Source organism: Peromyscus maniculatus, chromosome 4 (assembly GCF_049852395.1).
Source record: "Peromyscus maniculatus bairdii isolate BWxNUB_F1_BW_parent chromosome 4, HU_Pman_BW_mat_3.1, whole genome shotgun sequence".
Lineage (NCBI taxonomy): Eukaryota > Metazoa > Chordata > Mammalia > Rodentia > Cricetidae > Peromyscus > Peromyscus maniculatus.
Window position 1 is genome coordinate 68,493,031 of NC_134855.1, and position 113,479 is coordinate 68,606,509.

Sequence of the window (113,479 nt, forward strand, 5' to 3'; positions counted from 1 at the left end):
CGACTATAATTTAGCATCCTGTCTCCGTTCGAGGGAGGCTCCTTCCACCACATCCCAGTGGCCTCTTGTTTCCCTCAGCATCATCAATATTGGCGAATGCAAGCTCTCAAAAAAAAAAAAAAAAAAAAAAAGGCAGACATGTGGGCCGTAGTTTAAACGTCCGTAGTTAGATAAAGGCAACACGATGGTGGCTGGGAATGCACAGACTTCCACACACCTTTCGCTCTCGGTTCTGAAGCTGTCGGTGGCCATTGGCCGCCCTCCTGCCGCACAGCCCACGGGCACGCAGCTGCGCGCTGCCCCTTTAAGGCCGCAGGCGGCGCGTGCCCGCAGCCCTTTCAAACGGACCAATGAGAGGGCGAGAGGCGGTCTCGCGCGGACCAATAAACGACGAGGACACTGCGGGGTGTGCGGCGGCCCAAGCGGTTTTTAAACGGCTTAGAGCAGGCCCCTCGGTTCTGACCCGGCGGAGGTGAGTGGGCGCTGGGCCTCCCCTCGCAGCCCGGACCCCGAGGACCCGGCGTCGCGCGCGCCCGGGGGCCCACGTCCGCGGGCGGCGGCCCTCCCCCCCTCGGCGGCTGCGCGCGGCCGCGGTCTCGCGAACCCCGGCAGGTCTGAGGCGGCGAAGCGGGGCGGAGGCCGGGGAGCCCGCGGCTGGCAGGGCGGGAGAAGGGGGGGGCGTGGGCGCTCGCTTGCCTTGGAGACCCCGGCTTGGGATGCAGGTGAGCCGGGCGCGCGGCGGGGCGCTCCTGGCCGCGCCGGGGGTTGGCGGGCGGCGCCGGGCCGCGCCTGGAGGCTTGAGGTGTCCGAGACTGGGGCGGGGGCTCCCCGCGAGCCAGGCCCTCGGCGGCGGGTGGGGAGTGCGCCTCGCGGAATTGTCAAATGAATGAACGCGAGCCCCGGAGGGCTGTGGTGGGTGTGAAGGGCCTAGTCGCCTCAGAGCCGGACCAGAGAGCGTGGTGCCCGGGCCGGTCTCCGTCCCTGCGTCCCCTACCTGCGAGGATTTTTTTTTTTTTATCCCTTAACGATTCTGACCATTCACCGCCCCGCCCTTGGTTTTCTCCCTCAGAAAGTGTCAGCAGAGTTGAGGTATTTGGCAGCTGGGAAGGTTTCGGGGATCAGTACAATAGCCAGCCGTGTAGGTTAGCCAGGCCTTGCCACTGTAAGGCTAGGTGAACGGGAGCCTCACTTTTGAGCTCTTAGCAAATCGTTGTTGTTGTTGCTGCTGCTGCTGCGAGATCTGCCCGAAGTCGTGGTAATTGCCAGGCGAGGTTGAATGCATCCCATTTTGTTTCTTGCATAGGAGATGATGAGAGAGATGTTCCCAGAGTGGCTGCTGTGTGTTAGAGAATATATCCGTGTTGATGAATCTTAACAATGAGTTTCTGATTCAGCATCAATAGAGGTTTTTGCAGAACTTGCCCCAAATTTATGCACGACTCTTAATTCTCCTAGGATCCAAGGCATTAAATCTTGGCCCAGATAGGATGCTTGTCTTACATTATGCATAATTATAGAACTGAAAACTCATTTTTAGAAAGGTGAAATCCTTTTTTCTCCATTTTCATCACCCTGAAAAGTCCTTCTATGACCTAAAGAACAAGAATATAAATCAGTCATTTGAGACTTCTAAAGGGACTGGACAAACTGTAAGGTTTAGTATGAAGAAAATCAAATCAATTTAGTTGCCAACATCAATTAAATCAAGGTAGTAAACTTGTAATGAAAAAATTGTACACAACGTTTTTAATTTTTTTTTTTTAACATGGGGCTGGAAAGATGGCTCAGTACTTAGGGACACTGCTCTTCCAGAGGACCTGGGTCCAGTCCCAGCACCCACATGATGGCTCACAGCCATCTGTAAACTCTAGTTCCAGGGAGTCCGACGCCCTCTTCTGGTGTCCACGGGCACTGCATACATGTGGTACACAGACAAAACACCTATACACATAAATATTTTTAAAGAGCTTTTACATTTATTTGTGTGTGGGAGGCTGGGTGTGTCCATAGCCAGATGTCAGACAGCTTTCTGGAGTTTGTTCTCTCCTTCCATCATGTAGGTTCTGGGGATCAAATGTCAGTTGTCCAGCTTAGCAGAAAACACCCTTTAAGCTGCCTCTCTGATCCCAAAATCTTACACAAGTAGTTTTTAATACTGTTCACTTAAGGAGGTGTCAAGCAAAGGTATTCCATAGCAATATGCCATATAATTTTCTGTATTATTTTTAAAGTTTGGATCATCAACTTTGAGTTATGAAGAATGGTGTGTGGTAATTCAGTTTTAGTGATGAATAGATGAATACCTTAATATTATGAACACTTGGATTTGGAGAAAGCAATTAAAAATAATTAACTTCTGGGCTGGAGAGATGGCTCAGTGGTTAAGAGCACTGACTGCTCTTCCAGGGGATCCAGGTTCAATTCCCAGCATGCACAATGCCAGCTCACAACTGTCTGTAGCTCCAGGATCCAACACCTTATGCAGAAATACATGCAGGCAAAAGACCAATGCACAGAAAATAAAATATATATAAAAATATATATATGGACAGTGTTAAAATCTTTTTGAAAAAGATTAATTTATGTTTATGGGTGTTCTGTCTATATGTGTGTATGTGCCTGCCCCACAGACTTCAGAGGAAGGTATTGGATCCCCTGGAACTGGAGTTAGAGATGCTTATAAGCAGACATGTGGGTGCTGGGAACCAGACTTGGGTCCTCTGCAAGAGCAACAAGTACACTTAACTCTGAGCTGTTTCTCCAGCTCCTAGTGGTGAAAACCTTGATTGACTATGAAGACTTGCCGGGCATGGTGGTTCACGCCCTAACTCCAGTATGTGGAAGGCTAAAGCAGGATTGCTATGAGCATGAGAGCAGCCTGGGCTACATAGTGAACTTCAGGCCAAACTGGGTTACAGAGTGAGACTGTCTCAAAAAACAGCAGCAAGATCCCAAGAAGAACAAATGAAAACTTTATATTCTAGTAAAGCCAGGTTATCTTGTTCTCTACTGAGATTGATGTCTGCTAGATATTAAACTTTATTCTAGATTCAAGGAACACGTTTGTGAGCCAGGAAAAAAAGCACTCAAGGGAGTTTAACAGGTTTATCTTTCAAACAATTCACTATAGCAAATTATAGTGTCTATAATCCCTCTAGCTCAGCTTTGGGCCTTGAACAAAGTAAATTCTAAATACATTTACTAGCAGTAGCTAATATTTAATGGATGATTTCTGTGTGTCATGTTTTATCTTTTTTAACTGTCAGAATTTTACCCCTGAGGGAACTATGAAAGATTATGCAACTTGCTTGGGGTCATATGACTTAAAGAACCTGAATTTGAATCCAACTTAGTAGCTAGGGTCTATGTTCTTATGGTCATTCTATATAAAGTAATGACTTTTTAAAAAAATTCAAGAACAGATGACAGGAATGGTAATATTTTAGGGAGCCAGTTGAAAATACAGTGTTTACCTTATGGGTAGCTGTGAGTGGTAGGACAAGGGTGAGGTAAAAATGGCAGTTGTGTACTGTTTTGAGATAGCATCTTGCTCTGTGTCCCTGGGTGGCCTGAAACCCACTAAGTAGATTAGGATGACCTTGAATTTGTGGTAAACCTCCTACCTTTGCCACCTCCATGCTGGTATTTACAGACCTGCATCACCATAGCAGCTTTAAAATTGAGATCTTGAGGTGTTAATCTAATTGTGATTGTTTCTTGGTGGTCAGTGTTGAAGAAGGTTGCCGTTTTAGATGATTGTCATTCTTACATCTTGAGCTCAAAGATGTACTTAGGTTCTTTTTTTTTAATTTTTAGATTTATTTATTTTATTTATGTGTGTTGTGCCTGCATGTATGTATGTGTACCACCTGCATGTCTGGTGCCCACAGAAATCAGAAGATGGTGTTGGGCCCCCTGGAACTGAACTTTCAGGTGATTGTGAGCCACCATGTAGATGCTGGGAATAGAACTCGGGTCCTGTGCAACAGCAGCAAATGCCCTTAAGTGAGCCATCTCTTTAACCCTACTTAGATTATTCTTATCAGTGCACTTGTCCTGCCTACCTAATAAACTTTCCTTTACTTTTCCTGTTCTCTGCCTAGAACCTCCCACCCCACTCTGCCTTTATTATCTCAAGCCTGTGTTAACAGGCTTAATCCGCATCTCAACTCATATTCCTTAAAGAAGCATTTTTCTAAGTTCTCAATTAGAATAGCTGTCTTGGTGCTTTTCACCTCATTTTTCTGTTTCGTTTATTGTTATTTGATATGTTGTTTTTTGTTTGTGCCAGAATTCCTCACAGAAGTGAAGTATATTAGTATTTCATACAGTGCCTGGAACAAAGTAGGTCAGTTTGGCATGGTGGAGTACACCTGCCAGTACTTAGGTGGTAGAGGCAGGAGGAGAAGGAGCTCAAGTTTGACTGTTTAGCAAGTTTGAAGACAGTCTGGGCTAGATGCCCCTTGTCTAAGAATAACAAGCCCAGGGTGGTTAGATGGCTCAGTGGGTTAAGGTGCTTGCCACCAAGACTTAGGACCTGAGTTCTATATCCTCGGACTCATATGGTAGGAAAACCAACTTTCACATCTGATCTCCACATGCATGCTGTACTGGTGCACTTGTATATATACACATACACTAAATAAATGGTTTTTGGTGTGTTGTTCTGTAGTTTTGAATGTGAACAGTATCTCAACAGATTAGCCCAGAAGTCTTCCACTAAGAAAACTAGAAAATTGTAGATTTATGTTTGTGTGACTTGTGTAGACGTGCCTAGGCCCTCATAATAAAGGCCTTTAGCACTGTGAGACAGAAGGACTGGTATGACCCCGGACTGCTGTCTGCATGGGGCCTGTGTTCTCCTGTGCTGTTAGACACTTGTGTTACAAGTTAAAAAACAACAAAAATAGTAAAGAATAGTTTTACTCATCATTTCACTGATTTGTTCCTTTCTCATACTCTGGCAGCCATTTTACTGTCTTTGTGCTTTTCCTCTTCCAGAATGTCATGTATAATTAGAATCATTATACCTTATGTACTGTTCAGACTGATTTCTTTAACTTCGCTGTAGGATTTAGGCTCATATAGATTTTTTTGTTTATTTTTCGAAACTTGTAATCTAGACTGGCACTGAACTTACTGTGTAAATAAAACTCCTGATGCTCCTGCCTCTACCTCTGAAGTGCTGATTATAGGTGTTCAACATCACACTGGCACTTAGGAGCTTCTATATCTTTTCAAAGCTTGATAGCTAATTTATTTTCATTGATGAATGATACTTTATGAATGAACCACATTTACTCACCTTTGGAAGAATATTGTATTCACTTCTGGTTTTTAGCAGTTATGAACAAAGCTGCTAATAAACATTTTCAGGACTGTTTATTAGTAAAAACCTAGTTTTTACTTCATTTGGGTAAATTTTGTTGCATTACATGGTAAGACTTTGTTTAGGTTTTGTAAGAAACTGTCAAACTGTCTTTCAAAGTGGCTGTACTGCTTTGCAGTCTCATCAACAATGAATAGGGTTTCCTATTGCTCCACATTCTTGACTGTACTTAGTTTTAACAGTTTCTTTCATTTATTTATTTATTAACCATTCTAGTAGTAATGTGCTCCTATCTTTAAAAATGTTGTTTTGCCAGGCTGTGGTGGCACCAGCCAGCACTCGGGAGGCAGAGGCAGGTGGATCTCTGTGAGGCCAGCCTAGTCGACAGAGTGAGTTCCAGGAGAGCCAGGACTGTTACACAGAGAAACAATGTCTTGAAAAACCAAAAAAAAAAAAAAAAAAAAAGTTTTGTTTTTCATGATATTGATGTTTGGAGAGTGATAGTTATATTAAAAAGAAACTTAAAAAATAATATTTTATTTTAGATTTAAGCAAAAAATTTATTGCAAAACTGATGCATAGAATTAAGTTCCTCTTATCTACATTCTTGTTAACATCTTACATGGTACAATTGTCAAGGTAAGAAACCAACAATATATTTTATTATTTATTTTTGTTTTTGTTTTTGTTTTTTGAGACAGGGTCTCCACATAGTTCTGGCTATCATGGAACTTACTATGTAGACAGACTCACAGATCTGCTTGTCTCTGCCTTCCTAATGCTAAGTTTAAAGGCATGTGTCACTATGTCCTGCTATTTTTATTTTATTTCATGGGTATAGGTTTCTTTATGTCAGCACTTCTCAACCTATGGGTCATGACCCCTTTGGGGGTTGAATGACCCTTTCACAGGGGTCACATATCAGATATCCTGCATATCAGATTACATTATGATTCATAACAGTAGAAAAATTACAGAGTAGCAATGAAATAATTTTATGGTTGGGGTTACCACAACCAAGAATTTTAAAGGGTTGAAGCATTAGGAATGTTGAGAACTACTGGACTATGTGTTTGGGTGTACATACCACAATGTGTGAGTGGAAGTCAGAGGACAACCTTCAGGGTTTGTTCTCTTTCTACCAGGATGATAACTGGGATTGAATTTGGGTCATCAGGTGTTGGGGTCAGATGCCTTCACCTACTGAGCCATCTCTCTGAATTTCAGCCTGGTGGTGGTGGTGGTGGTGGTGGTGGTGGTGGTGGTGGTGGTGGTGGTGGTAGTGGTGGTAGTGGTGGTAGTGGTGGTAGTGGTGGTAGTGCACACCTTTAATCCCAGCACTTTGGAAGCAGAGGTCAGGTGAAATGAATCTCTTGAGTTCCAGGCCAGCCTGGTTTACAGAGTGAGTTCCAGAGATACACAGTGAAACCCTGTCTTGAAAAATAACAAACAAACAATCAAAAAAACCCCACTGAATTTCATTTGGATTTCAACAGATGTTCTATTCATACCCTAGTTGTGTTTCAGGGTCCAGTCCAGGGCAACACATTACATCTAGTGGTCTTCTGTCCTTGCCTCTTCTTCTCTTGGGCAGTTTCTCCGTCTTCCCTTGTCTTCAGGACCTTGATTTTAAGGAAACTTTTTAAAAGATCATTTGACAATGTCTTTTTTTTTTTTTTTAAATAAATTTACTTATAAATTTATAAAAAATACATAAATTTATGCATGTTTGTCTGCATGCCAGAAGAGGGCACCAGATCTCATTACAGATGGTTGTGAGCCACCATGTGGTTGCTGGGAATTGAACTCAGGACCTCTGGAAGAGCAGCCAGTGCTCTTAACCTCGGAGCCATCTCTACAGCCCCAAGGGAACTTTTTAAAAGTTACTTTGTAGAATGCTACTTCCTCTGTGTTTGATGTTTTTCTCATAATTAGATTAGGGTTACGTGTATTTTTTTTTTTTTTTGAAAGAATACCATTATATCAGGGGTATGTGATATCCATGTGTCGTTACCAGTCAACTAACTGGAATTCTTTTGGTTCTACTTGAATATACAGCATGGGTGAGTAAGGAGAAACTCTAAGCTCTGACAGTTTTTGTGTCTCTAGGTGTTTGACAGCAGCAGAAGACAGCAGTAGACAAGAGTACAGTAGGTAGTATGGACTGGCCTTAATTATTAGGACCCTTACTATGAAGTTACCAAGGCTTTAATACCAAAAAAATCTGGTGGAAACTGTTTGAAATGTTCCTAGTTAGCGTTGAATCTTCAGGGGTTAGAGAAACAGCTGTTGATTATCATGTTTCTTCAAAATGTGTTCATGCCTCCCAGAGTGCTAGGATTAAAGGTGTATGGCACCACCAGCAGCCTGGATTAATTTTTCTTATTTTTATTGTGTGGTGGAGTGGAGACACATGAATGAAGATGCTCAAAGAAGCCAGAAGAGTTAGATCCCCCTAGGGTTGGAGTTCCAGCAAGTTTTTTGGATTGTTACTTTTCTATAAAGCTAAAATAAAGCAAACCACCATTTCTTCATAATAATTTAAACAAGGGTAGAAAGTAGACTGTGATTTTTGCCAGTGCTACTACAGTTTTGGTTTTTTGTTTGTTTTTACTGAGAAACTTGACATTGAAAACACCTTATTTATTGGATGTAAATAACTGTTGTCAAGTACCATTTCATAGTATTTTAGAGGTCAATACAAACGTGTATTTATACATGAGAATAGTTTTATACATGAGAATACTAAAGTCTCAAAGATTAGTTGACTTCTCTGAAGTGTGATAGTTAATGATAGGGAAGAAGTTGTGGAATATTCTCAATCTCTTTTTCTCCCTCCCTCCTTCTTTTCCTCCCTTGCTTCCTCCCTTTCCTCCCTCCCATTATGCCTTTCAGGTTAAAAACAGTTTACTTTACACTTGTGCTTAAACACTGCAGAGTATGTTTTCATATTATAAGATCCTTTTAGTTGGAAGCAAAGTCTCTCTCCTATTTTAAATCTCCACGGTGTCTTATATATTAAAAATAATTATGCTATCATTTTAAAAAGAAACAAGCACCTGTTTCCTATCCTCAGCTAAAGAACTAAATCATTACCAGTGGACAGGCAAATCTCCTTTCTTGTATTCCTGATTATATTCCCTGCCCTTCTTTGTAATTTTTATTTATGTATATGAGTGCCTGTGTGTATGTGTATGTGTATGTACTACCACACACATTCAATCTTTGAAGAGGCCAGAAGATTCTAGGAACTGGAGTTACAGGCAGTTGCTAGCCACCATTTAGGTGCTAGAAATCAAACCTGGGCCCTCTGGAAGAGCATCCAGTGTTCTTTAAAAAATAAAAAATAAAAAAAAAATTAAAAAAAAAGATGTTGGGTTTTTTGTTGTTGTTGTGGTGGTTTTGTTTGTTTGTTTTTTAAATGGGTATAGTTGCATGGCTTTAATTCCAGAACTTGGGAGGCAGAGGCAGGCAGATCTCTGTGAGTTTGAGGCTAACATGGTCTACCTGGTAAGTCTTAGGATAGCCAGGGCTATATAGAGACCCTGTTTGAAAGCAAACAAAATTATTTATTTGTATGGGTGATTTGCCTGAATGTATGTGTCTGTACCATGTGAGTATATGCTGCCCATGGAGGACAGAATAGAGTGTCAGATCCCCTGGAACTGGAGCTACAGAAAGTGATGTGCTGCCATGTGGATGCTGGGAACTGGACCTGGGTCCTGTGCAAGAACAAGTGCTTTTAACTGCTGAGCCATTTTTCAGTTCCTTCCTTGCCTCTTCTATGCTGAGCTTCCAGCATAGCCACTCCTTAGTTTTTTATTTAACTACACATGAATGTGCCTCTAGATACATTGTTTGGGCTTGTATTGCTGTACAATATATTAAGTAATTAATGCTCCCCACCGTGGACTGTTAGATTCATCTGTGTAACTATTAATAGCTATTTTCTGGCTGTAGAGTACCTCTTTAGTGAATATGCAATGGCTTTTTAAAAATTGTCTCTTGTTAATATATATAAATTGTACACTCTTAAATTATATAATTCCTGTACCATGAAACTTATTTTGTAGCTTCTAACATTCACAAAACATGTTAACTATCACTGTCTTAATTCCAAAATGTTTCTGTCACACCATCAGAAGAAAATTCTGTACCTTTTATCAGTCACTTCCCATTCCCCCTCATTCCCTAGCAACCACTTTATAATACCCCATAACAGTGGAATCATACAACACATGTCCTTTTGTATCTGACATCTTTCTCCTTGAATAATATTTGAGATTCATACATGTTGTAGCATGTATCATTACTCTATTCCTTTTAGTTTTGTTTTTTGAGAAAGGATTTCTCTGTATCCCTGACTGTCCTGGAACTCGCTCTGTAGACCAGACTGGCCTCAAACTTACAGAGATCCGCCTGCCTCTGCCTCCTGAGTGCTGGGATTAAAGGTGTGCACCACCACCACTCTATTCCTTTTTATGACTGTATGATACTCCATTATATGGCTATACCACATTGGTTTGCCTCATTTATAAGTTGATGAGTATTTGTCAATTTTGAGGCTATTATAAGTCCTGCTGTCAGCATTTATTTGTCATTTTGTGTTCTCTTTTCAATTCTATTGAAAATGGTTGTTAATATTTAATGTTTTTCGTGTGTGTGTGTGTGTGTGTGTGTGTGTGTGTGTGTGTGTGTGTGTGTATACAGTTTACATGATTACCAAGATGTACAAAAGTTCTAGACCTATTTTTTTAAAGGTTTTTAATACATTTATTAGTGTGTATGCAGGTCAGAGTACAACTTGTAGGAACCAGATCTTTCCTTTCCTTCTACCTTGTGGGTACTGGAGATTGAACTCGGGTCATGAGGCTTGGCAGCAAGCACTTTTACTCACTGAGCTGTCTCGCTGGCCTCCAGACCCTCTTTTTCTTAAAGCTTTTAGTATTTGTAACATGGGGCATATTATTTATGTTCCTTAAATTTTATTAATAGTTTTTCTTCTTGTCTTCTAGAAAATTACACTTTTGAAAATAAAAATGTTTAATGTGACTTGCTATATGAAGGCATTATTTTAAAATTGTATTTAATCCATAGAAAAGTCCATCTGAATATTGAAAAGCCAGTTTGGCAGCTGGAGGGTTGGTCCTGAGATTAAGAGCACTTTTTGCTCCTTGAGGACCTGAGTTCATGTTGTGTGACAAGACTTTTCCTGGGGAGATTCATACACATGCCTATTCACCCTACATAATGAGACCATGACAACCAAAGTATGGATAATGCCAAAGTTCAGCTTGGTGAATCAGTGAGTTTTATTGGGGTTACTTACAGGAGCAGAAATGACTGAAAGACAGCTGCGTTATCAAAGCCCCCACTCCAGCACAGGTGACAACTCTAAAACGTTGAGAACCTTGGGTACAGGATTGGAGAGTATCCTTTCCCCAGTGACACTTGGTTTAAACCTCTTCAAGGCAGCCTGCCTGGTCTGAAAGTCTTCTTTGCAGCTTGTCTTGTCTGAAAGTGGCTCTCAAACTTTTCTCATATAGTCTTGGGGAGAGGAGGACCTAGTCAATCTGGTCAGTTTTAGGGACTTTCCTGAAGCTATTTTGAGTTGTTTACCTTTTGTGTTAAGGAAGTTACCTGGGAAATAGAATGTTTTTGTCTTGAGGAAATTGCTACTTCCAGTCATCGACATCAAGTGGCTCATGGTTGCCTGTATGTAACTCCAGCTTCAGGGGATCTGGCATCCTCTAATGGCCTCCCTGGGCACCTGCATGCGTGTTCACATACCCAACACAGACACACACAAATACTTAGACATAATTCAAAATAATAATTTGCTGGGCAGTGTTGGAGCATGCCTTCTAATCCCAGCACTCAGGAGGCAGAGCCAGGCGGATCGCCGTGAATTCAAGGCCAGCCTGGTCTACAGAGCAAGATCCAGGACAGGCACCAAAACTACACAGAGAAACCCTGTCTCAAAAAACCAAAAAATAAAAATAATAATAATCATTCTTTTTAAAACATAGAAAACTCTGACAATGTATTTAAGGGTACATTTTTTGGGTTATTCTAACAGTACTTTTGTTGATCCATATAGATTGTTGGTATAGAAAAAAAAATAACTTGATTTAGCCGGCCGGCGGTGGCGCACGCCTTTAATCCCAGCACTTGGGAGGCAGAGGCAGGCGGATCTCTGTGAGTTCGAGGCCAGCCTGGGCTACCAAGTGAGTTCCAGGAAAGGCACAAAGCTACACAGAGAAACCCTGTCTCGAAAAACCAAAAAAACCAACCAAACAAACAAACAAAAACTTGATTTGACTACTCACAGATGCAATTTGAAAGAGTAGTTTTCATTGGTATTTACTTTTGAAACTGCTATAAAATGACATCTATGGCTAGGTGGTGGTGGCCCATGCCTTTATTCCCAGCACTTGAGAAGCAGAGGCAAGTGAATCTCTGAGTTAGAGGCCAACCTGGTCTACAGATGGGGTTCTACACAGCCAGAGCTACCCAGAAACCCTGTCTCAAAGACAAAAAACAAAAAACTGTGATTCATACTAAATGATGACTGATGACTGATTTTTTTTTTTTTTTAAAGAACATGTTATGAATTGTTAACAATTGCATAGCGAATTGGCTCCATTTCTTAGGTATAAAACCAGATACAAATAGGATGTATGTTTGACACCTAGTAACAGGGTCTCATTATGATCCTGACTGGCCTGGAACTCATCATATAGACCAGGCTGGCCTGGAAATAAGAGAACTCTGCCAGCTTCTACCTCTGGAGTGCTGGGATTAAAGACATGTCATCATGGAGGTTTCATTATGCAGTCCAGGCTTGCCTGGGACTTCTGGGCTAAAGTGATCTTCCTACTTCAGCCTCATGAGGAGCTGGGGCTACAGTTCTTTATCATGTTTGCTGGACTTCAGTAGAGATAGCTTTTGAAGCATTGTGTTCTAATAAAATCACAATATTAGAAATATAAAAAAACAGTTAACAAATAGGAAGTTAGGACTAGTAATTCACTTACCCTTGAATTCTCAAAATTGATTCAAAATGGTCCATACAGCTACTTTGGAAAACAATTATTTACTCGTAAGATTAAATATACACGTAACATATCACAAACCAATCCCTCTTGTGGGTATTTATCTGAGAGAAATAAAACTGAACATGTATACAAAAACGTGTATGAGAAGGCTGCTAGCATTTTCTTTTCAAAATGTTTTAACTCAATGGCTTAAATTGGTAAACAGGAACATGTTTATATCTTGCAGTCAAGTAATAAAAAGGAAGAAATGGCCATTATATGTATCTGCATGGATGATCTGTTATTTTTTGATGTTGTTCCTGGGTATAGAACCCAGGAAGTCAGACATGATGAGCAAGGGTCTGCCATTGAGCCACAATCTCAGACCTTTATCTCAGTTGTATTATACTAACTTTAACTAGACTCAGAAGACAACATATGGGGTTGAGAATTTAGCTCAGTGGTAGAGCGCTTGCCTAGCAAGCACAAGGCCCTGGGTTCGGTCCTCAGCTCCAGGAAAATAAATAAAATAAAAAGACAACATACTATATGATGTTATTTATATAACACTGTTGGAAAAGCAAAAGTATAGGAACTGATTGGTGGTTGCCTAGGAATGAGGAAAGACATTAACTATAAAGGTCACAAGGGAAGTTTTTGGACTGTTGGTGTTCTTGTTTGCGGAAATGGATATGAAGCTCTGTATGCTATATGGAATAAATTTTACTGTATATGAATTATATTTCATTAAGCCTGACTTTAAATAAATAAAAGATCTTATCTCAGGAAGTAGTCTCTCCTGGCATTTCTTCACAAGTCACAAATATGGTGTATACAAACTCACACAGATATACACATAAATAGTAAAAATAAATCTTTTTAAGAATCTGATGAGGGCCGGGCGGTGGTGGCGCACGCCTTTAGTCCCAGCACTTGGGAGGCAGAGCCAGGCGGATCTCTGTGAGTTCGAGGCCAGCCTGGGCTACCAAGTGAGCTCCAGGAAAGGCGCAAAGCTACGCAGAGAAACCCTGTCTCGAAAAACCAAAAAAAAAAAAAAAAAAGAATCTGATGAGGAAGACTAATCTACAAACCCTTAGACCAATGTTAACTTCATGGGTATATAATGAAAGAGGGTCTTGATTACTTAATTCAGGAATGTCAGTAAATGTACTGTAGAAACATCTTGACTCTTCAGTTTCTCTTCAATTCTCTAAGACCTTCAGATTAAGGGTAACCTGAGTCTATGCTCAGTGTTCATGCTTGTCCTCTGAACCTAAATTCCACTTGAATCCCTGTTCACATTCGAGATGTTAATTTATAAATAGATATTGATTCTCATACTAATTTGATGGCTTTAGTAGGGTGTGTTTTTTTCTTTTAAATTATATTGTGGAACTGAGCCTGGTGTGCAGTTCTGTAATCCAGCTATTGGGAGACTGAACCAGGAGGATCACAAGTTCAAGACCTGCCTAGACTATACAAAGAATTCATAGGACACCTGAGCGATTTAGTGAAACATTGTTTCAAAATATAAAGTAAGGTTTTTTTTTTTCTTTTCTTTTTTTTTTTTTGTTTTGATTTTTTGAGACAGGGTTTCTCTCTGTAGCTTTGCGCCTTTCCTGAAACTCACTTGGTAGCCCAGGCTGGCCTCGAACTCACAGAGATCCGCCTGGCTCTGCCTCCCAAGTGCTGGGATTAAAGGATAAAGTAAGTTTTTAAGAAGGCAAAGGACAGAGTTCTAAGGAGTGGTCTTACCTAACATGTACAAGACCCTTTGTTCAAGCCCTAGTGCTGCAAAATTAAAATAATTCAATGGAGGAATGTCTTTTTCTCATTCAGTGTGAAGAAAATTGATATGCAATAATAATCTTTGAAGATCTCAAAGACTATGCTTTTACTCCCTGAGGTTTTTTATTTTAATTGTGTGCATTGAGGGTGGGGTGCATGTGCCATGGTATTGTGTGGAAGTAGGAGGATTTTGTAGAGTTTTCTCCTTCCATCTCTATGTAGATTCTAGAGACTGAACTCAGTTTGCGATGCTTGTTTAGTAAATACGCTTACCTGCTGAGCCATCACTCCGCCTTAGTCCCTGAGATATAATGCAGTTTCCCTACAAATTTATCAAGAGCTTCCTTTTAAATTAAATGACTGTATATCCCAATTGTATTTGTATGCAGTATTCCTTTGCTTACATAGACTTGTAAATTCTTGGTGAATTTTTGAAAAGCTATCTTTTATTCACAAAAGGAAGAAAGCTGTTTTACTTTTTTGCCTCCTATTAACCTTCCTACCTAACTGATATCATTACCTGGGAGCCTTCCCTTTGCTGTTAAGGAAGTCTGTGAAAGGGCAAGAGGAAGCATTGGAAAGCTTCTGGAATTTCTTTCTGTGTCTTTGTGCTGCAGTCTGAAGAATTGCTACTTCTAAGAAAGGTTAATGGAAAAAGCAGCTTCCATGATGGCATCTGGATATTTACTCTAATGGTTTGACTGTTGTCTGCAATAATTTTTTTAACACTCTTCAAAGACTTAGAATTGTGATATTGGAAACTAGTCATCTCCTTCATTTCTGTGACATTACCTGTATTACTACCAAACCAGAGATCCACTTCCAAGTTGTTACGTCATTTATATCCTGCTTTGGAAAACCTTTGAGCTGGAGGCAGCATCTTGGGACTGCCGACCTCTGGGTGATGATCGCTGCGGCCCCTTTAAGCGTTCTGTGGGCGTGCAGAGGGGCATTGAGGGTGGGGCGGGCACTCTGACAGCAGTGCTTCTGTCCCCGCCCCCTGGAGGAGGCGGTTCCCAGCAGCTGACTTGCCAATGCGGCTGCCTCCCGCCTGCTATGCCTGCTACCGGGTATTCCTGCTGATCATGCACGGACATTAGGGCCCGACCTCTCCCTGCTAGGGTAGCAACGTAAGTGTCAGACTACCGGAAGGGGTCAAGCATCCCGTGCGGTCCAGAAGCCCTGGTGGACAGTTCAGGGGTCTTAACAGGCCTTTCAGAGTCTAAGTCCGGGAAGGAGCGAAAACAATGCCTGCTGCAGTGTGTTAAAGCCAGGGCATCAGCTGTACCTCGGTGGTGCCAGCAGCCTTAGAGTGTTTGGATGTGTTGTGTTTAAGTCCTGTCCATGACCTGGCTTTCCCCAGCCTAGTTCCTGCTTGGGATGAAGAGAGGATTGATTTTTACCAGAGATGAACCTGGTGGGGCAGAATGGGTGGAGCCGAGTCTAGTGCTCTGGGGCCTTGGGTTCTTAGCTTGGGATTTAGAGACCTGGCTAGCCTCCTGCATGAGTAAGCTTTAGGTTTTCAGTCACCTTGGCAGTAATTGTCAAAGTTGACCTAATTCTCAGCGGCTTTAGCTTTCTACCTCCCCAGAGGCCTGTGTTGGTATCCAGTACCCCTTTCGGAAACATTAACAGGGATCATCTATTAGGGAGAATCCAGCTAACCCTCTTTCCTGCTGATAAGGTAGCACAAGATAAATGATACAGTTCTCTACCTGTCTCAGTTTCTGAGGGAATATGTGGGAGGTCATGATCCCAGAACAAAGAAAGCAACCATGGCTGAAGTTTGGTGAGAAAACTTGCTAGAGAAGCAGTTCAGATTTCTACCCCCGATAATGCAGAGTACACAAGTATGATGATTAATGCTTGTTCTTGTTAATGGAGACATCTGGAGGCAGTGAAGGTGTGTTTGTTTGTTAGAAGGAAAGTGTTATCATTTTTGTTACTTCCACATAGATGAGATTCTTTGGGGCCTTGGACAAGTAATAATAATCTCAAATATTCTGTGACAGTTACGTAATTTTTACTCTTTTTTAGTCCATTTGCCCTTTCTAAATGTGGTTTGAGTAAAGCTCTCTAAATATTCTCTAAAATATTACTTTGTCTTTAAAAAAGGAGTATCATTGCATGTCAGTGATCATTTAAAAGGTTTAATTTTTTTTAATTTTTAGAGCATTTATGTATTTAGGGTTGTGAACATGTGCATGTTACAGTCTGTATGTGGATATCAGAGGACAGCTTGCAGGAGTTGGCTCTTTCCTTACATCATGTGGATCCCAGGGATTGAACTCAGGTCATCATGCTTGACAACAAGTACTTTTGCACAGTGAGCCACCTTGCTGATCTGGTGTATTATTCATTTATTCATGTATTTATTTATGAGATTGGTGATATTGGTATGATACCCAGGCTGGCTCCCAAACCTTTGGAATCAAGGTATCCTCTTGCTTTAACCTCCAAATAGCTGAACTATAGGCATAAAGGTTAGGGGTTGTGTTTTGAGTGGGTAGAATCTTCCCTCAAGCTTCTCAGACTCATACTATGATTCTGCAGTAGCATTTTCTTAGCCAGAGTAAGAGTCCAGGAATGGTAATCAAATTCAGAACTCTTGTATTGTGATAGTGAAGAGCTTTGTAGGTCAAGAGCTTGGAAATTTGCCATAGAAGAGTTAAACTGCCAACAATTCTTTCCAAGTAAAATGCAAAACCACAATATTTACTAGCTCTCTGGTTATTGTAGACTGTCAGAACACAGGAATTTAAAATAGAAAGATACCACATTTGAGCGTTTGAGTATTTGGGGAAGAGTAATAGATGTACTGTAAAGTAGGAGACAAGTTCTAATCCCATCTCTAACATTATTTATCACATAATCTCTCTGTGCCTTATTTTTGGTATTTGAAGAATAAGAATACTAGATTGCTGGGGTCTATGTTTTATGATGGGATTTTATGCTCAGACATGTAAGTATATATAATAGAAAATTTGTTATTTAAACACTAAGCTGAAAATGGGACAGTTTGAAATTTATTCTAAGTTCTACCTTTATGTATAAAAATGGGACAGTTTGAAAAATTATTCTAAGTTCTGCCTTTATGTATAAACATGTAGAAACTTAAACATTTCTTAACCTCTAAAAATAAGCAATTATGTGTAATCTTTTACTAGTAACAGTACAGACTATGTTGTATTTGAGGTCCTTGGAGACATTAGATATATCAGTATTATGAGTAATTCTTTGGTAGAACAAAATTCTTTTCATTGACCTCTTTGTTTTTGCCTCAGTTATAGATAGTGGTAAAATCGCCTAGGAACATTGAACCACCTGAAATTCCTGAATATTTTTATAGGGACCAGACTGTAGGAGTCGCAGCAAGTATCATGTATCTTTTTTTTAAAAAAAAAAAAAAGATTTATTATGTATATAGTATCCTGCCTGTAGGCCAGAAGAGGGCACCAGATCCCATTATAGATGGCTGTGAGCCATCATGTGGTTGCTGGGAATTGAACTCAGGACCTCTGGAAGAACAGCCAGTGCTCTTAACATCTGAGCCATCCCTCCAGCCCAAGTGTCATGTATCTTTCAGAAGAGTTTTGTTAGCATTTAAAACAAAACATCAAACTGTTACTTAATAAACATCTTTGTGGTTTTTGTATATAAAACCCAGAGCCCTCTGTTTACCCCTGGTGTTACATTTTTAGCCACTCGCATGCCCCCCCCTCGAAGGTCATTTCTCTAGTCTAAAACCAGACTCACACTTCTAGCTTCTCTTCCACTCCTCCAAAGACAAATAACTCAAAACTCTCATATTTTTCTCTCAGGGGCACCATTTTCCACCCTTACTCTTAGTCTGGAGCCTCCCCCTTCACATTAGACTTTCTGCTCAGCTCTCATTTTAGCTGCAACAACTTGCTGATTGTTCCTCTTTAATATAACTCCTTTCAGTATCTCTGCCCACTCTTTCCATTCCTATTGATAAGACCTTCATTTCTGGCTCCTGGAGGAGGAGTATTGTAATCATTTCTTATCAAAACTCTGCTTTCATCATGTATGGAGATACAGCTTGTAATCCCACCACTTTGGAGGTATAGAGAGAGACAAGAGAGTTGGGAATTGAAAACCAGACTGAGATACATGTCTCAAACAAAAAACTGAACCACCCTCCAAATGAAACCTTCTACTTTCTCTACTTTCTAAATTGTTCTATTAAGTGTCTTTTTTGTCTGTTTTGTTTTGTTTTTTGAGACAGGGTTTCTCTATGTAGTTTTGGTGCCTTTCCTGGATCTTACTCTGTAGACCAGGCTGGCCTTGAACTCACAGAGATCCGCCAGGGTGTGCCTCCCGAGTGCCACTGCTGCCCGTCTTAAGTGTCTTTTAAGTGATTTTTATTACAAATCATTACCTCCATGCTCTGACCTTAATCTCTCTGATTTTACACTTAGGAGTGTCTGCAAATATGATTAATACTTTCCTGTCTCCAAAGCTTTGCCTTTAATGTTTCCTAAATGTAAAATTATTTCTTTTCTACCTGTTCCTCCCCTTTTTTGAGACAGAATCTTACAGTGTAGCCCATGCTGGCCTCAAACTCATAATCCTCTTTTTGCCTCAGTTTCCCAAATGTTGAAATCACAGGTATTTACCACCATTCCCTGTTAATACACATTTTAAAAAATTTTATCTACCTTTCAGATGCCATGAGGTTGTCACTCACAGTCTCTCCCACTCTGAACTCCTGTAAGCCATATTTGCCCCTTGTTTATGACACATTCTACATATGGTGTATTTTATTTTATATTATAGCTATTTGTTTATGTATCTTTTTTTTTTTTTTTTTTTTTTGGTTTTTCGAGACAGGGTTTCTCTGTGTAGCTTTGCGCCTTTCCTGGAACTCACTTGGTAGCCCAGGCTGGCCTCGAACTCACAGAGATCCGCCTGCCTCTGCCTCCCGAGTGCTGGGATTAAAGGCGTGCGCCACCACCGCCCGGCTTGTTTATGTATCTTACTTGTGCTATTCTAAACTTCTTAAAGATATCGTGGTTTATCTTCTCAGGACTTTGTTAGTAAACTTGGTTAGATTTTGTGTAGCTATCACCACAATTTAAAAACATTTCCATTACTTCCAAAAGAGGCCAAGGGATTTAACTCAGTGGTAGAGTGCTTGCCTAATATGTTCAACCAACCCTCCTTTCTCCCCTGCACCAACCAAGAAAACCAAAAAATACCTTGAGAATTTCTATTCTCTCCAAAAGAAACTCATACATCCTTTCCCCCTAATACTTTCAAATATTCAAGTCCTAAGCATTTACTAATCTTACTTTTTTTAAAAAACCTGTTTTGGACATTTTATAAAAATGGAATCATACCATATAGAATCCTGTGATTTAGCATGATGTTGTCAAGGTTCATCCATGCTATAAATTTTATCCGTATTTTGTTTCTTTGTATTCCTAATATTTCACTGTATTAGGTCACCACATTTTAGTCATCCATTTGTCAGTTGATTATATATTTACATTTTTTCTTTCTAGTTATTAATGTTTATTTGGTTTTAATTTGTGTTATATATTCTAAAGTATTTCATTTCTCTAAGGAGAGATTAGCAGGCCTTTAGCCTGTGACCTTTTGTGAAACCAAAGTTTTGTTTTATAAGTATACCATATTACACAGATTGTGTTTCTTCATTACTTCCTGAATAAATTCTGAACATCAGAGCATGGTCTTTCTTTATGATAATTGTTAGTTAATATTTGCACAGAAAGACAAAGTATGGCTTTCCAATAATCACTTTAATGGCAAATAAATAACAGCTAGGTGTGGTGGCACATACCTATAATCCTAGTAAATGGGAAGCCGAGTCAGCAAAATGGTGAATTTGGAGGCTAGCTTGAGCTACCTAGTGAGACTGTCTAAAAAGGAGGCATGGGACTGGTTTAATTTTTATACTTGGCCAATGCACCAATAAAAGTAAAGAAGGTAGCTGGGTAGTGGTGACATACGCCTTTAAACAGGAGGAAGAGGCAGGGGAATCTCTTGAGTTAGAGATCAAGCTTGTCTATAGCTAGTTCCAGGACAGCCAGGGGAGAGAGAGAGAGAGAGAGAGAGAGAGAGAAAGAGAGAGAAACAACTATAAAACTATTAAGGGGGTCAATGTATTATTATGTTTAGTATATTTTATTTTTCAGATGTTCAGTTTGATTTATTGATTAAAGTATCAGAAGCAAAATTTTTTAAAACTAAATTCACTTTGAATGTTTGAATTCTATAAAATTGTAAATTAAAGTCAAATAAATTTTGGAGTGAATGAAATAAATGCTCTCAAGTTGGGAATGGCAGATGATAACAAACTGTTTTTGAGCCCTTGAGCCCTTGCTAGATGCTAAGTATCTGGTGTCCAGGAGTTTTATGTAAATTAACTCATACAATCCACACAATAATGGTAGAGTATTATTGTTCTTACTTTTCTACATATGTTTCTAACTCAGCATGTTACCTAAGAAACTTATCCCTGACCTCTTTTCAAGTCTATAATGGTTTTGAAAATAAACAGAATAGTTTAAAAAATTTAGATTCCAAGATAAAATAGAAGATCATAAAATTTTTCTCAAGAACAAAAACTGAAATTTGATGAATTACTGCTTTTGAAACGATTGTATATTTTTTCTTTTCCTTAGCTAGTGTTTGGTGCTTGTGTGTGTGTGCTAGGCAACACTGTACACGGTGAACTGCAGGGCTTGTTTTTTGCATTTTGTTGGTGTTGGAACTGGAATGTTGTTCTTTCTGTTGTTGTTGTTGTTAAAATAGGGTCTTGTAGCCTCAAACATAAATGTTCCTGCTCCTGCTTCCTGAGTCCTGAGAGTATAGGCATGCATACCACCAAGTCCAGCCTGTTCTGTTCAGTGCTAATTTAAACTATCCTTGTTTTCTCCACTGTGTCCTCTCTCTGTATGTTGTCATTCACTGCCTTGGTTTTAGTTACATATGTCTTTCACACTCCTGCTTTTGAATCTCCAGGTCATATGTCTTTTTGGTGCTTCAGGCTTGAATCCCCAACTGCTGCCTACATCTCCACTTGTCTAATATACATCTTGTTTTGTTTTGTTTTTCAAGACTTGGTTCCTCTGTATAACAGCTCTGGCTGTCCTGAAACTCACTATGTAGACCAGGCTGTCCTCGAACTCACAGAGATCCACCTGCCTCGGCCTCCAAGTGCAGGGATTAAAGGTGTGCGCCATCACTGCCTGACCCTAACATACATCTTAACTTGGCTTGTCTAAAATTCCTTTTCCATCCTGTAAAGGGAACTCAGTAAAGGAATGTTTAGGTACTTAGAACATGACTCTTACCTTATGTCCAGACTACCATCATCTTTCATTTAAACTCTTTGTGGCCTTCTGACTGCTTTTCTTCTCTTTTTATGGTTTTTCAGTTTATTCTTTGCATTGATTTGCATTTACATTATATGGTCTTTGGTTGTTTTTGTTTTTGAGATGGGTTCATGTATCCTAAGACTTTGTGTGTACTCTGCAAGTTCTCTACCAACCAAGTCACATCTCCAGCCCCTCTGTGAAAAATACAAGTTTGACTGGGGCTGTAGCTTAGTGGAACATTGACCTAGAATGCATAAGGCTCCAAATTTAATCCCTAGCATTGCAATCAGTAATCAGTCAGTTAATTAATCAATAAATTAAAAAACAAGTCACTGCTGAGGAAAAGAAATATACAACTTTGATAGCAAATGTAGTTTTACTAACAATCCTTCAAAGTCTTCCTTTCACTGTTCTACTGACGTCTAATTGTATAACATTTGCTTAGAAGGCCATTCAAGATCTGACTTTGATTATTTCACAGCCTCACTCTACGTTCTTTTGCTTTCTTTGTTTAATTTACACTTGTCTTAGTTAGGGTTTCCTATTACTGTGAAGAGACACCATGACCACAACAGCTTTTACCAAGGAAACGTTTTGTTTTGTTTTTTTAATAATTTATTTAACTTTATTTTATGTGCATTGGTGTAAAGGTGTTAGATCCCCTGGAACTGGAGTTACAGACAGTTGTGAGCTGCCATGTGAGTGCTGGGAATTGAACCCAGGTCCTCTGGAAGAACAGCCAGTGCTCCTAAGCCCTGAGCCATCTCTCCAGCCCCCCAAGGAAACATTTTAATTGTGGTGGCTTGATTACAGTTCAGAAGTTCAGTCCATCATGGCGGGGAGCATGGCGGCATGCAGGCAGAGGTGGTACTGGCGCTAAGACTGCTACATCTTGCAGGCAACAGGAAATTAACTAACTTACTGGGAAGTAAGTATCCTAAGTATATGAAACCTCAAAGCCTGCTCGCATAATGACACACTTCCTCTAACAAGGCCATACCCACTCCAACAAAGCCACACTTCCTAATAGTGCCACTCCCTATGAGGTTGTAGGATTATGGGGGCCAATTACACTTAAAACTTGCTAAATAAACCCACTACAGTAAAAGAAATTAGAACTGATGCTACACAAGTTCCTAAATGTTTGTTTCCATGTCTGCTAATCTCTGAAAGTACAGTTTGTAGACAAGTACATGACTCTGAACTACACTTTGTTTTCAGGGCTGGGAAAGAACACAGGGCTCAAACATGCTAGACAAGCACTCCAGTACCTTTGAATCACAGTTTGACTAACTTACATAAATTTTACAAACAAAATGGTGAGTGAAATAGCAGCTCATAGAAAAGTACACTCGATGTGGTAACTTTTATTCAGATGAGCATAGTCGGAGTTTATTACATATGATTGAGCCAGGGCATAATCCCAGCACTTGGGAAACAGAGGCAAAAGGATCTCTTGTGAGTTTGAGGCCAGCCTGTTCTACATCCAAGTTTCAGGCCATCATGATTTATGAGACCCTGTCTCAAAAAAAGAAAAAGTGATTAAGATACAGATTTAAACTGGATGTGGTGGTGCATGCCTTTAATCTAAGCACTCTACATAGTGAGTTCCAGGACATCCTATGTAGAAAGATCCTGTCTCAGAAGCCGGGCAGTGGTGGCACACGCCTTTAATCCCAGCACTCGGGAGGCAGAGGCAGGAGGATCTCTGTGAGTTCGAGGCCAGCCTGGACTACCAAGTGAGTCCCAGGAAAGGCGCAAAGCTACACAGAGAAACCCTGTCTGGAAAAACCAAAAAAAAAAAAAAAAAAAGAAAGATCCTGTCTCAAACAAACAACTAAAAGACAGATTGAACATTCTTTAAGGAAGTGCTTTTATGCACAAAAGGAGAGGGTGGAAAAAACATACAGATGCAATAATGCCTGTAGTATTACAATTTGTTGATTGGATGGTAGGTTAACATGTCAGTTTCTGTTTATTTGCTTGCTTTTTTGAGGGTCTTGACAGAGCTGAGGTTATCCTGTAACTCACTATGTGCTATGTGGCCCAAGGTGACCTCAAACTGGCATGTCTTAGCTTCCCAAATGCTGGAGTTACAGAAGTATACCACCATGCATAGCTAGCATACCAAGTTTTTTGTTGATGTTGTTTTTAGATTTATTTAACCTATGAGTGTTTGTGCATCGAAAGTATTGATCCCTTGGAACGGGTAGTTATAAACCACCATGTGGGTGCTAGAAGTAGACCTCAGATCCTTTGGAAGAGGCAACAAATGCTTTTAACTGCAGAGCCATCTCTCTAGCCTGCAACCTGCCAATTTTATTGTGAGGCTTCATAACTCATACACACAGCACATGTGGTTTTTGTTTCTATGTGTTAGAAATTCTAGAACTTGAGTTTTGTTATGCCTGTAATAATCACTCAGGAGGCTAAAGCAGAAGAAATCATGAGTTCAAACCGTTCCTTGGCTATTAAGCACAGCAAGTTCCTGTTTCAGAAAAAGGAATGAAATAAACAAGGACTCACAGGATTGCCCAGTGGTTAAAGGCTCTTGACGCATAGCACATCCCCAATGACCTGGAGTTTGATTCTTAAGGTATCGGGAAAGAACTGGCTCTGCAAACAACAAAAAACAGGGAAACTTAAAAAATTTTAAGTTAAAGGTATTGGAAAAAGGGGCTGGAGAGATGGCTCAGAGGTTAAGAGCACTGGCTGTTCTTCCAGAGCTTTTTTTTTTTTTTTTTTTCCATGTTTCTTAAAGAGTAGGACTAAAGGGAAGAAAAGAACAAGGAGTGAAATCACGGACTATGAAATTATTAGCATTCTCTTAGAGAATGTTTTCAAGTCTTTTTTGTTTGTTTGTTTTTTGAGACAGGGTTTCTCTGTGCAGCTGTGGCTGTCCTGGAACTCACTCTGTAGACCAGGCTGGCCTCAAACTCACAGAGATCCACCTGCCTCTGCCTCCCAAGTGCTGGTTTTAAAGGTGTGAGTCACCAACACCTGGCTGTGCTTACCATTTTTATGATCTACCAAAGTTAGGCCAAGATCCATAGCAGTTAGACCATCTTGCACTTACCTAGAGAACTTGAATGTACAGCTCTAATATTTACAAGCATATTAGCATATAATTAGTGAGGAGAGAGAGGGTCTTCCCTATAGAATTTGAAGAGTACTACATAGTTCATTCGTTTTCAATTGCTATTCAGTATTTTATTTTCAATACACCACTATTCACTGTCCTTTTGATAAACAACTTTGACTATGTCAAACTTTCCTGTGAACATTCTTATGTCGATCTTATTTAGTTAACGTCAATTTTAAGATATGTATGTGTATCATGGAATTGCTGGGTGGTAGAGTATATGCATCTTCAGCAAAGGTAAGCAATATGGTTTCCCAGACTATTAACCCTAGTTCACTGTTGCTGAATTTGAGTTTCTGCAAATTCTCTGTTAAGATTTGACTTCTGCTCTAAAATACTGCTGTTATTTCCCAGGCATGGAGATTTGGGAGAGAAGTCTTAAGTAGAGCTCTGCTTACTCTAGTAAACTATTGCAACTTAGTCTTTGTTTTTAAGCATTTTTTTTTCTAGGATGTTTCCTTCTGTTTCATGGGAAGGAATAAAATGTAAAGAAAAAGACTTTGAGTGTAGTCTCACTGTGTACCAGTTTTGTTGTTTTGGCAAGTTACCTAATCTTTATGGATTTATATGTAAAAGGGGAAGAAGTTTTTTTCCCTCACACAATTAATGTAAACACAGATGGATTAATACGCTTTAAGAACTTTGAGAGGCAGCAGAGATGGCTCAGTAGTTAAAAGCTCAGTAAGATTGCTGATTGTGGTACTTTCACAGAATGAAGTGCTGTGTGGGTATTGAGTTATATAATATTCTCAAAAACATGAAAATATTTGTAGTTACAAAAAATGCCTTACCTAGGCATAGTTGCTTGTACCTAAAATGTCAGCATTTGAGAGGTGGAGACTGAAGGAAGGATCAGAATTTTAAGATTAACCTCAGCTACATAGCGAGTTTAAGGGCAACCTAGGCCAAAAACAGAGCACAAAGGATTAAAAGAGTAGTAGCCTTGTCTTTCTCTTTTTTCTTTTTCTTTCTTTCTTTCTTTCTTTCTTTCTTTTTTTTCTTTTTGAGACAGGGTTTCTCTGTGTAGTTTTGGTGCCTGGATCTCACTCTGTAGACTGACTAGGCTGGCCTCGAACTCAAAGAGATCCACCTGGCTCTGTCTCTCGAGTGCTGGGATTAAAGGTGTGAGTCACCACCGCCTGTCTTTCATGTGATTTATATACTATGCTCATTTTAATTACTAACTGGTAGTAAATTTTCATTTAATACTTTTCTTTATGTATTTTGTATAGTAAATGGTAATGTTTCTTCAGTAACATATTTTCACAATCAGAAGGAAAAGTGTTTCCTAATGGAAAGCATGAAGTTGTTAAAGGTATATTGACTATAAGCCTTGCTAAAAATTGCTTAAATATGAGGCCAGAGAGATGTTTAGGTGCTACTGCTTTTCCAGAGGATCTGATTTCAGCTCCCAGCACCCATGTCAGGCAGTTCATAACTGACTGTAACTCCAGCTCTAGGGAATCTGACACCTTCTGATCTCCACAGGGATACCCCACCCCAGTACACACACATAAATAGAAATAAATAAATATTTTGAAAATGGTTTAAGCTAGGCATGATGGCTCACACTTTTAATCCCAGCACTTGTGGGATGGAAGGCAACTGAATCTTTGTGAGTTCTAGGCCAGCCTGTCTATGTAGCAATCAAGCTCTGTGCTAGCCAAGGTTACATAGTGAAACTATCTCAAAAAAACAGCAAAAAAAAAAAAAAAAAAGGTTTAAATATGCAGACTATTTACAAAGGAACAAATCATTTATGGATTTAATCATTTACTGGTTTGTATAAGCATGGGTTAGATTCATATTTACCAGGACTATCTAGAAAGCTAGATAGTATTGAGATTTATCTGTAATGATATCCCTCCTCCCCATAAGTCTCAGTCTAGTAGAGTGTGGCTTCAAACTCACTCTGTAACCCAACCTGGCCTTCATCTTTCAATAATTCTCCTACCTTAGCATCATGGGTGATAGGATTACAGGCTTGAGCCACCATATCCAGCTTCTGTTCTAGTCTATTGTTGTGTATTATTTTTAAGACAAGGTTTCATACCTCAGCTTCCTGAGGGCAAGAATTGCAAGCTTGTATCACTGTGCCTGGATCATATAAATTATTTTCTATAAGAAATTTTAGGTGCTGGGTGGTAGTGGTGCACACCTTTATTTATTTATTTTTTTAAATTTATTTAACTTTATTTTATGTGCATTGGCGTGAAGATGTCAGGTTGTCAGATCCCAGGGAACTGGAGTTACAGATAGTTGTTAGCTGCCATGTGGTTGCTGGGAATTGAACCTGGGTCCTCTGGAAGGGCAGCCAGTGCTCTTAACCACTGAGCCATCTCTCCAGCCCCCGATGCACACCTTTAATCCCAGCACTGGGAAGGCAGAGGGCTGATTTCCAAGTTTGAGGCCAACCTGGTCTACAAAGTGAGTTCTAGGACAACCAGGGCTACTCAAAGAAACCCTGTCTCGAAAAAGAAAAAGAAAAAAAGAAAGAGAAAATGTCTATGTTCTCTGAAGGTTGGATAAATAAGTGCATGAAACCAATAGTAGAGAAATTAACAGTAAGGAATATGCATTTCTTAAATACAGGGAAAATGATTGAAGTTTTTATAGTTTTCTAAGTTATGGAAAGGAATAGAGACTTGACATTTTTAGAGAGGAGGAATGCATAGTAAATAAAAGTTTGTTTGATTACACAAAGTCAGATAACCTGTCCTTTGAAGAATAGATGACATCTGTAACAATCTCTCTGTGGCCCAAATATGGAGCCTAGTCTCCTCTATGAGAAAATCCAGGGCTGGAGAGATGGCTCAGAGGTTAAGAGCACTGGCTGTTCTTCCAGAGGTCATGAGTTCAATTCCCAGCAACCACATGGTGGCTCACAACCATCCATAATGAGATCTGGTGCCCTCTTCTGACATGCAGGTGTATATGCAGACAGAACACTGTATACATAATAAATAAATAAATCTTTAAAAAAAAAAAAGAAAAAAGAAAATCCAGTGTCCTGATTTGGGGCAGAGAAGAGGACTTCCAAAGATGAAGAAATTCCTTTGTTTGTTAATGAAGGCTTCCTCTATGGATGGAGATTTCTTTTATAAAAAGATGGCTTTTCAGAGCTATTTATGTGTCTGAATTTTTTTTTGTAACCAAATAGAAATATACCAAAGAAGTTGATATGGGGGTATGATATTTTTGTCTCCCACATTCTTTCAAGGGCCAAGTAGCTCCTTCCTTCCTGTCTTTTTTTCACTTTGTCATATATCATATTTCTCATTTGAAAAAAATAAAATGTTGGGTTGTTTTTTTTTTTTTTGAGACATGTCTCATGTAACCCAGGCTGCCCTTAAACTCAACAGATTTAGCTGAGACTGATCTTGAACTACTGATCTCTTTGTATCTGCTTTCCTTTTTTTTTTTTTTTCTCATAAAGAAAATGTTCTATGCCAGTCAGTAGTGGTGCATGCCTTTAATCCTAGCACTCAGGAGGCAAGGTAGACAGATCTCTGAGTTTGAGGCCAGCCAACTCTATAGATCGAGTTCCAAGACTGCCAGGCCTACACAGAGAAATCCTGTCTCAAAAAAAAAAAAAAGACAAAAAATAAAATAGAAAGAAAGAGAGAAAGAAAAGGTCCTATTAGATAGGTGTGGTGGCAAATGCCTTTAATTCTAGCTAGCAGGAAGCAGAGGCAGGTGGATCTCTGAATTTGAGGACAGCCAGACATAGGGAGACCCTGTTTTGAAAAACAAAAAACAAACAAAAACAAAAAAAAGGAAAAAAGAAAAATGTTCTATTAATGGAATTAAGTAGTAGGCATCTGATCAAAGAATGGACTTTTTAACTCTTATACATGCATGTTAATAACAGAAGAAAAATAATTTTTGTTGTAAAAGACTACTTGTTGTTAAGAGTTAACGAGTATCTACTATCTACTTTTATCTGACTAGGAACTACTTTTAACTCCAAGAAAAAACTAGAAGCACAATGGGAGATGACAGTGAGTGGTTGAAACTGCCAGTTGATCAGAAATGTGAACATAAGGTAAGACTTCTAGAACTTAAATTTTGTCATTAACTTGTTTTGTCAGCAGTTAAACTATTACCTTACTTAGAATGTAGAACATTGATAACATGTTATTTTATGTCAGAAGTAATTCAAATTCTTCACAGTGCCTGCCCTGAGGAGATTTCTACCAGTGTACAGAACAGAAGCTACAAGTGGCTAGAATACCGAGCTGAGGGATAATAAATGAATCTAAACACACTTTATTCTATCTACAAAGCTTCTTTTTTGTTCTCATACTTAGCTCCTCTCTGTCCCTTTTTCTGCTCTCTCATTATTCTACCTAGTTCCTTCCATTTTTGCCCTCATCTTTGTTCTTCTAAATCAATTCCTCAAGTGCTGTGGGGGAACCGGTATATATATACACAAGCAGTAATTCTTTGGCAATGCAATGTAAGGCTTGAAGTTTTTCAGGGTTTCAGAGAGAGGTGATAAGGATCCACACATAAAGCAATAATTGTCAGCTTCCAATTACAACCCAAAAGGGGAGTGACTAAAGGGGAGTTCTCTGGTAGGGTCAACTAAAGGCTAAGATCAATTATGGAATTCTAAAAAGTTATTTATGTGCTCAAACTATAATCTAGAAGTGGCTAAGTAAAGTGTTAGGAGTCTATATATGTCAGTATAAGTCACTAGTAAAGTAAAACTGTCTTTTACTCTTAGGCTCCTCCCCTCTGGGGGCAGGGGACTTATGCTCAGTTGCTAAGCAACCTATGTCAGAGCATGTAGCATTTGGTTAGTAAAAGCTTGGAGTGATTGCTAAGAAGGAAATCTAGGAATAGCACCTGGCTGAGGAGGATTAAAACTTAATTTGCACAAGAAATGAAGCTTGACACCTATCATCTGCCTGTCCTTGTCAGAAATCTCCATTGGTCAGTGGGAAATAACTACCTTAACTCAGTAATTAGCAACATCATCCCAGGAATGTGAGCAGTAAATCTCTTAAATTAGGGTCTTGTGTAAATAACCGGAGTAAAGATAAGGAGTTGAGGATTTAATTGCTAGTGGTTCTTTTCTCTATCTGTGGGTGAGATGAACTAATGTTTATCTATCTGCATTTGTCCTTGGATAAAAAGGTATCATCTTAGCTGAAATACTTTTGTCCAGAGAGTGGCCCTAGTCAGATGTTATGTTAACGAAAAATAAACACAGCTGGGGAAAGTTATCCAATTACCCTGAAAGTATAGAGAAAGTTGTGCCCGTAAGATTGAGTTGCAGTCATAAGATTACATGTACACATAATATGGAAATGCACGGTAAATGGGGAGAATCATAGCTATTATTGCACAAGAAGTTTACAACAAGAGAGCCAATTCATTCAAAAGGCAGTAATTCCATAACGCCTTGTGTGATGGTTTTCTCTAACAGAACTCTTAGTTCTGATAGGTTGACCTTCTGAACTAGATACTCCCATGGTCTTTTGCTACCAGCAGCTCTCAGTAGAAATAGGAGTCTCCTACCTAAGTACTTGAGAGTTTGAGGCTGGAGAATGAGGAGTTTAAGGCCAGTCTTGGTTGGTTACATAGCAAATTCTAGGCCAGCCTTGGCTATATGACCCTATCTTAGAAAAACAGGGAGATGGTTCAGTAAATAAAAACACTTGGTGTTCCAGCCTGATGACCTAAGTTCTAAACCCAAACTCCATGCAAAAAGCTGGGTGCAGTGACTTGCAGAATAGTCCCAGCACCCGACTGTTAGATGGGAGATGGAGAGAGAAATCTTCCAGGAGCTCTCAGGCCAGTTAGCCTGGAATATGCACTGCAAAAACAAGAGAGACTCTGCTTCACAAACAGGGTAGAAGGAAAGAAACTACTCCTACAAGTTGTCTTGTGATCTTCATACATATACCTGGCACATGTGTACTCTTACTTGCACAAGCACTCCATATACCACACGTATACACACACCCCACAAACACAAAACAGGTGTCTCTAGCTTAAAAAAATTTCCCTTTAATCCCAGCACTAGGAAGCAGAGGCATTCAGATCTGAGTTCAGGGCCAGTATGGTCTACAGAGTAAGTTCCAGGGCAACCAGGGATGCAAAGAGAAACCCTATCATTGGAAAAAAAAAAAAAAATTGGGGGGGGGAGTGGTGGGTCTCTGGAAACAGTTCAAAAAAGGAAAGAAAGAAAGAAAAGTGTATTATTAGTGAAGAGGGGGAAAAAGTGTATCTTTAAAAAGTGGCAAGTTATGCTGGGCAGTGGTGGTACACACCTTAAATCCCAGCACTCGGGAGGCAGAGGCAGGTGAATCTCAGAGTTTGAGTTCAGCTTGGTCCATAAAGTGAGTTCTAGGATGGCCAGGGCTACAAAGAGAAACCCTGTCTTAGAAGAAAAAAATAAGTGGTAAGTTGGGTAGCTTTTTCATTAGCATAGTTTATTTTATGGAAACCGCTTTCTGCATTTGCAGTCTGGTTTGGCCCTGGATATTTAGCATGTTTTCGATTCTCTGGTTTATATAATGTATATTCCAGTATCTACCCTCTGAGGCTAGCCATCTTTTAATTACGGATAATTTTAAGCTTCAATAGATAATTTCTGATTCATATCATTATCAGTTATCTTTTTCAATTATTTCATTTTCCCTAACTATACCTGTGGTTTCTTTTATTTATATTTATATTTATATTTATTTATTTAATTTAGAGATAAGATTTGGCTATATAGCTGAGACAGCCTTCCTGCCTCAGTTTTCTGAATTCTTGAATTATAGGTATGATTCACCATGCCTGTCTACCAGTTTGTAGAGAATTCCATTTTCTTTCTTACAAATTTCTACTTAAAATGAACAGGTTCGTTGTTTTCCCTTTCTTTTTTGAGACAGTTTCCCTACATAGCCCTTTCTGTCCTGGAACTGACTGGCTGTGTAGACCAGGCTGGCCTTGATCTCACAGAGATCCACCTGCCTCTACCTCCTGAGTGCTGGGACTAAAGGCATGTACTACTATGCCTGGCTGTTTTACTTTTTAAATAGTTCTTTTAATTAAAGTTTAGGGTTTTAGTTTTGTCTTTAGATGCTTAAAAGCAGAGCTGGAGAGATGGCTTGGTGAGTAAAAGAGCTTGCCGATTTCAGAAGTCCTGAGTCTGTTTTTTTGGGTTTTTTGCTGGCCTTGAACTCACAGAGATCTGCCTGGCTCTGGCTCCTGAGTGCTGGGATTAAAGGCGTGCACCACCACCGCCCAGCTCTGAGTTTGGTTCTTAACACCTATATCAGGTGGCTCTCAATCACTGTAACTCCAGCTCCAAGGAATCTGATGCCATCTTCTGGCCTCCATGACACCTGCATACACATGTGCCTATATACTCAAGACAGACAGACACACACATACACACACAAAAAAAAATAATAAAAGTAAAAATCTTTAAAAAATAACTAAATACTTAAAAGCATCTTGTAATAGGTTAAGCAGTTTTCTGTCCTTAGAAGAGTTCTTTTCTGAGGGCTGGAGAGATGGCTCAGCAGTTAAGAACACTGACTGCTCTTCCAGAGGTCCTGAGTTCAGTTCCCAGCAACCACATGGTGGCTCACAATTATTCGTAGTGAGATCTGATGGCCTCTTCTGGCATAAAGTTGTACATGCAGATAGAGCACTCATATACATAAAATAAATAAATCTTTAAAAAGAAAAGTTCTTTTCTATGAAAATAACACCTGCTTCAAAATACATTTAAGCAAATATATATCTTCTGTTTTCCAATCATATATTGTATCATTTCTCTCTCTGATCTAATGTAGTATTAAGGAGAAATACCTAATTGATTATTGTCTAAAATGCAAATTTGGTTGTCCCACAGTCTAACTTGTTGCTTATATTCTCCCAAATCATTTCTGTTATTGTTCTGAGAATAAGCAGAATCTTTCATTTGATCTCATCAGTCCTGTATGAGCTGGCTCTTTCAAATCCTTACTAGCTCATTTTATATTATGTTCCTTTTTGCTTTCTTTCTGTCTCTTTCTCTCTCTTTCCTTTCTTCTTAAGATAGATCTCACGTAGCCTAGAATTGCCTCATACTCTGCATGTAGTTGAAAATGACCTTGAGTTTTTGAGCCTCCTTGCTTGGTATTAGAGGCATGCTCCAGTGCTCCAGGTTTTATGTGGTGCTGGGTATTGAATACAGGGCTTTGTGCATGCCAGGGAAGCACTGTACCAACTTAGCTATATTCCTAGCCCTAGGAATAATGCTGAACATGCTTATATAATCCCAGCATTTGAAAAATAGTGGCAATAGCTGCACGTGGTGACTCAGACCTTTAACCTCATCAGAGGCAGATGGATCTCTGTGAGTTCAAGGCTAGCCTGGTGTAGATAGTGAGATCTAGGCCATCCAGAGTTGAATGGTAAGACCCTGTCTCAAAAAAAGAAAAAAGAAAGAAAAGGTAGCAGCAAGAAGTTTGTCAGTTCAAGGATAGCCTTGGCTATGCAGGGAAACCTTGTCTAAATTTTGTTTTGTTTTTGTTTTTTGAGACAGGGTTTCTCTGTGTAGCCCTGGCTGTTCTGGAATTTGCTCTGTAGCCCAGGCTGGCGTCAAACTCAGAGATTTACCTGCCTCTGCCTCCTGAGTACTGGAATTAAAGGCATACACCAACCACTGCCCAGCCCTGGATAAACTTTTTTTTTGGTTTTTTTTTCGAGACAGGGTTTCTCTGTATAGCTTTGCGCCTTTCCTGGAGCTCACTTGGTAGCCCAGGCTGGCCTCGAACTCACAGAGATCCGCCTGGCTCTGCCTCCCGAGTGCTGGGATTAAAGGCGTGCGCCACCACCGCCCGGCTGGATAAACTTTTTAATGCCAAGACAAAATGAGGCTTTTATTCTATACATTTTCATATTGCCATGTCCGTTCTTTGTAGAACTTAACAGTGTTAATTTTAAGCTTATTTGTGTGATTGTGTATTACTTACAAAGGACTCCAGCACTTGAGAGAACAACCTAAAGAACTTATTTTCAAAGGAATCAAGCTGTGGTTCCTGGCCCCATTCACTTGGGCAGAGCATGATGGCAGTAGGAACATAGGGTAGAGGAGCTTCTCACCTCATGGCAGTTAGAAAGCAGAAAATGAGAGCATACAAAGGGGCCAGGGCAAGGCAGAGCACTCCCAGACTACACTTGCAGTGACACTTCCTCCAGCTAGGCCCTACCTACTAAAGTTTCCATAACCTCCCAAAATAGTTCTATTATCTGGAGTCCTAGTAGTCAACACATAAGCCTGGGAAAGACATTCCAGTCCAACCATAACGGAATGCTTTTTTCTTTCTCTACTGCTGGAGTGTAAACCCCACATAGGTTGAGGTTGTATTAGCTTTTATGTATTAAAATACCTAGTAAGTAAATTAATAATAATATACATTCTCAATAGAGGTATCTGAAATTCAGTAACTAAATAATAGCAAGTTACTGATTACAATTTGATAGTATAAAGCTGACTAATAATTATACAAATAATACCTCATATATTGGAGAGTGGGCAGTTTCATTATGGTGATTTATGATCTTTCAGTTATCATATCTTTCTATTAGTAATAATACTTGAATATAAATTGGGAAATATTTGTAATAAATTGAGAGTTGTATTTTATTTTACTTTTTTAAATTTGGTTTTTCAAGACAAGGTTTCTCTGTAACAAACAGTTTTGGCTGTCCTGGAACTCACTTTGTAGACCAGGCTGGCCTTTAATTCACAGGGATCCTTCTGCCTCTGCCGATTGCTGAGATTAAAGGCATGCACCACCACTGCCCAGCTGTATTTTATTTTTAAATTAAAAAAAAATTATGTGTGTGTCTGTACCGCATATATGGAAGTCAGGGGACAACTTTGAGAAAGTTCTCTCAGATGAACACAGAAATTAAACTAAGGTCATCAGACTTTCACAGCAAGTATCCTTACTCACTGAGCCACCTCTTTGGCCCTGATGTGGATTTTTAGATAGCCTTGGCAAAACATTCTAAATTTATTGAAGCTGGGCATGGTGGCACATGCCTTTGATCCCAGCGCTAGGGAGGCAGAGACAGGTGCATCTCTCCGAGTTCAAGGACAGCCTGGTTGGTCTACAAAGTGAGTTCAAGAGAGAGACCATGTTTCAAAAAAGAAAAAAAATTGTTTATTGACTACTCTTTTTTTTTGAAAATTGTCTGAATTTCTTAAACTCCTTTCTTTTTTCCTGTTATGAGGTATTTTGTTCAAATTTTCTGGCATGGAATATTCTTTTACTTCTTCTCCAGATTATTATTGAATAATATCATTAACCTAGTTTTAAAACGCTAATTTTCTTTTAGCTGTGGAAAGCAAGATTAAGTGGGTATGAAGAGGCCCTGAAGATCTTCCAGAAAATAAAGGATGAAAAAAACCCAGAATGGTCCAAATACTTAGGATTAATCAAAAAATTTGTCACTGATTCCAATGCAGTGGTTCAGTTGAAAGGACTGGAAGCCGCACTTGTCTATGTTGAAAATGCCCATGTTGCAGGGAAGTAAGTACATTCTTTTCTAATATTCTGTAAACATCTCTGTTTAGTGCTACATAGATAAATGTATGCATATTTATATAGCCTCTATTATAGTTTTAAAATATACTAATAGTCTTTCATTGTCTTTAATTAGTCTGAATGGTACATGAAACCTCTAAAGTAGAATAAAGGTTTATCTCCATGTGTGTGGGTACATGTGGGAATCAGAGGAAATTTGTGGGAGTCAGTTCTTTCTCTGACCACTATGTAAGTCCCAAAGATTGAACTGATGTCTGCAGGTTTGGCAACAGATGTCGTTACATGCTGAGCCATCTAGCTGGCCCTGTTTGTCCTCTTGAGCTTTTTAGGTGAAAATTATTCAAAACTAACGCAACCTTAGTAACTTTTAAAAGTAGTTACTGTGAGGTCATCGCAAAGGAAATGTCATAGCTTCACTGAAGACAACTGGGCATATTGAAAAACTTCTCTTAAAACTTAGAATCACTGTCCTAGAGAGATGCCTCAGTGATTAAGAGCATTGACTGCTCTTCCAGGGGACCTGAGTTCAATTTCCAGCACCCAAATGGCAGCTCACAAACTCCAAGATCTGACACCCTCACACAGATGTACATGCAGGCAAAACACCAATGCACATAAAATAAAAATAAATATAAAAATAAATAAATAAAAAAAAAACACCCAAACTTATATTTACCTTTTTTTTCCCCCCTCCAAGGTCTTCTGTCTCTTGGGGTAGTGAATTCTAATTTGTATTTCCTGGCCTAATTGTCTTCAACTATGGATGATGCAAGTTTTCATTCACTCACTTTCCTGTACTTTATTAACTTGATTTTTCTAAGTCTAGTCTTTTGTCATCTGTTTGAAAGAACTTCCGTATACAAATAGTTGAGACCTTTAATTTTACAAGAAAGATATGTTTACTTCAAAGACTATGCTAGTGTACATCATCAGTTTGACAGTTTGGTTAACTATAACCAATCTTAATAAAATGGTTGCATTTTTCTTTTCATATTAGAAACTGCTTTTTTGACATGCTCCCTATAGCCCTAACCTGTTTGGTTCCTCTTGCTCCCAGAATTACAGGTTTTATTTAATTTACAAGGTGCTCAGTGCAGTAAAGTTACTACTAAGAAGTTGAGGAGTCTTTCCTTATTAAAGATATAACCTCCCCCATCATACGAATCAATTTTCTTGTCTTAAAAATGTCTAAAATAACTTATATTTGAAAAAGCAAGCATTCTGCAATACTGCTTTATAAAGTGTATGTTTGTATACCCCCATGTAAGACAGGCACACATTACTCTAAAGGTCAGCAAGGATAGATGTAGTTTCTCTGCATCATAAGATTGCAAGGAATGTCTGGGCAGTCGTGGCTCACACTTTGTTTGTTTGTTTGTTTTTGAGACAGGGTTTCTCTGTGTAGCTTTGGAGCTTTTCCTGGTAGAACTCACTTTGTAGCCCAGGCTGACCTTGAACTCACAGAGATCCGCCTGCCTCTGCCTCTGCCTCCCAAGTGCTGGGACTAAAGGAGTGCGCCACCACCACCCGGCTGTGGCTCACACTCTTAATGCCATCATTCAGGAGACAGAGGTAAGTGGATCTCTGTGAGTTTGAGGACAGCCAGAGTTGTTACACAGAGAAACCCTGTCTCAAAAAAACAAAAACAAAACAAAACAAAAGATTGCAAGGAACATTTAGGGAAAATTTCCTAATTGAATTTTCTATACTTACAAAATGGAATTATAGTGAAGCATGTGTTTTGTAGATTGTTTAGGGCTTATCTCTTTTTACTTAAACGTCCTTGTGTGTGGCATTTACAGAACCACAGGAGAAGTTGTATCAGGTGTTGTAAGTAAAGTCTTCAACCAACCTAAAGCCAAAGCCAAGGAGTTGGGCATAGAGATTTGCCTCATGTATATAGAGATTGAAAAAGGAGAGTCTGTACAAGAAGAGCTCTTAAAGGGTCTGGATAATAAGAACCCCAAGATCATAGTGGCCTGTACAGAGACACTGAGGAAAGCCTTAAGGTAAGACTTTTGTGTTTCAGTTCTTGAAGTATGCTGACTGAATTTGAGTACCAGGTTTAAACAGTAATGGAGATTGTTAAACTTGTAATTTCAGCCTTCAAGCATGTTGTTTGGTTATTTTCTTTAAATTCTTTCCTAGTGAAAGTGAGCAGAGAACATTTCTTTTCTATCTGAGTGTTGCACCCCAAAGTTTAGGGTCTCAAGAACCCAGACTCCAGTCCAGTTGATGCAATAGCAAGAGGTTTTTATTTAAGCTTCTATATAGAAGGGCAAACTCTTGCTCCTAAGAGCAAGAGCCATATCTTACTGCAGCCCCATGAGGGCTTTTAAAGGAAAAACCCACAAAACCCATAAGATTACAATTCCCATACAATTTCATTTCACAAGATCATGGTCTGGTTACAGAGTGATCACAGAGGGGGTACAGTTATGCCAATAGGTACATTCTTCCTGAAACCTCAAGGGGGGTGGGTATCAGGGCAGGAGTGGAGTTTACACAAAGGTCACAGTGGTCCTTCCTGGAACACCTGCAGCTATCCCAGTCACAGCTGAGCACATCTCTTAACAGAAATCTTTTTACATTGTTACATGGTTGCAGGGGAGATTGAACAAAGGCTAAGTCAGGTTGCCCTTGGAACTAGATTTTTAGTTTCTTATTTTCTGGTGCTTGAGGTTTCTCCTTTCCTGAGGCTTGGGGGTGTAAGCCTGAAGGGCTAGGGTCTTTCACTGATAATTGGCTTTTTTGTAGAAAAGCATTCCTAAGCCAGGTGGTGGTGGTTCACACCTTTAATCCCAGCACTCAGGAGGCAGAGGCGAGTGGATCTCTGTGAGTTCGAGGCCAGCTTGGGCTACAGAGTTAAGTTCCAGGAAAGACGCAAAGCTGTAGCAGGAATCTTAAAAGCTCTTATTAATTAAATCAAACCTGAGCCAGGTACTGGGGTGAACTGGAAGATCAGAGCACCAGAACAAGCCACAGCTACCTCACCTTGCCGGATCCTCAGCTGGTCTTGTTTCCTCAGACTGGAGGCCTCTGAGTCCTCATCCAGAATGGGTCTCAGCTGAATTGCTGGTCAAAAGCCTGAAAGCTTAGCCAGCCCAAATGCTTCTAGTTTCTGGTCCTCACGCCTTATATACCTTTCTGCTTTCTACCACCACTCCCTGGGATTAAAGACTCGGCTTTCTGGGATTAAAGGTGTGTGTCACCATGCCTGGCCTTTCCAATGTGGCCTTGAACTCACAAAGATCCAGAGGGATTTCTACCTCTGTAGTGCTAGGATTAAAGGTGTGAGTGCCACCATTTTCTAGCCTCTGTATCTAGTGGCTGTCTGTTCTCTGACCCCAGATAAATTTATTAGGGTGCACAATATTTTGGGGAACACAATACCACCACACAAAGCTATCCAGAGAAACCCTGTCTTGAAAAACCATTTAAAAAAATAAAAGGAAAAAAAGAAAAGAAAAGCATTCCTAATATATGTAAGCAGTTTTCTTTTGCTAGCTTCAACAATAGATTTATGTTAGCTAGAAAGACATAGTTGTTTGGCTGGAGTATACCTTGGTTTTGAGTCCTTTTTGGTATATGCTATGTGTTCAGTCCTAGAATTCTTACTCAACATTGAAGTTCTTTATACATTCACTGCCCTTTCAGAGACAAGTGGCTAAGATTTAGTGGAACCTCTGATTTTGGTAAATCAGTAATTCTGATTAAGTAGACTCTGGGTCATCCTCCTCTTCAGTGGGAGTGCAGACATTCTGCCACTTAGTAACATCCCAAATCCAGACAGTTCTTCAGTCAGCCTTGTCTCCCATTCCAGTGTTAGCTACAGAATGCAGCAGCACTAATGAAATCTTAGGATGAAGATCATTCCTTTGCAACTCTTGTAATTTGATTTATGACTCACATCTTGGAGACAGTGTTGCCTTAACATGTTTATTTTATGTGAAAGTATCGGCATTCTTGAGTTTTGTTAAGCTATCCTTGATTTATGTTCTCTTTTTGCCTAATTTCTAATATTCTTTTATAAAATTTTACTTTTATCTAGATTTTGTGTGATAAAGTTTCCTTTTTTAAATTAAATTTTATTTATTACTGCATGTGCATATGATGCATGACTGGGAGTGCAGTGCTCGAGTGCCAGGGGACAACTTTAGAAGTCAATTCTCAGGTCAGGCAAGTGCTTTACACCCGCTGATCCACCTTGCTGTTCCAGTCAACGTTTCTTTATTTCTACTCTCTTTTATAGTATAGTAGGCATGTGGAGTTTTTCCCTTGGGTTTGTTTTGTCTTTGAGACAGGGTTTTAAAAACCCTGTAGCCCAAGCTGGCTTTGACTCATGGCATTTCTTCTACCTCTGTCTTTGAAGTGCCAAGATAACAAGCATAAGCCACCATACCTGGCATCTTGTGTCTTTATAGATAGTAAATAATTGTCTCAATTTTGCCATTTTAGAAATTTATCAAATTAGGCCACAAGCACTACTCTAGATATTGCCAGCCTGCCCTCAACTGTGTGCTCAATAAAATGTTCTTTCTTTAAAAAAAAAAAAAAAAAAGATAGATAAATAGAAAAAGAAATTTAATGAATTTACAGACTCTGTTTGTACCAGTAGATGTATTGTTCTAATTTTTTATGTGTTTTGTCTGCATGTATGTATGTATACTATGTATATCATACTGCAATTTTCTGCCTTTAAATTAAGAAATTCTTTATGGTCTATTATATACTATATTAATTTTACCTTTAAACTGACTAGGAGAATCAAGATAGGAAAGAATATATTACATTTATCATCTTTATAAAGTCATTATCTGTGCTGTCTGTATAGTGATTATTATTTTCAGTGTCTAGGGAAAAAAATCTGGGAACTCCCATATCCTAGGAAAGCATACCCCTAGCATTATCCTTATTAATGATGATCTGTAGTCTACCTTTATAATTGTCTTCTTCCTGATTTCAGAATGTGAGGGTAGCTCTTTAGAACTTAGAGGCTAAACTGAATTCTAGGTGCCATAGTCTCCTAAAAGATATCATTAGTGACAGCTTTAGGAGGCAAAAAACATTCTGTCATTCCTACGACAGACTTACAGAGGCTTTTTTAAACTTTTAAACTTTCACTCATTCATTCATTTTTTAGTGTTTTGATCAAGGACTCAGGTAGTTCCTGCTTGCCTGAAGCTTACTATGTAGCTGAGAATAACCATGAACTCCTGATCCTCCTCCTCCTACCTCTCAAGTTCTGAAATTACAGGTGTTTGCTAAGATACCTAACTTTTTTCTGTAATGTTTACTATCAAAATTAGATTTTGTTTTGTTCATGTATCTATTTTCCATGTGGACTTGCTTCATCTCTTTTATTCTATCTTTTAAAAATAAGTCATGATAGCGACACAAAGAAGTATTAAAGGAACCCATTATGGTGTATTTCTTTTGTTTGTTTGTTTCCCAGTGGTACTGAGAATTGTACCCAGGACTTCACATATTAGACAAGTATTTTACCACTGAAATACATTCCCATCCCAAAAGTAGTAATGTAAGGAAGCATCTACCTACCATTGTCTGTTCTGTAGGAATATGTCAGATATCCTGAGTATTAGGTTCTTCAGGCACCAAGTTAAATAATTCTCAAACAAAATGATTTAAGAGCACTATAATTCCTCATTTGTCCTTTAGTCTTGTAGATCAGCTAAACCAAGATAAAACTGTCCTTTTCTAATAATGTAAAGTGGCTGTGTTTGTTTGTTTGTGGGTTTGGGGTTAGAGAAATGGCTCAGTGGTGAGGAGAACTTGGTCCTCTTGCAGAAGACAGGTTCAATGCACCCATATGGTGTCTTACAGCTATCCATAATTCCAGTTCTAGGGAATCTGATCCTCTTTTGTGACATCTTTAGGCACTAGACACACACATGGTACAAATTTTATATGCAGACAAAACACTCATACACATAAAAATAAAATAAATCTGAAAGAATGATTTTGTTTGTTTTGTTCTACATTTTGAAACTGGCCTGGGAATTTCAATATAGCCCAAACTGGCCTCAGATTCTTGATCTTCCTGTTAACATATGATTACAGGTATAAGCCACCACACTTGGTTTATAAAGTCCATTTCGAGGAAATCTTAGAGATTTAGTTTATTTTCATGTTATGATAGCTACATAATGTACCCAGATACCTTGTTGAAAATCACTTTCTGGGAAAAGAATTTCACAATTCAATCTGTAGTATGCTGTATTAGCTATTGTTGAGCAAATTTGTTACATTTGTGCAAGTGAAATAAATTACACACATGAGTTAATAGTATATTTTAACTAGTTATAGTAAGTACTATGTGAAGTTCTAGCACTCAGGTTACTGCAACAGAAGAATCACCAAAAGTGCCATGGGCTTTCGAGAGACCCTTTCTTAAAACCTAAAAGAATGAAAGGCCCCAAATATATTTGAATCCTACTACTCATTCTGAAATTCAGTATTTTATAACTTCATCTATAACTGAATCCTTCCTGTTCCCAAATTTGCTATTCATAAATGTTAAAAATAAGATCAGGCTGGGTGGTGGTGGTGGCGGTGGCATAAGCCTTTAATCCCAGCGCTTGGGAAGCAGAGGCAGACAGATCTTTGTGAGTTCAGGGCCAGCCTGGTCTACAGATCAAGTTCCAGAACAGCCAGGGCTACACAGAGAAGCCCTGTTTTCAAAATTAAAAAAAAACCAAAAACCCAGAAAGCTAATACTATAACTGAGTATGTTGGTTTATGTCTCTGATCATCGATCATGCGTTTGAGGCTAGCCTGGGCTATATAGCAACACTCAATCTCAACACTAATATTGGCCAATTAGGAGCTTACAGTAGGTTAAATATGCTATCTTACAAAATAAAGTCACAATGCAGAGGTTTTCCCATTGGGGGAAAAATTGAATTAAAGAGTTAAATTGAAAAGAGGTTGTCTTAGTTACTTTGCTTTTTTGAAGAGACACCTTACTAAGTCAACTTCTAAAAGAAAACATTAAATGGGGGCTTACTTATAGTTTTATGTATATTTATATGGTGAGTCCATTGTCATCATGGTGGGGAGCAAGGCAAGCATGGAGAAAGATTTGGGGGAAGGGGCCCCAGGGACACCCTTTCTGTCGAGCCATTCTCAGTCAAGCCACCACAGAGGTACATTATGGTAGATGAAAAGAGTGAAATATTCGTTGCCATAACTCAGTCTGTTGGGTTGAGTAAACTTTTCTTTGGTTATTAGAAAATTCATTTTAAAATGCTAATATTATTTTGGGCTCTAGACACTAGAATGATAGCTAAATATGTGTGTATATGGGGATATGGATGGATACATAGGGAGATAGATGGTTGTGAATCCCATTTGTTTAGGAAATTTAACCTATTAATATATGATTGATTTGTTTGTTTTGAGACAGGATCTCTTCACATAGCCCTGGCTGTCTTTGAACTCATTATATAGACCAGGCTGGCCTTAAACTCACAGAAATCCTCCTTTCTCTGCCTCTCGAGTTCTGGGACTTAAGACATTCGACAACATACCGGGTACAATATATGATTTGGAGCTATGCAGTGAAACATGGCATGTTGACAGTTTTCCCCCCAATTTCTCACTTATAGTGAATTTGGTTCCAAAATCATCTTACTTAAGCCAATTATTAAAGTGTTGCCAAAACTATTTGAATCTCGAGACAAGGCTGTTCGGGATGAAGCCAAACTGATTGCTGTCGAGATTTATCGATGGATTCGAGATGCCCTGAGACACCCATTACAAAATATAAATTCTGTCCAGGTAAGGCACAGATTTCTTTCATTTTTGCATAAGGTATATTTGCATAGAGATGTATTTCTTACTTGTAATGGTTGATATTCTATCCTTACACATAATTATTTTTTATTTTAAAGATTTAAATACGTTAAATTCCTGTCTATCTCTCTGTTTGTCTCTCTGTCTCTCTGCTAGGGAGGAAGTCCTGGGTCTTGCACATATTAGACAGAACTATGTTTTGTTTTGTTCTGTGTCTATGGAACATCTCCATCCCCTGCATCCCAGCCCTGCTAGTATTAAATCTATATCAGTTTAAAAGATTCCTTTATAATTCTGTTGAATAGCAGGATTCACTTGCTTGGATGAAACAGTTATTTTTGGAGCTTTTTTTAAATAATATAGCATATTTAATTCATAAACTAGTGATAGTGTCTTAAAATAATGGATTTGGGGAGCTGAGGAGATGTTTCAGAAGTTAAGGGCATTTGCAGCTCTTGCAGAGGTAGCCCCTACATGGCTATTTAAAACTCTCTGTGATGCTAGTTCCAGGGAATCTTCTGGCCTCTGTACTGTGTACCAGACACACATGAAGTGCAGTTGCATTCATAAAGGCAAAACGCTCATACACATAAAAGATAACTTAAAAAAAAAAAGGATTTTATTCTTAGTACTTAGATATAAATCTTCAGTGTGGTAAAGTCAGTTGATTTGACTTATGCTACAACATACAGTTTATATTTGTCTTTTACCGGTTTCCCTATTAGTACCACATAAAAGAAAGTGAATCCCAATATATCAGTAAGTACAAGCATTATGTTCTCTAATAGTGGGATATAAATTTAAAAATTTTTAAGATACTCTGTTAATGCTTGCAGTTGAAAGAATTAGAAGAAGAATGGGTCAAGCTGCCAACAGGTGCTCCTAAACCAAGTCGGTTTCTGCGTTCCCAACAGGAACTAGAAGCTAAATTGGAACAGCAACAATCTGCTGGAGATGCAGAGGGCGGTAAGACAGTTTTAAACACAGTTGCTCTAAAAATTAATGAGAACTATTGCTGCCACAACAGATCATATCCACTAGGCATGTCTTAGAGAACTGCTTTTAATAAAGTCTGAGTTATATGTGGTACTAAATAACTCTGGTCTCTTTTTGATAACAATTTCATCCTGGGAGCTGGGGAGATGGATCAGCCAGTGATCAAGAGCATTTATTGCTCTTCTAGAGGACCCAGGTTTGATTCCCACCACCCCCATGTGACTCACAGCTATCTGTAGTTCCATTTCTAGGGACTCCAACCCTCTCTTTTGTTCTCCTTGGGCACTGTGTGCACTCAGTGCACAGACATATATTTAGGCAAGACACCCATGTGTATAAAATAAATTTTTAAAAACTTTTATCAGGAATATGAAATGATAACTGGTAAGTAAAACTGCTTTATTTTGGTGTGTGTGTGTGTGTGTGTGTGTGTGGTGGCTAGGTACATTTATAGAAGCTAGAGGACAACCTTCATTTGGTCCTCACCTTTCCACTTTTTTTAAGTTATTATTTTTAAATTAATTTTTTGTTTAAGCTCTGTGTGAGTGTGTGTGTGTGTGTGTGTGTGTGTGTGTGTGTGTCTGTCTGTCTGTCTGTCTGTCCCTGAAAGTGTATGCCACATGTGTTGGTACCATAAATGGGTGTTAGATCCCGAATGGGGGGTGTAGGGAACTGAACTTGGGGCCTCTGCAAGAGCAGCAAGGACTCTAAACTGCTGAGCCATCTGTCCAGCAGCCCACCGGGTTTTAAGGCTTAGTCTCTTCAGCCAGGCAAGTGGCCCATGAGCTTCTCCTGTCTCAGCCTTCCATCTCCAAGTAGGTGCTGAGATTGCAGGTGCTTGCACAACTGAGTCTGGCTCAGGTCATCAAGTTGATACAGCCATTGCTTTTGCCCACTGATCCATTTCCCTGGCTAAAAAAAAAAAAAAAAAAAAAAAAAGAATGTTAAGGTCTGTTTTTTTTTTCTTTTGAAAGGTGGTGATGATGGTGATGAGGTACCACAGATAGATGCTTATGAGCTTTTGGAAGCAGTAGAGATCCTTTCCAAACTTCCCAAAGACTTTTATGACAAAATTGTAAGTAATGGTTAAGCTGCTTTATTTTATTTTAAATAATAACTTAGGTAAAATTAGAAAATGTTCTGCTGAGCCCTTGCTTGGTATACCTCCCCACTTTCTTCATATCTATCTTCCTAGCAGAGCAACTTACTTGCTTCTTTTTTTTCCCTTCCCTTACTATTTTCTATATGCAATCATATTATGGCATTTAAAAACAAAACAACCATTTGATTTCACCTTTTCCTCATTTTCACCTTTTCCCTCATTTATTCTGTGGTTTTATCTTTAAGTATCTCCTATGTTCATCTCTTTTTGGGTGAATGGATGACTCAACACACAGAGGTGTTTGCTCCCAAGTCTGAGTGGAAAGAGAGAAGTGACTCCAAGTTCAAAGTCACCTTTGACCAAGATGTTGTGACTTTGTTTGTTTCAGAAAACTGTCCTGGTGGGCCTGTCTTATGCATTGTAGGATGATTAGAAGCATGTGTGGCTTTTACCCACTAGACATCATTAGAGTCAGTAATACCATCCTCTAAATTTATGGCAATCAATGTCTCCAAACATTGCTAGATGTGCAAGAGAGACAAAAGTATCCTCATTTAAATGAGAAACACAGTCCTACCTTTGTCACTACCATTTGCTCCTGTCTCCTCTCAATTGAATTTTATAATGTAATTAGAGGTATCATTTTTGAAAAGGGGAAAATTTCCCATATTGAAATGTAATCTAAATTCTTCAATGGCTTCCATGAGTCTTAAGATGATGTCTGAAATGATCTTATAGCCATTCTTTCTCCTGTCTGGCACCTTGAAACCTCAATTTTACCTTTCACCCACATAGCTAATGATTGTCGGTTTCTATTTCAGACATGCTGTGTTTCTCCTGGTAACATATAGATCACTGGTTTATTAATTTTTCTCAACCTTAACCTGTACTGTTCATTCTTCTTATAATGTTTTTCTCTCAATATTTGTCTAATAGGTCTCATACTAAGCATCATCTTTTTAGGGATCACGTCTCACTATTTAAACTTCATTAAATCCTCTGAGTCAGCTGGGTGTGAAGGCACATGTCTATAATTCCAGCACTGGAAAAACTCAAGTAGGATTGCAGATTCAAGCCAACCAGAGACTGTCTGGAGAAAAGAAAAGGAAAAAAAATTTTTTTTGCTTTATAACATTTGTTTTAGTAGATAAGATCCCACTATGTGGCTGACTTTTGATCCTCTTACATCTTCCTCCCAAACCAGCTTTACTAATTTTGATTAGCAAATATCTGACAAATTGAATTGAAGTGGATTATACCTATTGCAAGATACTAAGTTTGTAATCTTCTGTGTATCCCATGTTCTTTCAAATAGTGGGCATTCAACTTGTTCAATGATTATTTGGTCTCTAGTGAAGCATATTCTCTTTAATAGATGTAAAACAGATAGACCAACATTATGTTCAAAAGCAAAAAACTAATACACCAGGTCAGAGCAGTATAGGTTGCTGGTTCTATGATTGTTTTTCTTTTGCCTTTTAAATTTTGTGAGATAGAGATTCCTTTTCTATAATTGTGCTGCTGTGAGGTGGACTAGAAATGATTGTTTTCTGTTTAATATCTATTTAACAAGAAACCAAATGGAAAAACATGGCATTCTTTTTATGTTAGGGCTATAAACATACATTTTATATGTGTAAAAATTCTAGGAGCAAAATAGTCCTCATTAACTATGTTTGCAATTTTGTTTTTTAGCTGACTTGAGAAAATGTTTCTGAAACAAACAAAAAAAATTCAGGTCTTTAAATTGGTTGAGTATAAGAAATGGAATTTATTCTACTCTTTTTTATGTTCTACAGTGATTTATATTCTCTTTTCAGGAAGCAAAAAAGTGGCAAGAGAGAAAAGAAGCCCTGGAGGCTGTAGAAGTACTAGTGAAAAAACCCAAACTGGAAGCAGGCGATTATGCAGATTTAGTCAAAGCCTTAAAGAAGGTAATGGGAGGAGCTTCAGCACTGGTATCTTAACAAACAGGCCCCTGAAATTCTCCATTAGTAATTCAGTGAGGTTTTGTTTTGTCTTGTATTTTAAATCACAAAACTATTGCCATTTAAGGAGCATTAGTAATAATATTTCAGTCAGAGACTTCTATATATATTTTCAAGAATTTTAAAATCTTACTGTCCTGTGTTACAGAAATTGGTTTTATCTTAACACTTTGAATTTAATATGGCATTGTTAGCTTCTATTAAATAGCAAAGAAAATAAGATCTTGCTATATAGAGCCAAGTTTTATAGTTCTATAATTTTATAAGGTGAGCTGTTTAATTAAGATATATTTAATTATGCAAATACTAAGTATGAAGTATTTTGTTATGTAGTGAATGACACCAGACTATAGTGTATCAGAATGCCAAACAAAATGTGGGGAACTCCTCGTTAAAATTTTCACCTACTGTTTAATGTTTCACCTGTTTTTTTATTCCTCGTGAAAACATCTCATTAATTGATTTTTTGTTGGTGGTTATTCAGGAGACAGGGTCTCACTATGTAACCTTGGCTGTCCTAGAGCTTGTTATGTTGACCAGGCTGGACTGGACTCAACATAGATCTACCTGCCTGTCTGCCTCGACAGTGGTGGGATTAAAGGCTTAAACCACAGTACCCAGCTATCAGATTCCTGTCTTGAAGAGCCACCAACTCAGATTAATTAAAAGGGAATTGCCTATGATGAAAAGAGCCGTTCAACAGACCTAAATTCTAGGAAGAAAGAATGGGAAAGAGGGGTAGAAGGCACTAAGAAAAGAAAATGAGATTGAATCTCTCTCTCTCTCTCTCTCTCTCTCTCTCTCTCTCTCTCTCTCTCTCTCTCTCTCTCTCTCTCTTTCTCTCCCCTTTTGGTATTTTTGGGCATCAAACTCTGAGTCTTGTTGAGTATGCTGTACCACTGAGCTACAGCCCCATCCTGTGAGTTTGGATTTGAATAGACATGGAAAAATTTGTGAGAGGCCTAGGTAGCAGTAAAAACTACTTTCCTTGCTGGGTGTGGTGCACACACCTTTAATCTCAGCACTTGGGAGGCAGAGGCAGGCAGATCTCTGTGAGTTTGAGGCTAGCCTGATCTGTACATAGTGAGTTCCAGGACAGCCAGAGCTACATGGCTTTTTTGAGACAAAAAGCAAAACCCTTTCCTTCTTCAGATGAAGGGAATAGAGAGAATAGTCAGAGGCTGCAAAGAAATGAAAATAAAGTTGCTGTTAAAATATTTATGACATTTAAATATTTATAGTTGATTTTATGTGCACCTACAAATAGACAAATTTGAATGTGTATTATGTTAACTTCACAATGACATAGCAAAAACTAGAGTGATAAAATAGAAGAGTAAGATGCACACTTATTCCTCTTCCCTCCACTGATAATTCCTTTTCTTTATCCTTCCTAAATCATGTAATCCTACTACATTTCCATTTTTCTTTCATGTAAATGGGAAGAATTACTCATTTTGAAATTCCTTATGATATTTCTAAAAACAAGGTCATCCCCCGCTCCCCCCATACACAAAATAAGGTTATTTTATTTTTAAAATGAGGTGTCTCTGTAGCCCAAGCTACACTGGAACTGATCATGTAGTCCAGGCTGGCTTCACACTCATAGTGATCCTCTTGCCTTAGCCTCCTGAGTACTGAAATTTAATACATACACGCACACACACACACACACACACACACACACACACACACACACACACACACATTTTGGTGTCTATCCTGGATCTCGCTCGGTAGACCAGGCTGGCTCTGAACTCACAGAGATCCACCTGGCCCTGCTTCCCAATTGCTGGGATTAAAGGCGTGTACCACTGCCTGGCCCTAAAAAAATATTAAGATTGTCTGTCTGAGCGACTATGTCTAGTTATAAACATATATTTTTCAACCTTCAGATTAAGATTTAGATTTATAGTATTTTATTATATAATCTCCAGATTTTTATATATGCTCCTGATTTTGTTGGGGTCTTTTGTTGTGTTTGGTTTGTTTATTTATTTGTTATGTTTTATCACATGCCACACATTCTGGCTTCCAACTTACTATGTAGTGGAGTATAACCTAGAGCTCCTAGAACTTCTGGTCCTACCTTCATCTAAGTGTTGGATTTGTAGGCATGTGTTGCACAAATCCTAATTGGTCTTAATAAAAACCCGGAGCCAGATATCCAGATGAAAGCTGAAAGATCAGAGAAGCAAAGCAAGCCACAGCCACCAAATCTTACCTCACCAAATCCTCAGCCTGAAAGAGCATCTGCAAGAGGTCCTATCTCTTCCTGCCTTATATTCCTTTCTCTGCCCAGCCATATCACTTCCTGTCTCAACCTTCCTAGTACTGGGATTAAAGGTGTGTGCTACCACTCCCTGACCTCTGTGGTTAATTCTGTGACTGGTTCTGTCCTCTGATCTTCAGACAAGTTGTATTTATTCAAAATATGACATTTCCCCTTTTTTGTCTAAAATAATGAAAGGTTATAACTAATATAAAGAAAACTATATACAATAAGTACAATAACTATATACAATATATACAGCCAAGAATTGCATTAACAATGTTCAGTCCATTAACATATGCCAGATCCAGAGAAAATACTCCATTATTTATCCTATTTTGGTGAGTCTAAAGTGTTATACCTAATTCACTTTCTATACTAACTTGTGTTACCAACTGAAAACTGTCTTTTGATGTCTTTCAAACTTAAACATTTTACTCCTTTTTAGTGACTTTCTTTTCTGAATTTGTTAACAAGGAAAACTATAACTAGTCTTCAACTCCCTCAGAGACCCAAGAAGGAAATAATATTACCTAAGAAAATGGGAAGTGCAGGCAAGCAACTTCCAAAAAATGTGAGAAATGACAAAAACTGCTGGCTGCCTGGACAGTCACCGTAGATTCCTTTCCAATGTTAGGGCATTCGTCTTCAGCCTACAGGCCTAGCATATCGGACAGACTTTTCTGTGAAGCAGGATATTTTAAAGGGCTGTCCTACCTTGTCTTGGCAAAGTTTAGCAGTCCTTTCTTATGTGTCCTGCCTGTCCATTTGGACAGCATACTGTCAGCAGTCGAGGCAAGGACATTTTCTTGCCCAGTGGCTATCTTTTACCACAAAGAAAGTAAACTCCATAACGAGTTTCTTCAATGCCTATCATCTTCTCTGAAGTAGATTGGTGCTGCCAGAAGCAGACATGTCTCATTGTCATTTAAAAAAAAAAACCAAAGAACCTATGTTATTAAAACATCTTAAATGCCATAGTCTGTAGATCTCTGAAGTGTCAGAAGATAACCTAACTAAAATATATGTGTTTGACCTTAAAAACATACCTAACATGACTATAGGTTTGATTGTAATGACTAACTAGCAACTTGCATTTCTTTATTATCCTAAATAGTTTGTAATAATAACTTTATAACTTCTAAGGACTAGCAATTTGCATTACATTATTAAATGAGATGTGTAGGTACAATATCTTGAACAAGATTAGAAATGTATGCACAGAATGTTCTAACAAAAATTATCTCAAACTTTGTATTCTTTTTTGTTTTGTTTTGTTTTTCGAGACAGGGTTTCTCTGTGTAGCTTTGCACCTTTCCTGGAACTCGCTTTGGAGACCAGGCTGGCCTTGAACTCACAGAGATCCGCCTGCCTCTGCCTCCCAAGTGCTGGGATTAAAGGCATGCGCCACCACCGCCCTGCTCAAACTTTGTATCAATATACAAAGATCCATATCAATATAAAATATTTTAAACTAGTAGTTGCTTTTTAAGTAGATTCAATAATCTATCTTTTTATCTTATCATATCCATATTCTCCCCTCCCCCACTTTTTTTTCAGAGTAGATTCAATAATCTACCTTTTATCTTATCATATCTGGCAACCACATCTGGTTAGGCCCCCAGTCCCATCCCTTCTCATCTTGTATGTCTGAGACAAGGTCTCACTCTGTAGACCAGACTGACCTAGAACTCAGAAACATCTATCTCCCTCTGCCTCTATCTCCCTAGTGCTGGGATTAAAGCCATACCACCAAGCCTGGTCTTATTATTTTTTGACACATTTGCTGGTTAGTTTCATTCATTGAATTTTCTTCGTTTTTAGCAGCATATTTTTTTCAACTAGTATTGAATAGTGGCTTACATTACTAGTTAAACATAGATAGTAGTTGGCTGGACATGGTAAGGCAGGTAGATTTCTGTGAGTTTAAGACTAGCCTAGTCTACATAGTGAGTTCTAGGGTAACTCACATAGTGAGATCCTGTCTCAGAAATAAATAAGATTAGGATAAGTACTTACAAGAACATAGCATTGTAACATTGTAGGTCCAGATAATAAGAGAAGCAATAACACTTTATTTTTTGAGATCATGATTTTGCTATGTTGCCAAGGCTGGTCTAGAATTCTTAGACTCATGTAATCCTCCAACCTCAACCTCCTGAGTAGCTCGGACTGCAGGCACACCTGGCCAGCACTTTTAATTATAGAATAAAAAACATACATTTAAATTGGAGTTTTGAGCTAATCTTTTTCTGTTCTAGTTCAAAAGCCACTGAGACTAATCACTTGAGTTTTCCTCATCTGTCAAGTAAATGTCCTCCATATATACTTCAAAAAGGAAAAACAAAAACAAAACAACAACAAAAACCCCACAGTTCTTTCTTTACTATCTCCACTTCCATTTTCCACTTGAAATAAATACTAAGTTTTTTTCCAGAGTCTCACTATGCAACCCATTCTTGTGGGCTGGGCTGGCTTTGAACGCACTGAGCACTCTCTCTCTCTGCCCCTCTGCCTCTGCCCCTCTCCCTCCCTCCTTGTTTTTAGATTTGTTTTATGTATATGACTGTTTTGCCATATATATGTATAATATATATATATATATATATATATATATATATATATATATATATATATAACTTACTTGCCTAGTGCCTGTGGAAGTTAGAAGAGGGTGTTAGAGCCTCTAAAACTGGAGTTATAAATGTTTGTGAACCGCCATGTGAGTGCTAGGAACTGAACCCACCATTTGGATCCTCTGCAACAAATGCTCTTGACCACTAAGCTAGCTCTTTCAGTACTCTTTTGTTTGTTTGTTTGTTTGCTTGCTTGCTTGCTTGCTTTTTAGAGACAGGGTTTCATTGTACAGCACCAGCTGTCCTGGAACTGACTCTGTAGACCAGACTGGCCTCGAACTCACAGAGATCCACCAGCCTCTGCCTCCCGAGTGCTGGGATCAAAGGTGTGTGCCGCCACTGTCCAGCTCATTCAGCACTCTTGAATCCTGGATTTACAGTCATGTGCCATTTCCAGCTCAAGGATTTTCACTATATTCCATTAAGGTCATGAATATCAGATTGGAGAGAGAGCTCAGCAGTTAAGAGCACATGTTGCCCTTACAGAGGACCCACCTGGGTTCAATTCACAGCAACCACATGGTGACTCACAACTGTCTGTAATTCCAGTTCGAGGGGAACCAAAGTCCTCCACCGACTTCCTCAGGCACTAGGAATGCACATGATGCGTACACATAGAGGTAGGGAAAACGTTCATATACTAGGATTAAAGACATGTGCACTTCCACCCAGCCTGTGCTTCCATCTCTTATATAAAGAAAATAGAGCTGGGTGGTAGTGGGCATACCTTTAATCCTAGGACTTGGGAGGCAGAGGCAGGTGGATCTCTGTGAGTTCGAGTCTAGCCTGGTTTTAGGATAGCCGGGACTACACAGAGAAACCCTCTCTCAAAGAGAGAGAGAGAGAGAGAGAGAGAGAGAGAGAGAGAGAGAGAGAGAGAGAGAGAGAGAGAGAGAGAGAGAGAAATGGTGTTGCCATATAATATTGGTTTAGAGATAGAACAAAAATAATGAAATCAAAGGCTATGAGATCTGTAGATTTAAATCCCCACTTTTTTTGCTAGCTGGTGACCTGGAGCAAGTTAATCTCTGTTTCATTTTTGAAATTTCCCAAATTAAGCTAGTAATATCTACTTTATTCAATTCTGATTAAAAATTAAATTTATAAAGCATTACATAGCATTTCCAAAATAGTGGCAGTGAATTAATTTTTAATAAATGTTAATATTTTTTAATTTTTCACTTCTTAGGGAATGTAAGTGCCATCTATTAGTATGATACATGTTTTGTATATTAGAGATTGTTTAATACAGAGACTCAAAAGTGAAGCATTCTTGTTTATGGAACTAAGAAACTAGATAAAATTCAAAGCAGTTGCTTCTACTGGGAAAAAGGGTGGAAAACAAAACAGGGATTTATGGGCACTTTAAAGTAAAACAGCATTGCCAGGCGGTGGTGGTGCACGCCTTTAATCCCAGCACTAAGGAGGCAGAGCCAGGCGGATCTCTGTGAGTTCAAGGCCAGCCTGGGCTACAGAGTAAGTTCCAGGAAAGGCACAAAGCTACACAGAGAAACCCTGTCTCAAAAAGAAAAAGAAAAGAAAAGAAAGAAAGAAAAAGAAAAAAAAAGTAAAACAGCATTTTAACACCAACTGAGATAGGCAATTTATTATGGTAAACTCTTACCAGGAAGGAGCCCAGTCATTACTGTTTTGCTGAACTGATGCATACCTATGAATTTAGTTAAGTGTTGCGTTTTAGGGTTGTAGGAAGGCAGTAATATAAACTGCTAAAGGAAAGTCTTCTAGGAGAAATGAAAGAAAAACTCAGTCACTTATGTGACTAAATGGTTGCTGCAAGGCCAGAAACCATTACAGGAATGGTTACAATAGGATTTGCAATTTAGAGTCCTGCTGGACTTGATAGTGCCTACAACATTTTCCACTGGTGCTTCCTTGGTTATAAATATTACAGAGCTATTACCTCGTTTCTTTCAGAAATGTTTGTTTGGTTTTTCTGTTCCAAAATAATAACAGTAGACTTGTAGCTTCTCTGCTGTAATGTGCAATACAGACAGCCAGATGGCATTACTGGAGTGTCAGAGATTTGAAATTTGTTTTTTGATGCTGTTGTTTAATACCAGGGCCTCAGCATATGCTAGGAAAGCACTTTACCTCTGAGCTATATCCCCAGTCAGTGGGTCTTTCTCCCTTTTTTTTCTCCCCTCCTCCCCTTCCCTCCCCTCTCCTCGCCTATTCTTTTCTTTCCTTCTCTTCCTTTTCCCTTCTCTTCAAAAAAGAAAAAGAAAAAGAAAAAAGAAACAAAACAAAAAAAAATTACCACATAGCGGAGACATATAAATTCATTATTATCAAGGAGAATTAAGGTTTTCCTCTTTTGTAAGAAATAAAACTGATTATCTGTTGACATAATGGCTTTCAAGAATTATTTTGAAGATACGTTTCATTTCCAGTACTCCTTTCAACAGGGTTATGACTATTTTCTTTCATTTTATCTTACAGGTTGTTGGAAAGGACACCAATGTCATGTTGGTAGCTTTGGCAGCAAAATGTCTTACTGGCCTGGCTGTTGGGCTAAGGAAGAAATTCGGACAATATGCAGGACATGTAAGTAACATTCTTTTTAGATATAAATCTGTACAATTATCAGAAATGATAGGCTAGTTTGTTTTATATTTTAAAACAACTTCTTGGTATAGATCTTTATATATTGGACAAGGTAAGCTTCTCAATGTGTTTCATATATATTCAGTCTAGCTCCCCACAAATTTTATAAGGCTCCCCGGGCAGTGGTAGCGCACACATTTAATCCCAGCACTTGGGAGGCAGAGCCAGGTGGATCTCTGTGAGTTCAAGGCCAGCCTGGTCTGCAGAGAGAGATCCATGACAGGTACCAAAACTACACAGAGAAACCCTGTCTCGAAAAAAATAAAAAAAAAAATAAAAAATTTATAAGGCTCATAGAAATCAGACACTTCCCCTTCTGAAAGTACAGCCAGCATTTTCTTTGACCGACTTAATACAGTACAAATTCTTACCTTAATAGAAAAATGTTTCACTATAGCTTGTCCCAATTGGTAAAACCAAAACTTATTATAAGCCACAGTCTTCCTAAGGGTCCCCCCTGCTAGGTAGCCTCCCTGGATCTGTAGGTTGCAGTCTGATTGTCCTTTGCTTTATATCTAGTATCCACTTATGAGTGAGTTCATACTTATGAGTCTGGGTTACCTCACTTAAGATGATATTTTCTAGTTCCATCTATTTTCCTACAAATTTCATCATGTTATTGTTTTTCTCTGCTGGGTAGTACTCCATTGTGTATGTGTACCACATCTTCTTGACAGGCATCTAGGTAGTTTCCAGGTTCTGGCTATTACAAATAATGCTGCTATGAACATAGTTGAGTATGTATCTTTGTGGTATGATTGAGCATTCCTTGGGTATATGCCCAAGAGTGGTATGGCTGGGTCTTGAGGTAGATTGATTCCCAATTTTCTAAGAAACCACCATACTGATTTTCACAGTGCTTGTACAAGTTTGCACTCCCACCAACAGTGGAGGAGTGTTCCCCTTGCTCCACGTCCTCTCCAACATAAGCTGTCTTCAGTGTTTTTGATCATAGCCATTCTGACAGGTATAAGGTGGTATCTCAGAGTCGTTTTAATTTGCATTTCTCTGATGACTAAGGATGTTGAGCATTTCCTTAAACATCTTTCAGCCATTTGAGATTCTTTTGAGAATTCTCTGTTTAGCTCTATAGCCCATGTTTTGATTGGATTGTTCAGTATTTTGATGTCTAGTTTTTTGAGTTCTTTATATGCTTTGGAGATCAGCTCTCTCTCAGATGTGGGGTTGGTGAAGATCTTTTCCCATTCTGTAGGCTGTCTTTTTGTCTTATTGACTGTGTCTTTTGTCCTACAAAAGCTTCTCAGTTTCAAGAGGTCCCATTTATTAACTGTTGCTCTCAGTGTCTGTGCTACTGGTGTTATATTTAGGAAGTGATCTCCTGTGCCCATGCGTTCAAGAGTACTTCCTACTTTCTCTTCTGTCAAGTTCAGTGTGACTGGATTTATGTTGAGGTCTTTGTTCCACTTGGACTTGAGTTTTGTGCATGGTGACAGATATGGATCTATTTGTAATCTTTTACATGTTGACATCCAGTTATGCCAGCACCATTTGTTGAAGATACTTTCTTTTTTCCATTGTATAGTTTTGGCTTCTTTGTCAAAAATCAGTTGTTCATATGTGTGCAGATTAATGTCAGGGTCTTCAGTTCGATTCCATTGGTCCATATGTCAGTTTTTATACCAGTACCATGCTGTTTTTATTACTGTAGCTGTATAGTAGAGCTTGAGGTTTTTTGTTTTTCCATATGAAGTTGAGTATTGTTCTTTCCAAGTCTGTGAAGAGTTGTGTTGGGATTTTTTGGGGGATTGCATTGAATCTGTAGATTGCTTTTGGTAAGATTGCCATTTTTACTATGTTGATCCTACCTGTCCATGAGCATGGGAGATCTTTCCATTTTCTGATAGCTTCTTCAGTTTCTTTCTTCAGAGACTTAAAGTTCTTGTCATAGAGGTTCTTCACTTGTTTAGTTAGTGTTACCCCAAGGTATTTATATTATTTGTGGCTATTGTAAAGGGTGATGTTTCTCTGATTTCTTTCTCAGCCCTTTAATCATTTGTGTATAGGAGGGATACTTTTTAGATTATGGATTAGCCTATAGAAAAATGTCTGCCATAAATCAAACAGTGAAGGGAAAGATGAATACAACTTAAGTAAAACACAGCTCTCTGAACTGATGAAGATAGGTCCCTTCTGTATCCCAGAATCTAATCAATATTTATATGTATAATTCAGCTATCATTTGGCTTAAAAAGGCTTATTGGGAAATGTTATCATTTGTACTATTTTCTACAGAGAAAAATTTTTTTTTTTTTTTTTTTTTTTTTTCATTTTTTGAGACAGGGTTTCTCTGCGTAGCTTTGTGCCTGTCCTGGAACTCACTCTGTAGCCCAGGCTGGCCTCCAACTCACAGAGATCCGCCTGCCTCTGGCTCCCGAGTGCTGGAATTAAAGGCATGCACCACCACCGCCCAGCTCAGAGAAAATATTTTACTGTTAAAATAACCCTGGACTTTTAAATTACAACCTGTTTTTATGTTTAGGCTATCTGAGTATTATTTCTCCTGCAGTTGTACATCAAATGTTTTTACATTTAAAAAAAAAAAAAGAGCAAATACTATAGAATTGTGTTACATGAAATATATAGAATATACAAATTCATAGAGACATAAGGATTAGACATTATCTCAAGACAGAGAAGAAAGGAATATAGAGCAATGATTTCCTAAGTACAGAATCTCTGTTTTATGTGATGGAAAAGCCCCACAAATGGACAGTAGCATCAGGACATAGTATCATGAATGTAATAAATCAATACAGTTAATGTTATTAATGAATATCATAAATATAATTATTGAATGAAAACAAAAAGAAATCATACACTCGGCCTAAAGAACTTATTTGATTTGTTTGCTTACTATTTTATTAATTAATACTGCTTTTATAACTATGAAATACATCAAGTTAAAATAAAATTGTCAAAGCTGTAGGATTGTGCATTATAACTCACTAGGTGAACATCTTAGCATGCATAAGATCCTAGGTTATCTTCCCAACCACTCTGACCCAAGGGGGAACAAGTTTTTAATAACCTGTATAGGAATGAAAATGGGAGTAGGAAAAGCAAAGTAAAACTATAAGTGAAGATAACACATGAAATGTGTTTCATAGTTTTTTCCTATTTAAAAAGTAATGATATACTTGAAACATTTTATATAGGTTATACTACATACATGATGTCTCAGCTTAACTTATTCTAAGGAAATTAGAATGCATTTGTCAATATATTTTCTTTGTATCAGTGAGGTAGCAATCAAGTTATTAATAGAGTTAATGAATTGAGATGTTTTCCTTAACTATGGCAGGTAATTATTGCCTCTCAATTTGGTCTGAATTATATAGAATGAGTTATCATTCTAAAAAACCAGTATTTGTCAGTTTTATTGTTAACCACCTACCACTGCTTCCTCTGAGTGATTAAAAGCATGTACTACAACATTCGGCTGAGATATGGGTGTGCTTTTGATAAGTTTTGTGTTAGTTATTAGGATGTTTTATACAAAAGTAGTTTCAAGATAGAAAACTGCTTTGAGGAGTAGAGAGGATTCAGCACATGTTTTATTTGTATATTCCTAACTTTCCTGAAACTGGCTGTGTAGACTAGGGTGACCTTGAGTTCAGAGTTCCACCTGTCTCTGCCTCCAGAGTGCTGGTATTTGTGTTGCCTGGAAAAAAAAAAACAAAAACAACTTTTAAAATTGATATTAATTTGCTAAGGGATGGTTGAATGATTACTTTAGTTCAACTTGTTACTGGTTCTATTTAACTTACTGTTTAGCTTAATTTGGATTTTGACAGTTTTCATCAGCCATACTATAGTGTGTGTGCCAGTACTTCATTCTTTTTTGGTGGGGGTTACGGAGTGATGTTTGTTTTTTTTGGGACAGGGTTTCTCTCTGTAACAGTCCTGGAACTACTTTGTAGATGACATTGCCCTTGAACTCACAGAGATCCTCGTGCCTCTGCCTCCTGAGTGCTGGGTTGCGCCACCATGCCCAGCTATTCTTGCTTTTTTAAACTAATTTTTTTTTTTTTTTTTGGTTTTTCGAGACAGGGTTTCTCTGTGCAGCTTTGCGCCTTTCCTGGAGCTCACTTGGTAGCCCAGGCTGGCCTGGAACTCACAGAGATCGGCCTGGCTCTGCCTCCCGAGTGCTGGGATTAAAGGCGTGCGCCACCAACGCCCAGCCTAAACTAATTTTTTTTTATTGTATGAGTGTTTTGCCTATGTGTACATTTGTACACCACATGTGTACCTAGTGCCAGTGAAGGTCAAAAGAAGGCATTGGATCTCCTGGAACTGGAGTTAGGGATGATTGTGAGCCATCATGTGGGTACAGGGAACCAAACCTGGATCCTGTGCATCAACAGCAGCTGTTCTTAATTGTTGAACTAGCTCTCCAGACCCAACAATACTTCATTCATATGTGTCAGAGTATTTTTCTTGCTGTTCACTTTTACAGGTTGTACCAACAATTTTGGAAAAATTCAAAGAAAAGAAGCCTCAAGTGGTGCAAGCCCTGCAGGAGGCAATCGATGCAATCTTCCTCACTGTAAGTTATAGCATAAAACTTAGCGTTTTGTCTTAATAAATGTTGTCACTCTAATGATTTGACTATTTATCATTGAAAAAAGCTCACTGACATTTTCTTTTACAGACCACACTACAGAACATCAGTGAGGATGTTTTAGCAGTAATGGATAATAAAAACCCAACCATCAAGCAGCAGACGTCTCTTTTTATTGCAAGAAGCTTCCGTCACTGCACCGCTTCTACGTTGCCTAAGAGTTTACTAAAGCCCTTTTGTGCTGCTCTACTTAAGGTAACTGGGGGGATGGATAGTTTCTACATTTTTTCCTACTAGTTACATACAGTGACTTCTTGACATTGTGTAGATTGTAATCTTTTAAGGAGCAGGCACTCTGAACCCAAATTTTTGTAACTGTCTTGGTCTACTTTTGAAGGACGACAAGTTAGCCAAGCATAAGTGTCAGACTGAAGTGTTTGAGGGTCATTGGGAATGGGGCATTTCAGATAGAAGGTAAAAAGAAAAGGAAAGCATTTAAGGGCTGGCAGGATGATAGTTCAGAGGCCATGCAAGCAACCTGAGTGAGCTCCCCAAATCCCCTTTAAAGGTGAAGGGGAGAACCAACTCCATGAAGTTGTCTTCTCCCCTCCACATGTGCTGTCATCATACGCACAGGAATGAATATGCACACACTGTGTGTGTGTGAGCTTTGTTGTTGTTGTTGTTGTTGTTTCAGCTGTTACAGGGGCTAGAGAAATGGCTCAGCAGTTAAGAACTCCTGTAAAGAATCCAGGTTTGCGCCGGGCGTTGGTGGCGCACGCCTTTAATCCCAGCACTTGGGAGGCAGAGCCAGGCGGATCTCTGTGAGTTCGAGGCCAGCCTGGACTACCAAGTGAGTTCCAGGAAAGGCGCAAAGCTACACAGAGAAACCCTGTCTCGAAAAACCAAAAAAAAAAAAAAAAAAAAAAAAGAATCCAGGTTTGCTTCTTGGCACCTGCATGGTAGTTCCCAACCATCTGTGACTCTAGTTCTAGGGGCTCTTGTGACCTCTGTTGGCACCAAGCATGCACATGGTACATATACATACATGCAGACAAAACACTCATACACGGGGCTAGGGATTTAGCTCAGTGGTTGAGCGCTTGCTAGGGTTCAGTCCTCAGCTCTGGGGAAAAAAAAGAGAAACACTCATACAATTCAAAGAAGATAAGTTACATTTAAAAATGACATTTACACGGTGAATAGATTGACTAGAGAGCTCTTCAACCTAGAAAGAATTGTGAAACATGAACTGTTAATTGGCAAAAGAAAAGCTACAAATAACTTCAGTAAATTGTAAAGGGAAAATTCTTATCCAGCCACTGTTGTTGAGGATAAAATTAGTAGTGACTAGAGTTCTTCGTACTAAATATCATTTACTTCTGTATAGCACATCAATGATTCTGCTCCTGAGGTCAGAGATGCTGCATTTGAAGCACTGGGTACTGCTTTGAAGGTGGTTGGTGAGAAAGCGGTAAACCCATTCTTAGCTGATGTTGACAAACTCAAACTTGACAAGGTAGGTTAGTAATAGTCTTGTCTCTTTGCATTACTGTTTGCATATCTACTGATAGATTCTGAAGGAGGAGAAGACATTATCTTCAGTTCAGCCCACCATGCTGGATAGCCACACAGATGGCCCTTGTTAAACTCAGTGGGTCAAAGAACAATACAAAAATGCATGAATGTTGGAAAAGGAATTGTATGGAGGGTGGTGTGAGTAATAGGGATGAAAGAGTTTTGGGTAGATAAATGTGCCAGTAATTAGAATGCATTGTATATATATATGAATCATCAAACAAATGAACTTAATAAAAGGTAAGTAAAATTTCAGCCGGGCGGTGGTGTCGCACTCCTTTAATCCCAGCACTCGGGAGGCAGAGGCAGGCGGATCTCTGTGAGTTCGAGGCCAGCCTGATCTACAAAGTGAGTTCCAGGAAAGGTGCAAAGCTACACAGAGAAACTCTGTCTTGAAAGAACAAAAACAAACAAACAAAAAAATCAAATAAAATTTCAGAGTACTTACATATTTTTGATAAGAATTTTTTTAGTTGCCAGCTTTTCTTTCTTGTTTCTTTTTCTTTTCTTATTTTGCAAAAGTATTTCAAGGCAGGGTTTCTCTGTGTAGCCCTGGCTGATCTGGAACTCAATCTGTGGACAGTGCTGGCCTCAACTCAAAGATCCACATGCCTCTGTCTCCTGAGTACTGGAATTAAAAGAGTGTGCCACCATGTGTGACTTTTGTTGTTGTTTTTTGTTTTTGATTTTTCCAGACAGGGTTTCTCTATGTAGTTTTGGTGCCTTTCCTGGATCTCGCTCTGTAGACCAGGCTCCCCTCAAACTCACAGAGATCCACCTGGCTCTGCCTCCTGAGTGCTGGGATTAAAGTTGTGTGCCACCATGTCTGACTCTTATTGCGAGTTTCTGGAGGAAAAAAAAAATTATGTTGCAAATATGTGCATGCATTTGAAACCAGTTTTGGAGGATGCTCTCTGGGCATTTTTGTTACCAATTTTGTCTTTTGTGTATTACTAAAAAAGAAAACACTGATAATCTATTCAGTGTTATTTCATTCTCTAATGATAGTTCAGAACAAACTTTGCTAACTTCTGCTTGTTGAAATTTTAATCTAAGCTACAGGGATGCAATAGTAGAAAAAAACACCTTTCAAATTATAACCAAACCAAAGCTGAGTAACCAATCTTTAGAAGATGTAATATAGAAATGTACTTTCCTGCCGGGCGGTGGTGGCGCACGCCTTTAATCCCAGCACTCGGGAGGCAGAGGCAGGCGGATCTCTGCGAGTTCGAGGCCAGCCTGGGCTACCAAGTGAGTTCCAGGAAAGGCGCAAAGCTACGCAGAGAAACCCTGTCTCGAAAAAACCAAAAAAAAAAAAAAAAAAAAAAAAAGAAATGTACTTTCCTAAATGCAAATATCTTTCATCAAAATTATGTCTGTTATAGGTATTTCTGTAATTTTAATTTGTGAAGAAATAAAACATAAGTCATATGTAGTGCCAAGAATGTCACAAATTAGAATTACAAAAAAAACAATTTTCTTCTGAATTCTTTTGTATCGTTGTGACTTAATGACTTCTAGTAATAATGTAATGGTTGTGTTTCAACGTTGTTTGAGCATAATAATGTACATATTGCTTTCTCTAGATCAAAGAATGTTCAGAAAAAGTAGAGCTAGTTCATGGTAAGAAAACTGGTTCTGCAGCTGAAAAGAAGGACTGCAAGCCTGCACCTGGAAGGGCTGCTCCATCCGGGGCTGCAGGGGACAAAGACACGAAGGACGTTTCATTACCTAAACCAGGACCAGTAAAGAAAGCACCTACTTCTAAGGTTAATAGATTTTGTGACAAAGTCTGACTCTAATCCATGCAAATGCTTTTAACCACCAAGTCTTCTCTCTAGCCAGGCCCCAGTTCATCATTTTTGTTTTGTTTGTTTTGTTAAATCACTTTGAATTAGAGGTTTTTAATAGGCAACCTGAAGATCAGCCAGGTAGTCCATAGATCGTCTTTAGGTCTGTGTTTGACATTTGGTAAATTCTGTAGACAATAAAACATTCTGGAGGTGATCTCATGTTAATAAAATTTTAAGTGTTGGTGTGAAAAGATGGCTCAAAGGTTAAGAGCACCGATTGCTCTTCCAGAGGTCCTGAGTTCAATTCTCAGCACCCACTCTCTTCTGTATACATAATAAATAAACAAACAAACAAATAGATAAATAATTTTAAGAGTCAAAAATGTATAAACAAAAACTAATTTTACAGAATTTCAAGTGGTGTATGGTTTTAAATTTTTCTTTTAGGCTGGTGGACCACCTAAGAAAGGTAAAGCAACTGCACCAGGAGGTTCCACAAATGCTGGAACAAAGACTAAGAAGGGATTGGAGACTAAAGAAATCGTGGAGCCCGAACTCTCGGTGAGTAGTACACATGAGAACCCTAGACATTCAGACATGGGAGGGGACTGGAGGGTTCCTTTTGCTAAATGCTTTAACATACAGTAAATGAATACCATTTGGCTACTGATTGATACTTCCTTGAACAGAATTTTCTTTATGAAAGAAGACTCCGATGCTGTAGTGTACCTGTAGGAGTATTTTAGTTTTGGCTGAGTAACTTTTATATTCGTGCCATTTGTTTCCTTAAATAGTTTCTCATTATGACGTTGCCATCTTACAGATTGAAGTATGTGAAGAAAAGGCTTCAGCTGTTCTTCCCCCAACCTGTATTCAGCTTCTAGACAGTAGCAACTGGAAGGAAAGGCTAGCCTGTATGGAAGAATTCCAAAAGGTATATATGCAAGGATGAAGTAGAGTGTAAAAATTAGATTATGTGGAAGCAATAATAGTGCCAAATTAAGCATTTGTCTTAATTGCTATGTTTTATATTAGTAAATATTTCATAGTATAAACTTAAGAAGAGGTTGGACTTTGTTGTTTTGTATCTTTCAACACTCTCATTCTGACTCTTCTAAGCTGGAAACATTACTTTTTCAAGAAAATTAGGTTCTTACTGTAAATCATGAGACTTAGATGAACTTTTCAGTTATTCATTATTAAATGTAATAAGCAAATAGAGCTTGCCACTTAAAATAGACAGTCTTTGACTATTTCGGTACTTCTTCCTTTGTATCATGAGTTATTGATGGAAAACACAATATATATTGGTATGAAGAGCTGTCCAAACTTTTGAAATTGTATAGTCAGCGTTCTTCAGGGGAACAGAACTGCATGCACACACACGGGGGATTTATTAGAGTAGCTTACCAGCTGTGATACAGCTAGTCCAACACTGTCTACCAACGGATAGTCCAGAGTCCAGGAATCTAGTAGTTGTTCAATCTACAAGGCTGGATATCTTAGCTGGTCTTCACTGTATCCTGGAAGCTTGAAGAAATAGACTCTAATGCTAGTGAATGAATGAATATGACAATGAGAATAAGGGCAAGCAGGCCAAGAACAAAAGCTTCCATCGTCTGTGTCCTTTATATAGGTTGCTAGCAGAGTGTGTAGCCCAGATTAAAGCTGGAGCTTTCCACCTCAAAAGATCTGGATTAAAGGGAGTCTTCCCATTTTAAATGATTTAATTAAGAAAAATCCATCACACTACATAGTGAGATGCTGTTTCAAAAAACAAACAAAAAATTTAAGCCAGGTGTAAGCCTTTAATCCCTGTACTCAGAGGGCAGAGGCAGATGGATCTCTTTGAGTTTGAGGTCTATACAGTATGTTTCAGGACAGCCAGAGCTATGTAGAGAGACCCTGTTTCAAAAAAGAAAAAAAAGAAAGAAAGAAGACAAAAAAAATCCCTCACAAATAGCTACATGGGTTTTAGTTAATTCTAGATGTTGTCAAATTGACAACCGAGAATAGCCATCACAGGAATGATACATGATAGCTCATTTTAGCACATATTGTAATTATGATTCTGTGAGAGAGATGTAGAAAAAGGAATGTGAAATTTGAGACAGGAACATTTTAGCCCTACATCTTCCACTCCTATAGTTTAGACATGAACTTGTACATGTTTGAAATTTAATATTAAATGTCTACCTTATTTCACTGTTTTTAGGAAAATCAAATAAGACAAAATATGTATAAGTAGTTAATAGCACACACTGGGCAAATGAAAAAAAGTGTGAATTCCTAAAATGTGAATTTAAAAAAAAATAATTGATAACAGCTATTCCACCTAGCTTAGGAACTGAAACACAGTGGAAACTAACTAAGCTCCCACTGTAATCCTCCCAGCTCTAGTTCCTTTTCTCTTTCAGAAATAACCACATACTTGACTTGAGGATCTATCCTTCTCTTGGAACTAGAACTCTCTAACTTTCTTGTCTTACTTTATTTATAGGCTGTTGAACTAATGGAGCGAACTGAAATGCCATGCCAGGCATTAGTGAGGATGCTAGCCAAAAAACCTGGATGGAAAGAAACTAATTTTCAGGTATTTTAAGTTGTACATTTAATGTCTTTTATTTAAATCATTTCTATCATAGCAATCTATGAGACAACCTTGTATAATTAGGAGTTTAACAGTATTACACTCTAAAAAATGAGTGTAAAGAGATGTTTAGAAAACTGATACTGGTCAGGCATAGTGGCAGATACCTTTAATCCCAGCACTTGGGAGGCAGAGATAGCCAGATCTCTGTGAGGTAAAGGCCAGCCTGGTTTACAGAGTGAGTTCCAGGACAGCTAGAGTTACATAGTGAGACCCTGCCTGGGGGGCGGGGGGTGTACAGTGGGCAAAAGCACTTGCCATGCAAACCTGACAACTTGAATTTGATCCTTGAAATCTATAGTAGAGGAAGAGAACTGATTCCCAAAAGTTGTCTTCCATGCTTCACATGTGCTGCACGGCACGCACACGTAGTAATAATAATAAAAATTTTTTAAGTGATACAGGATTTATCACTAGGGTTACATAGAATAGAGTTCATGCTAAATAATCTTAGAATGTATTTCTTTTATTTTTGGCATCTTGTTAGTCTAAGTGATACAGGATTTATCACTAGGGTTACATAGAATAGAGCTCATGCTAAATAATCTTAGAATGTATTTCTTTTATTTTTGGCATCTTGTTAGTCCTGTGTTTGCTACTCTACGTACCCCCCTCCTTTTTTTCTCTGTATGTTCCATGGCTCCCTCCCCCTCTGTTACCACCTTAGTATTTTTACAAAAGCTGAATATTCTGAAAGATAGGTGAAAGAACACCTTATTTTAGCCAATATTCTTTTATATTAGATCCATAGCAAGGAATTTTTAGTGTGTGTGTGTGTGTGTGTGTGTGTGTGTGTGTGTGTGTGTGTGTGTGTGTGTGTGTGTGTGTGTGTGTACACATACATATGGAGGGTAGAGACCAATCTTAGATGTCATTTCTTAGGAGCGATCCACTTGGTTTTTGAGATAGGGTCTCTCACTGAATAGGCTAATAGGCTAAGGTATCTGGCCCCAAACCCCAGCAATCTCATGCCTTTGCCTCACCGTCACTGAGATCATGAGCATTCACTACTACACCTGCCTATTTACATGGATACTTGGAGTTGAACCCAGGTTCTTATATTGTGCAGTTAGCATTTTGCCTCCCAACTGAGGCATTTCCCCAACCCTGCTTATTTTTTGAGATAAGCTCCTATCATGTACCTCAGACTAGCATTGAAAACTGTCGTTCCCCGCCTTAGTTTCTTGAATGTTGGGATTATATAGGTATGCACCACCACATATGACTTAATGAAAAAAAATTTTAATGAATATGTTTTATAACAACTTTATTGAGACTGTATTACTCAGTTTTAAATTATACAATGGTAATGCTTCTATAATACTATATTTTGAGCAAATGTCCTGTGGGTCCTGTCCTCAAGCTGTGGGTCATGACCCCTTTGGAATGTCAAATGACCCTTTCACAGGGATCAAATATCATATATCCTGCATATCAGATATTTACATTGTGATTCATAACAGTAGCAAAATTACAGTAATGAAGTAACAATGGAAATGATTTTATGATTGAGGGCCACTGAAACATGAGGACCTATATTAGAGGGTGTGGAAGCATTAGGAAGGTTGAGAACCTGATTTAGAGTATGCTCATCATGCTCCAGAGAATTCCGTTTTTAGTAGCAAGCACTCGCCATTATACTGCAGCTCAAATTCCCTGTCATCTGTTAATATATTTTCTGTCTATGGGTTGACCCCTTCTGGGCACTTCTATCAATGGAATCATTCCTATGTAATGATTTTCAGGTTCACCTATGCATATTATTGCCATATAACATTCCATTGTTTAGATAGACCATTTTTTATTTTTCTTCTCATCAATAGACATATGGGTTATTTGAACTCTTGGGTAATTGTGACTAATGGCTGTTGTGAAAATTCATGTACCAATATTTATGTCTGACCTCCATACTCATCCTGTCTCATGAGTGCCTACGTATATACAAAGTCAACTAAAAAAGTTTGTAAAAAAAATTTTTAGCTCTTAAATTTTCATATTTTGAAACATTGAGTAGCATGTGTTTTCCCCCCTGTATTCGTTGTCAGTTAGCTACTGTAATAGATAACAAAGGATGAAAATTATTTTGGTTGTTTAAATTTTTGATTATTATTTTGTTTCTGTTTTTGTTTTTTTGTTTTTTTTGGTTTTTCAAGACAGGGTTTCTCTGTGTAGCTTTGCGCCTTTCCTGGAACTCGCTTTGGAGACCAGGCTGGCCTCGAACTCACAGAGATCCTCCTGCCTCTGCCTCCCGAGTGCTGGGATTAAAGGCGTGTGCCACCACCGCCTAGCCTGATTATTATTTTGGTTATACTTACAGACACTACATCTTCAGCTTGCTATGTGAGTAATTGAATGTCATTGACTCCATTATAATGTTCTGATATTTATCCTTGCTCAGGTGATGCAGATGAAGCTTCACATAGTTGCTTTGATCGCCCAGAAGGGAAATTTTTCTAAAACTTGTGCTCAGGTTGTATTAGATGGCCTTGTAGACAAGATTGGAGATGTGAAATGTGGGAACAATGCAAAAGAAGCTATGACGGCAATAGCTGAAGCATGTATGTTGCCATGGACAGCTGAACAGGTTAGTTGCACAGAGCTCTCTTTCCCTACATTGTCCCAGTTTTTTCCCAAATTTTAATTTAGGCCTACCAATTACAGTTAATTCTTAGGTAAAGTTGTTCTATGCTGTGAGAGTTTTTTTGGTGCTTTGAGACAGGTCTTTTACTATGGTAGCCCTGGCTGTCCTGCAACTTACTATAGAAGATGATGTTAATTTTCTCATAAGACTTTGTAATTCAAAATGATCAGTAAATGAAAATTTTCAGACAGGAATGCTTTTAAAACTCTGTCACCTCTGAGGCTGGAAAGATGGCTCAGTGGTTAAGAGCACTGGCTGCTCTTCCAGAGGACCTGAAGAGAACCTGAGTTCAATACCCAGCACCCACATGGCAACTCATAACTGTCTTTAACTCCAGTTCCAGGGGATCTGACATCCTCACACAGACATGCAGGCAAAGCAACAATGCAAAACACAAAATAAAATAAAGACAAAAATAAATAAAATCATTTAAAAAATCACCTTGTTTTTTAGGATAAATTAAATCTTGTTCATAGATCCATGTAGTTAACACCTGAAAAAATCATATTTGATACATATGTGCCTTAGTTGTAGTTTATTTCCATAAGAAATATAAGAGAAAATGGATATCTGAGCCATGTTTTCCATTGTTTCAGGTGATGTCAATGGCCTTCTCACAAAAGAATCCCAAGAATCAGTCAGAAACTCTAAATTGGTTATCAAATGCAATAAAAGAATTTGGTTTTTCTGGGTAAGTCAGGAAAAAAAATAGAATATAATTAAATATTTTGCTAAGTCTCTGATGTTAACTTGTTTTCACTATCTCTGCTTATTTCTGAAGAATTAAAATTGGTTGTCTAATTTACATAAAAGAAACACATTTGTTCTGAAAGGTCTGTGTTGACTTGTATTCTGCATTTTAATATCTAGTAAAAGAAGAGTTCTTTTATATATATATATATATATATATATATATACATATATATTAATGTGTGTGTAAATAAATGTATATACACATTTAAAAATTATTTAGGATTGTGTGTCTGTCTGTCTTGTGGGAGGTGCAAGTGGCATATGCCATGAAGTACATATGACAGTCTAAAAACTAGTTTTGAGAATTAGTCTGTCCTTCTACCATGTGAGTCATGGGAACTCAGACTCAGGCTTGGTGGCAGAGACCTGTACTCACTAAGCCGTTTAGCTTTCCCCTATGCCCTGCCTCTCTAGAGGTTCTGGAGATCGCACCCAAGGCCTTGAACATGTTAGCCAATGCTCTGTCACAGAACCACATGTCCAGTCCCCCACAAAGAGGGATCTCGTAAGTGGTTTTTTTCCCCTTAAGTGTTAATAGCTGTCGCACAGAAAAGCTTATTCCAAGTATTTCTACTTAGATACATTTCAAAATTACTACACAGTTGTTTAGTGCCTAAAAAGGCTCCTGTTTGGATTAAATGCTGTCAGAATTCCTACAATAAAAAATTTTAATTGTTTAAACACCCTGCCATTTTTATATGAATATAGTTCGTTATTTTTTAATTACATTTAGACCTACCAATTATACTTCTTGTGTGGGGAGTTGAGTGTGCATGCACATTCAGGTATACATGCCACAGGACACACATAAGTTTAGATAATAACTTGGAGAAATTGGTTCTTTCCTTCCACCATGTGGCTGCTGGGTATTATTCATGTCACCAACCTTGACGGCAAGCACCTTTATCCTCCAAGCCGCCTCACTGGGCCCACAGCTGTTCATTTTTTTGCCTTGAGTGGTCTCAGATTCCTGGAAATAGTTAACTCCTCCTGCTGCAGCTTCCTGTGCTGGAACTGTCAGTGTGTGCTAGTTATCTGGACACTTTTTAGAGTGTCACTTTTTAGATATGGCAGTATGTTGTCTCTGCTCTGCAGATGAAGAAATTAAAGCACAGAAAGTTTACCATCATAGCTAGGAAAGTGCCAATGCCAGGCTTGAATCCAGGCATTCTGGGCTAAGGAAAAGGATATAGATGCTATTATATTGTGTTGCTTTCTCTGTGCCTTGTTTTGGGCTGTTTACTTGTTTGTTTGTTTGATGTAACTACCACTTATTAGCTCACAAAATGCTACAATAAGGGCCAGGGATGGTGGCACACATCTTTAATACTAGCAACACAAAAAGTCAGAAGCAGAGGCAGGCAGAATAGCTGTGAGTTCAAGTCCAACCAGGGCTACATAGTGAGACCCTATCTCAAAAATAAATAGAAATAGTGGCTAGTATATGCTTTTCAGAGTATAGCTAAAGTAAAATGTGATTAGAGAGTGGTAGGAAATAAGACTGGAGAAAGAAAGAGCAAGTCTTTAGGGCCTCAATATTTTGAATAAATTGGGCAGGGCTAGAATGTAATTTTGTGGTTGAATACTTGCCTAGCATGTATGGGGTTCTGAGTTCATTCACTAGAACTGCAAAAATTTAGATGAAGAAAACTTTGGTAGAAGAGTATCTAACTGAAGTCAAAAGGCAGATAATGCTGTCAAGAAATGGCTGTTTGCAAGCCAGGCATGGTAGCACATGCTTTTAATTCCCGTACTTGGAGGTAAAGGCAAGTGGATCTCTGTTAGAGAGGTTAGCCTGGTCCAAGACTGCCAGGCTACACAGAGAAACACTGTCTGGAAAAGAAAAGAAAGAAATAGTTGTTTTCATATAGATTATAGAAGTGGAAGTACTATACTTAGAATATATTTTGAAAGTAGAACTGTGTAGGATATTGAATCAGAATGATTCTGGAGTCAAGGATGGCCTGAAGAGCTGGAAGAATAAATATGGATCAGAAATGAGTTACAGAAAACTGGAAGGCACAAGTTTGGGAGTTGGTGTATATGTAGGATGTCTGCTAGACATAGAAATTGAAGTGTGACAGAGGCATATGTTTATATAAATCTAGAGTTCTGGAGAAAGTTTAATACTGGATGTAGGGTACCAGTATAAGATGGTTTAGCAGGTAAGTCCTGGTGGCTTTAGTTCAGTTCTTGGAACCCACATAAAGATGCAAGGAAAAACTTTAGTTAGTATTTAAAGCTTACTGTAAATTTTGGAAAGAGAATACCTGAGGACTCTTCCAGTGGGAGTCAATCCTTAAGTCTGGTTTTATAAATTCTCGAATATTTCAAAGATTTCATTTATTATTAGTTCTAAATACTTTGGTTTTTTTTTTTTTTTTCTAGGTTGAATGTCAAAGCTTTCATTAGCAATGTGAAGACTGCTCTTGCTGCAACAAATCCAGTGAGTACACTCCAGCATGTGTGGAAGCATTATAGCCACTTTTATGGCTCTGCACTGATTTGGAAAGTTCTTACTGTTTTCTCTGGTAGGCTGTGAGGACTTCTGCCATTACCTTGCTTGGCGTGATGTATCTATATGTTGGTCCTTCTTTGAGAATGTTCTTTGAGGATGAGAAGCCTGCCCTTCTATCCCAGATAGATGCAGAGTTTGAAAAGGTAAAGGTTCTAAAAATGGTACAATCTATGGGTGGTCTTGAGAATGTCACATTACTTAAGACTAAATTTTTAACCAAGTTTAATGGCATGCATACAAATGTAATAATAGCACTCAGAGCTTAGAAGACCATGAATTATTTCAGAGTCTGCCTAGGCTACAATAACATTCAAGAGAAGCTTAAGCTGCAGAGTAAGACTATCTAAAAAACAAACAACAAAAATAGAACCTAAGTTCCAGAACATCAAGAGCTACTACACACAGAGAAACCTTGTGTGTGTGTGTGGGGGGGGGGGGGGGGAGGGCGCGCGGATGACAAAACAGAGCCTAAAGAGGTAACTACTAGCTAAGAGCTCTACCAGAGGACCCAAGTTAATTTCTTTTTGTTGTTGTTTTTTGTTTGTTTGATTTGTTTGTTCTTTTTGTTTTGATTTCTTTTGTTTTTTTTTTGTTGTTGTTGTTGCTGTTGTTGTTGTTTTCTCGAGACAGGGTTTCTCTGTGTAGTTTTGGTGCCTGTCCTGGATCTCTGTCTATAGACCAGGCTGGCCTCGAACTCACAGAGATCCACCTGGCTCTGCTTCCCAAGTGCTGGGATTAAAAGTGTGCACCACCACCGCCCAGCATTTTTTGTTTGTTTTTTTGTTTTTGTTTTTCTTTTTTCTTTCTTTCTTTCTTTCTTTTTTTTTTTTCCCTCGAGACAGGGTTTCTCTGTGTAGCTTTGGAGCCTGTCCTGGAACTCACTCTGTAGCCCAGGCTGGCCTTGAACTCACAGAGATCCACCTGCCTCTGCCTCCCGAGTGCTGGGATTAAAGGCGGGCACCACCACTGCCCCCAAGTTAATTTCTTAGCAGCACTCATCTTGGATGGCTCACAACTACCTGTAACTCTAGCTCAAGGATATTCATTGCCTTCTGGTCCCTGTAAGTACCTGCATTCATGTGTGCACACCACAAAGACACATACATATAATTAAAGATAAATCTTTAAAAGATAAATAAATAAAGGCAGAATTACTATATTTTTAAACCTTTGCAATAAAGAGCACATATGTGTTTGGTTTTATGTACATAAAGTATTCCTGGGAAAATTCATAAGAAATTGAAATTGACTTTGTGAGGAAGAAAAACTGAGTGATTATGGTTTAGAATGAGTGTTTTTTTTTTCTTTCTATACATTGGCAATGTCAGACATCGTAGTTCTGCTACCTATTTTTAAAAACACATTAAATTTTAAAAAAATAGGGTAGCCCTAGTTGGTCAGGAAATTGCTGTATAGACTAGGCTGGCCTCAAATTTGTGTAGCCCTCCTGACTCTGTGTCTTGAATGCTGGGATTATAGGCATATACTATCACATTTGACCAAAATGCAACTTTAATATATTCTTTTTTTAATTAAAAATGCAACAACAACAACAAAAAAAAAACAACAACAAATAACCTAGGTTTTCTTGAGTAGCTTTCTGACTGAATATGCTAAGTGTTCACAGCTTACTTTCTTTTGTTTTGGGAGATACAAGTCAAAAGACAACTTTGTGATTGAGAAGTCAAGTTCTAATAGTTTTCCATAAAAATAATTAGCTATTTTGTCTCAAAATTAGAATCTAGCTAGCAAAGTATGTTTTACAATATTATATTTAAATATTTTATGAGTTAGGAATGAAGTCTAGTGGTTGAACAGTTACTAGCATTCATAAGGTCCTGGATTCTATCCCCAGCATAGCCATAAAACAAAAACAAGTAGTATGAAAGAATGAAAACTTTTTTTAAAGATTTTATTTATTTATTTTATGTATATGAGTACTCTCTCTGCATATATGCCTTTATTCTAGAACAAGATATCAGATCCCACTGTAGACAGTTATGAGCTGCCATGTGGTTGCTGGGAATTGAAATCAGGATTTCTGGAAGAGCAGCCAGTGCTCTTAGCTGCTGAGCCATCTCTTCACCCTGAGAATGAGAAAATTTGACATAGGCACCTTCTCTAGTCTATTTGCTGTCATTCTTCTTCAAGTTCATTGGTTTTATTCATTTGTGTGTAGATGCAGGGACAAAGCCCACCCACTCCAACCAGAGGAATTTCCAAGCACAGCACAAGTGGTACAGATGAAGGAGAAGAAGGAGAAGAACCAGATGATGGGGGCAATGATGTTGTTGATCTTTTGCCACGGATAGAGATCAGGTAGGTTTACCCTAAGAAATTATTTTATTCTTTATACTGTTTTGGTGTTTCGGTTCAGGTTTTTGTTTGTTTTTTTTCTTTATTGTTTTTTGTTTTCAAGACAGGGTCTTGCTGTCTAGCTCTCTTATGTAGACCTCATATGTAAACTCACTCTGTAGACCAGGCTGGCCTCAAACTCAAGAGATCCTCCTGCCTTTGCCTCCAGAGTGCTGGGATTCAAACTGTGTAAGTTAGTGCCACCAGTTTGTTGTTTTACTTTGTTTTGGCTTTTTTTTTTTTTTTTTTTTAAGACAAGGTTTCACTGTACAAGAGCCTTGACCCCACTGTTTTCCTGCCTTAGCTTCCTAATAACTAATATTGTACTAGGGCACTAGTATATCCAGATTCATCATACTAAAATCTTAACCTTTTTTTAATTTGTAAAGGGAGGTTTGGTGACATTATCTTTTAGGAGTCTAGAATTAAAATTATGCCTTCTGTTTTTCAGTGACAAAATTACTTCTGAGTTGGTGTCTAAAATTGGTGACAAGAATTGGAAGATCAGGAAAGAAGGCCTAGATGAAGTGGCAGGTATTATCAATGAAGCAAAATTTATCCAACCAAATATAGGTGAACTTCCAACTGCCTTGAAGGGTCGACTCAATGATTCAAATAAAATCTTGGTACGTGGACCATGTGCCTTTCTCTTTCTTCCCCTCCCCTACTGCTATAGAAGGTTAATTTTCATTGTGGCTTTTACTAGCAAATATGAGTGGTCATGTTATTTGCTTTGATCTACAAAAAGATTCCTTGTATTTCTTAAATGTGTCTCAAGATATACAAATTTACTAATTAAATTCTCTTAAATATTAGAGTCCAATACTAAATAACTTTGTATGGAAATATTTTAATTTTAATATATGTAATTATGCCTAGTCACACATTTTTTTGTTGATATTTTAAGATCGAGATCCACTATGTAGTCCAGGCTGGCCTTGAACTCACTGTGTCTCCCAGGCTACTCTCAAACCAAGCAATTCTCCTGTATCATGCCTTCCCAGTACTGGGATGATAGACATGCATCACCATGATTTGTTTAATTTCTAATTTTTTTAAAAAAAGCATTTATTTGTGTTTATTTGAATGAAAGAGGATATATATAAAGGTCAGAGAACAGCTTGCAGGTATCGGTTCTCTCCTTCCATGACACCAAGGCTCAGACTGAACTCAGATTGTCAGCCTTGATGGCAGGTACCTTTACCCACCATTCCATCGTGTTTGCCCTAATTTCTATATTTTCAATTTTTTTTATTTCAATATCTTTTAAACTATAGAATAAAATTCTAGTACTGTAGTTTTCTGAAATTTTAATTTTTTGCCAAGCATGATAGAGCATTCCTTTAGTCCCAGCACTCAAGAGACAGACACAGGTAGATCTCTGAGTTCCAGGCTACCTTGGCTAGCCAGGGGTACATAGTGAGACTCTATTTAAAAAAGAAAAAAAAAAAAAATTATGTGTATATGTGTTTTGAGTGTATATTTGTGCATACAAGTGTGATGCCCAATAACAGACTAAAAATTACTCATAAACCAGTTAGATTTGTGCTACAATAAGTAGTCCAGATGCCTGTAATATTGATCACATCACAGCATTTGTAAAACTTTAAGTGAGTTTGATTACAGTTTGAACCTGTGTTGGCTCTTTGTACTTCAGGTGCAGCAGACATTGACTATCCTTCAGCAGCTGGCAGTAGCCATGGGCCCGAACATCAAGCAGCACGTAAAGAACTTAGGCATCCCTGTCATTACCGTCCTTGGTGATAGCAAGGTAAATCTCTTTCTGTCATCCTTCCATTCTGTAATAAACCAGCCACATTCTTGAGATAATTCTCTCATTTAGAGGACATGTAATTGTTTAAAAATTTAAAAAGATGATAATATTAGAAGAAAAACAGTAAACATGCTTACCTTCCAGGCAGAGTTTATGTGATGACAAGATGTATCATTATTTAGGTTTGTGATCCTTAAATAGTTACGTCCTTTAGGTTTAGTTTTTTATGAAATTGCTTTCCTATAGAATTGAAATACATTTTAGTAATTGATGTTTGATTAATTAGTTGAAACATTTTTATTAAAATACATTGTGACATGCCTGTTTTATATAGTATACATTCAATATATAATTGCTATTTATGATTATGACATTATTAAGGTTTTGTTTGGGGTATTTTTGTTTTATTTTGTATTTTTGTTCTTGAGACAGGGTCTCTTTATGTATTGCTGGCTGTCCTAGAACTCTCTATGTAGACCAGGTTCACCTCAAACTCAGAGAGTTCCCTGCCTCTGTTTCCCAAGTGCTGGGATTAAAGGTGTGTACCACCACACCTGGCTTAAAGTTTTGATATAATGAATAAGTATTTGAATTTTGGATCTTGAAGTAATTTTCTATGTCCTTCCTACCCCTGAACTACTTACTACAGTATGCACTTTCTAGTATTACAGTAAGCTGGTTATAATTCCACAGTATTAGAAGTCATTGAAGTATCGTTGAAGGCTGCAATTGGTTTTTTGTTTTGGAGGTTTTTTTAACCCTAGGATAAATATTTTAATGTCCCTTTACTTTTGTGTAATTCATTTAATTTGAGAAATTGGATTTTTTTTTCTTTTTGGTTTTTCGAGACAGGTTTTCTCTGTGTAGCTTTGCGCCTTTCCTGGGACTCACTTGGTAGCCCAGGCTGGCCTTGAACTCACAGAGATCCGCCTGGCTCTGCCTCCCCCTGGCTCTGCCTCCCAAGCGCGCTGGGATTAAAGGCATGCGCCACCACGGCCAGGCAGAGAAATTGGATTTTTTTTTTTTTTTTCAGTTTGTAAATCTATTCTATGATTGCAAGTCAATATTAAAACATAAATATTCAAATTGTTATTAATTTTTTCTTCTTTTGACTTTTTCAAGACAGGGTTTCTTTCCATAGTTTTGGTGTCTGTCCTGTATCTCCTCTGTAGACCAGACTGGCCTTGAACTCACAGGCATCCACCCGGCTCTTCCTCCTGAGTGCTGGGATTAAAGGGATGCGCCACCACGGCTGAGCTTGTTAGCCTAATTCTTAACAATTTGAAGTCTCTTACATAGAATTCCATTCTTTAGCAGATAGGATGTAATAGCTCCCATAGATTCAGGAAGCAAAATAGGTTTATTATTCTTCCATAATATTATTTTGCCCAGCTTAGCTGGGTGCTGGTGCTGTGTGCCTTTAATCCCAGCACCCTGGTGGCAGAGGCAGGCCTTGTCTACAGAGTGAGTTCCAGGACAGCCAAAGCTACACAGAATAACCCCTGTCTCAGAAAACCAAAAAGAGAAAAAATTTTTTTGCTCAGATTATTATTCTGCCTAACAGAATGTAGGATGTTTTTCTTCCAATTTTGTGTTTTATATTTCCGAAGTCTTCAGTACAACCACAGCACTAGTTTCTGTTTCAGAAAAGATGGTTCAAGTATGTACATGATGGGACCTTAGAAAACATTGTTCAGTCCTCTTTCCAAACTATACTTGTTAATTTTTGTCAATTCTGTTCTCACTTCAGAACAATGTTCGAGCTGCTGCCCTAGCAACTGTGAATGCCTGGGCAGAACAGACTGGCATGAAGGAATGGCTGGAGGGAGAAGATCTTTCTGAAGAACTCAAAAAAGAAAATCCCTTCTTGAGGCAAGAGGTTAGTACCATAAGTAAACCATAAGTATTTTACTCATACCTTTTACCTCCTTAGATGGTCTCCACAATAACTGTGTATTCATGGTTAAACCTGTTTTGGGGGAGCGGGGAGTTTAAGACAGGGTCTCTCTATGTAGCCCTAGCTGTCCTGGAACTATGTAGACCAGTCTAGCCTTGAACTCAAGAGTTCTGCCTGCCTCTGCCCTGCTGGTATTAAAGTTATGTGCCACCATGCCCAGTTTAACAAACTTTATTTTAAAGCCAAGAATGGTGGGTTACTCCTGTAGTCCTGGTACTTAAGAGGCTAAGGCAAGGTGATCAGCACAGATTTGAGGCCAGATTGTTCTACATAATGAATTCCAGACTAACATGGACTACTGTATGAGAACCTGTCTCCAGGGGAGAAAAAAAAAAAAAAACTGAAGCATAAACTTATTATCAAAGTAAATAAAGGCGATAACCAAATTCCTAGAGCTTTCTGTGTTTGTTTTATTTTTTAATTTATTTTCCTTGTATGTATGTGCACATGTGGAGGCCAGCAGTCACTCTCCCATCTTTTTTTTTCCCCACCAGGAGGCAGGAATTGTGATTGGGTCTGTCTTTGTAGTCTTGGTTGTCCTGGAGCTAGATGTGTAGACCAGGCTGACCCCAAACTCAACAGAGATCCACCAGCTCCTGCCTCCTAAGTGCTAGGATTAAAGGCTTGTTCTATCCCTAATACTGAAGAAAAAATAATTCAGTGTCTGAAACTAATAAAAAAAAACCATTAAGCCTGACAATAATAGTAATTATTCACTTACAGTGTTTGACTAGTTTTTTTTTTTTTTTCTCTTTTGGCAGCTTCTGGGCTGGCTGGCTGAGAAACTACCTACCCTTCGTTCCACTCCAACAGACCTTATCCTCTGTGTTCCTCATCTGTACTCTTGTCTGGAAGATCGAAATGGAGATGTACGAAAGAAGGCCCAAGATGCTTTGCCATTCTTTATGATGCATTTAGGATATGAAAAAATGGCCAAGGCTACTGGGAAACTAAAGGTACTAGTTCTTGTGGCTAACAGTGTTAAAGCTATTAGGAAAATATTAAACATTAATTTAAATAAGCAGAAGATCATACCACCTACTGGCCTCAAACTCACAGAGATCTCTGCCTGTCTCTGCCTCCGGAGTGCTTGGATTAAAGGCATGCGCCACCACTGCTCAGCTTCAATCTGAAATTCTAGTGAGAGCCAAAACAAAATTTCTAGCAGTGTAGCTCTGAAGAGTCTGGTGACTTACAGGAGTGCAAATTATTACCTTATAGAATGGTAGTTCCTCGAATGTGACTTCATAATATGTGCTGCTTTTGTGCTTTATGCTGACTCCTTTACTTCATTGGTAAATAAAAAGCAGGAGCTCAGCCGATTATTTGGCAATAGACCTGTAAGTAATCTCAGTATGAATGCATCGTCATGTCAACTTTGTTTTGCTTTGTCTTTCTAGCCAACTTCTAAAGATCAAGTACTGTCCATGCTAGAAAAGGCCAAAGCTAACATGCCATCCAAGCCTGCTGCACCTGCTAAGACAATGTCCAAACCAGTGGGAGGGTCAGCTCCAACCAAATTCCAGCCTACACCAGGTAATAACTTTGAAAATGACTTGAAGGAAATCAAAACACAGGTAGCCTGTTAATCTTTGCATTTCATTTCCTCACCTCTTTCTGCAGACGTTTCTCAAGTACTTATGTGAGAATCTGTGCTAAAGGTGTGATGATTATTTTCTATGCCATAAAGACATTTTGGTATAGTAGTTCAAATACTGCTCTCAAGAATTATTCCACTGCTATTTTCTGTCATTGGAATTCTAGTCAGGAGTTGGGAACATCTAGCTTAATCTACTTTAACAGCAGAAAACTGGGGAGGTTAGTGATTTTCACAAGGTCATATAGCCAGTACTTGAATCAGCTTGAAATTCTGCTTAGTCACACGTGATTGCAGGACACTTCACTGTCAGGGATTGAACCTAGGGCTCATGCTAAACTCTCACTCAACCATTGATCTATATCCTGAATCAAAAATTATCTTAGAATCCTGATTTTTTTGTTTGTTTGTTTGATCGGTCGGTTGGTTGGTTTTATTTTTTTAAGACAGAGTTTCTCTGTGTAGCTTTGGCTGTCTTGAAACTCGATCTGTAGACCAGGCTGGCTCTAAACTCTGCCTCTTGAGTGCTTGGAATAATAATCCTGATATTAAAAGTCAGTAACATAGCTGGTTAATGGTGACATATACGTTTAATCCTAGTACTTGAGAGGCAGAGGCAGGCACATGTATGTGAGTTCAAAGCCAGTGTGGTCTACAGAGCAAGTTCCAGGACAGCCAGGATTACACAGAGAAACCATGTCTTGAAAAACCAAAAAAAAAAAAAAAGTCAATAATATATAACCTGTAACCACTTGATTTCTAGATTTCTTGCTTTAGCAAAATAATTTTCTTCTGCTTAGTGGGATAGAACTTGCTGATGCTATGAAGTCAGAAATTTTACATTATGCAAAACTTGTATCCCAAGTGTATATTCAGGTTTAACATTTATTGGAATCTTGTTTAGAAGATAATTGCAAATTAAATTAAATAAATAAATAAAAATTTAAAGGAAGATTTAAAAAAGAAGATAATTTCAGTGATGACAGTTCCTTCATTTAAAGAAGTATCAATCTCAAAAAAAAGTATTGTGTGTTATTTAGAATGTAGTCTTCAAAATTACAGTTTAAATAGTGTCAAGCTAGAGGCAGACTTGTTTAATTACTTTGGTAACATGCTTTTAAAAAATTTTTTTTCCAAAAGTTATTTGGAAAAAATTTTTTTTGTTTTTTGTTTGTTTGTTTTGAAGCAGGGTACTCTATATAACCCTTGACTGTCCTAAAACTCAGTATGTAAATCAGGCTGACCTAGAACTAAGATCCATCTACGTCTGCCTCCTCAGTACTGGGACTAAAGGTGTGTGCTACTACACACAGAATATTTTTTTTCTGATGTAAAAAGAAAATAGCCACTGTACAATTCCATGTTTTATTTGTTGCCATATGACCAATTGTGGGATATTTATGAAAAAAAGTGTAAATTGAAACTCTGACCTGCACATTAGGATACAAAGAGAATATTGCTAAATAAATTAGAGTCTTGTCTTCTTTGGAAATAGAAAGGGTAGAGCAAACTGTTAAAACAAGGAAAATCATGTAAAAGATAAACACACAAGTATACATATATATTTGAATTCTTGTTTTGTAAACCAGTTTAAATTGGTGTAAATAGAGCATTTTATTTAGTGTTTATTTGAGGTCTTACTTCCAGTTTCATAGTCCTTTTTTTTAATGATTTATTTATTTTTACTTTATGTGCATTGATGTTTTGCTTAAATGTAAGTCTGTGTGAGGGTGCCACATCCCCTGGAACAAGAATTAAAGACAGTTGTGAGCTGCCATGTGGGTCCTGAGAATTGAAACTGGGTTCTCAGAAAGAGCAGCCAATGTTCTTAACCACTGAGCAATCTCTCCAGCCCCTTCAGAGTCTTTTTTTAAAATATATCACTTCCTTTTATTTTTATTAGCATTTTAATTCTACATAGTGAGTTTACTTACTATATTTTCACACAGGTATATAATGTATTTTCATCATCCTTTATTGCTCTCTCTTTTCTACCTTCAATTCCCCATAATCTTTCTCTTCCCAAATAGTCTCCTACTTTTATATTTTCTTGATTTTTTTTTTTTCTTCTTCTTGCAAAATGAGTTTAATTGTAAACAGAAGCATAGACAGCTTACCAGTGGCGACACCACTGGAGAAAAATCTCAATCATTCAATCTATCAGTCAACACCTACTCCACAACCAACATTAACTGCCAATAGATCCTCATAAAAGGGTGAGGCCTTGTAAGCCCCTCCCCCAATAGCAACTTTTAACTGTAAAGCCTCAGGGAAGGAGTGTGCCTTGTGAGCTCATTTCTCATTTATGATATAATGTTGATGGGTCTTTTTGTTTTCTTTTTTAATGTTTTGTTTTTTTATTTAAAATAGGTTCTTGCTATAGAGGAGGCTGGCCTTGAACTCAGAGATCTGCCTGCTTTATAAAGCTCTTGTGCAGGTTATATAGCTACTATGAGTTCACAAGCACAGTGGCCAGGTCATGCCCAGGAAACAGAATTCCACAACACTCCCATTTCTTCTACCTCTTACATTTTTCCATCCCCATTTCCTCAATTTTTCCTGAGCCTCTGGGAAGGGGGTTTTGGAGTGGTCATAGAGATTCCCTTTTCGGACTGGGCAGTCAGTAGTCATTACCAACACTTTGACCAGCTGTGAATTTATGTGGTAAACCACTGGTCACTGCAAAAATGTAAATATTTAGAAGGCAATTTGATATATACAACATGTTCATTTATTAAAACAATTATAGCTTCTCAATAGAGCCTATGACCTCTGCAGCTACAGGCTTTTGACCAAATTTACAGTACCAAGCATGAATTTCTTGTTATGGAGAGGGGTTGGCTAGCCCATGTTATTTGTCAGGTCTTTCTAAAGGAATAAAACTGATAGAATGAAATCTATGAATATTTAATACATAATATACACTTGATTTATATATGTACATATATACATATATACTTGATTTATTAGAGTGAATTTACAGGGTGTGGTCCAGGTATTCTAACAATGGAAAAGCCAAAAATCTGGTAGTAGGTCAGTCTAAGAGACTTTATGTTTTAGCAGTCCCGATCTGGTGCTGTAGTCCAAGAGGATTCCTAGAGAGCTACCTGTCTTCAGTCTACATTAAAATGCCAAAGAAGTAGGTTCTAATACCAGCAAAGAAATTTCTCAGCAACAAGATAGATGAACTTTTCCGAGAGAGTGAGGACAAGTAGGTAAAAAGCAAAAGCAAGCTTCCTTCTTCCATGTCCTTTTTATATGGGCTGTTGGCAGAAGGTGTGCCTCACACTTAGGTCTAACCCCTCAAAAAATCCTTTGCTGGCATGTCTAGCTGCTAAGATTTAGTTGATTCCAGATATAGTCATATTGACAGCCAAGATAAACCATCACAGCCCTATGACAGTTGCACCACATCTTGCCAGGCCGTGTAGCACACAGGGTCCACAGCTGAGTAAGACTGTTGGTAACTTTGCTAACCCAGCTATCTGCTTAGTAGTGTCTAGCACTGTGAATGCTAGTCAAACAGGGAGGAAGCTTCCAGCTCATCGCTGCCAGTGGGATTTCTTTCTGTCTTACATCTGAATAGTACAGTGTCTTCAGCCATAAGGTCTTACCATCTAATCTAGCTCTTAGGGGCAAGCAAGGCAAATGGCAGTCGCTTGTTTGTTTTGTTTTAGGTTAATAACCATGGCTTATAGGAATAACTTTACTCACCCGAATAAAGTACCTCAGACTTCTGTTATTGTTTGCTTTTGTTTTTAATTTCTTAATTAGTTTACACAATAGCAAGTTTCTTTGTTTTTTCCCCAATATCCTTAGTTTTGATCCCTTCACTTCCTCCTCTCACTGTGTAGATCATATCCTCAAACTTGCAGCAGTCTCCCTGGCTCTCCCTCCCAAGTACTAGAATAACAGGCATGTACCACTCTGCCTAACCTTTAAAGAGAAACTTGAAGAAAAAAAGGACTAGGGGGAAAAAATCTTTAAGTGCCTTATATATTGATACATTTAAGACTGCAGAGTTGGGTTTATTATTATGTGTCTAATGTATCCAGGATAAGTGATATTAATTTAACATAGTATATGCTTTCTTCCCCCTCAAAGCACCTGTTGAAGATTCTGTTTCCAGCACCCTAGAAGCTAAGCCTGATCTGAAAAAGGCTAAAGCTCCAGGAGTTTCTTCCAAAGCAAAGGTGTGTTTACTCTGCATACTTACGTAGTTCTTTTGTCTTGGTTTTACACACTGAGTCACTCAGTTAGCAAAGGTCATAGTATATATGAAAGAACATCACTACTCATAATATGAAATTTAAGTATTTATAGAAGTTTCTGTGTCTTTTGTTTGATTAGTTTCATTTTTTGCTATACTTGACATAAAACTTAGGACTTATAGCTAGAGAAACTCTACTTCTGTGTCTTGAGGTCATGGCTTGTTATTAATCAGATCTCAAAACAGTTATTCTCTTCCCACAAGATGCTGTCATGGAGATCTCTGAATATTTGAACTAGTGAAAAGGAGTCTGACATGGGTAGCACACACATTTAATCCTAGCACTAGGGAGGTAGAGGTAGTCAGATTTCTATGAGTTTGGGGCTAGTCTGATCTACATGGCAAGATCTTGTCTCAAAAATAAAGGAGAAAAACCATATCTGGCAGCTCTGGGAAGAATCAGGACTTTAGGGTGATCTGTATTTGAAGATAATTACCTTCTCTCATGTTCTACCATGCAGGGCTTACATAATTTTTTTTTTTTTTTTATGTATTGCTGTTTTGCTTGCATGTATGTCTCTATGAGGATATCAGAAATCCTGGATCTGGAGTTACAAACAGTTTTGAGCTGCCATGTGGGTCCTGAAAATTGAACGTGGGTTTTCTGGAAGAGCATCCTGTGCTCTTAACTGCTGAGCCATCTCTCCAGCCCCAAATTCTGTAATTTTTTAAAAAGTTTACAAAGCCCTTTCACAAAAATGATCTCTTTTTTTTTTTTTTTTTTTTTTTTTTTGACTGAACAATGTCAGTGTATAGAAAGAAAATCTGGGCAACTAGAAAAATTAAGTTTTGCTGTATTTACAATAATTTCAATAATAAGATTCAAATTTTGCTTTAAGCACATGTAATGTTCATCATTTTTCTTTTATCTGAGAAAAATATTTTAGTCATTATATTTGAAAACTAAGCCAGGCAGTGTTGGCGCACACCTTTAATCCCAGCACTTGGGAGGCAGAGTCAGGTGGATCTCTGAGTATAAGGCCAGCCTAGTCTGCAGAGGTAGTTCCAGGACAGGCTCCAAAGCTACATGGAGAACCCCTGTCTGGGAAAAAAACAAAACAAAACAAAAAAACAAAGTATTTAGAATATTTATAGCAACTTTCTTCAGAAACAGATTTAGTACCTTAGTTTCAGCACTATAGTAGAGATAGATACATTAAAGAAAGATACATAGAGAAAAATAGAACTTTCCTAACTAAGTGATGTGAGCTATACAAGTGCCATTCATTCAAATGGCATTAGTATAAAATATATAAACAATATTGAAGAGCCACGTGGTGGTGGACTCAGGAGGCAGAGACAGACAGATCCCTGAGATTGAGGCCAGCCTGGTCTACAGAGCTAGTTCAGGACACCTGTGGCTACACAGAGAAATCCTCTCTTGAAAAACAAACAAGCAAAAAACAAAAACAACTAAAAGTGTTGAAGATTTCAAGGAAGAAAACTAAAAATTGTCTGTGACCAGACTAATTTGAGTTAATAGCAATTTTTCCAAATGCATATACCTTTCTAGCTCAATAACTTATAAAGACTCACATAATATAATTTAAAACATGTATAGTACACATATGTAATCAAGGTCTAAGGCTGAGAGGGAGGATTGCAAATTGAAGACCAGCCTGGTCTATAGAGCAGGACTCTTGTCCCTTTGACAAGCATATTACATGAAAAATGTAATGTAAGATGACTCCTCCTCTTGTGTCATGTTGGAATATAAAGGAGAATGGTTTCTCGGGTTTCTGTAATGCTCTTTTGATAGGCAGCAGCATGTCTTCATCATAGTGCCTACCTAACTGAGACTCTCTTAACTCTGGTTGTAGAGTGCACAAGGGAAGAAAGTGCCAAGCAAAACCACCTTAAAGGAAGATGACGACAAGTCGGGACCTATTTTTATTGTTGTTCCAAATGGGAAGGAGCAAAGGATGAGAGATGAGAAGGGATTAAAGGTAAGGAAGTGATAAGAATCTTTGAGTTTTTACTTGTTTTTATAATCAAAAAGGTTCTCAGGCAGGGTGGTGATTGCACAAGCCTTTAATCCCAGCACTTGGTAAACAGAGGTGGGCAGAACTCTGTGAGTTCGAGGAAAGCCAGGGCTACACAGAGAAACCCTGTCTCAAAACAAACAAACGAACAAAAATTGTTTGGCTGGAAGAGATGGAATACACTTTTAATCCAAGGAGAGATAGCCAGATCTTTATGAATTTAAATGCAAGCCTTTGTGAGTTTGAGGCTAGCCTGGTCTACATAGCAGGCCAGCCAGGGTATATAGTGAGATGCTATCTTTAAAAATTAAAAAAAAAAAAAGCAGGGTGGTGGTGGTGGTGGTGGTGGTGGTGGTGGTGGTGGTGCACACCTTTAATCTCAGCACTTGGGAGGCTGAGCCAGGCAGATCTCTGTGAGTTTGAGGCTAGCCTGGTCTACAGAGTGAGATCCAGGAAAGGCACCAAAACTACACAGAGAAACCCTGCCTCAAAAAACCAAAAACCAAAACAAAACAATAAAATTTAAAAAAAAGGGTAAGGGGGGCAGCTGGATAGGTGGCTCAGAGGTTAAGAGCACTGGCTGCTCTTCCAGAGGACCTGAGTTCAATTCCCAGCACCCACATGGCAGCTCACAACAGTCTGTAACTCCAGTTCCAGGGATCTGACACCATCACATCAATGACATAAAATAAAGTTAAATAAATTATAAAAAAGCAAAAGGAAAGAAAAGTAGTTTTTTTTTTTTACCCCTCAATATGGGCTTGGTAGCACATGCCTATAACCCCAACACTGGAGAGGCTGAAGCGGCAAGATTGTAAAGTTCAAGACCTAAAGTTACTTAGCAAGAGCTTATCTCAAAACAAAACAAAAAATGTTTAGTTTGAAATTCAAATTGCAGCTAATAATTGATTATTTTCTTTATAAATTATCATATTCTTTCTTTAGGATTACTTTAAAAGAAAAGTAATTCTTGTTGTTGTTTTTGTTGTTGTTAATAATGTTTTATTTTTGGTTTTTTTTTTTCTTTGTTTGTTTTTGTTCTTTTTTTCTACCCAAGGTCTCTCTGTACCACTAGCTTTCGGGTACTCACTATGTAGACCAAGCTGGCCTTAAACTCACAGAGATCCGCCTTCCTCTGCCTCCCCAGTGTCTGGAGTAAAGGTGTACACCAACACCACCCAGCAAGAAATTAATTCCTTCAAAGAGAATTAAAGAACAGAGACTGTTGCTCCTCTAAATAGAAAGGTGATTTAGTAGTCTTTTAATACTTTATAAACATAAAAAAATTAGTATTCATTGATTATCATCAACTGTACATACTAGTGGACTGTTATTTTAATCTTTGTAATGTACGAAATGCAGATTTGGTAACAACCATATATGTAGCTTATTCAGCTGTTTTTGAGGGGTAGAAATAGAGTTGAGTGATGAAGCACTTCCCTAGTATGTACAATGCCCTAGTAGACATTTTATTTATTTTCAGACAAATTCTTACTATGTAACCCTAATTGGCCTGGAACTAGCTATGTACATCAAGCTAGCTCTGTCTACAGCCTTCTACCACCACATGTAGCCAGCATGGCAAAAATTTATTTATTTATTTATTTATTTATTTATTTATTTTTATTTATTTTCATTTTTTTTTTCTATTATCAGCTTGATACAGTATAAATTCTTATCCTAATAGTGAAATGTTTCACTGAGGCTTGCCCAGTAATTGAGTAAAACCAAAACTTATTATAAGCCACAGTCTTCCTAGGGTCCCTCCTGCTAGGTAGCCTCCCTGGATCTGTGGGTTGCAGTCTGATTGTTCTTTGCTTTACATCTAGTATCCACTTATGAGTGGGTACATACCATGTTTGTCCTTCTGGGTTTGGGTTACCTCACTCAGGATGATATTTTCTAGTTCCATCCATTTTCCTGCAAATTTCATCATGTCATTGTTTTTCTCTGCTGAGTAGTACTCCATTGTGTATATGTACCACATTTTCTTAATCCATTCTTCACTTGACGGGCATCTAGGTTGTTTCCAGGTTCTGGCTATTACAAATAGTGCTGCTATGAACATAGTTGAGCGTGTGTGGTTGTGGTATGATTGAGCATTCCTTGGGTATATGCCCAAGAGTGGTATGGCTGGGTCTTGAGGTAGATTGATTCCCAATTTTCTGAGAAACCACCACACTGATTTATGTACATCAAGCTAGATCTGTCTACCTGCCCTTCTACCACCACACCTAGCCAGTATGGCAAAAATTTTAAAAATCACTTTTTTTTGTTTTTTGTTTTGTTTGAGATAGGGTCTCACTGTATAGCTCTGGCTGTTCTGGAACTGACTCTCTAGACCAGGCTGACCTTGAACTTACAGAGTTCCACCTGCCTCTGCCTCCTCAGTGCTGAGATTAAAGTTGTTTGCCACCACGCATGTAGGAGTCACTTCTTTCTTCCCACCATATGTGTCCCAAAGATTCAAGTCATTGGATCTGAAGGCAAGCACATTTACCCGCTAATCATCTTGCTGGCCCTAAACAGGTTTCTTCTTAAAATTGTTGTCTGTCTGTCTGTCTGTCTATTTATATTGGTTCTTTGAAAATTTCATGCAATTTATTTTGATCTTATCTACTCCTTCATCCTTTAATCCCATCAGGTAGATCTTGAGTTCCAGAGCCATCAGGTCTACATAGAGAGATCCTGTCTCAAAAACAAACAAAAATTACTTATTTATTGGGGCGGGGGTGCATGCATTTACATGTACACATTTGCTCATGCACACACATATTTTGATTACTTCTAATCTTTTTATTGCAAACTACTGTCATAAGCATGTATCAGAGGCTGAAGAGATTGCTTAGTAGTTTAAGAGCACAAACTACTCTTGTACAGGACGCAAGTTTGATATCTAGCACTGTGTCAGGTGAATGACAAACATCTGTAATTCCAGCTCCATGGTATCTGATGTCTCTACCTCCATGGACACCTACATATACACACACAGAGATATACATACATGTAATTTTAAATAATCAAATCAAGTTTTTAAAAAAAACATGTTTGAATGCAGGTCTTTATCCCATAAGCGATTATATCTACTAAATTGTTTAAGTGGTTTGTATGTTTTTTTTTTTTAATTTTGGTACATTTTTTTTCCTCTGTTAAAATAATGCCAACACTGTCATGTCACACAATTATAGCATTTTTTTGTTTGTTTGTTTGTTTGTTTTTATTATTTGAAGGGGTTGGTCCTCCTGGAGTTGGTACAGAACACAGCCAGGCACCAAGTTCTCAGCACATGGGAGATTTCTTACCCCAGAGAGACAAGCAGTCGGGGAGGCTGCCTCTGGATCCTCTGGATCTGGCAGAGGCAGACAGCAAGCAGCAGCAGCAGCAGTGGGTGTTTTTTGCAGGAGTGGGGTTTTAAGCAGAAAAAGGGGGGAGTCTATGCTAGGGTGAGTTGGTAAGTCCTGATTGCACAGGTTAGCCAAATAATGGATTCTGGTTGTTGGACCTTGGTGTTTTGTCTCAGGGGTGAACCAGTGACCAGATAAGGGAATGGACCTTGGAGGTTAGCTTTAGGAAGGTAACCTAATGGTTTTTAGCAAAGGGAAACAGAAGGGTAAAGGGCAAAACCTGTTGGTACCATGTTTGCCATGCTCAAGCCTGTTAGAGAGCCCTTCATCATCATCATCATTATTTTTTTATTATTATTATTGACATGTTTCACTATGTAGCCCTGGCTGGCCTGGAAGTGGCTAAAATAGACCAGACCAGGCTGGCCACTGCTTTCCTAGTGATGGAATTAAAAAACAAGCAAACAATGCTCAGCAACATTTTTTTTTTAATATTAAGACTTGCTCAAAATTGTTTTCTTGTAAGATTTCCAGGATCATTAAGCTTCCAGAAGCATCACACCTTGGGCTGTATTTTGTATTCATATTTAATTACAAATGAATCTTATTTAACTAAAAAGTATTTAGAGCCAAGCAGGATGATACATGCTTATAACCCAGTATTTGGAAGCCTTAAAGCATCAGGAACTCTACTTTGAGGCCAACCTGGTCTAAAGAGCAACACACAGTCTCCAAAACGTAAGCAACAAGGAGCTGGAGAGATGACTGACTGGCTGCTTATCCAGAGGACTGGGATTCAATTCCCAGCACCCACATGGCCACTCACAATTGTCTGTAACTCCAGCTCCAAGGAATCCAGTGCCCTCTTCTGACCTCCAGAGGCACCAGGCATGAATATTGTGTACAGACATATACATATGATCAAAACACCCATACACAAAAATAAAGAGTAAAAGAAAAGGAAATTAAAAAAAAAAAAAAAAAAGTAGCATGCCAGGACCTTAGCAGTCTAAGACAGGAAGATTACTGTGAATTAAAGGCCAGCCTACTCTCCATATTCAGTGCCAGGTCAGTCAGTACTAAAGGGCAAGACCCTGTCTCAAAAAAAAAAAAAAATCACATTAGGTTGGTTCCGTCAGCTGTCCCAGGTGACTCTCTGAACCTTGTTTCAGTTGAAGGTTTACCCTCACTGCCTTCCTGTTTTTTCCCTCAGGTGCTAAAGTGGAATTTTACTACCCCACGTGATGAATACATTGAACAGCTGAAGACTCAAATGTCTAGCTGTGTGGCTAAATGGTTACAAGATGAAATGTTTCACTCAGACTTTCAGCATCACAATAAAGCCCTGGCTGTCATGGTTGATGTAAGTCTTCAAATATATATATATTTATATCTGTCTTGGGAGTATGAAAATATGGAGTATTGTGAACTGATCAAGTTTGAATGCCTTGAGAAAGAAATAGAATACACCATGTTCTCTGAAGAGCTATCTCATTTGATAGAATAAGTGATAGTGTATTTGGTAGACCCTATTGAAGGTCTAAAAATCTTCAGATTTTCTTTTTGGGCACCAGTACAACTTAAGAACTATGAGCCTACTGCCTGTTTGTGAATGGAGACAAAGAAGGAGTGGATGGGGAGGGGAGGGAGTTGGGAAGAGGAGTGGGACAATGTGGTTGGTATGTAAAATAAATGAAAAAAATGTTATTTAAATTAAAAAAAATATATGGGCCTAATAGAATTTAAATTTGCATACAGTCTTAACCTGTGGGGTTTTTACTTTTAAGCACTTGGAAAGTGAAAAAGAAGGTGTCATTGGTTGCCTGGATCTTATCTTAAAATGGCTTACCCTCCGGTTTTTCGACACCAATACAAGCGTCCTAATGAAAGCACTGGAATATTTAAAATTGCTCTTTACCCTGCTGAGTGAGGAAGAGTATCATCTTACTGAGAACGAAGCATCTTCCTTTATCCCCTATCTCATCCTCAAGGTAATGTGTTCTCATCCTAGGAAGTTAACTTGAGTTCTGAGCTAACTTCAGTTTTTATACCTTTATTTTCTCGTTTATAGTATGATGGTACCTCCTTTCAACTCACCCTCAAGATCCTTTCAAAATACAGTAATATATGAAATAACCATCTCACTCAGAAAAGGTCTTTATCATTTCTTATTGACCAGGTTGGAGAACCAAAGGATGTCATTCGTAAAGATGTTCGTGCCATCCTGAACCGGATGTGCCTTGTCTACCCAGCCAGCAAGATGTTCCCCTTCATCATGGAAGGGACCAAATCCAAAAACTCGAAGCAGAGAGCAGGTGAAGCAAAGCATCTCTGTCTATCCAGCTATCTTTCTAGAGTTGCTGAGGGCTGAGTTCAGAGCCTCAGACATGCTAGACAAGTGCCCTACACTGAGCTGTATGTCTCTAGCCCCCAAAATTAAAGTGAAGGTGCAAGTCTTTGCATAAGTGATTCTCAACAGTCATTTATAAATGCGCAATGGAATTTCTTCAGTATCTGTGTAGTTAATTCAACTTTCTTATTCAAACTGTGAGAGTGATGAGTTGCACACTGGTGGAGCCATAGTATCAGGTGATACAGGCACCACTCAGTACCACCCTGGTGACAAAACCAAGTGCACAGGGGCCATCTGACTCACAGACATACCCTGTCATGAACACTTAGAACATCATTGTTTCATTGGTATATGACAGTGTAAAAGAAAGAAAAATCTAAGAAGGGCCAGAATAAGATTTTAGCACTTCATGTATGCCAAAAAATTTTAGAAGCCTCTATACCAAACATTTTTGGGTCTCATTAATATAGTCTTTCTTCCTCAATAGAGTGCCTAGAAGAGCTAGGTTGCCTAGTTGAGTCCTATGGTATGAATGTGTGTCAGCCAACCCCAGGAAAAGCCTTAAAGGAGATAGCTATTCACATAGGAGACCGAGACAATGCTGTTCGGAACGCTGCCCTCAACACCATCGTTACAGTGTACAACGTACATGGAGATCAGGTGTTCAAACTGATTGGAAATGTGAGTGATGTTTATATGCCTTGTCAGTGTGCTTGAAAAGTATCCCAAAACTTCTTAGTTGTTGGGTTTCCTGCCATCTCAACTCTACCTGAGTTTCATTAGTTGTAAACCTAGCCTCTCAAGACATCCTAGAATCCAGGTATATGTTTTGGGTACTTTCATTTGACGTTGGATATTTCTTCTGGGCTTAACTGAAAATCATTTTTTTCTGGTTTTATTTATTTATTTATTTTTTTAAATTTACAGGAGTTTGCTTAAGATATGAGAGCTATTTTTGAATCAAGAAATCTGAGCTAGCCTGGATTTTGAATTCCATATGGCAATCTGCTCTGTGTTGTTTTGTTTGTTTGTTTTTGTTTTTTGTTTTTTAATGCACTTTGTTTTTAGTTAACAAGTCCACTCTTGGAAACAAGGTTGGATAAGGGTTCAAAAGTCTCAATCTTCAGCCATTTGCTGCTTTTCCAGGCACATGAGTTCTGCGTCTTGACCCCTTGCTTCCTTTGAGCCAGTCATTATTGTGGCTTAACCTCAGTTCTTTTTACTCTGGTGATGCTCTAGTAGTACCGTTTTTATACATTGTACTTAAATCATTGTGTTTGCATTAGCTAATTAAATACTATGACCAGTGAAGGACATAAAGCAGGTAGAAGTTTAACAAATGACCAAATGTGAAGTCTTGCCATAGACACAATGTATCTCAGGCTCAAACTCACAATGTAGACAATGAATACCATGAACATTTTTATTTATTTAGAGACAGGATCTTTCTGTGTGGTAGTCTTGAGCTCAATATTTTGACCAGGCTGGCCTAGAACTCACAGAGATCGTCCTGTTTCCCCACCTTCTACTCACCAGTGCTATTATTAAAGGCATGAGCCACCTTGCCTAGCCTAAAACCTTGAACTTCTGATTCTGCCCCTACATCCTGAGTGCTAGAATTACTAGTGTGTGCCACTATGTTCAATTTTATATGTGATTCTGTGTGTCCATAAAAGAACATTGACACATAGTTGAGCATCAGTTCCCAAGAATAGTGAAGAGGAGGTCTATGCAAGGGGCCAGCCTGTTAAGTGTTAGGACCTCAAGCAAAATGAAGAAATTGAGAAGTAACATTCAGTGAGGAGTCATAGCCAAACTAGAAAAAGGATGTTTTGGAGAAGGGCTGGAGGCAGAAATAGGAGATGTGGTTATATACAGACTGGTTAGATAAAAAAATACAAAGAAAAAAAATACAAAGAAAATGGGAGTCACATTTCTTAAAATTAGAGAAGGGAGATGAGTGGTGGTGGCCCACACCTTTAATCTCAGCATTTGGCAAGCAGAGGCAGGTGGATCTCTGTGAGTTCGAGGACAGCCCTGTCTACAGAGCAAGTCCCAGGACAGCTAAGTCTACACAGAGAACTGTCTTGAAAAACAAAACAAGCCCCTCCCCCCAATAAAACAAGCAAAACCAACCTATTTTATGTTGTTGTTGTTGTTGTTTTCAAGACAGGGTTTCTCTGTGAAAAATAGCTTTGACTGTCCTGGAACTAACTTTGTAGACTAGACTGGCCTCAAACTCAGACCCGCCTCCCTCTGCCTCCCAGTGCTGGTATTAAAAGCTTGTTCCCCCATACTGGGCCTGCAATAAATAATTCTGGAATCCTCCAATTAGGACTTGTATTTTAGTAAGTGGGTGTGCTAATAGTTTGAATTTTACAGCTTTCGGAGAAGGACATGAGCATGCTTGAGGAGAGGATAAAGCGGTCAGCAAAGAGACCCTCTTCTGTGCCAGTGAAACAGGCTGAAGAGAAACCTCAGCGCACACAGAATATAAACTCCAATGCCAACATGCTACGCAAGGGACCAGCTGAAGACATGTCCTCCAAACTTAAGTATGTGAATCTAGATAGTTGTCTGCTCTATGGACTTAGCTTTGTGTGCTCAGAGCTTGTCCCGTAACATAATCCTGAGTTTCTGTCATTGTCATGCATGACAGTGTCTGAGTTAATGTCTTATAATCAAATGTTTAATCTTTCATTCTTCATTGTCTTTGTCTTTGTCTCAAAACCACTTCTAAATGGTCTTGTGCCTTCTTTCACTGCTTTTCCGTGGACAGAATTATGTATCGCACTTATAGGATGTAAGTACTGCCTGCTAATTGCTCATTAGCAGGGCTCTTATATCTTTCTAACTTCTGACATGGATTCATCCCCTCTGCAGAGTGACTAGCTTTTACAACAGGACAGCAGAAGGTGGCCATAAATATCAGGCCTCCCATGAAAGTCTTCTTTATATTTGGTTGTGCTCACATTCCTGGTCTTTGTTTTTGTTTTGTTGTTGTTGTTATTTTGGTTTTTTGAAACAGGGTCTCTCTATGTAGTCCTGACTGTCTTGGAGCTCACTTTGTAGACCAAGCTAGCCTTGAACTCACATTGATCCACCTTCCTCTACTTCCCAGAGTACTGGGATTAAAGGTGTGTGCCACCATGCCTGGCCCAGGTCCTTGAAATAAGGCTAAATAAGATGCATGCATCCCACAGTTGGCTTAAGGGACTCAAAATACTACCTTCTTCTGGGTTAGGAATTTCGCTCAGTGGTAGAGCGCTTGCCTAGCAAGCACAAGGCCCTGAGTTTGGTCCTCAGCTCCAGAAAAGAAAAGAAACAAATACTACCTTCTAAACAAGACAGTGCTATTTTGGGCTGTGCTGCAAGTATATTTTTAACCAGTTTGAAATTGGAAATTTTGCACAACTGTATAATACTGACCCTGTCCTATTAAGAGTGACTTTCTTTTTCAAAAGTAATGGCTATCTTTCAGAGCATACAATATACTAAAAACTGCATAAGATACCTATGATTAGAACTTAAACACTGGTTAATTTCTTGGAGAGGGTAGGGAACACCCAGTCTGCATTATTATTGATACTTTGGCTCATGCTAGTGGATTTTGAGTCTGTATAAGTATTTTCTTTTCCAAGTGAAATAGAAGTACACGGTTTGTTAGTTTTAGCAAATTAGAGACAATACACTCAGCCAGCAAGGTAAGCGCAAATTAAAGTTCCCTGCTCTCCTGGGAAAGTCCTGAACCAATGTTGTTACTGCAGGTACTTTCTTACACTCAAGAACTTAAATCCTTCAGAGGGGCTGAAACCAGAAGTTGAACATCTGTCTTGAAGCTTTGAGGCAGCTAGTGGTGCTAATAGTATCCTTATGTTAAGAAATCCCTCTTAGTTCAGGAGCCTCTTTTTGCTTCCTTTAGCCAAGCTCGAAGCATGAGTGGGCATCCTGAAGCAGCGCAGCAGATGGTCCGCCGAGAATTCCAGCTGGACTTAGATGAGATTGAGAATGACAATGGTACAGTCCGGTGTGAAATGCCAGAACTCGTCCAGCACAAACTTGATGACATTTTTGAACCTGTCCTTATTCCTGAACCTAAGTAAGTTCATCCTCTTCATTTAAATATAAACAGCTCATGATCATTAGAATACATACATACCTGAAAAGAGCCCACGGTGGAAGTATGCAGTTAAGACTTCCTAGAATTGATTAATAACTGACTGATAGTAACATCTTTATTAAAACCTGGAACTTGTAGGAAATTACATAATCCCCACTCATTGAAATGTCTTATAATACAGATTGAATTTTTCCTTTGATCTGCTGTCTAGGATCCGGTCTGTCTCTCCACATTTTGATGACATGCACAGTAATACAGCATCCACTATCAATTTCATTATCTCCCAAGTAGCCAGTGGTGACATCAGCACAAGTATCCAAGCTCTGACACAGGTAATGGGAACCTTCCCATAATAGCAATTCCACTGATGGACAAAGAGACTTGTAAGAATACTGGGTTGTGTTTTTACTATTTTCTACAGAGAAAATATTTCCCAGTTTCAAATAATCCTGGACTTTTGAATTATAACCTTTTTTTATGTTCAAGCTATCCATGTATTATCTCCCCTGCAGTTGTACATAAAATGTTTTTACATTTTAAAAAAAGGACAAATACTATAGAATTATATTACATGAAATCTATAGAATATACAAATTCATAGAGACAAAAAGATTAGATATTATCTCAAGACAGAGAAGAAAGGAATGAATATAGAGCAATGATTTCCTAAGTACAGAATCTCTGTTTTGTGTGATAGAAAAGCCCCACAAACAGACAGTAGCATCAGGACATAATATCATGAATTAATAAACCCAATACATTAATGATTGTAATTAATGTTATTAATGAATATCATAAATATAGTTATTGAATGAATACTGCGAGTGTAATCAATGAATACCACAAATTAATTAATATCATGAGTGTAATTAATATCTTGAATGTAATTCATGTCACTGAATTGTGAACTTAAAAATGGTTACAATTGAGAGAGAGAGAGAGAGAGAGAGAGAGAGAGAGAGAGAGAGAGAGAGAGAGAGAGAGAGAAGGAAGGAAGGAAGGAAGGAAGGAAGGAAGGAAGGAAGGAAGGAAGGAAGGAAGGAAGGAAGCAAGCAAGCAAGCAAGCAAGCAAGCAAGCAAGCAAGCAAGCAAGCAAGCCAGCAAGCCAGGAAGCCAGGAAGCCAGGAAGGAAGCCAGGAAGGAAGCCAGGAAGGAAGCCAGGAAGGAAGCCAATCAGAAAAAAATAAAAGTATCTACTGGATTACACACTAGTGGAGTCACAGTACTGAACATACAGTCAGTGTTTAGTATTTTTTTTATTATTATTATTTTTAAAGGACACGGGGGCCACTTAATCATCATTTGCATCAGATTCCCTGGAACTGGAGTTATAGTCAGTTATAAGCTACCATATGGGTGCTGGGAATCAAAGCCAGGCCTTCTGGAAGAGTAGCCAGTGCTCTTAATTCTGAGCCTTTTTTTTTTTTTTTTAAATCATTTTCTTCACCTAACAGTTCAGTTTTAAAGGTATAGATAGGGAAGAACTAGGTTTTAGTTGGTTTGGTGACAGTGGATGTGAGTGGAGAGCCATGTTAGCTCAGAGTAAAGAGGTAAAAGCCTGGTGGATTATGAGGAAAGTGTCCATAAAAGAACATTGACACATAGTTGAGCATCAGTTCCCAAGAATAGTGAAGAGGAGGTCTATGCAAGGGGCCAGCCCGTTAAGTGTTAGGACCTCAAGCAAAGTGAAGGAATTGAGAAGTAGCATTCAGAGTGAGGAGTCATAGCCAAACCAGAAAAAGGATGTTTTGGAGAAGGGCTGGAGGCAGAAATAGGAGATGTGGTTATATACAGACTGGTTAGATAAAAAATACAAAGAAAATGGGAGTCACATTTCTTAAAATAGAGAAGGGAGCTGGGGGAGCTTAGCAGTGGTGACGCACGTCTATAATCCCAGCACTTGGCAGGCAGAGGCAGGCCGATATGTGAGTTTGAGGACAGCCTGGGCTATAGAGCAAATCCCAGGACCACCAAGACTATACAGAGAAATCCTGTCTTGACAATAAATAAATAAATTAGAGAAAGGAGCTACAAATATATAGCAAAATAAAAGAATTCTGCATAGTCCAACAGTATGTATAAAGTATTAGTGAATGACAGTAAGGAATATGCTGTTTATATGATTCAAAATTAGATGTCAGTTATCTAGTACATAAATTAAGTATTGTTAAGTTTGTTTTGTTTTGTTTTTTTGTTTTTTTTTTTTTTTTTTTTTTTTTTTTTTTTTTTTTTTTTTTTGGTTTTTCGAGACAGGGTTTCTCTGTGTAGTTTTAGTATCTGTCCTGGATCTCGAGCTGTAGACCAGGCTGGACTCAAACTCACAGAGATCTGTCTCCCAAGTGCTGGGATTAAAGGTGTGCGCCACCACTGCCCAGCCAATTACATGTATTTCTAATCCAAATTGGAACACTAAAATTTGAGAAGCTGAGAGACAGTTGTAGCCCATGTGTGGAAGTCAGAGGACAACTGGTGAGAGTAATTCTCCTGCCAAATAGCTCCTTTGAGAACAGTGATCTAATCCATCAACTTTGTAATGAGAATGCTAAAGATTCAGCATAATGGACGGGAGACAGATCTCTCTTCTGTTCTGCATAAGCATAAGAACAGACCATGGCTTATATGCCTGTAATCCCAGCATTCAGTAGGTGGAGGCAGGAGGGTCAGAAGTCCAAGATTATTCTTGGCTATTTGGCAAATTTGTAACCAGCCTGGGCTATAAGAGACTGTCTCATCAAAAGGGATGGAAAAAAAAACAGGTATAGTAGTACACACCGTTAATCCCAGCACTCAGGAGATAGAGGTAGGTAGATTTATTTTAGCTAGAGGCCAGCCTGGTCTATATAGTGAGTTCTAGAACAGCCATGTAAAGAGACCCTGTCTCAAAAAAAACAACAACAACAAGAAAAGAAAAAGAAAAAGAAAAAAACAAAGATAAAATTGAGGATCAGTTGTGGTGGTGTACAATTGGGAGGCAGAGACAGGCACAGATCTCTGAGTTCGAGGCCAGCCTAGTCTACAGAGGGACTTCTAGGACAATCAGGGCTGTTACACAGAGAAGCCCTGTCTCATAAGACAAAACCAAAGCAAAAATTGAGACATGGGTTATTATTGCATTTTTTTTTTTTTTTTTTTTTTTTTTTTTTTTTTTTTTTTTTTTTTGGTTTTTCGAGACAGGGTTTCTCTGTGTAGCTTTGCGCCTTTCCTGGAGCTCACTTGGTAGCCCAGGCTGGCCTCGAACTCACAGAGATCCGCCTGGCTCTGCCTCCCAAGTGCTGGGATTAAAGGCGTGCGCTACCACCGCCCGGCCTATTATTGCATTTTTATTTGTTTTGTTTTATTTGAGACAGGGTCTCTGGATGTTATGAAACTAGCCATGTGGACCAGGTAGTCTTGAACTCAGAGATCTGAATACCTGTGCCTTTGCGTACTGGTATTAAAGGCAAGTGCCACCATGCCAGGTGCATTAGTGCATTTTTTTCTTTTTCTTTCTTTCTTTTTTTGGGTTTTGTGTTTGTTTGTTTGTTTGTTTTGTTTTGTTTTTTTGTTTTTTGAGACAGGGTTTCTCTGTAGTTTTGGTGCCTGTCCTAGAACTCACTTTGTAGACCAGGCTGGCCTTGAATTCACAGAGATCTGCCTGGCTCTGCCTCCCAAGGGATTAAAGGCGTGCGCCACCACTTCCTGGCACATTAGTGCATTTTTAAAGTACTATACGGGCTGAAAGTGTGTAGTTCATTGATATAGTGCATGCTTAGCATATATAAGGCCCTCAGTTCAGTCTCCACCAAATGCAAAAAAATACCAGTACGTTTCCTCTAAGACATGACAATCTTCTGTCTCCCAGAAATAAAAATGCAAGCACATAAAGATATATACACAACGATTTTAATTTGTTTATACAGTAGATAAATGACTAAACTAGAAGCATTGGAAAGGCATCAGTAAAGGAATGATTGAACATTTTTGTAAATGCATAAGTTTTTATGCTGGCTTTCTTTGCAGCAATTCTCAGCCTGTGGGTTGAAGCTCCCACCGTGGTTGCATATCAGATACTTACATTACAATATATAACAGTAATAAAATTACAGTTATGAAGTAGCTTCTTCACCCTTCAAAGTCTTATTACAGATATGTGCCACTACTCTTGATTTTTTTTTAATGGAAGGTTTAATATTAAGGCTGTCTAAAAAGTACAAAAAAATTCCTTTTAATAAATTAAACATTTAAGCATTAGGGATTAGTCCCTGAACTAGACAGTAAGCCTCTTAGAATAGAGTCTCTGCCTAATTCACTTATTACTAAGTTGCTCAATAATATATATGAATAGTTGAATTCGTAAGGACTAGTTATTTATAATGTTAAGTGAAGTAAGTGCTTTGCTAATAAACTTTCCTGTAGAATGGTGTCTTATAATGTCTTTCTGCCACTCATAAAGCTTGGAAACTACAGCTTGGAATTTTTGTTATCAGATTGATGAGGTCCTGAGGCAGGAAGACAAAGCGGAAGCTATGTCTGGCCACATTGATCAGTTTCTGATCGCAACCTTCATGCAGCTGAGACTCATCTACAGCACACATATGGCAGATGAGAAGTTGGACAAGGATGAAATCATCAAGTTGTATAGCTGTATCATTGGCAACATGATTTCGGTAAGACATTTCTGCAGAAGTGGAGTTTCTCTTAGCTCTATCAATCCACCCAGGTTCTCAAGCCAGAGTCGGTGCTGATGTTCATGTGGGACCTGTGTTACTTGATAGAGTTATCTATGAATCACATAGCCAGTTGTTCACTTTTTGCATTGAATGTTACTTAATTGTTAAGTACCTCATGCAGCACAGCTGGAGTAGAGGAGGAATGAAGAAAAGACAGAAATATAAGCATAGAAAAGCTGGGATCCAGTGGTCTGGACTTTTGGATGGGTTAACCTCAGCACCCCAGAAGCTCAACATATTTATTGTATAGAATTGAACAGAGAGGTGGGGTTGTTGCATACTGATAAACAAGGAGACAGGAGTTTGATACATGGCTGGATAAAGGAGACACATTTAGTTAATCTCTGTAGGAATAGTCTCTATAGGGAAGTAGTCTTCAGGGCTGTGCACATGGTTGAGGGGGAGCTGTGGAGGACTTTTCTGTACACATTATCAACACCCATGCCTGCACCCCTAAGGAAGACTTGCCATTTCCCTCTGTGTCTGACACAGAGAAGGCTTTGCCATTCCCCACAGTTAGGATGTAAAGTAAAAGGCTTGGTTGCTTCCTAGTGTTCTGCTTCCTGCCAGTTTCTTTTACAGGCAAGGCAGGCCCTGTTTAGTTGTTCATAGATGATTGTGCATCATAAATACTAATACTGAAATGTGACAGTAGTTCTTTTTTTTTTTTTTTTTTGACATTCTGGGGTTTTAAAAATCCAGTGTAATTGTGCCAGGTGTGTTCGTACAAACATATAATCCTAGCACTTGGGATTTAAAGTCTGAAGTATTGGCCAGCTGGGCCACACAGTAAGGCCTATGTCAATATATATTTATATATATACATACATATATATGTATATGTATATATATCTGAATATTGACTAGAATATACCAACTATGTTTTCTTTCTTTGTCCCATATATTGAGTTTTAACCTCCCTAACACAGTTAGGACTGGATAGCTATTTCAGATAGAGAGCCTGGCCCGGGAGGCCTCCACTGGAGTACTGAAAGACTTGATGCATGGCCTGATCACGTTAATGCTGGATTCTCGGATTGAAGATCTTGAGGAAGGACAACAGGTGATTCGTTCTGTGAACCTCTTGGTGGTGAAGGTTTTGGAGAAATCAGACCAAACCAATATCCTCAGGTATATTTATATCCTCATCAGTAAAGCTTAGGATAGCCTCTCATTTGTCTACACGTAGAAATCAGGAAGTCAGGGTTGGGGGTGTGGCTCAGTTGGTAGTGCTTGCCTAGCATGCAAAAAGGCCTGGGTTTGCTCCGCAGCACTTGCTAAAACCCAGCATAGCGGCACAATGCTGTAATCCTAGCATTCCACTCAGGTGGAGGTAAGAGGATCAAAGTCAATTGTAACTTTTAAGTTTGCATAATAAGATGATTTATTACTTTCTTCTCAATGGATCAAGTGCATTTCAGTCTAAACCTAGTAACAGTATCTGGCTTTTTTAGAGTAGGATAGTCAAATGTACTAGTTATCATCCTAGCATTACAGTTGTCTCTTAGAAACCCTGTCTGGGGCTAGAGAAGGAGGTGGGGTGGGGTGCGTGGGTGTGTGGGTGCATGCATGAAGACTTAAGATTTATTAATGCTATTTGTTTTTCCAGTGCCCTGCTTGTTTTACTTCAGGACAGCCTACTAGCAACAGCTACTTCTCCCAAATTCTCAGAACTTGTTATGAAGGTAAAGTCGAAATAATTTCATTTCTTTTTTTTTTTTTTGGTTTTTCGAGACAGGGTTTCTCTGTGTAGCTTTGCGCCTCTCCTGGGACTCACTTGGTAGTCCAGGCTGGCCTCGAACTCACAGAGATCCGCCTGGCTCTGCCTCCCGAGTGCTGGGATTAAAGGCGTGCGCCACCACCGCCCGGCTATAATTTCATTTCTTGTCTTTCAAAGATATCCTTTCTTTTTTTTGTGTTTTGTTTTGTTTTTTTTCTCAAGACAGGGTTTCTCTGTGTAGCCCTGGCTGTCCTGAAACTCCTCCTATAGATCAGACTGGCCTCGAACTCACAGAGATCCACCTGCCTCTGCTTCCAGAATGCTAGGATTAAAGGTGTGCGCCACCATGCCCAGCTGGGAAAGAAATTCGAATTAAGACATTGACTGAAGTCAGCTAAGGTACTTCTGAAAAATACAGTTGGTAAGCCAGGCATGGTAACAATTGTAATTTTTCAGCCAGGTATGGTGTTGTTCGCCTTTAATCTCAGCACTTGAGAGACAGAGGCGGGCACATCTCTGAGTTTGAGGCCAGCCTGGTCTATAAAGCAAGTTGTGGATCAGCCCTGTCTTAGTTAGGGTTATATTGCTGTGGTGGAACGCTGTGACCACAGAAGGTAGTGCATGCCTTTAATCCCAGCTACCATGTGTGTTCCTTGAACTCACACTGATCCACCTACCTCTGCCTCCTAGTGCTGGGATTAAAGGCATGCACCCCTAACTCTGGATTCCCCTAAAAATCATTACAGACAACAAGAAGAGCAAGCCATCACAGTGCTTCACACCTGTAATCTCAACACTTAGAGAGTGAAACATAAGGGCCAGGCTCAGGGACATAGTACGTTCATGGCCAGCCTTCTTCTAGAAACTAGAAGGCAAGAAGTTTGATTAAGCGTATTTTATTTTTTTTTTTTTTTTTTTTTTTTTTTTTTTTTTTTTTTTTGATTTTTCGAGACAGGGTTTCTCTGTGTAGCTTTGCGCCTTTCCTGGAACTCACTTGGTAGCCCAGGCTGGCCTCGAACTCACAGAGATCCACCTGGCTCTGCCTCCCGAGTGCTGGGATTAAAGGCGTGCGCCACCACCGCCCGGCGCGTATTTTATTTTGAAGGAGAAGTATATATTGACCTATAAGAGGTATGTATGTTGAGTCTTTCATAGAATTCTCCAAATGATTGTAAGTGTAACATACTTCTGGTACTCAAGTGGTGTAGGATTTTGCTTCTTTAGATTAGATTTGGTTAAGCAGTCTTAACAATTCTGTTCTCAGGTACTAAGGAAACCCAAGACAGAATTTAAACTTATTTTTTTCAATGTTTAAAATGTCCTTGTCCCCAGCACATACAAAAAGCTGGGTGAGGAGGATGCCTGGGACTTGCTAGCTAGCCAGCCAGCCTAGCTGAATTATCAAGGTCCAGGTTAATGAGAGACTGTCTCATAATAGAAAGTAATAGACATAAATACCCTATGTCCAACTCTGGTCACCACATACATACACACATGTAATAAATAAGTATACACATAGATAACACACATATAAGGAAAAGAACCTTGAATTGGGAAAATGGTGATAAATTATCCTCATTTTTCAGTCATTCCTTTTGTTTCTTTTTTTTTAATGGTTTATTTATTTTTATTTTATGTACATTGGTGTTTTTGCCTGCATATATTTCTGTGAAGTATTGGATCCACTAGAACTGGAGTTACAGACAGTTGTGAGCTGTCATGTGGGTGCTAGGAATTGGAACCTGGGTTTTCTGGAAGAGCAGCTAGTGCTTGTAACTTCTGAGCCATCTCTCCAGCCCTTGTTTCTTATTTTTATAGTGTCTATGGAGAATGGTTCGACTATTGCCTGACACCATCAACAGCATTAACCTAGACAGAATTCTTCTGGACATCCACATTTTCATGAAGGTCTTTCCCAAAGAGAAACTGAAGCAGTGCAAAAGTGAATTTCCTATAAGGACTCTAAAGACCCTTCTGCATACATTATGCAAACTAAAAGGACCTAAGGTGGGTGAGAACAGCACTTGGTCTCGGGGTGAATTGCCTGGAAGGGTGATTGCTAGCATTTGAATATGCTTGTCTCCCTCAGATCCTAGACCACCTTACAATGATTGACAATAAGAATGAGTCTGAGCTGGAGGCGCACCTGTGTCGGATGATGAAGCACAGTATGGACCAGACTGGGAGCAAGTCTGAGAAGGAAACAGAAAAGGGAGCTTCTCGGATAGTGAGTATCCTGATTCCCAAGGGGAAATATTAGGGGTTGGAGTGATCAGTCTCTTGGTTTGCTGCTATAACCATTTTTACCTAAAAATTTCAAAACACTGGAGTAGTGAACACATGCTTTTTGATCTCCAAGAAAGCCTTCTGTATCACTAGGTAAGTCCACTATGAGCTCTGCATAACCGGGAGGAATGGACCAGCTTGTCCTCAAAGTTGAGGTGAAACCCTCAGACTGGACACACTCATAACCACAATACTAGTGTTGCTGCTGTAAACTTTGCAGCTCTGGGCTTTCTGTACCAGTAGAACCACACCAGTAAGGCCCATATTCTGAAATATTTTCTGTTAGTATCCATCCTCTCATCTGGTTCCAATAATTCAGTTCTAACCAGTTCTTTGTGGTTTTCAATTTATTAGGATGAAAAATCATCAAAGGCCAAAGTAAATGATTTCTTAGCTGAGATTTTTAAGAAGATTGGATCTAAAGAGAACACTAAAGAGGTGAGAATGAAAGGGTTAAGCCTGAGACTGGGTGCTGTACGTAGCACTTGAAAGACTGAGATAGGCAATTGCAAGTTTGAGACTAGCCTGAACTACATAGTAGGACTCAAAAAAGCAAAAATAAACAAAAAGGCAGATGTTGTGGTACACAGCTGTAATCTCTATACTCAAGAGGCTGAGGCAGAGGGATTGCTGTAAGTTTGAGGCCAATCTGATCTACATAGGAATTTCTGAGCCAAGACCTTGTCTGCAAAAAAACAGAAGGGATGGATGGAGAAAGTGAGGAGAAAAGAGGGGGTGTGGATGGAGTTAAAGGAAATAGGTGGTGGTCTGCTTTGTGGAAAAGGAACACTAACTTATATCTATCCCCACCTCTTCCTTTTTCTTTTTCACCAGGGCTTAGCAGAGTTATATGAATATAAGAAGAAATATTCAGATGCTGACATTGAACCATTCCTGAAAAACTCCTCACAGTTCTTTCAGAGTTACGTTGAGAGAGGCCTTCGGGTGATTGAGATGGAGAGAGAAGGCAAAGGCCGCATTCCCTCTTCGACAGGTGTGGTTCCTGTTCTCCTTCCAGAAATAGGCTAAAGTAGTTGCAAGCCACTACGCCATTGGCATTCTTGTTCATGCTTTCTTTATCTAGTTTGGTGAAAACTAAAGCTTTTAGTCTGCACTTCCCTCTGCCAGGAAACTCTTAGGCTCTCTTGCAAACCACATGCAGGGTCCACTCACACCTCTTCTTACCTTCCACTCTGATTCCTTGGTGGGAAACAGTATTCTCTCTTAGCTGCGCTGCAGCAGACGCCCTCCTGGTGTTCTCCCACTTCCGCCTCCATCTTTTTGTGCTCTTTTCCACACAGGGCATCAGGAGTTGCCAGATGTAGTCCAGAAGGAAAAAAACCTCCCGATGTCCTGCGTTGTCTGATCTCTGCTACTTCTGGCACCTCATCTACCACTCTCCAGCCCGCCAACCCCCTCCCTGTTTCTGAAACATGGACATGACGCATAGGCATGCCATAGGGCCTTAGCACTGGCTTTGTCATTCTGCTGTTTTTATGTGGGGATTGAAGCCAGGGCCGTGCACGCTACACATACACTCTACCACTGATATATGCACTAGTCTTTATATATATGGTGCTGTTGCTTCTAAGAGAGCCCGTTGGCCAATTCCTTGCTCTTGTGCAGATCTTGTGTTTTGTTTTTGTTTTTTTGTTTTTTTTCTGAGACAGGGTTTCTCTGTGTAGCTTTGTGCCTTTCCTGGAACTCACTTTGTAGACCAGGCTGGCCTCGAACTCACAGAGATCCGCCTGGCTAGGCCTCCCTAGTGCTGGGATTAAAGGCGTGCGCCACCACCGCCCAGCTTAGATCTTGGTTATATACTGTGATCTCAGTGATTTGCTGAAAACTTGTGAGCCTATTCTTCACCCTCCCAAATAGCAGCCTCCCACCCGAAACCCAATATGTAGATCAAATTAGACTTCTGACTCACAAAGGTCTTCCTGCTCTGCTCCTGGGTGCTCAAACCCAACTGGCTGGGAAAGCGGTGTCACTGAGAGCTTGAGCGAGGACAGATGCAGAGACAACCTAAACTACACACAGTGCACACTTTTTTTTTTTAAATGGTTGAGAAAAAGGTTTATTGTAGATAAAAGGAAGGATCCAGACTGAACAAAGCCATGAGGAGGGACAAACATAGAAACTCCTGGAAGCCAGGCACGGTAGCAAATGCCTGTAATTACAGCACTAGGAGGCTGGGCAAGAGGATCCCTAACAAAACCAGAAGAGGTGGGAAGCAAGGGAGAGAATGGGAAAAAGAAAGAAGCTGGCAGGATGGATCAGTGGGTAAGAATCCTGCAAGCTGGAGGACATGAGGTCAGCATGAGGCCAGAGGAGGACATTTGGTCTCTTCCTCTCTCACGCTCCAGCAGCTCTGGTAGCAGTGAAGTAGCAGGAAGTGGCAGCCTCTTATGATGGCCTTCACACAGGCTTCAGGGATGGGGCCCTTAGCCCTTGGCAGTGGCAGCATTACAGCTCTAAGCCTGGGCTCTGAGACGCTTGGACTGGACAGCTCCCTGGAGAATTCCTGTAACTAATGCCCGAAGGTGTTTCCCTGCCTCCACTTTCACTCAGGTCCTCATGATTACTGAGCAAGCACTCTTGGTAATCGCCAGCCCCTTCTTTTTCACTTTCTTGATAGACTTTCTGTGTACAAAACTTTTAAATTTTACTGAACTTCACTGTGGCTTTAAGTGGTCCCTTGTGGAAAACTAATAGTCCATGGAGCTGTCTGTTTATTTTTGGACTCTTAGTTTTATTCATTGAGGTACACATATCCTCTGTACCAGTACTGTACAATTTTGTTTAGCTTTGTCAATGTTCTTCATTAACCCCCACTTTTTAAATTTTTTTATTATTTTTTAATGATTCTCACTGTGTCACTCAGGCTGGTCTCAAACTTCCAATCTTAGGTTCCAAGGAATCATCCTGCCTCAGCTTCTCAAATAGCTGGAATTACAGGTGCATGCCACTGTATCTGGCTCACTTTTATTATTCCAAATATGCTTGTGATTTTAGCACACTGTATGCAATGATGAGTGTTTTGTGTTCTCCTGTTGACTGTTCTTACCTCATGAACTCCTTTGTGGATCGCTCACATACTCAGCACTGTTGCCATTTAAAGTAGTTAAGAAGTGTTTGTCCTACTGCCTGACTGCTGTGGTTGGCTTCCTGCTTCATCTCTTGGTGTTTAGTATACAGAAGCCTGGTCTGCACCAAACTCCTTAGCTGTCATTTCCTCACTGGATGTCAGGAACGCTAGCTACTGCTTTGAATTAACCTCACAGAAACTTGGACTGCTGCATCTGTCTCAGTCAGACAGTACCTCTGCCAGATGTGGACGGAGGCCTGCTAAGGAAAGCGCAGGAGTGGCAGGAGCCATGTGACAGTGCTTTGTATGTGGTGGGAGACGCAGCATTTTCCTCTCCCTCCCTTTAAGAAAACAAAACCAAAAAACAAGAACAGGTTATAATTTAAAAGTCCAGGGTTATTTTAAACAGTAAAGTATTTTCTCTGTAGAAAATAGTAAAAATGATAACATTTCCCAATAAGCCCTTTTAAGCCAAATGATAACCGAATTGTACATATAAATATTGATTAGATTCTGGGATATAGAAGAGACCTATCTTCATCTGTTCAGTGAGCTATGTTTTACTTAAGTTGTGTAAATGAGATTCCTATTCATTTTCTCCTTCACTGTTTGATTTATGGCAGACATTTTTCTATAGGCTAATCCATAGTCTAAAAAGATTTTAGCCTCTCCTCCTGAAAGTATGACCAGCATTTTCTTTCATCAGTTTGATACGGTACAAATCCTTACCCTAATAGTGAAATGTTTCACTAAAGCTTGCCCAGGGATTGAGTAAAACCAAAACTTACTATAAGCCACAGTCATCCTAGGGTCCCCCCTGCTAGGTAGCCTCCCTGGATCTGTGGCTTGCAGTCTGATTGTCCTTTGCTTTATATCTAGTATTCACTTATGAGTGAGTACATACCATGTTTGTTCTTCTGAGTCTGGGTTACCTCACTCAGGATGATATTTTCTAGTTCCATCCATTTTCCTGCAAATTTCATGATGTCATTGTTTTTCTCTGCTGAGTAATACTCCATTGTGTATATGTGCCACATTTTTTTTATCCATTTTTCAGTTGATGGGCATCTCGGTTGTTTCCAGGTTCTGGCTATTACAAATAATGCTGCTATGAACATAGTTAAGCATGTGTCGTTGTGGTATGATTGAGCATTCCTTGGGTATATGCCCAAGACTGGTAGGGTTGGTCGTGGAGGAGTGTTCCCCTTGCTCCACATCCTCTCCAACATAAGCTGTCTTCAGTGTTTTTGATCATAGCCATTCTGACAGGTATAAGGTGGTATCTCAGAGTCGTTTTAATTTGCATTTCTCTGATGACTAAGCATTTCCTTAAACATCTTTCAGCCATATGAGATTCTTCTTTTGAGAATTCTCTGTTTAACTCTATAGCCCATTTTTTGATTGGATTGTTTAGTATTTTGATATCTAGTTTCTTGAGTTCTTTATATACTTTGGAAATCAGCTCTCTCTCAGATGTGGGGTTGGTGAAGATCTTTTCCCATTCTGTAGGCTGTCTTTTTGTCTTATTGACTGTGTCTTTTGCCCTACAAAAGCTTCTCAGTTTCAAGAGGTCCCATTTATTAACTGTTGCTCTCAGTGTCTGTGCTACTGGTGTTATATTTAGGAAGTGGTCTCCTGTGCCAATGCATTCAAGAGTACTTCCTACTTTCTCTTCTATCAAGTTCAGTGTGACTGGATTTATGTTGAGGTCTTTGATCCACTTGGACTTGAGTTTTGTGCATGGTGACAGATATAGACCTATTTGTAATCTTTTACATGTTGACATCCAGTTATGCCAGCACCGTTTGTTGAAGATACTTTCTTTTTTCTATTGTATAGTTTTGGCTTCTTTGTCAAAAATCAGTTGTTCATATGTGTGCAGATTAATGTCAGGGTCTTCAGTTCGATTCCATTGGTCTGTATGTCGGTTTTTATGCCAATACCATGCTGTTTTTATTACTATAGTTCTATAGTAGAGCTTGAGGTCAGGGATGGTGATGCCTCCAGAGGTTGCTTTATTATACAGGATTCTTTTAGCTATCCTGGGTCTTTTGTTTTTCCATATGAAGTTGAGTATTGTTCTTTCCAGGTCTGTGAAGAGTTTTGTTGGGATTTTGTTGGGGATTGCATTGAATATGTAGATTGCTTTTGGTAAGATTGCCATTTTTACTATGTTGATCCTACCTATCTATGAGCATGGGAGATCTTTCCATTTTCTGATAGCTTCTTCAGTTTCTTTCTTCAGAGACTTAAAGTTCTTGTCATACAGGTCCTTCGCTTGTTTAGTTAGTGTTACCCCAAGGTATTTATATTATTTGTGGCTATTATAAAGGGTGATGTTTCTCTGATTTCTTTCTCAGCCCTTTTATCGTTTGCAGTGCACACTTTTGATAGGCACCAAACTCTAGAGTGAAATATGTGGAAAGCTTCACTATGATATATGATATAGTGTCTATATACTAACATATATGATATAGTATCTGTTATTTGTTTGGTGTCTTTCCCTCTCAGCTAATATTTAAAATCCACAGGGGAGATACTGAAGATGTAGTTCAGTTTCTAGAGTGCTTGCCTAGCATGCACAAAGAATTGGGTTCAGTCTTCAGCACCCATTAACTGGACATGGTAATGCATGCCTATAATCCAGGAGGATCAGAAGTTAATGGTCATCCTTGGCTACATAGAGGCCATCCTGAGTTACATGAGAGCTATCAGAAAGAAGCAAAGAAAGAAAAGATCTCCTTGAGAAGGTTTTTATCTCTTTTGTTGTCTAGAACAAAGTTGGTATTCTGCAGTTATTTTAGGGATGGTTAGAATGAATGCATATCCTAAATTCAGGCTGAAATATTACTGTCCCAAAAAGACCACTCTGAAAATTACCACTTACAGAATCTAGAGACAAAAGGAAGACAAGAGGTTTTAGTTTAAAAAAAAAAAATATTGATCACAGCTTTAAACCACAGACAGTCGAAGCTGCAAAAGACAGACGCAGCTACAAAATTGTGAAAAGATGCCTATGTTTGCTTTTTCAAAGTTCAGTGAAGCTTCCCATATATGTCATTCTAGAGTGTGGTGCCTGTCAAAAGTGTGCACTGTGTGTAGTTTAGGTTGTCTCTGCATCTGCCTTGCTCAAGCTCTCAGTGACACTGCTTTCCCAGCCAGTGGGTTTGACACCATGCATTACCACTCTCCAACTGGTTTGAAGTCCTTCTGCAGGGGTGGCAAACAGAACATCAGGTAACGGTAGACCAGTGGTTTGCCTGGCCACAAGAAGGCCTCCTTTTCCTGTTTCTAAAGGTTTTTCTGGTGATGTTCAACATTTGGGTGATACTTGTATCCTAAGCAGCACATTTTCTGCAAGTTTTTGCCAGTTTGCTCTGCTTTTATGGTGCTAGGCACCATATGAATGTGACACAAGCAATTCTTTGTTAGAGATTGATTTTTATTTTGTATATTGCTGTTTTATCTGTATGTCTGTGCACCCACATGGGTGCAGTGCCCTCGGAGGCCAGAAAAGGACAGGCATCAAATACTCTGGAACTGGAGTTACATTTGTGAGCTGCCATGTGGGTGGATGCTGGGATCCAAACTTGGGCCCTCTAGGAGAGTAGTCAGTGCTCTTAATGGCTGAGCCATTTCTCTGAGACAAGCACTCTTGTCTCTAGCAGTAAGCCATATCCCATCCCCAGGTTAGATTTGTTTGTGTTTTTCTGTTAGTTTGCATGTATATGCCTGTCTATATGTGTGTGGGCGTATGTTCTGGTGCAGGAGCTTGTGGAATCCCAGGAGTGATGTTGAATGTCTTCTGCCGCTCATTGTTTTCCATTCTATAAATTGAATCAAGGCCTCTTACTTGAACTTGGAGCTCAACTATTCAGCTATTCTATCTAGCCAGCTTGCTCCAGGAATCTCCTATCTCTACCACCTGCGTGTTGAGTTTCAAGTGGGCACTGTGCCACCAGCATTTATTTGAGTTCTGGTGATTCAGACTCCAGTCTTCATACTTACATGTCAAGCACTTTATCCACTGAGCCATCTCCCCAGCCATGTATGTTGGGGGTTGGTTGGTTGGTTGGTTTTGTTGTTTTTGGTTTGCTTTGGTTTGCTTTGCTTTGGTTTGGTTTGGTTTGGTTTGGTTTGGTTTGGTTTGGTTTGGTTTGGTTTTTCTAGACAGGGCTTCTCCATGTAGTTTTGGAGCCTGTCCTGGAACTCACTCTGTAGACCAGGCTGGCCTCGAACTCACAGAGATCCACCTGCCTCTGCCTCCTGAGTAAGGTGTGTGCCACCACCGCCCCAGCTAAATTAGGTCTTTTAAATGTTGCATTTTATGACTGTTCCCTGTTAGAATTGTAGGAACTGAGATGAATTGTTCTTCTCAAAGAATCTCAGTGGGTAGTACCTATCCTCTGAGCTCCTTGTTGGTCTCTATAGATTTGAAAAATCTTCCTCTATTGTGTCATCCAACCCAAACATAATGCTCATTTTTTAGTTGGGTACTCATCATATGCTTAGAAGTATCTTAGGGATTTCAAATTGCCCATGTCAGCCCTGTCATTTGGTATGCAATCCTTCACATAACCAAGGTTTCGGCACAGCCCTTTTGTATCAATTCTTGAAGTCCTAACAAAGTTTAGGTTGTATATTTGAGACCAGCCTGTATCACTAATCCCAGGTAGTCCTTGTGGATTTTTTAGTTTTCAAGTAGAGTTGAAGACATTCAGGACCTTAAAATTTGTTTGGTTGTTGCTAGGGACTTGTGTATGCTAAACATATGCTGTGCCACTGAGCCCTAGAAATTAGTGGTTGTCTTTAGTAGCAGATTGGCCATTGCAGTCTAGAAGTTGGGATGTGTGGATATCCACATGTGCTCCCTTCATTTTTCTCTCTAGGCATCTCCCCTCAGATGGAGGTCACATGTGTGCCCACCCCCACAAGCACAGTGTCCTCTATAGGGAACACAAATGGAGAAGAAGTGGGACCGTCCGTCTACCTGGAAAGGCTAAAAATTCTCCGACAACGGTGTGGTCTTGACAACACAAAGGTACTGCTCCTTTCTTTCTATGGGGATGGAGAGCAGGTCAGGGACAGGCTGGCCCACAGCAAAGTAGCTTGACCTTGTATACACTGGGGCAGAGTTGCATCTTGACTGCTTCCCCTGAACTGAGGTGGTGTCTCTCTGTCTTCTCTCAATAGCAAGATGACCGGCCTCCACTGACCTCTTTGCTCTCCAAACCAGCAATTCCTCCAGTTGCCTCTTCCACAGACATGCTCCACAGCAAGCTCTCACAGCTGCGGGAGTCCCGCGAGCAGCACCAGCACTCAGACCTGGATTCCAACCAGACCCACTCTGCAGGAACCCTGACCTCCTCCTCCTCCACAACTAACATCGACGACTTGAAAAAGAGACTGGAGAGAATAAAGAGCAGTCGTAAATGAAGCTGCCCATCCCTCAGCAAGCACTCTGCAGCTTTAGTTTACTAATCTAGAAATCCTGTAGTGTGAAGCGGCCACTGCAGGCCTCCTGTCCACAGACTGGTTGTATGCATCAGACAGCAGATGGGAAAGAGCAGTAGTGTACACGTCTGCACAGGCTGTTTCTCCCGTCCGTCGGTGCTGCTTCTAGAAGACTGGCTGGTTAGGTTAGTGTACAGACTTCGAAACAGCTGCTCCCTCAGCGCAGACTAGGCTCCATATCTTTTTTGTTTTGTTGGCTCATTTGTAAAATTGTCCTAATTTTTTCCTAGCTTTCAGCCATTAGAAACTCTTTTAATAGTTCCTTCTGAGTTGTGAGCTCTTCTCCTGTAGCCCTGAAGGGACACTGTATTCTGTATGAATGCATGGCATGAGACAACTAATTTAAGAGTCTTTTATAAATAAAGTTTGCATTAACTATACCCATTTCCTAAGATGCTCCGTGTCTGGGAGTGCTGGACACCTGTTTCTGTCACCTGTTTAAGGAAAGCTGGGTGTTGACCCAGGTAGAGGAGGGTTTGTTATGGCCTGCGGAGGTCTACTTTGTCTTAACTCATGGACTGGGGCTGTAGCTCCATTGGAACAGGGGACATCTCCTGGCCTGCCGGCCACATGCAGACCCAAGGAGCAGAGAAAGCTTGTCCCTCCTTGTTTGGAGGTCTTGGTTCATGACCATCTTGGTCATCTCCAGTTGGTGGAGGAACATTTAATGTCCTACTACTTTGCTGCACAAATGACATGAGATTGTTTTCAAGCTGTGACTTGAGCCTGCAGTTTCCACACAAAGTGAATTGGGTTCACTGATGGATCTGGACAGCTTGTTCTTTTCCTCCCTGGATATCTGAGCTTCTTTCAGTCCAGACTAATTGCTTCATACTTAGGTTGAGTGAAAACAGAATGTGAACTGAAGATTTGCTTCCAGAATAAATCCCACAGGATCTTCTTCCATAGTTAGAAAACTACTTCAGGACTAAGTTCTGGGTTCTGGGGGAGACTCCAGGCAAGCTCCAGGACAGCTCAGTCCACCTTCTACTCACCTGGCATTCCACACAACGAAAGATGGAAGGAAAATGAATCTTGATTTTCCATCAAGTGAACCCTCTGTTGGTTCCAGTCACCAGTTTCCTGTGAGTGTAAGGCTGCCTGACGTTAAACTTGCTTCTTCATAGGGGGAGCATGGAGTGGTAAGTGTTCACAGCAGGGAAGGTGGGATCTGCTGCTGTAGGAGGACATCCTCCGAAGTGCTCGAAGTTGATAACCCCAACAGTGATGTTGAGTGTGCTCTGAGTATTA

General features: G+C 39.0%; 1 protein-coding gene and 1 non-coding gene across 6 annotated transcripts; both read left to right on the forward strand.

The window, feature by feature from the left end:
• The first annotated feature begins 354 nt into the window (after positions 1 to 354).
• Positions 355 to 112,608, forward strand: Ckap5 (cytoskeleton associated protein 5). Of its 5 annotated transcripts, none has more exons than XM_006984349.4 (44): positions 355 to 472; positions 28,615 to 28,708; positions 35,002 to 35,195; positions 37,013 to 37,219; positions 42,839 to 43,010; positions 43,862 to 43,991; positions 44,996 to 45,096; positions 46,944 to 47,057; positions 54,480 to 54,584; positions 59,122 to 59,211; positions 59,317 to 59,481; positions 60,617 to 60,745; positions 62,391 to 62,573; positions 63,045 to 63,158; positions 63,421 to 63,531; positions 65,098 to 65,190; positions 67,646 to 67,831; positions 68,485 to 68,579; positions 71,030 to 71,087; positions 71,177 to 71,302; positions 73,339 to 73,478; positions 73,966 to 74,140; positions 75,172 to 75,285; positions 77,039 to 77,167; positions 78,007 to 78,201; positions 78,646 to 78,781; positions 82,947 to 83,035; positions 84,933 to 85,058; positions 89,652 to 89,801; positions 90,226 to 90,429; positions 90,618 to 90,753; positions 91,279 to 91,472; positions 93,174 to 93,346; positions 94,714 to 94,890; positions 95,123 to 95,243; positions 99,378 to 99,557; positions 100,564 to 100,751; positions 101,230 to 101,305; positions 103,159 to 103,347; positions 103,430 to 103,567; positions 103,981 to 104,064; positions 104,461 to 104,620; positions 111,604 to 111,755; positions 111,908 to 112,608. In XM_006984349.4, exons 2-44 carry the CDS (start codon positions 28,652 to 28,654, stop codon positions 112,148 to 112,150), a joined length of 6,099 nt encoding a protein of 2,032 aa, XP_006984411.1. In that variant the 5' UTR covers positions 355 to 472; positions 28,615 to 28,651; the 3' UTR covers positions 112,151 to 112,608. The 5 variants fall into 5 exon arrangements, with proteins under 5 accessions (XP_006984411.1, XP_076426095.1, XP_076426097.1 ...); XM_076569980.1 differs by lacking the exon at positions 355 to 472 and adding an exon at positions 625 to 722; XM_076569982.1 differs by lacking the exon at positions 355 to 472 and adding an exon at positions 15,156 to 15,284.
• Positions 90,985 to 91,095, forward strand: LOC121829241 (small nucleolar RNA SNORD67). The gene has a single exon (XR_006072023.1). It is a non-coding gene; the product is annotated as a small nucleolar RNA SNORD67 (small nucleolar RNA).
• Positions 112,609 to 113,479: the final 871 nt, after the last annotated feature.

Bases quoted from the DNA above. Each gene is read 5' to 3' on its own strand.
- Ckap5 (XM_006984349.4), top strand. From the start codon at position 28,652: ATGGGAGATGACAGTGAGTGGTTGAAACTGCCAGTTGATCAGAAATGT. The intron at 43,992-44,995 runs GTAAGACAGTTT...TTCTTTTGAAAG, and splicing joins TGCTGGAGATGCAGAGGGCG to GTGGTGATGATGGTGATGAG. The intron at 93,347-94,713 runs GTATGTGAATCT...TGCTTCCTTTAG, and splicing joins GACATGTCCTCCAAACTTAA to CCAAGCTCGAAGCATGAGTG.